The sequence below is a fragment of the Dasypus novemcinctus genome, unplaced genomic scaffold (assembly GCF_030445035.2).
Source record: "Dasypus novemcinctus isolate mDasNov1 unplaced genomic scaffold, mDasNov1.1.hap2 scaffold_215, whole genome shotgun sequence".
NCBI lineage: Eukaryota > Metazoa > Chordata > Mammalia > Cingulata > Dasypodidae > Dasypus > Dasypus novemcinctus.
In genome coordinates, this window is record NW_026688187.1 from 99,558 (window position 1) to 243,736 (window position 144,179).

The 144,179-nt window shown below is 40.8% G+C and overlaps 1 protein-coding gene across 1 annotated transcript; it reads left to right on the forward strand.

Annotated features, from left to right (window-relative positions):
* Positions 1-13,725: 13,725 nt before the first annotated feature.
* Positions 13,726-81,154, forward strand: LOC131277645 (antigen WC1.1-like). The gene is made up of 14 exons (XM_058292684.1): positions 13,726-13,798; positions 25,611-25,922; positions 61,412-61,720; positions 61,812-62,129; positions 70,995-71,087; positions 71,164-71,478; positions 72,039-72,353; positions 73,623-73,664; positions 73,800-74,114; positions 74,328-74,360; positions 74,724-74,864; positions 75,751-75,843; positions 77,175-77,321; positions 81,033-81,154. The coding sequence occupies exons 1-14, from the start codon at positions 13,726-13,728 to the stop codon at positions 81,152-81,154; spliced, it is 2,628 nt and encodes an 875-aa protein (XP_058148667.1).
* Positions 81,155-144,179: the final 63,025 nt, after the last annotated feature.

Here is a 144,179-nt window from a genome sequence, read left to right on the forward strand (position 1 = left end):
TGATATTTGCTTTGAGCAGCCTAGGAAATGAAAACAATTGTCTCAGAACTTTTTTTTCTTACATAAGATAATTTTTGTTAATAGCACAGTGTCATTCATTCATTTATTCATTTATTCAATACACATTAGTTAGCATCTATTAAGTTAGAAATATTGGAGATATCTAGCCGACTAGAGTAGGTGGCATACAAATAAATGAGTTCAACAAAGAATTGCAGGCATTCTAGAAGAAGAACATGGAAGGTAAAATGGGGACATAAAGAACACATGCCTCTTCTGTCACTTTTACTGAACCTGTGGTTGGCGCTGGGGTTGGTGTATGCTCAGGAGACATGAATCTCTGGACTGTCCATGTGCCAGCTGGGCCTGAGCCTCAGCAGAGTTGCAACACCTACTCTCCAGTTCTTTGAACTTACACAGGTCAGCTGACGGGGAGGTGAGAATGGCCAATCACCACACCAGGGAACCGAGAGTATCTACAACTGCAAGCAGGAGAATTACAACTATCAGCCATGTGGGATATAAGCCCTCTCTTGATTTAGAGGTGGAGTAGACATTGCCATCCCAGGGTCCACAGGATGCACGAATATAATATGGATTGAAGTGGACTTGCTGGTATTCTACCATAGAACTGTTGTGACTCTAGCAATGGAAGAAACTGTATCACTGATGTGGAGATGGTGGCCATGGGAGTTGCTGAGGGCAGGGAGAGGGAGGAAGAGCTGTGATATGGGGCATTTTCTGGACTTGGAGTTGTCTTGAATGATATTGCAGGGACAGATGCAGGACATTGTATATCCTGCCATAACCCACTGGATGGGGGAGAGTGTGAACTACAGTGTAACCTATGCTCCATGTGTTGTGGCAGTGCTGCAGGGTGTATTCACCAAACGCAATGAATGTGCCTTACTGATGAAAGGGGATATTGATGTGGGAGGAGCAAGGGTGGGGCGGGCAGTGGGGTATATGGGAACCTCTTAAGTTTTTTAATGTAGTGTTTTGTGTGATCTATTTATCTTAAAAAAAAAAGAGAGATTAAAAAATTTGCTAAAAAAAAAAAGAACATATGCAGATTTAGGCCTTTCCCCATCTTGGGCCCTGCCAGGGCTTTGGCAAGCCCAGATGAGGAAGGATGCAATTACAAGGAAAAGAGGCTCTGTTCACATACCTTTTTTTTTTTTGAGGTCCCCAGGGCCAGAGATTGAACCTGGAACCTCATATGTGGAAAGCTGGTGCTCAATCACTGAGCTACACTGGCTCCCCTGAGTTGGCTTTTTCATTTTTTTGTTTGTTGTTTCTTTTGTTTTTAGGAGTTCCTAGGTATTGAGCCCAGGACCTCGTACACAAAAAAGAGGCGTGCAACCACTGGAGCTACATCCTCTCCCCATGTTCACATACTTTTTAGATGTTAAAGGGAAGAACACATTTTGCTGCATTTTGAGTTTTTGAGCAGGTGTTCAGGCAGGACTTTAAATTGCATCAATGCTTAAGATGTGCCAAGGAGCAGCGATGTGGGAGCATCTTGCTCTGAATTCTTAGTGCCAGTCATGGGGGGGCATCTTGGATCAGCTGCCCAAATTCTGATCCTCTTTTATTTGGTTTGGAACAGTTTCTGGGCTATAAAAGGAACCTTGGTGGCACTAATCTTGTATTCATATGGCTTAAGAATCACCTCCCACAAGAACTCAATTGCGTTGGTGTTAGTTACATATGCTCTGATCAGAGGTGGAATAACCACGAAGCTAATGGAACTTAAACTTCATGACCTCTTCCTTGCACCAGCCACTTCAAAGGCCCTAGGAGGGGCCCTAATGCTGTGTTGACAAGGGCATACATTATTGTAAAATTTGCAAAAGTAAGAAAAATGTAATCAGTTAAGACGGCTGTCTCTTTCCACTTAGAATTTCCTTGTGCCACACTTAGTCTTGCGTTGGAGCAGATTGGAGTAGCCTAGCATTTACCATTAGGACTTTTGTGCCCCTTTACTTAAAGAGGGCCCCTCAAATATCACAAGTTTCAGGCTCCAGTGGGATCTATCCCTGCCTCTGACCATGGCTGTGGTTTCATTCACAATGGATGGTTAGATTTTATCAATAATTACATAAAGGGTAATGGATCCTTATTAAAAAAGAATTTTTATTAAGAAGAATATGCTGTCTTCTTGGGTTGAGGAAAAGAAGCAATTCAATGAAATGATTTCTTACCCAAAGGCCAAGAAGGTCACGAAGGGGCCTGGGCATGGAGCACTAAATCCAGGGATGAGGTTTGCCTAGGAGGTCAAGAATGAAGGGCTGATTACCCTGGAGGATAGGAGAGATGGGTAGGAGTAAGTTCAAGATCTTAAGGGACAAATGCAGGGAAATGGCTGCATGTTCTGTTAGAATCTACCTGTCTTTGATTCAGTGGATTTGTTCTGGTCTAGTCTCTGGGCATCATGGTCTGGACCTGTGGAAGGATGAGTGAAGGTTAGTTAGTGCCAGTCTCTTTGCTAAATGTTGCTAGAGCCAAATTCTGCAAAAGCCTGAACAAGGTGATGGGCTGGACCTGGGCCAGCTCATGAACTTGCTCTTTCATGCCTTAAAGATGTAGTGCATCTTGGTCAAAGAGTTTTTACTAAAGCTGCGTACTATCCACAGAGGGGGTTCAGATTGGTGAGGTGGTATGACAGTTTGAAGCTGGGTGGGTCCCAGAAGATCATGTCCTCAGAGCTAATCCATTTCCTGTGCATGTAAACCTACTGTATTTGGGACCTTTTGATTAGATTCAGTTAAAGATCCTTCCTTTTGACTGGATTACTTCAGTGGGACATGGCTCAGGGTGGGTTGTAATCTGCTCACTGGAGTTCTTTATAAATGGGAGAAGCATGCAGAGACACACAGGAAAAAGCTGCAGAGACACAGAGAAACTCTGAGAAACTGAGAGAGAGGTCCCAGAAATTGGAGGCTGGAATCAGTGGAGCATAGAGGCACAGAAGAGGCTTCTGAGAAGCTGAAGTAGATGAGGCCCAGAGGATAGGGGAGAGATGAGCCATGTGCCTGATCACCCACAGTGGAGCTCGGGGAGAAAGTCAGGCCGGGGGAGGACGTAGAGCCACTGTTGTGCTTTGCCTTGTGGCAGGAGTCCAGGATCACCAGCAGCTGACTTTCAGGGAGGGAACTTCACTTGATGCCTTGTGACATTTTTCACAGCCTCAGAACTCTAAGCTTTTAACCTAATAAATTCCCATGATAAAGGCCAACACATTTCTGGTATATTGCTACCAGCAACCGTTAGCAAACTAAAACAGGTGGGTCTCCAATGTGTTAGTGAAACAACTCAAGTAATAATTTCTTTTTATTGTGGTATAGGCAATTTTTAAAAATTCACAAGGAATATCGCAGTCACTCTGCCTCTGATAGGCCCTGAGGGACTGTACCTCAAGCAAGTGCGTTTAATTATTAACTTTCCCAGAAAAGAGATTACTTAACCTCTGAAAAGTTCTACTTTCTCATGAGTTTATAAGGAATAATGTTATCTTAGAGTATTGTTGTAAGGTTTAATAGAGAGTATGTGATGATGCAATTTGTGCAATGCCTGACACCTCAGGAAAGCAATGTCAATATCAGTTACCGCTATTAGTTATTATTCATAGCCACTGCAGTAGTTTGATATGGTTCATGAATTCCAAAAATAGATATTGGATTATGTTTGTAAACTGGTCTGTACCTGGGCGTGATTAAATTATGATTAGGGCTTTGATTGGGCCACATCAGTAAGGTGTTGAGTCTCTGCCCCTTGGTGGGTGTGGACTCACAGATAAAAGGTGTGGCAAAGGACAGAGTTGGAGTTTTGATGTTGGAGTTTTGATGCTGGAGTCTTGACCTAGAGCCCCGGGAAGTAAGCACACAGAGGAGATTTGTTGTGAGGAAAGAGAGAAGGCCCTGAGAGGAGACACAAGCCATTTGCCTAATAGTCTACAGGTAGCCTTGTGGAGAAATCAGAGGCTCTGAGCCCAGAGAGAAATGAATCCCAGGAAGAGAGGAACCCGGGAAGCCTGAACCCTGGCAGACATTGGCAGCTATCTTGCTCTACCACATAGCAAAAGACTTTGGTGAGGGAAGTAACTTATACTTTATGGCCTGGTAACTGTAAGCTTCTGCCCCAGATAAATACCCTTTATAAAAACCAACCGATTTCTGGCATTTTGCATCAGCACCCCACCCCCTTGACTGACTAATACAACCACCAACTCTCCAAGTTTTGGTTCAAACTCTCAGTTCTGCCATATTTCTCCCAATCAGTTTTGCCTTGAGAACGTGATCACTGGCAGTGAGTGAGCCCTGGTTTCATATCCAGTTTTTTCAGAGAGTTTACTGGCTTCTGGATCTTTCTATGATGATTCACTTTGCACAGCTATTTAGTTGATTTTTGTCCCAACATCATCATCCTTCAAGATTATGGTCAGGGTCTCTCTTTCTTTTTTAAAAATTTTTATACCATATATTAAGGCCAATTAAACCCTATCCTAAGTAAAAGAACAAATTTATTTCTGCACTTCACAGCTGCACTTCTTATTTAACTCAGAAGCTGCTGAACTAAAAACTTTCTATAACAATATTTTCCTCCTGTTACAGTCATGTGTGGTTTTAGTTGAAAATGTGGCAAATGATAAATTCATAAACATCCTGCCCACTTAGCCTTATCTGATTAAGTCCAGAGCAAGGCTACAGGCTGACTCACCACTGCTGGCAGGGTTTGCCCTGCTGAGAACCTCAGGGGCTGGGCGGGGTGGGGAACTGGCTGTCTCTAAGTCCTGGTGGGGACCCCGCAGGGGAGACAATGCTTCCTTCCCATTTCTGTGAGGGCTGTGAAGAGAAATGTCAAGAGCCAGGGTGAGGGGGACACAGGGAGGGTTTGTGTGGGCTGCACGGGTGCATTATGGGAACACCGAGCTTTAGGAAGCTTGAAGAATGGGGCGGTAGCATGTTTTGGTAAAGTCAGCTTCTGAGGCAGGATGCTCTATCTCACATTCCCTCCTTGCCCTTCTCTGTGTACTTATCCCAGGACTCCTTTCTGGGGAAGCATTTGGGAACCTCTCTGGTCCATGGAAATCCGTGTGAGGCAGCTGTGACTACATTGGTCACACACCCCTACTGCTTTTGGCTCCTGCCAACCCATCTGGGTTTTCAGTCTCCATCACTCTTAGCCTGAGCTCTGAGGAGGTATCGGGAAGGAGGTCACTGATGTTTCAGGCAGCATCTGCCCCCTTCTCTTTCTCTTTCTCTTTTATTTTATTTTATTATTATTATTTTTTAAAGATTTATTTTTATTTATTTCTCTTCTCCCCTTCCCCCCACCCCCCACCCCAGTTGTCTGCTCTCTGTGTCCATTCACTGTGTGTTCTTCTGTGTCCACTTCTGTTCTTGTCAGCGGCACTGGGAATCTGTGTCTCCTTTTGTCACATCGACTTGCTGTGTCAGCTCTCCGTGTGTGTGGTGCCACTCCTGGGCAGGCTGAACTTTCTTTCGTGCTGGGCGTCTCTCCTTATGGGGTGCACTCCTTGCGTGTGGGGCTCCCCTACATGGGGGACACCCCTGTGTGCCATGGCACTCCTTGTGCACATCAGCACTGCACATGGACCAGCTCCACATGGGTCAAGGAGGCCCTGGATTTGAACCATAAACCTCCCATGTGGTAGGCTGACGATCTATCCATTGAGCCAAGTCTGCTTCCCTCTTTTCTATTTTACATGCCTCTCTTTTACTTCCTACCCTGAAACCACTCCCTAGCAAAAGTCTTCTATTTCTTCTTCTTTTCTGGAGCTGTTCACTTTAATTATACTTTGCATCTTCTTTAGTTATGGTTTATAATACGATTGTGTTCTGAGTCCTACCAGACCAAACTCTCAATAAATAAAGGGCAAAATTTTAAATTTAGAGAATCCTAGGCTTTCAAACAATTTTCTTCTTGGGACCCAAAAATCTTATTTGGAGAGCCATAGCTGAATGTTGATTCCTTCTTTCTCTATTTCCTGTAGTAATAACCTCTTCGGCGACCAAGGCATCTTTCAGTGATTCTGGTGAAAAAGGGAGTTAACAGAGAATGAAAAGCAATAAAAGAAAAGGATCAAGAAAATTTAAAAAGCCCTTTATATAGTTATTCTATATCTATCTATCCATCTATCTACCTATCATCTATCTAATCATCTATCATCTATTTAATTGTCTATCATCTATCTATCCATGTCCCTCTGTCTGCCTGCTTATCAATCATCACATCCATCTAATCCATTTCTTTAGTTTCTATCTATATTTCTATCCTCATTAATTACTTTCATAGTTCAAACAATGAAAGGATGATATCTTGGGCAATGTACCATTCAGGGATGCTTAAATATGAAATAGATATTGTGACTGTGGCAGTTTGATATTATTTATGAATTTCAAAAGGGAGATATTGTGTTTGTAAGCTGCTCGGTTCCTCTGGGCGTGATGTCCTTTGATTGTATTAAATTCAAAGGTTATGTTTACTTGATTAAATTAAGATTAGAGCTTGATTTGTTCCCATCAGTAGGACATTGAGTCCCCGCCCCTTTGGTGGGTAGACACTCGCACAGAAAATGACACAGCAGAGCAGAGAGCTTAATTCTGAAGCTGGAGCCCAGGGGGGAAATCCAGCCAGCTGTTGCCTGATAGTTTCCAGCTGGCCTTGTGGAGAAAGCAGAGAAGCTAAGCCTGGAAAGAGACGAGCCCTGGGAAAAAAGACCAGCCTTTTGCCAGCCTCCTGCTGAGATCGGAAGAAGCTGGGACCATGGAGTCTTAAGAGGAAGAGGAAAGCTGAACCCAGGAAGAGGAAGTCTGAAACTTTGCAGAGATTGGCAGCCATCTTGCTCCAGCAAGTGGCAACAGATTTTGGTGAGGGAAGTCACTTACTCTTCATGGCCTTGTGCCCGTAAGCTTCTACCCCAAATAAATATACTTTATATAAAAAGCCAACAGACTTCTGGTACTTTACATCATCATCTCTTTTGGCGAACTAATACAGTGGCCTTTTAAAAATAAAATAGGCAATGAAACTTTGGTTCCTTTAGCTTCCAGGAATTTATTATTCCCAGCACTGCTATCTTGTGGCGAACCTTCGAACTGCACACTTGCTACCTGGACTCACCCAAGGAGAAACTGATTTTTCCACACTTTGGACAAATGTGCTGACATAGTGAGCAGATTTGCAGTATGACCTTGAATTATCTTTTAAAAAATTAGCCATTAGAATATTCAGAAAACAGAAGTCTAGAACCAAGCAGGGACTATATAAGATCCCACGTGTACATGAGTGAGGGCTGGCAGTGAGCCTAGAGAAAGAGGAAGGGGTAGGGGTAGGGGAGGTCATCAACCCAACAGTCTCCTTTGCTTAAATGCTCCCCACTCCAGCCATCCCTGGAAGAGGTAGTGGCCTCGACCTGGAGTGGGATGAAGGAGGTAGGCTTATATTCGTGTTTTTCTTTCTCCCCCTTTAAAAGGGTGAGTGATTAAGAGGAGAATCAATGAATTCTTATTTACTACATGGTGATATGATAAACTTAAAATTTTTTTTTTCCATTTGACTACTAAGAAATCCTCTTCCTGGAAATGTAATAATAATAATTCCCTTTGTGAGTATCTTTTACAGGTAAAGAATCTGAACTGTAAAGAAAATTTATGAAAGAAGATTTTTTTTTTTAAAGATTTATTTATTTAATTCCCCCCCCCTCGGTTGTCTGTTCTCTGTGTCTGTTTGCTGTGTCTTGTTTCTTTGTCCGCTTCTTTTGTTGTCAGCGGCAGGGGAAGTGTGGGCGGCGCCATTCTTAGGTAGGTTGAACTTTCTTTCACGCTGGGCGGCTCTCCTTACGGGGCGCACTCCTTGCTCGTGGGGCTCCCCTATGTGGGGGACACCCCTGCGTGGCGCGGCACTCCTTGCGCGCATCAGCACTGCGCATGGCCAGCTCCACACGGGTCGAGGAGGCCCGGGGTTTGAACCACGGACCTCCCATGTGGTAGACGGATGCCCTAACCACTGGGCCAAGTCCGTTTCCCTGGAAGAAGATTTTTATGGTATCATTAATTATATGGAAATGGAGATATTTTCCCTTCCATCCTTCTCCTTCTCCTTCTCCTTATTCTTCTCTTCTTCCTTTTTCTCTCTGATCTTTCTTGATAAATTATTACCATGATGGAGGCTCTTTTTTCCCCCTCCTTCTCTCTCCCCCCCACCCTACGGGTTTTTGCTGTCTTGTGTTCATTCACTGTGTGATCTTCTGTATCTATCTCTTTTTGTCTTCTCTTCTCATTTTTTCTTCTATACGATTCACCAGGATTCAATCCTGGGTACCTCTGATATGGAAAGAGTTTCCATGTCACTTGTGCCACTTCAGTTCCTGGTTTCTGCTGCGCTTCTTCACCTCAGTTCCTGGTTTCTGTTGCTCCCCTTCATCTCTCTTTTGTTGCATCATCATCTTGCTGCGTGACTCACCTGTGTGGGCACTGGCTCACTGCATGGGCACTTGTGTGGGTACTCAGCTTGCTGTGTGGGCAAGCCTTTTTGTTTTTACCAGGAGGCCCCTGGGATTGAACCTGAGTCCTCCCATATGGCAGATGGAAGCCCAATCACTTGAGTCACATCCACTTCCCTAGAAGCTAACTCTTAACACATTCTTATTTTAAACAACATGAGATATTTACTGACTGTGACTTTTTAAAAAATGATTTAAATTTTCAATCAGAAGACTAATTTTTATTAGTTTACAGTAGAAAATGCAACTGTTGGATGGGCTGGATATTTCCTGAATATGATTTAAGCATTTTGTAACTAATCCACAAGGCTGGAGGAGGGGTTGGGATGAAATTATTAAAATCTACTTAGTGATTAGGAGAAGTGGGTAGTTAGTTGGACGGTTGAAGAGCCTCATGCTCTGCAAGCTGACACACCCATCTTTACAACAGAGGCGGACCTTCCATGCAGACCAGAAGTGACCACAAGCCTTTCTGGAGCCCAGACCATCATGCTGGCCTGTAAGGGCCTTGTCAGGCTTACCCGTCCTTGCAGAGGCAATTCCATTGTTGTCTTTGGTGCCTCCGATGGCTCTTGTTATGCTTCTGGTGTAGAATGTTAAAACTGAAATTTCTACCAAGACATCAAAATGAAATTTGAAGCCAGACCTATAATGCAGAATTTCCAAAGGAAACAAATTAGACATGTTCCATGCCACTGGTGCCTCTTAAGCAGGTCACGGACTTTAAAGGGAGGAGTGATTTATGAAGAATTTTTTTTTTTACAGACATTTGTTGCAATGCAGGGAGTTCTTCTCCCCACCCAGAGGGGAGAAGTAGGGGAATTTCGTATCCTTTATCTCAAACCTGGCAAGGCCATTTCCCCTAAGCAACATGGAGAGCTTGCAGGGCTGGGAGACTCCCTGACCTCACTGAGCTGGTGCTGACCATGGCTGTAGAATGGAGGCAGCTGTGCTGGGACCGGCTAGAGAGTGTTGGGACCAGAGGCCAGAGGCAGCCTGTGTGGGAGAGGAGACGAGTGTGGGAGAGGGGACCTTGAGTCCTGTCCAAGGGAGGGTAGTGCTTGGTTCCTAGGAACTGGGAAGAATTGTGGAACAAAGATGCATCTTATTGGAGAAGAGGGCTGGAAACTGGGTGTGGACTCTCTGAAGATTGCCCTCAGAGAACAGGCAGGCTCCCAGCCAGGGGCGAACGTCCCTGATGACATACCTCTCCTCTGTCCCTGCACGGCAGCTCGTCAGTGAGGAGCAAGCGAGCAGGGGAGAAGGAAACAAAGCCCAAGAAAACCCGCTTTCCCACTTGAGGCCTTAGCCTGGGGAAGCATGGAGGAGAAGCCCTGCCTTTAGGTGGACACCGAGGCTTTTGATTAGACCCTCGGTCTGGACTGGCATTTGTGGGCCCAGGCAGGAATTCAAACGGAGGCCCAGCTACCGTGTGCCTCATATTTAAAAGCCCTAATTCTCGGATATGCGAGAGCCTCTTCCCTTGTTCACATTTCTTGGGAATGACCACATAAAAAATTGCTTGCTGGCTTGCTCATGCTGGATCCCGCTGCTTTCTCTTCCAGTAATTCAGGATGTTAGCAGGATAAACACACTCTCTCTTCCCTTTATTTGAAGGTAGGTGGGGGTGGAGTCTTTCAAACCTTTCCTGAGGCCCACCCTTGCCCACCCCCACCTTTTGGGCACCTCTGGGGTCTCAGTGCTGAAGGCTGAGGTGGTTTTCTCACAGTCCAGGACCCCCTCCCCACACGCTACCAGCATCGCCGTTTAGGTTCCTCAGGGGATGTGAGGATGGAAAGTTCAGAATGTCCTGTTGCGGGGAGAGCCAGCCCGGGACCTGCCCTCCTCTTCCAATTCCTACACCTTCCCACACAGCAGGGCCTTGCTTGTGAGCATGTGTTCATTCCAGTCCTTGTTCCAGGAAAACCAGTGCCTCTCAGACTTTGGCATGCTCAAGAATGATGTGGAGGGTTTGTTAAAACACAGATTCGCGTTCAGCAGGTCTGAGATGGCACCCGAGGCTTTTCATCTGACAAGCTCCCGGGTAAGGCTGATGCTGCCTTTGGATGGGCCACCCTTTGAGAAGCCTCTTCCCATGGTCAACGGCAGGCCTCACCCACCGCTCAGCACTAGGGCTGGTCTGCTCTTGGGAGGAAGGTCTTGGGGATGAGGCCATGCAGGTCCTGGAAGCGGGCTAGGGTCCATTGGTCTAGAAGGGGGGTAGCATGGGCTCCATTGGGCAGGGGCTTCTCAGGTTCTGAGAACCCAGAGGTGGTCTAGAGGGGGCTTCCATGGGCTCCATGGGGGGCGGGGTTTGCCCACTTGTCCCATGGACTCCTCACCCTGCACGAAGGGCTGGCTGGGGTCCTCCAGACTGGTGCTCTATAAAGTGTAAGGCCCAGGGCAGGGCGCACTCCAGACTGAGTTGAAGGGGCCTTCTGCCCGGACACATTCTAATTACTGCACCAGAACTGTGTTTTGTGACTTAAAGTGACTGTGGGGCTGTTTAATATGTAATAGTGGGAAGCTGAGGTATTGGCCATGGGGGCAAGGAGATGTTTCCCACTGGAAACATTTTTAAGGGATGGGTAAAATAGCTTTCATTACAGCATGAATTGTGTTTGCTCAATATCCCATTTATTTCCCATGGCTGCCAGGTATCCTTTCTTAGTGACATGGTCTCTAATGGCTATCTGCATAAGGGCTACCGAGCTGATGAAACTTGGTCTGAATGTTAAGGGGACTCATGAATGGAATGAATACAATTAGGGTCCCACTCAAACTCTGTGGGTACAATGAGGGTAAGGAAATCAATGGAGGGTGAGCTGGAACAGGAAGGTTGTGCTGTCAACCTATTGCCTGGGGTACAAAGAGAACTGTATGATGCTGAAACAGCACCAAACTATCCCAAATGGAAGAAGAGCATTGAGTTACAAATCCTCTGGGCTTTGGTGCCTGCCAAGTGCAAGAAGGCACAACCTTTCCTAGTGGTGCACCTTCTACAGTTGATGGCATTGGTGGGTCAGCCTGACTGAGTCATGACGTTACTGGTCTGCAAGTTGTGGGGAGGTGCTGTTCCCAGTTGTGCCTCCATCAGATGGATTTCCATTGGTTATCTATTTTTCTTTCTGGACAGGATGTACATATTCTACAACTGTGTTCTGTCTTCTAGTATCTTCTGTGTTCCATGGGCTTTCTCCCCACTGGCTGGAACTTCCCGAATCTCCACTCTCCTTACTGCACCAAATTGTAGATCTATGGGAAGTAGTGATTCACAATGAAGCATGAAAATGTTAGGGCCAATTGAGTAGCATTGCTTCTCATAGCATTTGGTACATGGACCATGGAGAAGATAGCTTCACTGTCCCTCTTGCTTTTGTTTGCTGTTCCCAACAAGATCCATAAAATCTGTTTAATTCTTTTGAACTCTGGACCTTCTGAACCCTGGCTCTAGATCTTTATACCCCAGTGAGCTAAAGTAAACTCCTTGTAATCTAATATTTCTTTCCCCAAAACTCGCACATTCTAGCTCAGGTAGAATAAGAGATTTGAGGGAGCAGATGTATGGATGAATTTCAAGGACACGTATGGTTGAAGTCAGGGTGAGAGCTAGAAGAATAGAACTCAAATAGGTAAAAATTCAGAGAGGAAGAAGTCACCAGGAATGACAGGATTGTAGGGAGGGGCTGTGGATGGGGGATGTTGGTCTGGAAAAGTAAATTCCAACTTGCTCATAGGGTGTTAACTTAAATATTCCTTCCAAAGAGAAGCTTCCCCTGACTAGGTTCAACTTACCTATGGTTCTTCTCCATGTTATAACCTTGCCTTAGTCACTGTTTTTTTAAAAGAGCTATTTCACCTCTGTCATGAAACAATTTTATATCTAATTGTATAATGTCTGTTACCACAAGCTAGATTGTAAACCCCATGATGTCAGAGACAGCATCTTCGTTCATTGTTTTATTAGCAGCCCCAGCACCAAGCTAATATACAGTGCAGTACTGCAGATGCCTAGTCGGTGCTGGCTGTGGGGAGCGCTGACGGTATCTTATGCCGTGTCCAGTAGCTCACAAAATTTACCTGCATTAGAATTCTTACCCTATGAGCACTTGGTACTTTTGTTTCCTTCTGTTCCTTTCTCTAATATGACAATCAATATTTGTTAAGAGAGAGAGTACATGAGTTGGAGATACAAGGACAAGGATAAGAAGGCTTTCACCCTATGCCAAGCTGTGAATGAAGAGAGATTCCAAAAGGCTGGAATGGGAAAGGCAAGAAGAGATGTGGTGCAGGTGGATCAGCCAACTCATTTCTTGGCAAATGAGAAAGTGGGGGAAGCCCCGTGACAGGCTTGGGATGACGAGGAGGCCTGGGCTGTGAGGCCGCCTGCTCTTGGGCCCCGGAGCACAGCCTGTCCTCACCCTGAGGAAGGAAGGCTCAGCCCCAGGTGACGTGTGTGGGCTGGACAGAGCGGCCTTAGGGGCTAAGCCAGATCCGTGAGGGACCAGGAGGGAGTTGTTAGACTTGGTCGAAGCTCCTTGGTATTACGAGCCCCTCGGCACTCCGGCCATTGTGGAAGACCTTCCTGAGGGACCTATAAGCCGCCACCCCTAACTTGAAGATCCCACCTCGCGCCCTCCATGTCCACCTGTGAATTCCTGTCACTGGGCCCCTCTTTCTGCTGATCTGGCAGTTCTTCTCATATTCCAAGCCTCCTCATGCCTCGGCCCTGAGCCCAGGCACAGTCTGATGACCCCAAAAGCATCTTTCCCGGCCACAGGCATGAGGGTAACTGAGCACAGACCTGAGAGGGCTTGCCGTCTGCTCTCATCAGCCAGGTTGCACCCCTGTGGGGAGAGAAGGTCTTTCTTCTTTCCACAGCTTCTCCGCCCCAGCCCCCATCCCAGGCGCCCGGCTCCCGGGGGCCTAAGGAAGCATGAGGTCAGAGGGCCGTGCTCTACATATAAGGAGATATGTAAGGTTCAGAGCCTGATTGGTGTTAGAGCTTCACACAGCAGCAGATGAAGCCTCCAATAGCATCTGAGGTGGTGCGGGGTGTCCCCATTGGCCCTCGCAGGGAGGCTGTCGGGGACGGTCTATATAGCGCCCCCACTGCAGTGGAACCTGTCAAACCCAGCTGCCTCCTCACCGGGTTTTTTGGTAGCTGGAGCTGTGACTTCGGTGACTTGGGTGTCGGGATGGCTCTGAAGGGGCTCCTCCCTCTCCAGGGACTCTGCTTTCTCCTCCTCTGCACCGTGGTGGGTGCTCAAGGTAAGAGCTGCTTTGCTTTCCTGGGGGTGATCACCTCGGTGAAGGGAAAGGCCCCTGGGTCAGGGAGCCAAAGCCACAGGGCTTTTGGCCGGAAAGGAGCCGCAGCAGTTGGTCGTTCCTCCCCTGTGGGCGTCAACTGGTTATGGGCATTGCAGAGAAACGGTACTCGGCCCCAGCGAGCTGAGTAGGGTTCAGTCTCTCCGAGGTCTCCTTTGTTCTCGGGGAGCGTCTGTTCCATCCTAGCACATCGGAAGGCCAAGCGGCTGACCCCGGCTGGGTCTGGCACCCTCAGCCCGGCTGGCCCTTCTTCCTCTGGGTGTAGCAGATTGTCCCATCGGGATTCTATGTTTTATGCATGTATGTCCCCTTAGGGTGTGCTTGTGAGTGTGTGCACATGTGGGGTGTGTGTGTGTGTGTGGGTATGTGAAGGTAATCTACATGAGAGAGAATGGGATGACTGAGAGGTGGTTGAGTCAGTTGTCTGTGAAATACTCAGGGCCACTGCTGTTGGGGTGTGGAATGGATATGTGTGTGTGTGTACCTGTGTGTGATGATAGGCGGAGGCAGAAGTCCCTGATATCAGCCGTGGCCAGATCATAGGTAATCTTGCACCTGCCTCCTCTCTCTGGCTCCTCTCCTTCAGTCCCATGCACCCCGTTCTGCTGCTTCAGGGCTTGCCCAGCACTGAGTGCTCGGGAGGCTTTGCCTGCTGACCCCACCTTTCCTACCAGGTCTCTACCTTAGAGCAGAGGTGCCTGCAGTTATGAGAGGCCGCTTACCTATAGGTGTTAACTGATAGGCTCAGTTACAGAAAGTCTCTGCCCTGGTTTTCTGATTTGCTGGGGTCCTAGACTGGTCCTTTTCTGCCTTCTAGGATCTGCTATTGGAGAAGTATCCCAGGCTTGTGCACTCTGGGGACATGTTCTCTTTCATGCGTCATTCTATTGCTCCTTGTAGGCTGGTTTCCCCTGAGCCATTCACTAGATGGCGTAGGCATTAGAGATTGGGCTGCAGAGAATTCAACCTCCAGCCCAGAGCCTGAGACTTCTTAAAACGGTCTCTCAGGGAAGCGGACTTTGCCCAGTGGTTAGGGCGTCCGTCTACCACATGAGAGGTCCATGGTTCCAACCCCGGGCCTCCTTGACCCGTGTGGATCTGGCCCATGTGCAGTGCTGATACACGCAAGGAGTGCCGTGCCACGCAGGGGTGTCCCCCGAGTAGGGGAGTCCCACGTACAAGGAGTGCGCCCCGTAAGGAGAGCCGCCCAGCGCGAAAGAAAGGTCAGCCTGCCCAGGAATGGCTGCTGCACACATGGAGAGCTGACACAACAAGATGACGCAACAAAGAGAGACACAGATTCCCATGCCGCTGGCAACAGAAGCGGACAAAGAAAACGACGCAGCAAATAGACACAGAGAACAGACAACTGGTGGGGGGAGGGGGAGCGGGGGAGATGGGGAAGGGGAGAGAAATAAATAAATAAATAAATCTTAAAACAAACAAACAAAGAAACAAAAAATGTCTCTCCTCCATGCTCTTTGTTCTCCTCCTAGAGCTCATCCATCAGACCCATAACACTCCTTGGGACCCCCCTCACCCCCCCCCCCCCCCCCCCCCCCGCTTCTGCTCCTCAAGCGCTGGCCAGGTGCTAGTGAAGGTTCTTTCTTGCTGGCTCTGCAGGCAGACACCTCCATTGGAGCATTTGCTCCAAACGAAAGGATGAGAAAATGAGTGTTCTCATACAAAGGCTCTTTTCTTACCAGAGAAGCTGTAGGAAATCCCCTCACTAGTTACTTAAGGAGCAAGGCCATTTCATCAAAGCATTCCTTTCATTTTCTAGGAAACATTATTGTTCAGTGCTGTTTTGCTAAGGTTTATTCTTCTACTTAACATGACCTTGGTCCTGCCCTTGGTAATCAACAGCTCTGGTGTTTCAGAGCATCGGCTTCTTTCTGAACTGGACTTACATTACAGGATTTACCCTGTGAAGGCCATGGTGGCCTTGCAAAAAAAATATCCTTTCAAACAACAATTTTGCTATTATACACAAAAACATGGACCCTCAGAGATGAGAAAATTCAGTACATGTTATTTTGTAATCTGTTTTTAAAAATTAACAATGTATTTTGCGCATCTTTCTATATCACTATCTTTCTTTTACACATTAAAATATTTAATTCCAATATTACAGAAATATAGAACATTGTCAGGACAATAGGGAAAATTTTAATTGTTTCCAATTATTTCATTTATAACCAAAACTCAATATACTGATCGAACTCTTGTTGTGCTGGGCATTGAGTTATTTTCAGTGTTTTTGCTCTGAATTTCCTTGTATTTTAATGTAAGGAGTATTCATGGTTTTTGTCCTAGTAACACTCTATTAGTAGAATTGCTATTTTACGGGATTATGAATATTTTTCAGGCTTTCAATACCTACAGATTAATTCCTGAAATGTTTGCACTAAATTTAGTCCCACTGACATTTTATGAGAGTTGTTTGTTTTCAGATACCTTCACCAATGTAGGCTTTCTATCAAGTTTTAAAAATCTTAGCCAGCTTGTAGGCAAAATTTGGTACATGTGAACTAATTTAATCCTTCATTTGTGAGTTACTTGCTCCTAGCATTTGTCCTTTTCAATGTAGGATGTTTGTAATTTTTGTCGTGATTTATATTAGAATACTTTATCCTATTTCTACTGCCATTGCTGCTACTTAATTATACTGCATTCACTTACATGAACTCATTTAATTCTCACAACAGTCCTATGAGATAGATGCTATATATATATATATATTTTAAATTTCTCTCTCCTTCCCTCCCCACCCCCCTCAGTTGTCTGTTCTCTGTGTCTATCTGCTGCGTGTTCTTCTTTGTCCTCTTCTGTTGTTGTCAGCGGCTCAGGAATCTGTGTTTCTTTTTGTTGCATCATCTTGTGGTGTCAGCTCTCCGTGTGTGCAGCACCATTCCTGGGCAGACTGCACTTTCTTTTGCGCTGGGCGGCTCTCCTTACAGGGCGCACTCCTTGCTCGTGGAGCTCCCCTACACGCAGGACACCCCTGCATGGCCCGGCACTCCTTGTGCTCATCAGCACTGCGCATGGGCCAGCTCCACATGGGTCAAGGAGGCCTGGGGTTTGAACTGTGGACCTCCCATGTGGTAGGTGGACGCCCTAACCACTGGGCCAAGTCCGCTTCCCGTATATATATTTTTTATCTAAAAAACAAACAAACAACAAAACAGATGAGAAAACTGAGGCTAAGCAAAGTTAACTCTCTTGCCAATGTGAGCCAGGTGTAGTAGTAGAGGTGAGATTTGAATCCCAGCAGACTTGCTTTTACTAAATTTTTCCTTTTATAATGCTGCAAATATTTCTCCCAGTTTCTTGTTTTCATCTTATTTTTCTAGTATTTTAGATGTATGGGCATTTCTAATATTAATGTAGTCAAATTTAATAAAAATGTTCCTTTTTCATTTCTGCTTTCTAGAGACTTGTGAAGATAGGTCTTCTCCACTTCAACTTTATATAAATTATTTCATCTTTATTTTCCTCTAATAATTTTTAGACTTATTTAAATACTAAGAACAGGGGTAAATTATTTTACTGTATGCCATGAAGTGATATGTAATTTCATTTTATTTTTTTCCAATATCTTGTCCTGGATTATGTTTTCTTTCTTTACTGATTTGATTGCCATTTAAAAAACATGCTAAATTACACGATGACATTTTCATATCAACTTTTTTGGAATTTGTTTAGACATTCTTCCAATTGTCCCACAAATGTTTATTTAATACCAAAGATGACCCTGGGGGATGTTGTTGACCGGGGACTGAGGCCACAGTAGTGACAATGAAGTCTTCTCTGGGCCATAAAACTTGCTGCCTATGAGGCTGGGCTCTGAAACGTCTAAGTATTGTCAACTCTAAGTGTCATCAGTGGGCACACACATCAGGACAATTAAATTTAGCTGGGAGAGGAAGAGAAGAACGCTGTGTGGAAGGAAGATTTATGTTGAGGCCGTGCTTTCTGGAAATGAAATTATTACTTACAATCCTTCATATTATTTTTTTTCCTTTTTTTTGTCTTTATTTTTTTAATATTACATTAAAAAACTATGAGGTCCCCATATACCCCCCACCCTCCTCATCCCACTCCTCCCCCCATAACAACAATCTCCTCCATCATGATGAGATATTCATTGCATTTGGTGAATACATCTCTGAGCACCGCTGCGCCTCATGGTCAATGGTCCACATCATAGCCCACACTCCTCCACAATCCACCCAGTGGGCCATGGGAGGACATATAATGTCCGGAAACTGTCCCTGCAGCACCACCCAGGACAACTCCAAGACCTGAAAACACCCCCACATCTCATGTCTTCCTCTCACTCCCTACTCCCAGCAGATACCATGGCCACTTTCTCCACACCAATGCCACATTTTCTTCGATTACTAATCACGATAGTTCATGAATAGAATATCAGTAAGTCTACTCTAATCCTTCGTATTATTAGTGATGTCTATATAATGTGTCACATATACCTGTGAATGATATATACCTGTTTAGTATGTGTCACTAATCTATAGGATCACTTATTTTAAATTCATTTCTTTCCTCTATCAAAGCCTGAGAAATAGTTCAAATTTCCCATTACTCTTATTTTTCTGTGAATATCTCTTTATATTTTCAGGAATTTTTTATTATACATATTTTGATATGATATTATTTGCAGAGCAAAGTCTTGACTTTTTTTTTAACTCGCCCCCCCCCGCAGCTTTTTGCTTGCCTTCTGTTCTCTGTGTCCATTCGCTGTGCGTTCTTCTGTGTCTGTATTTATTTTTAATTTTATTTATCCCCTCCCCCCTTGCAGCTTGCTTGCTGTCTGCTTTCTGTGTCCATTCACTGTGTGCTCTCTTGCGTTTCTGCTTGTCTCCCTTATTGTTGCATCACCTTGCTGAGTTGGCTTTCCGTGGTGCTTGTGGGCCAGTGGCACTCCATGGTGCCCGGGCTGGCGCTCTCTGCAGTGTGTGGACGAGCCTGTCTTCACAAGAGTCCCCGGGACGCGAACCCAGGGCCTCCCATATGGTAGACATGAGCCCAACTGATTGAGCCACAGCCGCTGCCCCAAAGTATTGACTTTTATTTTAGGAAGGAAGCATAGCTTAATGATTGTCTTAGTCTGCCAGAGTTGCTATGATAAATACCACAGACTGGTTGTCTTTAACAACAGAAATTTATTGTCTCACAGATCTGGAGGTTGGAGGTCCAACATCAAGGTAATGGCAGGTCATGTTTTCTCTGAAATTTGCAGCATTCTGGTTGTGGCTCGGTCGCTGCCTTTGCCACATGGCAATCTGTCTCCTCTTAAGGCCCACCCTGATTCTGTGTGGCCTCCTCTTAAAAGATGCTTGAAAATCCTATTTCACAAATGAGTTCACACTCACAGGACCATAGGCTACCTCCCAAGTTCCTCCAGGAGCTGGGAACAAAGACCTGCCAAGTTTTTCATTATGCTACAGGGGACATGATTCAATTCCCAACAGTGGGGGTTCCCATCAACAGTGATAAAGTTCTTCCTTTTAGAAGCCAGATTGCCCTAGTTTAAATCCTAAAGAGCTCTAGCTAAAGGAAATTGAGCACATTAAATCTCTCCTGACTTTAGTTCTTGCATTTTAAAAATGAGGATAATATAGTCAATATTAAAACATGTGAGGCTCCTAGAACTGTGCTTGGTATATAGTAAAAAACAAGCATAAATTTTAATTATTGTGTTGCTAGAAAGAATATATATTCTTCAGGATACCTCCCAAGTCTTGTGATTCACTTTCCCTCTGGCTAAATGCCTACTTTGTGCTTTGCCTATGCAAACTGCTGTTAAACCTCTGCCTGGGCCCAACTGCTGCCTTGCTAACCAGGTCTCCATTAGCAACCTTCCTGCAATAAACAATTGTATGAACCATTCATGTATCCCAGAAGCATTCTTCCATCTTCTCAGTAGGGGTGCCAGCACCCTAGGATCAGACACAGTAGCTTTGTTGTTATAGTGCTATACTCAGGCAATACGATCATTGAAAAGATTATTTTATTTTTCCTTTTTGCTTTCATATGATAAAACAATGCTCAACCTTTTATTACAAAAGTAGAGAGACTATTATAATGAACTTGATGGATATATCATGCAGCTTTAAAAATTATCAATACTTGGACAATCTTCTTTCAATCTATATCCCTATTTTCTGTCTTCCCCACATTAGTTTGAATCAAATTCTAGACATCATGCAATTTCATCACTAAATTTTTCAGTTAGTAGCTCTAAAAGATAAGGACTGTTTTCTAAAAAACTTAATTACAATGCCATTATTCACATGTAAAAAATCAACAGCAACTTCTTAAAGTTGTCAAATTTTTACTCAAAGTCCACAATATTCCAATTGTCCTACACTTTAAAATTTTTTGATTTTGACTTTAATTAAAAATATGGTGCATAATTCCAGTTGGTTGATATTTCTCCCTATCTTTCACACTTTTGTTTTTAGTTCTTTTTTGCCTTTCTTGAACTCTTTAATGGGCATCAAAATTTATGATTTGGAGACAATCCATCCTTTTCTCATTGTTAGGTTGGGAGCAAAGTTCTATCATGGTTTTTTACATGCTAAATGGAAATGATACTTCTCCACTCTCTTCATTATATTTTAGTAATCTAATTTTTTAAAGATTAATTTAATTTATTTATTTCTCCCCACTCCCTCAATGTTTGCATTTGCTGCATCTGTTTGTTGTGTGCTGACCTTTTTAGGAGGCACCAGAAACTGAACCACAGACCTCCCATGTGGGAGAGGGCACCTAATCGCTTAAGCCACGTCCGCTCCCTGTTTTGTTGTGTCTCTCAGTATGTTTTTGTCCTTGTGTCTCTTGTTGTGTCATATTGTTGTGTCAGCTTGCAACTCCAGCCTGTCGCATCAGCTTGCTGTGTTGCTCATCTTCTTTAGGAGGCACTGGAAACAGAACCTGGGTCCTCCCACGGGGTAGGTAGGAACTCAATCGCTTGAGCCACATCTGCTTCCCATGTTAGTAATCTATTTTATGGATGTACCTTATTTATTTCATCAGTCACTTTATGATCATTGGTCTTTTGCTATAACAAATGGTCCTGCATTAGTCATTTCATATTTTACCTGTCCATCTTTGAAGGAGACTCCCAGAAGTGAGGCTCTTATTCTTTAAACAGAGTGTTCTTGGGCATAGAATTTTAGGTTGGCATTGTTTTTTTCCAGCACATTTAAGGCTCCATTCAACTGTATACTGGCTTCTATTGTCATTCTTGAGGATTTATGTTAGAATAGGTGTTGCTCAATTGGAGGGTAACGTGCATTAATTTCCTGTCTTAAAAGTTTTATTCTAGGCTATTTTCTTCAATTGTCACATTATTATTATTATTATTATTTTTTTAAAGATTTATTTATTTATTTAAATCCCCCCCCTTCCCCAGTTGTCTGTTCTTTGTGTCTATTTGCTGCGTCTTGTTTCTTTGTCTGCTTCTGTTGTCGTCAGCGGCACAGGAAGTGTGGGCGGCGCCATTCCTTGGCAGGCTGCACTTTCTTTTGCGCTGGGCGGCTCTCCTTATGGGGCGCACTCCTTGTGCGTGGGGCTCCCCTACGCAGGGGACACCCCTGCGCGGCAGGGTACTCCTTGCGTGCATCAGCACTGCGCATGGGCCAGCTCCACACGGGTCAAGCAGGCCTGGGTTTTGAACCGCGGACCTCCCATGTGGTAGGCGGATGCCCTAACCACTGGGCCAAGTCTGTTTCCCATATCATTAAGAATAAGCTGGGTTATGTTGTAGTATCAAATAGCTCCCAAATATCTGAAACTTAAAAGTTTACTTATTCCTTATATAACATGTTTTACTCAGTTCATCAGAGAACTCTGCTCAGCATAACTATACAACTGAGGCTACTGGATGGCCTACCATCTTTTTTTAAAAGAGAAACCAATTTTATTGGTTCATATTAATAAAGCATACAATTCATCAGAGTGTACAATCAATGGTATTTGATATAATCACACAGTTGTACATTAATCACTTCAATCATTATTAGAGCATTTTCATTTTTTCAATAATAATAATAATAAACAAAAAAAACCCCAGACAAATAAACAAGAAAAATTTTCACTTCTCAATCTCTATGTTTCCCCTGCTGTACATAGCTGCAATTTCTGGCTATTCCTGCATAATTATTATTTCTTAAGGAATTTTATTGAGATATAGTCACATACCATACAATCTATCCAAAGTGTATAATCAATGGCTTTTAGTGTAATCACAATGTTGTGCATTCATCACCACAAAAAATTTTAGAACCATTTCAATACTCCAAAAAGAAAAACTCCACACCCTTTAGCATGCCTTCCCCCGTCCTACATAACCACTAATCTAATTTCTTTTTTATAAATTGACTTATATTTGCATTTTATATAAATGTAATCATACAATATGTTACACAATATATTAATATTTTGTTCATAATGGCACAATCATACAGTGTTTTTCCTTTTGTGTCTGTCTTGCTTCATTCAACATAATGTCCTCTGGGTTCATCCATGTTTTCATATACTTTATGACTTCATTTCTTCTTGCAACTGCAAAATATTCCATCATGTAAATACACTACAACTTGTTTATCCATTCATCAGTTGATTGTCCTACCATCTTATTATGTCACCAATTCAATACAGGGCTTTGCTATTTACTGTGCAGAGCAGATACTGGCTCATAAATGTTTCCACCTGGACATGACATACACCATTACTTCTTACACTTCATTGGCTAAACTAGATCACATAGTTATGCTTAGCTACCAACAGGTAAGGAAGCACTAATATTTCCCGGAATAGGAGAAGCAGAAATATTGGTGAACACTAAAAATGTTTATCATATCTATGATGTATTTACAAGTGAATTCCTTTTCATATGTCCTGCTCAAGTTTGGCTGGACTTATTCACTCTATGGATGGTGTCTTTCATTAGTTTTGGATAATTCTTAGCCCATATTTTTTTTGTGTATTGTCTATGCTTCTCTTTTTCTCTCAATCTCTCCCTCTCACAAATACACTCTTCCTGTATTTCAATTTAACTTATTTTAAATCTCCTTCTGGTGTTCTACATCTCTGATGCTCTATTCTATATTTTCCATCCTTTCGTTTTCTATGCAACATTCTAGATAATTTCTTCTGACTTACTATTCACTTTACTAATTCTATCTTCACCTGAGTTTAATGTGGTGAAAAAATTTCAATTTCAACTAAAATGTTGTTCATTCATAGAAATTCTTTTTAGTTCTTTAAAAAAAATCACTTTTTTAGTTCCCTGAAGATTATCTAAGAATGTTCTTGATTTCTTTAAACATAGTTTATGTATTTGTTTTATAGCCTATATCTGATTTTTCTCATATCAGATATCTATGTATGTCTGTTTCAGTAGTTTCTCCAGGTTCTTTCTAATGGAGTCTTGTTTCTCTGTGTGTCCATTATTCTTGACAATTTACTAGTCATTTTATTTACAATAATTTTCTGTAGAAGTAAGTTGTGGCCTAGGATGAAGGAATTTCCTCTGGAGTGGATTTTAATTTTACTCTTCCATGATTTTATAAGAGTATCATCAATGGACCACATTAATTCAAGTGAAAAAATTGAAATTCCCTAGATAGCCTGGAAAGTGAAAGTTTGACTAATTCTATGTAAGGACATCTTAATTTCAACTAATGTCCCATTTATTGTGGAGAGCATCTTTTGTTAGAGTTCTTATCTTGGGTGTTGTTTTGTGGTTTTATTTCCATCCTCCTCCCTATAGAAGCCTGAAAATATATCAACTTTTATGAAGTAGGCTAATGTCTTCAGTGAAAGAGAACATTCCCTACTCCTTTATCGCAGTGGATTTCCATTTCCTCTGCAGATTTTGACTTTTTTCTTCCTAACTAATCAGGTCTTTAATGTTTTTAAGATCATTTTTAGTATATTTATTCCCTTTTTTAGTTATTTTCAGAAGAAGAGATGGTTTGAATAGCTTAACCCTCTATAACTAGGAATAGTATCTTTGAACTTTTCACAGTAATGAAACCACCTGCTTACTTGTCAAAGTCAATAGCTAGTTATAAGCTCCTGAAGGCAAGAACATTGTCTTGTTATTTTCTGCATTCCCAACACCTAACACAGGGCCTGCCTCTCAGTAATTTTAGTTTTAATAAAGGTAGCTTTGTGTATACTATTAGGATCTCCATTTCAATTCTTTACACCCACCCTAATGTCAGACCTTACAAAAAACTCTGAGTAAGCTTCTTAGGATGGCTTCTACTATCTCCTTAACCTACTGTCCATTTATCTTTGTTTCCTTTCTAGAATGGATCTCTCTCAAATCCTTTTCTAGATCAGCATCTTCCCAGGTGTCCCTTCTTTTGATAAATTTATTGCTCTTAACAAATTACTACCAAACCAGGAGTTTAAAACAACACTTAGTATTTCCCAGCTTAGCTGCTTCCTCTTGATCAGGTTCTCTTACAAGGCTGTTACTCTTGTGATGGATCCACTGCTAAGTTTACTCACATGGTTATTGAAAAGATTTAGTCATTCATGGGTTATTGAAGCTGGCTGTTGCTTCAGCTGAGGCCTCCCTCAGTTTCTTGCCATGTGGGCTCTCCATGAGGCGTCTCACAGAATGGCAATCACTTCATCAGAATAAGCAGGTGATGGGTAGCGGACTTGGCCCAGTGGTTAGGGCATCCGTCCACCACATGGGAGGTCCACGGTTCAAACCCTGGGCCTCCTTGACCCGTGTGGAGCTGGCCCATGTGCAGTGCTGATGTGTGCAAGGAGTGCCGTGCCATGCAGGGGTGTCCCCCGCGTAGGGGAGCCCCATGAGCAAGGAGTGTGCCTTGTAAGGAGAGCTGCCCAGTGCGAAAGAAAGTGCAGCCTGCCCAGGAATGGTGCCGCACACACGGAGAGCTGACGCAACAAGATGATGCAACAAAAAAAAGAAACACAGATTCCCGTGCTGTTGACAACAACAGAGTGGACAATGAAGAAGATGCAGCAAATAGACACAGAGAACAGACAACCGGGGGGAGGGGTGGGGAAGGGTAGAGGTGAGATAAATAAATAAACCTTAAAAAAAAAAAAAAAGAATAAGCAGGTGAGAGAGTAAGAGAGGTCAGAAAGAGAGAGGCTATATTTTTCTTCAACCTTAATTTTTTTAAGTGACATTCTATCACTTTTGCCAAATTCTGTATGTTAGATATATGTTAGATCCAGCCCATGTTCAAGATGATAGGATTATGAGCATGAATACCAAGAGGTGGGAATAATTCGGAAATTTTATAGGTAATCTAGCACGGCCTATTTGTTCCATAGGTGACAGTGCCCCCTATGGGACAGAGAAGGAGAGAGGAGATCCCCATATTGGTTCCATGGGCCCTGACCTGCAACTGACATGGGGAGGCTAGTCCTCTTTCAGCCTTAAGCATGTTTACTGGGAAAGCAATATCCAGAGTCTTCTGAAGGCTTGTCCTTAGTAGTTTGCCTGGAGCTCATGAGAAATGGTTGTGTACATTTCTTTACAACTTTGTGTTCAGTGATGGCAGTTGGTAGCTTGTAATTGGCCATGGTGGGAGTATTTATACTACAGAAGTCAACACATGCTATACTTAAGGGCTTTTCTCCCCAGGAAGCCTGTTGTTTAGCATTTACCAGCATAGCACTGCATGGTGTCCTATAATCGCTCCTGTGTTCTGTGTCTGTTTCTCTCTTGCAGATGTGGAGCTGAGGCTGGAGAATGGAAGCAACCACTGTGAGGGGAGAGTGGAGGTGAAAATCCAAGGAATATGGGGCACAGTGTTTGATAACAATTGGAACTTGAAGGATGCAGCTGTGGTGTGCAGACAGCTAGAATGTGGAGATGCTGTTGATGTTCCCAGAAGGTCTTATTTTGGAACAGGGGTTGGACCAGTTTGGTATGGCGATCTTTCATGTGAAGGGACAGAACCAACTGTCAGTGACTGTGATCATACGGACTTTCAAAAGGATAACCTTCCCCATGTCTATGACACTGGAGTGGTCTGCTCAGGTAAAGCCTGATGTTTTGGTAGGGGATCCCCCACAGGAACAAGTTTAGTCTCATTCCCAGAGTAACCGAGAAAATACAGGGTCACAACCTCTTGAGCATACTTGAGTGAAAACTCCCATCACTCAGTGATTCCTAGAGCATAGGGGACATAGGGCTTGCTTGGTCCTGGACCCAAGGGCTGCAGACATATGGATCACTGGGCCCTTCGCGTCTTTGTGGGGTGTCTTAAAAAGGGAGAAAGGTAGGGTCAAAAGGGATTGTTCTGGAGACCAGGAGATCTGTGCACAGACCTTGTTCTATAGCTAACTACACTAAGACTTGAAATCCTCCTGTGTGTCAGTCAGCCAAAGGGGTGCTGATGCAGAGTGCCAGAAATATGTTGGCTTTTATAAAGGGTATTTATTTGGTGTAAAAGCTATCAGTCACAAAGCACTAAAGAGTCCAACTCAAGGCTGCTTTCTCACCAATGTCAGTTGCCACATAATGAAGCAAGATGGTGAGTGATATCTGCCTGGTCTCTCAGGCCTTCTCAGCTACTCAGCTGCTCTGTTCTCTTCAGCTGCAAACTATCAGGCAAGTAGCTCATTCGTCTTCCAGTGGCTTTAGCTGTTTCAACCTTCTTCTTTCTGTCACACGGCAGGACTGAAATGACCAAGTTCTCTCCTCTTCCATACGTGTTCTTTTTTTTTTAAAGATCTATTTATTTATTTATTTATTTCTCTCCCCTCCCCTCCCCCCACCCCAATTGTCTGTTCTCTGTGCCTGTTTGCTGCATCTTCTTTGTCTGCTTCTGTTTTTGTCAGCGGCATGGGAATCTGTGTTTCTTTTTGTTGCGTCATCTTGTTGTGTCAGCTCTCCGTGTGCACGGCACCATTCCTGGGCAGGCTGCACTTTCTTTTGTGCTGGGCGGCTCTCCTTACGGGGTGCACTCCTTGCGCATGGGGCTCCCCTATGTAGGGGACACCCCTGAGTGACAGGGCACTCCTTGCGCGCATCAGCACTGCACATGGGCTAGCTCCACACGGGTCAAGGAGGCCCGGGGTTTGAACCACGGACCTTCCATGTGGTAGACAGACGACCTAACCACTGGGCTAGGTCCGCCACCCCTATATGTGTTCTTGAGTGAGTGTCAGTTTATATCAATCCACCAAAGGGGCAGGGATTTAACTTGAGTCATGCCTTTCTGATGTGGTCAAATCAAAAGCCCTAAATTGATTTTTTCAAGTAAACTTAAAACTTTTGAATGTAGTACAATCAAAGGGTATGACACTCAGAGGAACAGACCAGTTTAAATACATAATCTTTTTCTTTTTTGGGATTCATAAATATTATCAAACTGCCACAACCTGGGTCTGTTTTTCCAGGTGTCAAATGAAGATGGCTCAGTTTCCCTTAGTGTTTTTTTTTTTTTAAAGATTTATTTTAGGAAACGGACCTTGGCCCAGTGGTTAGGGCGTCGGTCTACCACATGGGAGGTCCAAGGTTCAAACCCCGGGCCTCCTTGACCCGTGTGGAGCTGGCCCATGCGCAGTGCTGATGCGCGCAAGGAGTGCCGCCCCACGCAGGGGTGACCCCCGCGTAGGGGAGCCCCACGCACAAGGAATGCACCCCGTAAGGAGAGCCGCCCAGCGTGAAAGAAAGTGCAGCCTGCCCAGGAATGGCGCCGCCCACACTTCCCGTGCCGCTGACAACACAGAAGAAACAAGACGCAGCAAAAAGACACAGAAAACAGACAACCGGGGGAGGGGAGGGGAATTAAATAAATAAAAAAAATCTTAAAAAAAAAAAAAGATTTATTTTATTTATTTATTTTTCCCCACCCCCTCATTGTTTGTACTTGCTGTGTCTCTTCATCTTTCTTCTTTCTTTAGGAGGCACCGGGACCTCCAATGTGGAAGGGAGGCACTTAATCACCTGAGCCACTTTGACTCCCTGCTTTGTTATGTCTTTCATTATGTTTTCCTCATGTTCTTGTTGCATTATCTAGTTGTGTCATCTTGCTGTGCCTGCCCATCATGCCAGCTCACTGTGTTCTTTAGGAGGCACTGGGAACTGAACCAGGGACCTCCTATGTGATAGGTGGGAGCTCAGTAGCTTGAGCCACATCCACTTCCCATCCCTCATGTTCTTTTTTTTTTTTAAAGATTTATTTTATTTATTTCTCCCCCCCTGTTCCCCTGTTGTCTGCTCTCTGTGTCCATTCTCTGTGTGTTTTTCTGTGTCTGCTTGTATTCTCATTAGGTGGCTCTGGGAACCTATTCTGGGACCTTCCAGAGTGGGAGAGAGGTGCTTACTCTCTTGCGCCACCTCAACTCCCTGTTCTGCTACATCTTATTTTCTCTCCTCTGTGTCTTTTGTTGTGTTATCTTGCTGTGTCAGCTGTCAGTGTCGGCCGGCATTCCTATGCGTAGCGGCTTTCCTGTACTGGGTGGCATTCCCACACAGGGGGGCACTCCTGCATGGGGTGGCATTCCAGAGTGGGCTGGCACTCTGCATGGGCCAGCTTGCCCTCCCCAGGAGGCCCTGGGCATTGAACCCTGGACCTCCTATATGGTAGATGGGAGCCCAATTGGTTGAGCCACATTTGTTTCCCCCCTCGTGTTCTTTACAGGTGTGATTTCTACTATGATTTCTACTCAGTCATGTGTTGGTGGAAGATTGTTAGAACCTATTTGGGCCCTGAAATGGGACTTGGTCAAGAAATATTTGGAAGTTTGGACACATTCACACAGAGTAGAGAGAGAGGGAGGGAGAGAGGGAGAAAAAGAGAGGGAGAGAGGGAAAGAGGGAGAGAGGGAAAGAGGGAGAGAGGGAAAGAGGGAGAGGGAGAGAGGGAGAGAGAGAGAGATCCAATTTCTTAAAACCCAGAAAGGGGTTATTAAAATGGAAATTTGGCTTAGTAACTTCCTATTTAATGACTCTGTCATTATACTCTAGTCTAGCTTCAGTTTCCAGAGCCATAGATAAAGAATTGTTTGTGGAAACTATCTAGAGATATTAGACTTTTTTGATACAGTAGATATGCCCTTCTGGGATCCCCTACCCCCTGCTGGTTAGTATACCAGTATAAATAAATTTTGCCTAATCCAATGTTATATTCCTTAGGATCAATTCCCATTTATATTCACCAGTTCCTGCTGTTATTACGGATATCTGTGTCTCTTCCAGGTTTTTTACGCAAGACAGCCAGCCTAGCTTTGTGAGGCTTGTTGTTTGTGGGTCAGTATATAAGAGACAGTGTCATCAAAGTCAGAATTTTTATTTGTTCCTTTGATTTCTTGTCAGATTGAAACTTTAGGTTTAAGTTAAAGTGGATTAAGATGTTATAGCAGTTTAGCATTATTTATGAATTCCAAAAATAGATATTGGATTATGTTTTTGAACTGGTCTTGTCCTCTGGGCATAGATTTTTCTATTATTATTAGATTATATTGGATTCAGAGGTTTCACTTTTACTTGATTAAATAATGATTAAGGCTTTTTTTTTTTCCAGAAACAAAATATTTTTATTAGACCTAGGACCCAGACATACATTGCACACACTCATGTTAACAGTTACAGATGTCTACGTGAGTGTGTTCTCTCCTGACAGTGCTGGGAACACTCCAGTGTGCCATGGACATGAGGCTAGAGGCACATCCACTGCACCCAACTGATGTAGTTAATGTTAGTGAACTACCCGGGATGTTACCGATTCAGCCAAACTCTAATCTGGGTCAGGGAAATGAAACACCTGGTGACCTTGGGCAAATGTGAATATTAAAAATACTTTTTATAAAAGGTTGCTAGGTTATATCCTGGACTGCGGGTCATTGGCAATTCATGTCAAAATGGCATCCGGGCTTTGGAATGGATTTGGCAAATGGATTTGTGCTGAACGAGCCAGTCCTTGGCTTCACATTCCAGTGAAATGACTGGCCATGGGGCAGATGATTAAGGCTTTGATTGGGCCATGTCAGTAGGACAGATGAACAGCACCATAGAAGAGGGAAGTTGGAGTTTTTGAGCTGGAGTCCCAGGAAGTAAGCACATAGAGGAGCTTGGTTGTGAGGAAGGAGAGAAGACTGTTCGCCTGACAGCTCACAGATGGACTAGGGGAGAAAACAAAGCAGCTGAGCCTGGAGAGACTAGAACCCAGGGGGAGAGACATAGCCTAGAGAGCCTGACCATGGAGCTTTAAGAGGAAGAGGAAGGCTGAACATAGGCAGCCATCTTGATCCAACACATGGCAACAGACTTTGGTGAGGAAAGTAACTTAGCCTGTTAACTGTAAGCTTCTACCCCAAATAAATACCCTTTATAAAAGTCAACAGATTTCTGGTATTTTGCATCAGCATCTGTAGCAGTTTGATATTATCGATGAATTCCAAAAAGAAATACTGGATTATGTTTGTGAAATGATCTTTTCCTTTGGACATATTAGATTATTTGGATTCATAGGTTTATTTGATTAAGTAATTATGTAAACCTCTTTTGCCAGTAGGGCATTGAGTCCCCACCCACCAAAGGGATAAAAGTCATGGCAAAGGACAGAGTTAGAGGGTTTTGGATGTTAGAGTTTTGATGTTGGAGTTTGATGCTGAAGCGTTAAGCTGGAGTCCCAGGAAGTAAGCTCACAGAAGAAACAGAAGCAAGCCCCAGGAAGAGAGAAAACCTAAGCCCAGGAAAAAGAAACCCAAGGAAGTGAGGAACCCAGGAAGCCTGAACTCTGGCAGATGTTGGCAGCCATCTTGCTCCAACACATGGAAATACACTTTGGTGAGGGAAGTAACTTATTCTTTATGGCCTGGTATCTGTAAGCTCCTACCCCAAATAAATAACCTTTATAAAAACCAACTGATTTCTGGTACTTTGCATCAGCACCCCTTTGGCTGACTAATACAGCACCCCTTTGGCTGACTTATACAGATGAAAACTTCAGTACCTTTTAGGAATTATAAAGCATAATGCTGGGATGCCTGCAGCTGCTGCAGAAAAGTCTCCAGACATTTTCTGGTCAGTACTATGACTTCTGTTATATGAAATAATAAAAAAGGGACTGTATCACAGTTGTCAGTGCAAATCCTACCTACTATCTTTACCTTGAAACCTTGGAAAATGCTCCTTAATTGAGTCCATGTGAAGCATGCTGAAGAGTTTTTTTGTAGGTCAGTCTCCTTGAGACTCACATTCTGTCAGATCTCCTCTTATGTGAGGATCACTGTGGCATTTTGAATTCCTAGGAATTACAGTGCCTGTAATCCTCAAGTATTTCCATTCCCCATTCTATCCTGGTGAGTAGCTAAAGGTCTTTTTGTAGAAGTTTAGGAGGAAGGTTGAAATGATAATTTTTTTGGATTTTGGCATATAAGATTATTTGTCTAGGGGACAAAGTCTCCCCTTCATTCAAGAGATTATGGGTCTGTAACTTGGTTCAATTACAGAAGTTGTGTGTGGTACTATGATTCTCTGTTGTGGTGATTTATGCCACACCATTATCCAGATGAAGAATTCTTTTCCCTTATAAAAATCATGTAAGAGTAGTGTTGGAGAAAGTGTGGCACTCACTGGGATGTGGAAGACTAAGGGATTGCATGCAGAAAGTTTATTGGGAATCTCTCCCTATGGAAGGGTCTGAAGAATAGACTTCAGCCCACTCCTGGAAGGGGGAATATGTGTTGTGGGAAACTGGCTTGCCTGTTCCCTATTTATTGCACTTATCCCCTATTATTGTAAACGTTGCCGTGCTGATGAGGAACAGCTGCTTTGGTGTTCCTAATAAATATGATGTAGAAACTAGGGTCGAGGCTCTCAGTTCTAGAAGCTGCAAGCCCTCTGGTTCCATCCTTGGTTCCTCTCTCATATTTCTCTTTGCTTGTTATTTCTGTAAGTTCTGTATCACCTTCCCTTTGAGCAAACCTATTGCTGAGCTCGTTCTCAGCAACTGGCGCCCAACTTGGGGCCCAAAGGGAAGAAGTCTCGCTTGAAGTGAAACTAAAAGGCGGTGTAACGGCGTAAAGCCCCAAGTGGTACAGAAAACCTTCCAAGTCCTAAGTAAGGACACTCTCGGGTGTTTTTGCAGGGTTATGATGGAAAACAGTTCAACCAAATATCGCCCATATGTCTGTCTCTTGAAACAGCTTCTCAAAGCAAGAGAAGCTATGGTCACTGAGCTTTGTATTTTGGAACTCTTACAGGTTATAGAACAATATTGCCCATGGTTCCTAGCAACAGGAAGTCTAGAATTAGGAGACTGAGAAAAAGTGGGAAAAGAGTTAGAAAAATTACTTGTTTGAGGTGTTCCGCTCCCCATTACTATTTGGCCCACTTTGATTATAATTAAAGAACCCTTGCAAACAGAAGAGGATGAAGATAGAGAATGTGAGGAAATTCCTGCTATTGTCTTGCCTTCAGCTTCTTCATTAACTGACTTTAGAAAATCAGTTTTCCCTCCACCGACTCCCTCTGCCCCTCCCATATCTGGAGATACTCAGCCAAAGTTATCCGCTCTACAACAGGGCATCTTACAGGCTAGAAGGGAGGGTGATTTGGAAGCATCAAATGGCCTTTCCGGTTAATTATACAAGAAAGAATAGCTCCTGGAGTAGATCCTCAAAACCCAAATGTAGTTTATGAGTTCACCCATGAACCCTCCCCATTTAAAATATTGAAACAGTTAAAATCAGCAGTACAACAGTATGGTCCAAATTCTCCTTTTACCTATGGTGCAGTGCAGGGGCTGGCTGAAGGCTCTAGGCTGATCCCAGCTGACTGGTCTGCGTTAGCACTGCATTACCCTAGGGCCTGGAGAATTTTTACAATTCAAAAACCTGGTGGATGGATCATGTAGAGACTCAGGCTGCTCACCATAGAGCCCATAATATCCCCATTTTCTTGGACCAATTAGTGGGGGTAGGGAACTGGGTGGGAGTAGATCAGCAATTAGCAATGAATGAGCAAGCCATCACACAGGTTCAGTGCTGTTGCTTAAGAGCCTGGCAAAATATTGAGGTTAAAGGCCAACTTCCGGTGTCATTCCAAAAAATATTATAGGAACCTAAAGAACCCTACCCTGACTTTATTGCTTGGTTACAAGAGACTATCAAAAAACAGGTCAATAACTTAGAGGCTGCGGATACTATTTTGCAGCTAATGGCTTATGAAAATGCTGATCAGAATTGTCAGAAAGCTATAGGGATTATGAAGAGTAAAGTGGATTTGTCTGGATGTATTCAATTGTGCTCAGGCTATGGCCGGGATGAAAATCAATAAGAGGTTTTCTGGTAAATGCTTTAATTGTGGAAAAACCGGTCATATGAAAAAAGATTGTTGGAAAAGGTCTGAGGGAAAAATGCCATTCAGACAGAATATTTCAGCTCAGAAACTACCTGAGCTGTGTCCCCGCTGTGGTAAAGGATATCACTGGTCTAACCTATGTCAGTTTAAATACCATAGAAATGGCATCCCCTTGTCGGGAAACTTCCAATGGGGCCCGCCCCCTGCCCCATTCCAAAAGGGGTTTTTCCCAGTTCAGTAGAGCAACCCGAGCACTCCCCAACACTCCACAGTGTCCTGGATTTATCCCCGCCACAGCAGGAAGTGCAGCCGTAGATATCCCTACGGCTGAACCTGTTATTTTGCTTTCAGGGAATACCCCGGTCTTTGTAAAAATGTAATAAAGGGACCTTTACCAATTGGCAAGGTTGGACTTCTCCCTGGGAGAAGCAGTCTTACCTCACAGGGAGTTTGAGTACACACAGGAGTAACTGATTGTGACTATCAAGGAGAGATTCAAGTTATCATGTCCACCTCAATTCCTTGGAAAGCCGATATTGGAGATCGCATAGCACAATTGTTGTTCCCTTATGTTTCGATGGGAGCTAGTAAGAAAGTTCGAGGGAAAGATGGTTTTGGAAGTACAGGAATGACAGGAGTATTCTTAACTGAAAAAATTTTAGAATCTCATCCTGTTTGTGAAGTAAGCATTCAGAACAAATGGTTTAAAGGACTTACTGATACTGGAGCAGACATTTCTATCATTAGTTCTAACCATTGGCCCCTTGCTTGGCCAATACAAGATGCATCTATTTCTGTTGTGGAACTTGGCACTCCCAGAGGTTTGAAACAAAGTGTGCAGATTTTTCAGTGTCTGGGACCTGATGGGCAACCTGCCACCCTGCAGCCATATGTTGCAGACTTACCTATCAATATTTGGGGACGTGATCTATTAAAACAGTGGCAGGCTGAAATTTATATTCCCCAGGAGGGCCAATATAGTAAACAAAGTCAAGTATTAACAAGGAAACAAGGACATGTTCCAGGATTAGGGTTGGGTAAGCTCCACCAGAGAATTGTTAAACCAATCGATCCCACAGCTCATGGTAATCGTGAAGGATTTAGGGTATCCACCTTTTCCATAATGGCCACTGCTCAGTCTAACCTCCTTGGATCACCCAAACCCATCCCTCTCAAGTGGACTACAACTTCTCCGGGTTGGGTTGAACAGTGGCCATTAACTCAAGACAAATTGGAGGCACTTCATAAATTAGTTAAGGAACAATTAGACAAGGGGCATATTGAAGAATCCTTTAGTCCTTGGAACTCTCTGGTGTTTCTTATTAAGAAATTATCAGGTAAATGGAGGCTTTTAACAGACCTCTGAGCAGTCAATGCAGTCATTCAACCCATGGGTGCACTGCAGCCAAGTTTGCCCACACCAGCTATACTCCCTCGTAGCTGGCCACTTGTTGTTATTGATTTAAAGGATTGTTTCTTTACAATACCTTTGGGTCCCCAAGACTGTGAGAAATTTGAATTCTCAGTGCCTTCTTTCAATAACAAAGAACCCATGAAAGGGTTTCAGTGGAAATATCTTCCTCAAGGAATGCTTAATAGCCCTACTGTATGTCAAAACTCTGCAGCCAAAGCTTTAGATCCAGTCAGAATGGCTTTTCCTTCCTGTTACATTATACATTATACATTATACATATATTATGTGCTGCTTCCTCTTCCCAGACTTTAGTTTTAGCATATCAGGCCTTAGAAAAGAGCTTAACTGCAGCAGGGTTAAAACTTGCCCCTGAGAAAATTCAAAAGGTTACTCCTGTTTCTTATCTCTGGACTATTATTGATAAAATTACAATTAAGCCTCAGAAAGTTCAGATTTGTAGAGACTCTATATATATTAAAACTTTGAATGATTTGCAAAAATTATTGGCAGACATAAACTGGCTAAGGCCCAAAGTTGACATTTCTACATATGAACTGTCTAATCTTTTTTTGCTATTATGAGGAGATCCTCAATTAAACAGCCCCCGAGTTCTGACAAAAGAAGCAGAACAGAATTAAAACTTGTAGAGGAAAAAATTCAAAGTGCCCAAGTTGAACGCATTAATCCAGAACAGCTGCTGCAATTGCTCATTTTGCCTTCTTTACACTCTCCCACAGGAGTCCTTATGCAGCAAGATCATAGCGTAGAATGGTATTTTTGCCTAATAGTGTTGTTGAACTTTATCTTCTTATGTGAATTTTATGGCCCAGATTATACTCAAAGGCTGTGAACATTCTCATGCCCTTCATGGACAGGACCCTTTTCATATCATTCTTCCACTTTTACACAAAGAAGTTGAGGCTTGCTTACAAAATCACTTAAAATGGCAAATAACCCTTGCTGATTATATTGGACAAATAGATAATCACTACCTTAAGAATCATATATTACAATTCATTAAGTACACTCAATGGATTTTACCAAACATAACTAGGTTTCAACCAATATCTGATGCCCCTACAATCTTTACCGATGGGTCTGGAAATGGTACAGCTGGGTATACTGGTTATAAAACCAAGAAAATTCCTACTTCTGGATTCTCAGCTCAGCAGGCTGAATTAGTAGCAGTGCTTACTGCTTTGCAGGACGTACAAGAATCCATAAACATTCTTTTGGATTCTGCTTATGTCGTTCAAGTAACCCAATTAATTGAAACAGCTTTTATCAAACCCAATATAAATCAATTTCTTTACAAACTTTTCCACAAACTTCAACAGATAATTAGGAATAGAAAAAGTCCATTTTTTATTACTCACATTCGATCACATTCAAATTTACCCAGACCATTGGTACAGGGCAATAATGAAGCTGATAAGTTAGTTACTCCTGTTTTACAAGAAGCTAGTCATTTTTATAATTTAACCCATCTGAATGCAGCTGGCCTCAGAGCTCATTTCCCTTTAACATGGACACAAGCTAAGAACATTGTTCGTACTTGTCCATCATGTCAAATTCTCAATAATCCAAAACAATCAGAACCTGGAGTAAACCCCTGTGGTTTAACTGTTAACTCTCTGTGGCAAATGGATGTAACTCATATCTCCTCCTTTGGAAAATTATGTTATGTTAAAGTCTCTATAGATGCTTGTTCAGGATTCATTTGAGCTATAGCTCAGACTGGAGAAAACTGCTCAACATGTAAGATGACATTTGTTAGCTTGCTTTGCTGTAATGGGTCTTCCTCAGTCTCTGAAAATGGACAATGCTCCTGCTTATACCAGTGTCTCCCTTAAAAGGTTTCCTTAGATACTTGGAGTATTCCACACACTAAAGGAGTCCCTTATAACCCCCAAGGACAAACTATTGTCAAGCGAGCAAATCAAACCTTTAAACTCATGTTACAAAAACAAAAAGGGGGAGACAGGGAGACACCATCAGTGCAGTTACACAAAGCATTATTCACTCTCAATTTTCTTAACTGTGGAACAACCCTGGAAGGAACAGTAGCTGAAAGGCATTTCCAAACTAATTCTCAAACTCAAACTCAAACTCTGTCTGAAAAATCTTTAATTTGGTGGAATGATCCACTGACCAATGAATGGACAACAGGGAAGCTCTTAACTTGGGGAAGAGGGTTTGCTTGCATTTCCCCAGGAGACAGAGAACGTCCTGTGTGGGTACCAGCTCGTTGGATAAAGCCATACCATGAATGCCAAAAGAGGAGGAAAGTTCCTGTGGAACCCAGAACCTCCAGTCATACAGATGGAGAAACAGACGCTGAAAACTGCATGGCTGGGTCTCATTCTGAAGACTAGAAGCACTTTACATCAAAGTATCTAAACTACAGAACTTGTTCAAGCATGGTATCATAAATCAAGTATGGTTTGGGGACAGAAAGAGATTAAAAAGGAAATTGAGAGGAGGAAAACTGGAAAAGAAATGTTGGATTACAAAAGAAAGCAAGAAGAAGAATTAACAAAAAGAATGTTAGAGGAAAGAAACAGAAAAGGCAGAAGACAGGGCAGCTCAAGAGCATATAAAAAGTCGATTTAAAATTAATGAAGAAATTCTAAGTTAGTAGATTTGGAACTGCTTTTGCGCTTGTTCAATGTCAGTGTGTATGTTGTAATTGTTTCAGTGTATGTTGTAATTCTTTTTGTGATTGTTCATTGTCAGTGTCTATTCTGATACCTCTGGATGGTGATTTAATTTGATAAAAATGAAAAAAAAAACACAACTGAAAGAGCTCTATACAAATGGCCAAAAAATAAAAAAAAAGTGCTTATATTATTACCTGAGTTTAAAATGTTAATGAGATCTCTATAATAATTAAAAGTGTAAGTCTTGATTAATAGAATTACTATGTCGCTTCATAAAAAATAATTCTTGCTTAAATTGAAAGGAATAATTTCTTTTTCTTCATAAGATAAAATGAAAGATGTGAAAGTGAGTATTGAAAAAAGTAAAAACTTTGTGGGAATGCTAACTGAAATATTATAAGGTGTATTTTGTCCTAATATGGAATGCAAAAGTTAAGTGAATATTGAAAAAGGTAAATGATTTGTGGGAATGCTAACTAAAATTTAAGGTGTATTTTGTCTTAAAATGATTAGTTTTATCAGATCATGAAATGGAGATATATAGGACAGAATTAGTATGCATATAGCAAATTGTAAAGGTACTGTGATAGTATTCAGTGAGTTAATGTGTTTTGTAAAAGTAAAATAAGCCTGAACTGAATACAAAAAGTACAAAAACTGTGTGAAAGGGTTAGCAATGGACTTTTGCAGGTCTTAAAGACTTTCTGCCCTGGCCTGATGGCATTGAATCTGGCTGCATAGAAGAAACCTGTGAAGTGACCCTACTAAGAAACATTAGAGATAATGGTATCTTAAGGGCCTGGAACAGGCAAACAATTGGGGCAAACTATAAGGTCCCTGCTACTCTATCAAATTCTTAAATGTTATTTGGTTGGGTAAGACAAAATTATATAATCTACTGTATTTGATAAAGTACAATGTTTTCTTATGTTTAATAGAATTAGTAATATTGTTGGAATACTAAAAATCTTTTATCCTTCACTAAGATGTGTTAATTAGGAAAGGTCCTTCATGGGAGTAGGAGGACCTCCAGCAGGCTGCTTTAAAAAAAAAAAGGAGTCGGGGGGAAGGTGGATATTGACTTAACCTGTGAATCGGCTGTGGCCAGCACCAGTATTGGCTTTGGGTGGCGTTTGTGGCAAAGGCAATATTCTGAGTACCCCTTGGGTTTTAGTCACTAATGTGGGAAAAGGCCAAAAGTGCAATATAAAAAAGCAATTGTGTGCAGCATAGCTAGTTCTGCTGAAAGTGAAAGATCTAACCCAGTAGTGTCTGGTCACTCTGAAGACTGCCATCCCTATCCAGGGGAGGATTGCAAATACTAAAAGCAAAACAGAAACAATGGACTGTTGTGAATCACCCTCTATGGAGGAGAGATCCGTGGAAGAACATCTGGGACACCTGCCAGCAGTGACAGGTAAATGTCTGTCATGTCCCTGCCCACTTGTCTAACATCCCTCTCAGGACTGTTGAGGCAGATGCCTCATGAAGATCCAGAGCCACACAACTGACACCCGAGAATGAGGCAGAGTGGCTCCACCAGAAAAGTGAACATCATGAATACCAGACCTTGTGGTGCCTAGAGCAGCAGTTCCCGCTGCCTGCTATTCACCAACAGCTTGTGGCCTTAATGCTCACTTCAGTGACTGTGACATCAGCACCCTCCTGCTCTTGGAAGGGGCAAGATATGCTTTCACTACCACAGACACTGTAACGGGACTCATAACAGGTCAGCTATTGTTTCCTGCCTGGAAAAAGAGTCCTCACAAGGATGGACTATGTTTAAATTCAGCACTGAGTTGTGATCCCAGGTCCAGTGAAGATGCTAAGAGCAGGACTGAGGAAGACATTGAAATTATGTGATAAACTTCCAGCTGCCCCACAGCCCCAAATGGGGAAGTAACAATAAGTTGTCATTGCCTATGCCTCAAACTATACAAATTGGGGAAAATGAGGTCGTTTTTGATTGAGTACTGGCCTCTATAGCCTTGCTGGTAGGAAATCTTAAGCTCATGAGAAATAAGTCATCATTATTAGTTGGAGTTTCTATAATCTGCTGTAGTTAGGAATTATGTATAAAATGCTGTTTTAAACTTGGAAGAAAAATTACAAAATGTAAGTGTTGGAGAAAATACGGCGCTTACTGGGACATGGAGACTGATTGATCATAAGCAAAGAATTTATTGAGACGCTCTCCTCCGGAGGGGGTCTGAAGAACAGACTTCAGCCCACTCCTGGAAAAGGGGGAACTTGAATTTATACAGTACATTCTTAGGCAGGGGAATGATAGTTAGTGGGAGGGGGTTGAGGGTCCCGAGTGAGGTGCAGGGACCAATAGGAAGTTTTGGCAGTGAGAAAATTTTCTTGATAATGATTAGGGGGTTTATGTTCTCTTGGAACGCTACAGGAGCAAATGTTTCTTTTGATCTGTAGGGCTTTAAAGGGTTTCTTCATTTCCTCCAATATGTAAACATGAAGCTTTCCTTTTCCCTCTGATATGCAGGTAGAGGTAGTGAAGATCTCCATCTCCCTCTAATGTGCAGATGGTGAAGATCTCTATCTCCCTTTACTCCTGTCTCTACAGGGTTCCTTTGTTTAACCTGTGGGAAAGTGCCTGTGCTGTCAGACATGGGAGGAGGGGGTTTACCTTTTTCCAAATGCATATCAGGGGAAACTGAGATACACCTCATTAATTATTGCAAACCTCTAACAGTAACGATGCCTGGAATTGCGGATGGACTACAGTCACTAAACTCTATGACTTGGCGGGAAAGTTGGGGAGGAGGTATTCTGGGAGAAGTGTTCCTTGTTTGTCTTTGTTTCTTTTGAACTTAGTCCTCAAAAGCATGCAACAAACACTTCGGCATATGAGGCAGCAAGAAATCACCAAATTTTCCTTCTTTGCTTTACAAAAACAAAAAGGGGGAAATGTGGAAAACCGGCTTACCTGTTCCCTATTTATTGCACTTGACCCCTACTATTATAAACGTTGCTGTGCTGATGAGGAACAGCTGCTTTGGAGTTCCTAATAAATATGATGCAGAAACTAGGGTCAAGGCTCTCAGTTCCAGAAGCTGCGAGCCCCCTGGTTCTATCCTTGGTTCCTCTCTCATATTTCTCTTTGTTTGTTATTTCTGTAAGTTCTGCGTCACCTTCCCTTCAAGCAAACCTATTGCTGAGCTCATTCTCAGCAATATGGATTTATATTGTACCTTCCTAGGTGGGAAATGATAGTGGGAGGGGGTGGAGGGTCCGAGTGTGGTGCAGGGGCCAATAGGAAGTCCAAGAGGCAAAAATTTTCCGTTGTATGGCTAGAGGGTAGTGGGATAGGGTGTTATGTTTTCTTGGAATGCTGGAGGAGCAGGTGGTGCTTTGATCTGGAAGGAGTGAAGGTTGCTATCTCACTTTACTCCCAATTTCATGTGATTTCTTTGTTCAGCCTTTGGGGAAGTGCAGTGCTTTTAGGCAGTTAGGCTATAGGGGGGAGGCTTTTCTTTCCTCAATGCATGTCAGGGAGAACTGAATCATAGCTTGTGAATTATTGCAAACCTAGTGAGGGGGAACTGCTAACATTTCTAACTCTTTGGTTTTATATATATATATATATATATATATATATATATTGGGGGACCTAGGTATTGGGGTATGTGGTACTGGGTAGGATGGGAAGGTGAGGGTATTCAGGGCATCGGCTTGATCTGGCTACCTCCTGCTGTCAAGGGGCAGAGAAAAGTTCCCTTTTGTTCTGTCCAGTGGGCTGTGGTTTCAGGTCCTGCAAGGGTTGATATTGATTATCACATATCAGGAAGAAGCCATTCATGTATTCTTGGATCGTTGATTGTACAATTCAGGCTAAAAAGAGGAAGCAGCAAAAATAGCAGTAATGATGTTGTAACAAGTAAGAGGATTGATTTTAAGGGTGAAGAAAAATAAGAGAGGAATGAGGATAGCCATGATTGATTCCTTTAGTTATTATCTTGGGTTCCTTCCTGTTGTTGAGGGTTGGAACAGGGTTTTGTTGAGTTATTGCAATTGTGTTTTAGGGGTTAATGGCAGGTACTGAATTTCACGCATTAGGAGGAGGCTGATTCTGGGTCATGTTTTGGACTATTGTTTGAATGAACTGCATTATAGCTCAGAGAATGTACAGTTCTGTTGATATTAAAAGAAGGAGGGCTATTAGTGGGGTGAGTATGGGAATTAACTATGAAATTCAGGGCTAAGATAATGAGGAAAACAAATCAGACATAGGGTTACTAGCTAGATTATTAATATAAGTTATTTGATGGGCCATATGCTGTGAGGTTTGAGTGACATTACAAATTAGTTTAGGTGTAAGAAGAGTTTACAGGGAAGTGGATGTGGCTCACGTGATTAGGTTATTGGGTTTCCATCTACCATATGGGAGGACCCAGGTTCGATCCCTGGGGCCTCCTGGTAAAGGTGTGCCTATGCGGTGAGCCAGGCCTGCATGGCCAGTGCCCATGTGGCGAGCCGTGCAGCAAGATGATGACACAGTAAAAAGAGAGATGAAGGGGAGCATCAAGGTGAGACATACAGAAACCAGGAACTAAGGTGGCATAAGTGACAGGGAACCTCTTTCCATATCATACGTGCCCAGGATTAAATCCCAGTGTATCCTAGAGGAGAAAACAAGAGAAGACAAAAAGAGAAATAGACACAGAAGATCATACAGCAAATGGACACAGACAGCAAAAACAGCAGGATTGGGGAGGGGGAAGGAAAAGAAACCAATAGTTTACATACACATTGTATTAGTCAGGGTTCTTCTCTAGGGAAACAGAATCAACCAGAGCCTCTTATGTGACTGTGGGGATGCACAAGTCCAGGTTCCACAGGCAGGCTGCAAACAGGGGCTCCAATGAAAGTCCAGTGAGGGTCCTTGATGAGTTCTGGGAGATGTTGGCTGTCCGAAAATGTGCTGAGAAATTCTCACTCAATGGGGAATCACTTTCCCTTTTAAGGCATTCAACTGATTGGATAAAGTGTCACTCATTACCGATGGCAATCTCCCTGATTGATGCAGTTGTAATCAGCTGTCTATGATTTACCACTGCAGTAAAGTCAACAGTGATTAAAGTCCATAAATGCCCTTGTATTACATTTAGCCCAGTGCTTGCTTGACCAAACAGCTGCGCACAATTACCTGGCCAATTTGACACAATAGCCTAACCATCACAGTACACCCCTTGTCAACTCAGCAACCATACACATTACCTTAAACCATACTTAGTCTCTAAGTAAAAATAATAACAGACATGCATATATATATATTTCCGCCTAACAATATTCAACTCTCCTGCATACAACCAGAAATGCATTAATTCCATACAGAATAGGGTACAAGTTCTTGAGGAATATTCACTCTTAAACTTGACATCCTCATGGAATGGATACAATTTGTTATATGATAAGGGAAAAGTTTGGGGAAGAAGACAAATTCATTTTGTGTACATATATAATCATTATCATAATGAAACAAGGAAAAAAGATTCATGGCCATTATGGTCCTTGTTTCTGTACCTGGTCATGTGGTCAAAGTTCATATTTATCACTGTCTTCTTCCACTACCCATTCCATGTTTCCATTACTCTCAGCAAGCACTTCAGCTGGCCGTGGTTCTTTGCCTGGTGGGGTGACCCAAACTTTCATTCCTTAAGATTTTGAGCCATTGTTAGTCCTGCTTGGATTGGGTTGTTGCAATTTTCCATTGACTTTAATCATAGGACATGGCAGTACTAGGAGATGCCTTAGAGGATCTCCTGTATTCCAGGCAAACTCTTCTTTACCCATTATGTAGGTGCAGTCCTATTTCCCCTTAATAGTCAGGATTGATCACCCCAGTCAGTACAGTAATTCCCTTCTTTGACTGTTGATTCAGAGGTAAGAGTAGCCCAAAGCGGCCAGGTGGCAATTTTAACTTCCAGTTCAATGGAATCATTGTGTTCCCTGGTGACAGTACTCTTCCTTTTGGGACTAAAACCTGTAGAGCAGTAGAGTTTGAGGTTGCAGGGACAGGAAGCAAAAATTTTCCTACTGGGTCACTGGGGGTAATTGTGAGTGGTGCTACTCCCATTTGCACCCCTTGATTCCTGGACTTATGCATTCTGATTATGGGTGAAACAGCACCGCAGAGTGGATGCTGATTTAGAGCATACACAGCCTCCTGGAGAACATTGCCCTGGCCCTGCAAGGTATTGCCACCTAGTTGGCACTGTAAGTGAGTCTTCAAAAGGCCATTCCACTCTTCTATCAATCCAGATGCTTCAGGGTGATGGGGAACGTGGTAAGACCAGTGAATTCCATGGGCAAGTGCCTATTCCTGCACATCATTTGCTGTGAAATGGGTTCCTTGATCAGAAGCAATGCTGTGTGGGATGCTATGGTGGCAGATAAGACATTCAGTAAGCCCACGGATGGTAGTTTTGAAAGAAGCATTGTGTGCAGGAAATACCCATATCCAGAGTATATGTCTATTCCAGTTAAAACAAATTGCTGTTCCTTCCATAGTGGAAGTGGCTCAGGGTAGTCAACCTGCAACCAGGTAGCAGGCTGGTCACCTCGAGGAATGGTGCCATATCAGGGGCTGAGTGTGGGTCTTTGCTGCTGGCAGATTGGGCACTCAGCAATGGCTGTTGTCAAGTCAGCCTTGGTAAGGGGAAGTCCATGTTCCTGAGCCCATGCATAACCTCCATCCGTACCTCCATGGTCACTTTGTTCATGAGCCCATTAGGCAATGATAGGAGTCAAATTCATTTTGTGTACATATATAAGCATTAGCCACAGAATGGGTCATCTTATCCACTTGATTATTAAAATCTTCCTTGGCTGAAGTTACCCTCTGGTGAGCATTCATGTGGGACACAAATATTTTCATGTTTTTTGCCCACTCAAAAAGGTCTATCCACATACCTCTTCCCCAGACCTCTTTGTCACCAATTTTCCAATTGTGTTCCTTCAAATTCCCTGACAATACAGCCAAACCTTTGGCAACAGCCCATGAATCAATGTACAAATGCACCTCTGGTCATTTCTTCTTCCAAGCAAAATGAACAACCAGGTGTATTGCTTGAAGTTCTGCCTACTGGGATGATTTGCCCTCACCACTGTCCTTCGAGGAAGTCCCAGAAAAGGGCTGTGGTGCTGTAGCTGTCCACTTTTGGGTTCTACCTGCATATCATGCAGAACCATCTGTAAACCAGGCCTGAGTTTTCTCTTCCCCAGTCAACTGATTGTAAGGGACTCCCCAAGAGGCCAAAGCTGTGGTCTGGGAAAAAGAAGGTAACATGGCAAGAGTGGTGACCATGGGCGTTTGGGCTACTTCCTCATGTAACTTACTTATGCCTTCAGGAACTGCTCGAGCCATATCTCATATATACCACTTCCACTTTATCATGGAGTACTGCTGTACCTACCCAGCTCTATGGTTTGGTGGGTCAGACAATACCCAGCTCATGATAGTGAACTCAGGTCTCATGGTAACTTGATGGCTCATGGTTAAGTGTCAGTCTCTACTAAGGCCCAGTAGCAGGCCAAAAACTGTTTCTCAAAAGGGGAGTAGTTATCTTCAGAGGAAGGCAGGGCTTTGCTCCAAAATCATAAGGGTCTGCATTGTGATTCGCCTATAGGGGTCTGCCAAAGACAGCAGACAACATCTCTATTTGCCACTGAATCTTCCAGCACCATTGGATCTACTGGATCCTATGGCTCAAGTGGTAGTGCAGCTTGCACAGTAGCCTGGACCTGATGCAGAGTCTCTTCTTGTTCTGGTCCCCAATCAAAACTGGTCACCCAGTAAATGGACCAGAGTAGCACACCCAAATGAAGCATATGTTGGCTCCAAAATCCAAAGAGACCAACTAAGCATTGTGCCTCTTTTTTGGTGGTAGGAGGGGCCAGATGCAACAGCTTATCCTTCACTTTAGAAGGGATATCTCAACATGCCCCACACCATTGGACACCTAGAAATTTCATTGAAGTGGAAGGAGCTTGTATTTTAGTTGGATTTATCGCCCATCCTCTCTCACACAAATGCCTTACTGATAAGTCTAGAGTCTTTGCTACTTCTTGCTCACTAGGTCCTATCAACATGATATCATCAATATAATGAACCAGCGTAATGTCTTGTTGGGGGGAAGAGATGATCAAGATCCCTGCAGACAATATTATGATATTGAGCTGGAGAGTCGCTATACCCCTGAGGCAGGACGGTGAAGGTATATTGCTGGCCTTGCCAGCTGAAAGTAAACTGTTTCTGGTGGTCCTTACTAATAGCAATTGAGAAAAAAGCATTTGTCAAATCAACAGCTGCATACCAGGTACAAGGGGATGTGCTGATTTGCTCAAGCAATGATACCACATCTGGGACAGCAGCTGTGATTGGAATCACCACCTGGTTAAGTTTATGATAATCTACTGTCATCCCCCAAGATCCATCTGTTTTCTGCACAGGCCAAATAGGAAAGATGGATGGAGATGTGGTGGGAATCACCATCCCTGCATCCTTCAAATCATTGATGGTGGCACTAATTTCTGCAATTCCTCCAGGAATCTGGTATTGCTTTTTGTTTGCTAGGTAGGGGCAGTTATAGAAGCTTCCACTTGGCCTTTCCAACCATAATAGCCCTCACTCCACAATTCAGGGATCCAATGTGGGGATTCTGTCAGTTATAGAATATGTCTATTCTAATTATGCATTCTGGAACTGGGGAAATAAACACAGAATGGGTCCAGGGACCCACTGGACCAACTGTGAGACAGACCTGAGCTAAAACTTCATTAATCATCTGACCTCCATAAGCCCCTACTGTGACTGGTGGACCACAGTGATATTTTGGGTCTCCTGTAATTAATGTCACTTCTGAGCCAGTGTCTAATAATCCCAGAAATGTCTGATCATTTCCTTTTCTGCAATGCACAGTTACTCTGGTAAAAGGCTGTAGATTTCCTCGGGGAAAGGTGAGAGGAAGATGGACAGTATAAATTTTGGGCAGTTTAACAGGATTCTTCCCAAGTAGGACTGACCTCCTCCTCATTCAAGGGCCTCTGTGTCTATAAATGGTCTCAAGTCTGGGAATTGATTAAGGGGTCATGATTCTCTGCATCTGTAATTTGAGTGAGGGTATTGTTCATTCAACCTAGAACTCTTCTGTTTATACAGATCCAGAAGAAATTTAGTAGACTGCTCATGTATTTCACTTCTAAGTACCCCATGGTGTATTAAGCCAACACCATAACTCTATGTGACTCAGACTATTTTGAGTGCTTTTTTGAATCTGCCTTTCATTGCATAGCCATGCCCATCTTGACTTTGGTGATTAACTGCTAGTACTTGACTTTTGACAGACCGACATCCACATCCGATCATCCCCATAATGTTTAAGGATTCTAATTCCATCATAGCCCTCCCTACAGTAATATCTGAACTACAGAGAAGAGCAAACACAGAGCTCTTCAGGGAAGATGGAGTTAGTCTTACAAATTTATTCCTCACAGTCCTGGTTAAAGGTGTGTCCTCTGGACATTTCTGGGGTGGATGGGCAGCTCTCAAATGGTAAATCCACTGTAGCCTTCCAATGTCCCTAAGCCTTTGAATTCCCTCTTCTACTGTATACCAGGGCAAATTGGACATCTTAGCCTCAGGCATGCTAGGCCATCTACTGGTCCATGTTTAGTGAGCCACCCAAACAAACTGTGAGAGCCCTTTCTAACCCCTTGAGCTACAGCATTGAATTCATTGGCCCCATATCAATAAATTAAGCCTGATCCAACTTTATATTCCTTCCACCATTATCCCATACCCTTAGTATCCATCCCCAAACATATTCCCCTGACTTCTGTCTATATAAGTCAGAATACTCATGCAGATCTTTCTGAGTATACCTTACCTCCTCATGGGTCACACTTTGTATTTCACCTTTGGAGGCTTATTGTGATTTTAGTCTAGTAATAAGTCTCAAAGACAAGAGAGGTGGTGGGGGTGGGTAAGGAGAAGGATTAGAAATGCCTTGCAAGCTACTGACCTCAGGGCATTCCCTTGCATTTTCTTCTGATGAGACAGGATTAACCTCTTCAGGCAGGGGTTGGAAGGCAGTTTCATCAGGGCAGACTGGAGGCTCAGCAGTTCATGCTGGGGTTTGGCTGTTACATGCCTCAGGGCTGGGAGGAGGTCTAGACTCCCTGGGGCAGGCCAGAAGCTAGGCAGGGTAGGCTTCAGTTTGACTGGTACCCACCTCAGGGCTGGAAGTTTTGAGACTCCTTGGGGCAGGCTGGATGCTGGATGATACAAGACTGACAAGGTTTGGTCTGGATAGGGCAGGCCATTGCAAGTTTATCGGGTAAAGTCTCAGCAGAATTCAGGGTTCCAATGTCTCCACCAATATTATCACCATCCCTTATGTTTCCCTCCCAGTTCTCTGGATTCCACTCTTTTCTTGTCAATGCCTTCACTTTAACTGCAGAAACCCTGTGGGGTTGAGATTTTAGTTTCCTTTGTAACTCTGGTACTTGTATAATGAGAGTCTGAGTTTGGTTCTCAGATATTTTGAGCAGGAGACAAGATTTTCTTTCAGTGCGCACATAGAAACTTTCACATCATTCAAGTGGTGTTTAAGTTTCAAATTTGAAGACAAAAACTCATCTCTTTCTTTTGTAACAGTATCCAGAGTATCTAGGAGGAGCCATCCAACATTATTTGTTTGACTCCACAGAACTGTGAAGGTGTTGAAAACACTCTCACCCAGATCCTTGCTTCTTATAAGCATGGAAGTAGGGGAATCCAGTGATGACATTTGGTGTATCTCAATTGCCAGTTTGTGCCATGGACTGTTAGCAGCTTCTTTGTTATTGGAAAGGGAGTTGCCAGTACCTTGAGTCAAATCAGAGTAGAAAGCCAATTGCAAAACTCCCAGAACCACCTCAGACACCTCATGTTTAAGACTCTGTTCCTCAAGAACCACGCTGGTATCAAGCTGCATTAGTCAGGGTTCTCTAGGGAAACAGAATCAACAAGAGATATCTGTCAATAGTATGCAATTTATGAGTCTCCCACATGACTGTGGGGATGCACAAGTCCAGGTTCCACAGGCAGGCTGCAAACAGGCTCCAATGAAAGTCCAGTGAGGGTCCTTGATGAGTTCTGGGAGATGATGGCTGTCCAAAAATGTGCTGGGAAATTCTCACTCAATGGTGGAATCACATCCCCTTTTAAGACATTCAACTGATTGGATAAAGTGTCACTCATTACCGATGGCAATCTCCCTGATTGATGCAGTTGTAATCAGCTGTCTATGATTTACCACTGCAGTAATCAATGGTGACTAAAGTCCATAAGTGCCCTTGTATTGCATTTAGCCCAGTGCTTGCTTGACCAAACAGCTGGGCACAATACCTGACGGATTTGACACAATAGCCTAACCATTATAGACATACATAGAGTTTTAGCAGGAATAGGAGACTTCAGATTATTAACTGTGGCTTCATAGAAATGTTTGGGCAACTTTTGTTTTTCATGGTCTTAAGATTCCCATCCAGTAAGGCTGCATAGTATGATTAAAATGACTTTATTTTTCCCAGTTTGTATAGTTTGAGGCATAGGCAACAACAAATTATTATTACTTTTCATTTTGGGTTGTAGGGTGGCTGGCATTTTATATAGGGTAATTAAATCTTTTTAGGCAGCAAATTGTAGTTGGCTGGTTACAAAAGTTTTGGTGTAGTATTTGTAGTAGTGAAAGCATACCTTGTCCCTTTTGAGAGTGGAAGGGGACTGATGTTTAGCTGTTGGAATGAGCACGATGAATATTCATGGGAGATGTCCATTAACTGTTGGTGAGCAACAAGCAGCTGGTAGTGCTGCTACAGGGTTCAGAAGTTATGATGTCCGTTTCTTGCAGAGCCACTCTGCTGCTTCTTGGGTTTCAATGATATGGTTCTGTACCTTCATGAGGGTACTTGCTTTAACAGTCTTGAGAGGAGTGTTAGAGGAGTTGGCAGGCATTTCAGATGTTTTCCCACAAATTTCTTTTCTGAAGAGGGTGATTCATGACAGCTTATTGTTTTTGTCTTGTTTTTTCTATCTGCAAACCACCTATACATAGAAGTGGTAGTTTTAAGTGTGATTGGACACTAATGGGTTAAGTCTTTTACTTGTAACGGGGCGTGGTATGCTGCACACAGTTTTCCTAAAATATTTACTTTAATTAAGGGGCTATATTGTAAGTTGGTTCATTTTACAATTGTGATTATAATCCAAAGGGTATTTGTTTAGAATGTTGCCTCTGCCACAAGCTTTACTTGAAGCTAATGTTGGTGCTGGTTATATTTACTTTACAAGGTAAATTAGAGCTCAACACCTTCCTGCTTAAGCTTGTGTTAATGCCCTCTCTGATTTTTTTTTTTTAAAGCAGCCTGCTGGACATTCTTTTATTTTCATGAACTTTTCCTGATTAACATACAAGGGTTTTAATATTTGAGCTAAATGAGGGATAAAGAGTTTTTAGTATTCCAGCCATATTACAAACTCTGTTAATGTGAGAAAACATTGTACTTTATAAATTATAGCAGAAGGTAATAGTTTTTGTTTTATCCAACTAAACACCATTTAAGAATTTGACAGAGCAGCTTGGACTTTATAGCTTGTCCCAATTCTTTGCCTGTTTTAGGTTTTTACAATACGATGCTATTGTTTCTGATGCTTCTTTTAAATCTGTAAAAAGAATTATTGGTTAACATAATTTTATCAATATAAAGAAATAGGGTTATAGCTACAGGTTTTTCATGCAGCCACATTTTTTTTTTTTTTTTTTTTTGGTCACCAGGCCAGGATAGATGATTGAGTCAGGCACACAGCCTTGGGAAAGCACTGAAAAATCTACTGTTGGCCTTTTCACATAAAGGTGAATGCAGGCTGGCTTGATTTGCCTAAAGAGATACTAGAGAAGGCTTTAGCAAGTTTTAAAACAAAGTGATAGAGATATAACTGGATATTATTTTTTGTAATAAAGTAAAAATATTTGGGGTTGCTGCATATGGCAATGGTGTTACTTTTTTTTTCTTGGAAAGGTGGTGGTAGCCAAGTGGACAAAACCCAGTTCATTGCAGGAAGGTCATTTATTGGAAAAGTCCATGAGTAGAACTGGTTTTAGGGACTTCAGAGAATCATCAATTATTATCATCTCTCTTTCTCCCCTGCGTCTGGAAAGGAATGATTTTCCATGATTGACAGTCCCATCAGAAACACGCTTTGTAGTGTGAAAGACAGATCAGAGTTGAATTTGCAGATGGCAGCATTTTATTTAGGACCCTAAAGTTTTGCTACAGCAAAAGATGCCACAATGGAAGTAGCATTGATGTTCCAGGGATGGCAAAGGATTTTTTTAGATGTAGAAAGGAAATGAGCTTGACTTCTGTTGATCAGATCAGGGTTTATCCATCTTACAGGGGCAACTTTAGGGCATTATTTTATATTGGGTCAAAGGTAATGAAGTAGGGGCTTGATTGGTTATCTTTGTCAGCTATCTTGGTGGAGATTTCAAATTTCAAAAGATAAAGAGAAAACTCCAGAGGACATGAGTTTTTATTTTATTGTTTTTATTTTTGGACTCTGAGGGTGTTGTAGAGAAGTCGGGTGTACGTGCTATCGAAGGCCAGGACACGAGAACTCTGAGAAGGAAGTTGATTTATTTCGACCGGCCAGACTCGGCGGACTCCTGCCCTAATAAAAATAGAGCCCCAAATAGAATTTTGGGTTCCCTTTTATACAGAAAAGATATGTGTTGGGAGTTAAATGGTGCCCTTTTGAAAGAAAACAACTTTCCTTGTTAGTTAAGTGTTTGTCTCAGTACTAGATAGGTTTTTAATTAAAGTACCCTCCACATTTCAGGTGAGCTTGAATTAGCATATCCCCCTCATTTCAGGTGAGCTTGAATTAGCATATCCCCCACATTTCAGGTGAGCTTGAATTAGCATATCCCCCACATTTCAGGTGAGCTTGAATTAGCATATCCCCCACATTTCAGGTGAGCTTGAATTAGCATATCCTCCACATTCCGTCTGGAGGAAACCTTGAATACACATTCAATCTTAAATTCTTTCTGAACATTCAAAGACTGTAGGGCCTATATTAGTTATTTGGATTTCTAGAGACTAGGTACACTTGGAAACAATTTTGAATTTATGCACAGGCTATGTTAAGGGGGCCTAGAATTTTTCTATATAATTTTATTAGTAGAGAGAGAGTGATTGCCAGAAAATGAGGTAAAGTGATTTTGCTGAGGCCCGTCCTTTCCTAAAATTGTTCATCTTAGACATCTTGATTATGTTTTTTCATAGATTGTTTTTTCCTCTTATTGCCTCAAAATATTTTGGCATAAAAGAAAACAGATATTATAGCATTTAAAATTGGCTGTAAAGAAAACTTAGATGGAGGAACCTCCATGTCCTCCATTGCATAGAGGTTAGCACACATTCTGGAAAACAAATTCCTCCAGCTATGTAACCTTGTGAAATTACTTGATCTCTTTGTGGCTCTGTTGTTGCATTTTTTTATCCCCCCCCCCCTCCTTGCAGCTTCTTGCTTGCTGTCTGCTCTCTGTGTCCATTTCCTGTGCACTTTTCTGTGTCTTTGCTTCTTTCCCCTTTTTTGTTGTGTCACCTTGCTGAGTCGGCTCTCTGTGGAGCTCTCAGGCCAGCGGCAGTGCCCAGGCTGGAAGCTCTCAGCAGCATGCAGGTGAACCTGCCTTCACAAGGAGGCCCTGGGACACAAACCCAGGGTCTCCCATGTGGTAGATGGGAGCCCAAATGATTGAACCACAGCTGCTTCCCTGTTGTTGCATTTTGATAGAGAAATAATGAAATTTTATTTTAGATTGTAGGTTTTGAGCATAGGGAGGTACGAAAACTTTTTCATATGTATATTTGCCAATTAATTTTTTTGCATAGATTATTTCTCATGAGTTCATATTTTTCTTAAGATTTGTGAATTTTCATAATATATAAAACATTTATCTTCTGTCATATAGTTTCAGTTACCAGTTTGCGATTTTCTAGCAGTTTTACAATATTTTTCTGTATTATGAATTCCAAAAATAGATATTGGATTATGTTTGTAATCTGGTCTATACCTGGGTGTGACTAATTTATGATTAGGGCTTTGATTGGGCCATGTCATTAGGGCATTGAGTTCCTACCCCTTGGTGGGTGGGGACTCACAGATAAAAGGCATGGCAAGGGACAGAGTTGAGTGTTTTTGATGTTGGAGTTTTTATGTTGGAGTTTGATGCTGAAGCCTTAAGCTGGAGCCTTGGTAAGTAAGCTCACAGAGGAAACAGAAGCAAGCCCCAGGAAGAGAGGAACCCAGAACCCAAAGAGAAGCAAGACCCTGGAAGAGAGGAACCCAGGAAGCCTAAACCCTCACAGATGTCAGCAGCCATCTTGCTCCAACATGTGAAAATAGACTTTGGTGAAGGAAGTGACTTATGCTTTAAGGCCTGACATCTGTAAGCTCCTACCCCAAACAAATACCCTTTATAAAAACCAACCAATTTCAGTATTTTGCATCAGCACCCCTTTGGCTGACTATTACACTGATAAAGAAGTTTTAAATTTCAACATAATAAAAAATACCCATCTTATATTTTATGGTTCCATTTTTTTCTGAACACTTGAAAAATCTCTCCTCCACTTTAATATTATAGAAACATTTACACAATTTTCTTTGAGAATTCATTATTCATTTTCATTTTATAACTTTAATTTAGTTAGAATTTATTTTGGGATAACACGTGAGAGAGGAATCTAACTTCTATTTTTCTAAATCGATTAGTTGCTATAGTCATTATTGAACAATACATCTTTTTTCCTACCTATTTCTAATGTTATCTTTATGACCTATGAAAAATTTTATCAACATTTGGAATTATGCCAAATATATGTTCTGTTTTATTCCTCTGGATACTTTTTCTCATTTAAGTACTATTGCTTTTAGTTGCAATTTTTCACTGTCCTTTTATTAGCTTATTTTTAGGGAAGACTTTTCCAGGGGTTATCTTTTTTTTTTTTTCTTTGTTTTTTCTTTTTCTTTTTATTGACTTTGTAATAATATTACATTAAAAAAATATATATATGAGGTCCCATTCAACCCCACCACCCCCACCCCACCTCTCCCCCCCCAGCAACACTCATTCCCATCATCATGACACATCCATTGCATTTGGTAAGTACATCTCTGGGCACCTCTGCACCTCATGGTCAATGGTCCACATCATGGCCCATACTCTCCCCCATTCCATCCAGTGGGCCCTGTGAGGATTTACAATGTCCGGTGATTGCCCCTGAAGCACCATCCAGGGCAGCTCCATGTCTCCAGGGGTTATCTTAATGTCACCATGTTGATGATGTTACTTCATAACCTGACTTTTTGACGTTCTCACTTTTACAGCTGCCTCAGTCAGATCTACAATACTTTGATTTTCTGGAATTCTAATGCAGGGTGGAACAAGAATAGACTTAAACAATCTTGTTAGCAATACGCCTCCAGAAGTTGTGCTGAGGCATAACTGTGGTTGCTCTGGTAAAGCACTGGCATTCTTCAGCAGCACAACACACTGGTGGGGCTGTTGAGTTCACATGGAGTCAGAACACTTCTCCTCTGGAGCAGAGATGCTGGCTGTAAGGCATTTTTTCTTTTTACCTGAGCTGGACCCTTGTTTGTTTACTTCACACAGTAGGAAAAAATGCCTATCTATTGATAAATGTCTGTGGACATTCACACCTACTGTCTGCACACTCACTCCCACTCCTCTACAGAGCAAAGGTTTCCACACGTGTGCAAGAAAATAAACTCCTTCTTTTTCATGTAAGCATTTAGTGCCATATATTTCTTTATCAGCACTGCTTTTGTTTTATCCCATAACTTTTGGTATGTAGAGTTTTCATTTTCATTTACCTTAAGATATTTCCTAATTTTCCTTGTGATTTCTTTTTTGACACATTGGTTGTTTAAGAGTACATTGTGGGAAGTGGACATGGCTCAGCTGATAGAGCATCCCCCTACCATATGGAGGGCCCAGGGTTCGATCCCCAGGGCCTCCTGACTCATGTGGTAAGTGAGCCCACACGCAACGCTGCTGCATGCAAGGAGTGCCGTGCCGTGCAAGGGCATCCCTGCATAGGAATGCCCCATGTGCAAGGAGTGTGCCCCACAAGGAGAGCCACCCTGTGTGAAAAAAGTGTAGCCCACCCAGGAGTGGCACTGTACACACAGAGAGCTGACGCAGCAAGATTACACAACAAAAAAGAGACGCAGTTTCCCAGTGCTGCGGGATAATGCAAGTGGATGCAGAAGAACACAGTGAATGGACACAGAGAGCAGACAACAGTGGTGAAGGGGAGAGAAATAAATTAAATAAATGTTAAAAAAAAAAAGAACATTGTTTCATTTCCATATATTTGTGAATTTTCCATTGCTGCCATTGCTGTTGATTCTAGCTTCTTTCCATGTGATCAGAGAAGATGCATTGCATGATTTCAACATTTTTGAATTTATTGAGATTTGTTTTGTGACTTAACATATGATTTATCTTGGAGAATGGTCCATGTGCATGGAGAAGAATGTGTATTCTGCTGCTGCTGGGTGATGTATTCTACAAATGTCTTTTAGGTTGAATTGGTTTAGAGTATTATTCAAGTCTTCTATTTCCTTATTGATCTTCTGTCTTGATGTTCTATCCATATTGAAAATGGCATACTGAAGTTCCCTATTAATGTAGTGCATCTATTTTACCCATCAAATCTGTCAATGTATGCTTTATATATACTGAGGCTCTGCTGTTAGGTACCTATATATTTGTAATTGTTATGTCTTCTTGTTGAATTGATAACTTTGTCCCTTATAATAGCTTTTGACTTAAAGTCTACTTTATTTCATATTAGTATAGCTACCCCAGGTCTTTTTTGGTTACTGTTTGTGTGGTCTACTTTTTCCCATCCTTTCACTTTCAACCTACTTATATCTTTGAATTTAATGTGAGTGTCTTATAAATAGCATGCACTTGGGTCAGGCTTTTTATTATTAATTCTGCCAGTTGCTTCTTTTTGACTGGACAGTTTAATCCATTTACATTTAAAGTAATTACTGATAATGCAGAAGTTTCTTCTGCTACTTTCTACATGGGTTTTGTAAGTCATACATTTTTGACCCTCAATTCTTCTGGTAATGCCTACTTTCATATTTATTTGATTTTTTGGTATTGTACCATTTTGAACCCATTTTTATTTTTTTCTGAATATATTTTTCATATATTTTCTTTGTGATTAGTATGGGTTAAAATTTAACACATAAATCTATAACAATCATATTTGATTTGATATCAACCTAATTTCACTAGCATACACGTGTACTCTTCTTATACCCCTCTCTCCCCACACTTTTTGTTGTACTTATTACAAATTATATCTTTATACACTGTATTTTCCAAATAATAGATTTACCTTTACTATTTATAGGGAAACTGTATGAAGTAAAAAGTGGAGTTACATACTAAAAATTGCAATACAATAGTACTGGCATTTCTAGTTACTCATATGATCATTTTTACCAGAGGCCTTAATTTATTTGTGTCTTTGATCCACTGTCTAGTGTCCTTCCTCTCAGTTAGCATTGCCTGTAGAGCAGGTCTAGTGATGACATACTACCCCTGCTTTTGTTTTTCTGGTAATGTATTAATTTCTTTATTTTTGAAAGACAGTCTCACTGAGAGAAAATTCTTTGTTAGAAATTGTTTTCTTTCAGCACTTTAAGTGTTTCATGTCACTGCCTCTTGTGTCCATGTTTTCTGATGAGAAATTGGCACTTAACCTTATTGGGACTCCTTTGCACATAACACATTGCTATTTTCTTGCAGCTTTCAGAACTCTCTCCTTGTTTTTTGCATTTGTCATTTCGACTACTATGAGTCTGGGCATATTTTTCTTCAAGTTTATCCTGTTTGGGTTTCATTGGACTTTTTGGGTGTGCATACTCATATCTCTTACTATGTTTGGGAATTTTTCTGCCACTACATCTTTGAATATCCCCTCTACCCCCTTTTCTTTTTTCTCCTTTCAGGGCTCCAGTATTGTGTATATTGTTCTGTTTGATGGTGTCCCACAGGTATCTCAGGCTGTTTTTGCTTTTTGCAATTCTTTTTTCTTTCTGCTTCTGAGCCTTATTAAATTCAATTGTCTTGTCTTCATGTTCACTATTTCCTTCTTCTTCCACCTCCAATCTGCTATTGAAACCCTCTAGGGGGCGGCGGACTTGGCCCTGTGGTTAGGGCGTCCGTCTACCACATGGGAGGTCTGCGGTTCAAACCCCGGGCCTCCTGACCCGTGTGGAGTTGGCCCATGCACAGTGCTGATGTGTGCAAGGAGTGCCGTGCCATGCAGGGGTGTCCCCCACATGGCGCAGCCCCACGTGCAAGGAGTGCGCCCCGTAAGGAAAGCTGCCCAGCGCGAAAGAAAGTGCAGCCTGCCCAGGAATGGTGCCGCACAAACGGAGAGCCGACACAACAAGATGACACAGATTCCCGTGCCGCTGACAACAACAGAAGCGGACAAAGAAGACGCAGCTAACAGACACAGAGAACAGACAACTGGGGTGGGGGGGAAGGGGAGAGAAATAAATAAATAAATCTTTAAAAAAAAAAGAAACTCTCTAGGGAATTCTTTCCAGTTCTTGAGGTCTTCAACTCTAGTAGTTGCTTGGTTCCTTTTTAAAATTTCTATCTCTTTATTGAGATTTTCATATTGTTCATCCACTGTTTTCCCGATATCCTTTAGCTATTTTCCTTTGTGTCTTTGAGCAAATCAAGGATCATTTTTCAAAAGTCTTTGTCTGGTATGTCCATAATCTGGTCTTCTTCACTGATGTTTTTTGGATTTTTATTCTTTTCCTTTGTATGGGCTATAATTTCCTTTTTATTTGTCTTATAATCTTTTTTGCACAGTGTACATTTTAATTTTTTAAAGAGTTAACTGTGGGATTTAGTTCCTCAGTGGTCTGTTTCTTGAGTTTGTATCCTATGTATAATGCCAGAGATTTCCTTGAGTGCCTGGAGCTAACAAAACCCAACAAACCCATGCAAAAAAAATCTTTTACAGTCTTGCAAATTGGCTTCATGTTGGCAGGTGTTCTCCTTTAGAGTTCAGCCCTCCTTTCAAGAAGATCAGTCCAAGGTAAATGCAAAGTGCAGGTTTTTTCCTGTTGTTTCTGAGCCTGTGTCTTGGCCTGGCCTTGTGCTTGCTCGTAGCCTCAGGCATTCCCCTCTTTACAGGAATTTGAAAGCCCCTTTTACTCCCTAAAAATAGACCTCCTCCATCTCCTGGTTGCTCTATTGTAGGACTTAAAACAGGGAAGCCTTTGCCCCAGGCTGTTAGACTTGTTTCTTACTGTGTTTTACGGTCCCCCCCTCCCCCCCACTTTTCTCTGGAGGGAAAATTCTGGTGGGGATAGAGCCTGAGGGGAGTTTCCTAGGTCAGTTTTCCCAGTCAGAACAAGGCTAGGACTCACAAAGAGAATGGGGGCTGGCTTCACACCTTGCTGTGAGGAGGTATAGGAGGGGCAGGCAAAGGTGCCAGGGGCTTCTTGTATGGATTTTGAAACTATGTTTTCTTGACTCAGCACTTGCCTAGTTAACACAGCCCTTAACTGTTTTCCAGTTTTGAGGAAGGGTACTGTCTCTAAAACTTTTCTGCTGTTTTTGCCTCAGGGAGGATTGGAACAATGGCTGCCTCAGAGCCAGGACCCCAGTCATCTGAAGTAGCTGATCAAAGCAGTGATGGTGATTTTATCACACTCCCCAGATCTTGGGGAACTAGGTCTTTATATCCCACTCTGGTACCAGTAAGCTGCACTAGGAACTTTAGTTTCCTGTGGCTATTATGACAAATTACAACAAACTTGGTGGATTTAAACAACAGAAAGTTATTCTGTCAGAGTTCTAGAGGCTAGAAGTGAAATGAATATCACTTGGTTGAAATCACGGTGCTGGAAAAGTCATGCTCCCTACAGAAATTCTAGGGGAGAACCTATTCCCATGTTCTTTCTAACATCTGGTAGCTGTTGACATCTTTGGTTTTGTGGCCTCATCACTCTAATCTTCAAGGCCAGCATTTTCAAATCTCGCTCTACTCTTCTGCGTCACCTTTTCTTTGGTGTCTCAAATCTCCCTGTGTCTTTCTTCTAAGGACATTTGGATTACAGTTAGGGCCAGCCTTGATAATTGCTCCATCTCAAGACCCTTGAGTTAAATCACATTTACAAAGACCTCTTTTCCAAATAAGGTAACAGTTACAGGTTCCAAAGATTTGGACCTGGTGTTTTTCAGGTCTACTAAAGCCTGCCCTCTGGTCCTCAAGGATTCAAATCTATACCATGTGTAAAATAAATTAATCTCATCCCCATCTCCCCAAAAGTCTCAGTTCATTACAACATCAGCCTACAGTACAAAATCTCATCTAAATACCATAAACTGAAAAGTCCTAAATTTCATCACCTAAATCATTTAAATCAAGTATAGGAGAGATTCTGGGTATGACTCATCTTGGAGCAAAATTTCTCTCCATCTGTGGAAACTAGAAAACAAGCTATCAGTTTCTAAGATACAATGATGGGACAAACATAGTATAACTGCTATAGATATTCCCATTTCAAGGAGAAGAAAGTGGAATGAAGAAAGGAGTTGTTGATCTCAAGCAACTTCAAAAATCATCAGGGTAACTTCCAATAGCTTTCAAGGCCTTGGAATAATCTTCTGTGGCTTGAGGTTCCATTCTCTGGACCCATGGCTCCGGACTCTGGCAGAATGGTGTTGCTCATTCCTTCTTGAAATCTGCAACATGGAGTTGCTTTGTTGCACTATGAAAACAGGCCATCAGGAGAAATTCTGAGTTGGAGTAGTTGATAGATTTTTCTAGGCTCCAAATATATTCATAGACTTTGCATCCATAGAAAGAATGATAGGATTCTTGTAGAAATACTTCATAGTGCTGCTTCAGAGGGTTCTATCTTGATGTGTACAAGACCTTATTGATTATTCATCATATATTTGAATATCTAATATATATCAGACTAAGGAAAATAGCTCACAAGAAATGTTTCTTGTTTTTTTCTGAGCTTGTAATTTAGTAGGATTAATATATAAACTAGGAACCTCTTATGCTAAAAGTGGTTTGATTAGAATGAGAAGCTTATGACTAACCTTGCAACCAGTCCAAGCTAAGGATCCCAACCTGAGCATCTCTGGGGAGATGGAGATGGATAAATAATGAGGGACAAGCAGATCATCTTCTTTCTCAACCTTTGTTGTATTTTAATTTTCTTCATAATTCTTATATAGGTGTTCAAGGAATTCCTTAATTCCTGGGGTGTTTTTGTTCTTTCCTCTTCTTAATAGCAGATTTTAATTCTTTTAGAACATTCTTTCTGAAATTGTGTTATCATACATCTTCAAAGTTTACATATTGTTGGAGAAAATACAGCGCTTCCTGGGACATGGAGACTGACTGACCATTAAGCAAAGAATTTATTGAGAAGCGCTCCCAATGGAGGGGGTCTGAAGAACAGACTTCAGCCCACTCTTGGAAAGGGGGAACTTGAATTTATACAGTACATTCTTAGGCAGGGGAATGATAGTGGGAGGGGGCTCAGGGTCCGAGTGAGGTGCAGGGACCAATAGGAAGTTTTGGCGGTGAGAAAATTTTCTTGATAATGATTAGGGGGTTTATGTTCTCTTGGAATGCTGCAGGAGCAAATGTTTCTTTTGATCTGTAGGGCTTTAAAGGGTTTCTTCATTTCCTCCAATATGTAAACATGAAGGTTTCCCTTTCCCTCTGATATGCAGGTAGAGGTAGTAAAGATCTCCATCTCCCTCTAATGTGCAGATGGTGAAGATCTCTATCTCCCTTTACTCCTGTCTCTACAGGGTTCCTTTGTTTAACCTGTGGGAAAGTGCTGCGCCCTCAGACACCGGGGTGGGGGTGGGTGGGGATGGTGGGGGGGGGGTTACCTTTTTCCAAATGCATATCAGGGGAACTGAGGTACAGCTTGTTAATTAGTGCAAACCTCTAACATATACCTATGTAATAATCATCCTTTACCAGAAACAACTCTAGTAATGTATAAATTACTAGTAATGTATAAATAACCATGAGTATACAAACAAACCAGACAATTGTGCAAAAATTTGTTGTGATTTTTATTTTTAAAATTTTTACTTAAAAAATTGAGCTACTTTTCATTCTAATCAAATCCTGTTCCTTGGGGGGCCAAATCATGAATATTTTCTCGTGGTGTCTCGCCTTCACTTTCAAAACATTGTCCACTCCCAACTTTACGTACTATACCTCAACTGCGCTTCTTCAGCAGTTACTTTTCCTTTTTGATTCTTTTTTCCCCCATTATCTTTGCCTTTCAAGATTGTTTTTCTGATCTAAAGCATGAGAAATATGGGAGGTAAGGATGGCATGGCTAAGTAGTGGATGGGGGCTACAAAGGAGGATTGAAAAGTGTTAAAAACTTGTTCAACAAATATTTTCTCAATTATTTATGTCTTTCATCTATATTGTGCCTTTTGCAGTTTGGAAGTCTCCAAGTACTCTGTGGGTCCTTCCTAGGGTTTCAAAGTTCCAAGAAAGATGGCCAAAGTATGGCCCTCCCTTCCCTTCCCCACCTGGGCAACATACATGTGACTGATTTTTCTTAATATCCAGACTCATCTGTGGACAAGTTCTTTCACTTAAGAAATTCTTGGAATTTTTCATAATCAGAAATATAAAAAATAAAACAAAAAAATGTGAACTAGTTATCCTGAATTTATTTCTTCTCTTGAAGAAATACTATGCATTCATAGATCCTGTCCTCATGAAATCAGCTATTCTGACCTGACCCAGAACATCACTTTTGGGTCTGTCTTCAGAAATTAGCACTTGGAGGTCCCATTCTGATACCAATTGTTGAATCCTTTCCCGATGTCCCATCCCTGGTGGAAATGGAGACTTTCACACCACTGCTTGTAAGATGTCACTTCCAAATGCCAAGCCAGGATGATGACCATTCCCTGGGTTTGTTTTTTCTCCCTTAGGATATGTGCGCCTGGCTGGAGGGGATGGACCCTGCTCAGGGCGAGTGGAAGTGCATTCTGGAGGAGTCTGGACTCCAGTGTCTGACAGGAACTTCACGTTGTCCACTGCCCAGGTCATCTGTGCAGAGCTGCAGTGTGGCAAGGCTGTGTCTGTAGTGAGGGACGTGCCCTTCAGAGAGGCTGAAGGTCAAGTCTGGGCTGAAGGATACCGATGTAATGGGTGGGAGCAGGAGCTCTGGTTCTGCCCCAAAGTGGCCTGCCCTGGAAGCACTTGTAACCACAGTGGGGCAGTTCACATTGTCTGTTCAGGTGAGGCTCTCAGCAAGACTTTGACCTTCCCCATACCTTCTTGGGTAAGAAAACCACAAGGTTTTGCTGAAACGCTGTATTCTTCTTTCAGAGTACACAGAAGTGCGGCTCATGAAAAATGGCAGCTCTCAGTGTGAGGGACAAGTGGAGATGAATATTTCTGGAGGCTGGAGAGCACTCTGTGCCTCCCACTGGAACATGGCCAATGCCGATGTTGTTTGCCGCCAGCTCGGCTGTGGAGTCGCCAGTTCTACCCCAGAAGGAGCATACTTTGTGGAAGGAGATGTTGGGGTCTGGAAACACCGATTTCATTGCTCAGGGGCTGAGTCCTTTTTGTGGCAATGCCCTATGACTGCCCTGGGGATCCCTGACTGTACCCATGGAAACACGGCTTCTGTGATCTGCTCAGGTAAGAGACAGGTGAGGGCTAAGTGGTATTCAGGAGGTCCCTTGAATGAAATGCACAGATGAGTAGAGGGTGTGCAAAAGCTGCCTTCAAAAGTTGGGCATGCCATGGTGATTGTGGCTCTTCCTTTACAAGTCTTATACTTTTCATTTCTTCTTGCCTTGTTAATGATTTTGATCTTTGTTAAAATGCCAAATGACAATGGTGATAGCAAATATCATTATCATCTTCTTCACCATAGGCCAAAATTTTTCAGTATTCCACCATTAAGTTTTATATTTGTTCCAGGGTTTTTGTATGTGGTCTTTGCTGGAGTTAGGAAGATCCCTCCTATTTCGATTATACTAAGAGATTTTATTATACATAGGTGTTCAATCTTATCAAATGCCTTTTATACATCTAATGAGACGGATATATGATTTTTTCTTAATTTTGTTAATATGGTGCATTTTGCAGATTCAATATTCAAATGTTACAGTAAACTTGCATTTCTGGGACAAGCCACAGTTTTTGGTGGTATATTAATTTATATGTATCTCTGTATTCAATTTGCTAATATTTTCTTCATGAATTCTTCATTAGAGAAGTTGGTCTATAATTTCTCTTCTTTGATATCATGATCCTTTTAAAAGAGGTAGAACATTTCCTCTCTTCATTTCCTTTTCTGGAAGATTCTGGTGTTTATTATTTTTATTTCTCTGTATAATTTAACTTTTTATTTTTAAATGACCACGAATTTATAGAAAAGTTACAAGAACCATATAAACAGCTTCTTTATCCCCTTCATCCAGAATCACAGTTTAACATTTTGCCATATGTACAAATTGCAGGAAGTTTTTCCCTGACCCCTTTGAAATGTACTTAGAGGCATGTCCCTTTTCTTTGGTACTTCCACACGTGTTTCATAAATATAATGACATTCACATGTAGAACTCTATCGTTGTTAAATTCAGGAAACTTTAATTTGATGCAATACTATTTTTTTTCTTCTTGACATGTATTGTTTATTTTTATTTTTTATTAAATTGTCTTTTTTTTTAAAGATTCATAGATCACAAAAAATGTTACATTAACAAATATAAGAGGTTCCCACATATCCCACTCCCTACCCCCCCTTCTCCTCCCACATCAACATCCTCTTTTATCATTGTGGCACATTCATTGCATTTGGTGAATACATTTTGGAGCACTGTTGTACCCCATGGATTATAGCTTACTTTGTCATTTACACTCTATTCCAGTACATTCAGTGGGTTATGGCAGGATATATAATGTCCAGCATCTGTCCCTGCAATATTATTTAGGACAACTCCTCGTCCCCAAAATGCCCCCACATGTCATCTCTTCTTCCCTCTCCCTGCCCTCAGCAACTACCATGGCCACTTTCTCCAGATCAATGCTACGGTTTCTTCCATTACTAGTCACCATAGTTCTATAGTAGAATACTGGTAAGTTCACTCTAATCCTTATTTTATTCCTCCATCCTGTGGACCCTGGGTTGGTGATGTCCACCCCCCCTCTATATGGAGAGGAGTCTTAGATCCCATATGGTTGATAGATGCGATTCTCTTGCTTGCAGTTGTAGGCATTCTCAGTTCCCTGGTGTGGTGGTTGACCATCTTTACCTTCCTGTTAGCTGACCTGTGCAAGTCCAACAAACTGGAGAGTAGGAGTTACAACTCTGCTGAGGCTCAGGGACCAGCTGGCACATGGGCAGTCCAGAGATTGAAGTCTCCTGGGTATATACAAACCACAGGTTCAGTAAAAGTGACACAAGAGGCATGTGTAGAAAGTTCACATCTGAGTCCAACTCCATCACCCTCAGGAGCACAAATTCCAGAGTAGGGCCCATTGACAAGACACTGAACTCCAGAGCCAGTTGCCATGATCGTAGAACCTGTGTCTCTGTAGGCCTTAGGAGCACCAGTACCTGAGGTTGTATCTACTTTGGTGTCTCTGGGATCCTGCTGAGGCGTGCATAAGCGTGACCCCTCTGATGACCTTCTAACTCTTTTTGAGGACTCTTAGCCATATAAACTCATTTGTCTTTACCATTTCTCCCTTTTATTCAAGATCTTTCTCTAATTTGATGCAATACTATTAATTACTCTGAAAGACATCTAGGTCTGAAAATTGTTTATTTTCTGTTTGGTTCATTTTGTTGTTGAAAAGTTTTAATCAAAGCCAATATCTTTAGTAAATTCAGGATTATTTAGGTTTTCTGTAGTCTCATGTCATTTTGTTAGTGGCATTTTTCAAGGATTTTGTCCATTTTAGCTACTTATTCAAAAATATTGGCAAAAATTTGTTCATAATGTTCTTTTTAATGCATGTAGGTTCTGTAGCAATACACCTTTTATTTTCTTTACTGATGATGGTCTCTCTGCTTTATTTTTTTCTTCCATGATGAATCATGCTAAAAGATGACCAATTTCCAAAAAAATCAGCTTAATTAATTGATTTTTGCTATTTATTTGCTTTATAGATAATTGATTTCTGTGATTACCTTTATTTAATTTTTTCTGGTCTCTATCTGTTGAATTTGATGTTCTTTTACCTTTCAGATGTGAATACTTACAGCAATGATTTTCAGACTTTCTTTTTATTTAAATACATCCATCAAGGCTATAAATCTGACTCTAATCACAGATTTGAGTGATTATATTTGAGTCACATAGGCTTTGAATTCTTGTACATTTATTATTATTTAGATAAAAAGTTATTCTAATTTCTGTTATTTTATTCATAACTTTATTTCTTAATTTCCAAATAATTAAAAAATTGTTAATTCTTGTTTTTAAATTAATTTTTAACATAGTTTCACTGTAAGCAGAGAAACTACTATGATTTCAAACCTTTAAAATTCTTTGAGATTAATATATGGCCCAACATATGATATCTCTTGTTAAATGTCCCATATACATGTAAAAATGCATTTTCTATATTTCTTGGCTGCAGGTTTATAATTATATATCATTTAATAAAATTTGATAATCATATTTTTCAAACCATCCATATATAAACCAATTTTTGTCTGTTTTATTTTCCATCAATTATTGACAGTTGTTAAAATTTCTATATATAATTTCTTATGTTTTTTTCAGTTTCATTTCAAGGTTTGTTTTGGTAACATACACATTTAGAGTTGTTTTCTTTCTTGTATTGTTTCCTTCTTGTAAGATTGGCTGTTTATAATTATAAAATATCCTTCTTTATCTCTAGTAACTTTTATTTTCATCAAGTCTACTTCATCTGATATTAGCACAGACACAACAAATTTCTTTGCATGTTATTTCTTTTTCCATCATTTTGTATTTGACCTTTATGTGTGCTAATATTTGTGGCATGCCTTTCAAAAATAGCATAAAGTTGGGTTTTATTTGATTTGGTGTATATAGTCCATTTACTTTTAATAAAATTACTGACAGATTTGGAGTAAATCCATATATCTGTCTTTTTAAAAAAGAATCCTTTCTTCCCTTTTATCTCTTTATTGGCATTTTTTTGTTAAACTAAGTATATTTTATTATTGTATTTTCTTCTTCATTGGGTTGTTTATTGCATTTTTTCTTTTTTCAGAGTATTTGTTCTTCATTTTAACTACATTTATGTAAAAACATAAAAACATAAATGATCAAAACCTCACTAGACAATCACTATCCATGTTTTTAATTGCCTCATATATATCCTATTGTAATCAGATTTTGTCTAGGTTCTTAACCTTGCTGCAGAAATGAATTTCAAGAGTATGAGTGGGGTGTGTTAGGCCAGTGCTTTATTAAGGTAGGGAGGGAAGAGAAATGGGAGAAAGTAACAGATCATGGGTCTGAAAAGTGATAATGAGGGCTGGTTTGCAGACTACAATTTCCCATTATAGATTATAGATGCCCAGGTTTTACTTGTGTGTTGATCCATGTAGGGGGACATGGCAAGAGCAGGGCACAGAAGGCAGGAATAGGGCAGGACTGGCAACGGGACTGGAACTGGGACAGGGCAAAGGCAAGAGGGCATGAGGTCTTGCTGCTTGCTTTTATTTTTTTTTAAAGATTTATTTATTTATTTCTTATCCCCACCCCCCACCCCGGGAGTCTGTTCTCTGTGTCTATTTGCCGCGTCTTCTTCGTTGTCCACTTCTGTTGTCGTCAGCGGCATGGGAATTTGTGTTTCTTTTTGTTGTGTCATCTTGTTGTGTCAGCTCTCCCTGTGTGCGGCACCACTCCTGGGCAGGCTACACTTTCTTTTGCGCTGGGTGGCTCTCCTTACGGGGCGCACTCCTTGCGCGTGGGGCTCCCCTACGCGGGGGACACCCCTGCATGGCAGGGCACTCCTTGCGCACATCAGCACTGCACATGGCCCAGCTCCACATGGGTCAAGGAGGCCCGGGGTTTGAACTGCGGACCTCCCGTATGGTAGACTGATGCCCTAACCACTGGGCCAAGTCCGCTGCCCACTGCTTGCTTTTTAAACCAGTAATTATACCACCCCTTTGCTAATGTCAGGGTAGGAGTTCCAGCTGTTTGCTGTTTTGATGTATTACCCCACCCATCAATCCCCCAGGAGGGCCCAATTATAAAGTCCTTGGGGAATACCTGGGGCTTCTCCTGGTTTCCGGAAGAAATCTTGTTCTGAATAGGAGAATCTTGTGTGTGGGGGTGTGCATGTGTGCCCACGGTCTTCCAGCAGCCATCTTGGAGTTATTGATGTCCACGTGGACCTCTTGCCAGGTTCCAGATCTGTCTATTGATTCCCTGACTTACTAGCCAGCTCCACTATTGATGTTCTTTATTCCTTTTACTACATTCATTTTGGCTTAAAAATACTTTTTAGTATTTCTTTATGTGATGACAACCTAACAATGAATGCTTTGAGACTGGCTTCTTATTTATTTATTTATTATTTATTTGACATACTTTGAGACTTTGAGCAAATTTCAAGAATCGTGTAAATATTTCCATTTAATCTTCTCTCAGATTTTCCAAATGGTGGCATTTGCCACATTCCCTTCTCCCTCTTTCTTTTGCTTCTTTTCCACCTGAATATAAATAAATATTTTTTGGAATTAGTTAATTTCAGTTTTGTATATGGTGTCCTTTTATCCCTAAAATACTTTGTGAATTCCCTTACATAACCACAGTACACATTCCAAATTCCTGAAATTAACATTGATATTCTATTCTTATCCAACCCATAAACCTTATTCAAGCTTTGTCAACAATTCCAAGTATGTCCTTTTCAGTAGGAGATTAAGGTCATGTGCTTTGTATTCAGTTGTCATGTCCTTGTAGTCTTCTTTATTAAAGAATGCTTCCTGAGTCTTTCTTTGTCAATTTTGAAGAATACGAGCTAATTATTATGTAGAATGTCCCTCAGTTTGAGTTGTAACAATAAGCAGAAGAATGAAATATCCTCCTAAGAGCACAATAAATTGATAGTAGAGTCTTTCCAAATAAATGTAAATTGGCTTTGACTGTTTTCTAAAGTAAAAATTAAAAGGAAGTTATCTTCTTCCACAGTTTGAATTGTTACTCACATGCTGGACATAATTGATGCTATAGGGAGTTACTTGTTAGGATTTATGTAATCACAGTTGGTTGGTGGTAATGTAAGAAGATAAAATTACTTTGGAAAATCGATTTTTTTTTTAGTTAAACATATATTTAGCATGTTAACCAACTATTTTACTGTTAGATATTTACCCAAGAGAAATGAAAACATATGTCCACATAAATATTAGGGCATCAGTTTTCATAGCATCTTTATTCACAACAGCAAAAAACTGCAAACAACTTTTATTAACAGAAGAATGGTTAAACAAATTGTGGTATAGTTATACATGGAAGACGTTTTAACAACAGCAATGACAAAGAATAAACTACCAATAAATGCAACTAAATGGATATATCTAAAAAACACTATGACATGAAACATGAAAAATGTGACATATTCCATACAAAAATGAGTTCCTATTACATGACTTCATTAAATTCTAGAAGACATTAGCAGGCACTAATTTGCTATGAGAGAAGACAGATCAATGTTTCCCTACATTTGGGGCATTTATTTGTGAAAAGGTATATGGGTGATGCAGATTCTCTGTGTTTTGATTATGGTAGTGGTTATACAGGTACACAGATTTGCAAAGTTATCAAAAATATACTCAATATAGGTGTATATCATTGCATGAATATTATACCTCAGTATAGTTTATTTTACTAATTGTCTTTTGTTTGTTTCTAGCTAACTCTGTCATAAAAAACATGTGTTTTATTGTTTTAGAATTTGAGAGAAGTTCAATTATTTGAGTATAGAGAGGCCAGGACTCAGGAATGATTTTGAGAAGGAAAAATGGTTTATTGACGGCCCGCCGGACTCGGGAACTTCTGTTTGAATCCCGAGCCCCGAACAAGATTTTCAAACGTCTTTTATACAGAGAGGAAAGGCCAAATGGTCCCTTTGTTTCAGTTCTCAATAGGCTTCAATTAGCATATATCTCTTCCACATCTTAGGTAAGCTTTTAGCATGGACTCCAGATAGTCTAGATAAGCTTTTAGCATATTTACTTTTTGCATTTCCCCTAAATACTTAAAGTTTATAGCCCTTGCATTGTTAAACTGTTTCCTGGGACTGGAGCCGCTGCCACTGTCCCTAAGGGCAGGACTGCAGCCTCTTACCGTTCCAAACCCACAAGTCAAACAACTTAGTTATCTCTGAAGAGACAAAGAGCCTTCCACCCATAGCCCACATCATTATGAATTGTGTCCTTTGAAAAATGTTTGGCATAGCATATGATCAGTCTTAGTAAATAGCCTAAATGGTCTGGAGAATAATGTATATTCTACAGTTTAGGCATGCATATTTGTTACATCACATCGTTGAAATATGCTAAATGTTTAACTGTTTTTGTTGCCATGTTCTATTAGTTACTGACACGGGCATATCTGCTTACTAACACTGTGTAATGAATAACCATAACTACTCATTTTAAACAACCATTTTATTTTACATAACACATATCACGTTTCTACTTTTCCTCCAGATTCCAAACACATTTCCTCACCTCCTATAAGCCTTCATCGATTTCTGCTAATAGTCTCTTAGAGGCCCTTCCACCATCTGTCAGCTGCCTTGTCCCAAAGGCAGTGGTGCATGGTTTAGGTGGCATCCGAGTACAGGGCTGTAATGACTAAAGATGTATGACCATGTACGCATAAGTCTTTGAAGACAAACTTTTTCATTTCTCTTTAGTAAATACTTGGTAGCTGAACTCTTGGGTAACATGGTAAGTCTAAATGTTCTGGTTACTATTACTGCATAACACATTCCCCCCCAAAACTTAGCTTAAAAAAAAGCAATATAATTGTTTTGTGATTTCCTGGGGCAGGAATTTGGGAGGGGCTCAGTTTGGCAGTTCTCAGTAGGGATCTTTCATGAGGCAGCAGGCACATGTCAGCTGGCGTCCCAGTCATCTGAAGGCTCGATGGAGCTGGAAACCGAGAATGGCTCTCTCACCCTGTGGCAGTATGTGCTGGCTGTCAACTGGGGCTGTGATCAGAGCCCCTGCAATAGCCTCTCCAGCATGACAGTGTCAACAGAGCCAGACTTCCCCTAAAGTAAACATTCTACATAATTCAAAGTGAGGCTGCTCCACTTTTCTGACCTAGCCTTGAGGGTCAAGCAGTGTTACATTCACTGCATTCTACTGCTCCCATGCCACTCACCAAGGTCCCAGATTCATAGGTCTCACCTCTCAATGGATACGGTATGGAATAATTTGTGTATATGCTTAAATGCCACCAGATGTGCATTAAATTATCCCACTATGGTAGTAGATTTTCCAATTCTACGCTTAGTCCTGTTAACTGTGACTTTGTATATGTAGGGCTTACTCTGAGTGTTAGATCTTTTCACCATATCTCTCATGCTCTTTTTTTATAATTTCCATTCTTTTGACTTTCTGTGTTTTATTCTATGTATTTTCTTCAGATTGCACTTCCATTTCTACTGTTTCTATCTTTACTGATCAAATATGGTTTTACTTCTTAATTTCATTTACTATTTTAGGTGTAGAAATTCCAACTGATTCTTTGTTTTCATTTCTCTGCCAAAATACTCATGATGTCATATAATCCCTTGAACATTTCAATCAAGCTTATTTAGAGTCTCTGTCAGGTCGTTCCAATAGCAGGATGTCCTGTGACTTCCTTTCTAATGTCTCCTTTTCTGTTTGGTTTTTGGTCAAATCTCTTCTATTTCTGGGGATTTAAACATTTTATTTTATTGATAGACATTGTATATGAAGAGTTGTAGAAACCCTTCAGAAAGGATTTCATTTTGCTTCTTGCAGGCTCCGGAGTTAGGGGCAGATCTTCTTATTTAAAGGGAAGTGATGGGATAGAAGCCAGGCATCCATCTTTATGAGAATGATATCTCTTCCTTCTACAGACAAGTTTTCGGGTTGTTTAATGCAGATCCTCATGCTGGGTGGACCTTGGATTATACTTTGTGCTCTGGCAGCCTTGTAAGTCTGGCAAAACCTCTGTTAAGCTTTTCAGGTTTTTATTATTGCCTTTGAATTGGCAATCCCACCATCACGAAGGTGCCTGCCTCTGTCCTTCAATTTTCTTTGAGAGCAGAACTCTAAAACTTCTTGTTGTCTTGCTAGCTGCTCAGCGCTGCCACTCAGTATTATCATATTCCAGTTTTCTGAAGTCATTCTCTGTGCAATGATTTGCTTAAACTAGGCAGGTTTGCCATTGTCAAAAGCAGAATTCTTCATAATAGTTGCTTCTGAAGTTATAACATCTCACATTAATCAAATTGTCTTCCTGTTCTTTAACCTACTAACCTCTGGTCATCACATTTCTGTAGGAAACCAGACACAGCTAGTGCCCCTGTGCAATGACTCCATGTCTCATCCCCCCGGCTCTGTGACCTCTGAGGAGAGTGCTGCCAACTGCCCAGGTGAGGGGTCCCCTGGGACCAGGACGTCCTTCCCATACTTTAAAAACACCCACACTGACCTGACTCTCTCTCTCAGGGAGCAGACAGCTCCGCCTGGCGGACGGGGGCGGTCGCTGTGCCGGCAGAGTGGAGGTCCTTCACCAGGGCTCCTGGGGCACCATCTGTGACGACGGCTGGGACCTGAGCGATGCTCACGTGGTGTGCAGACAGCTGGGCTGTGGAGTGGCCATCAAGGCCACCGACTTTGCTTCCTTTGGGGCGGGATTAGGGCCCATCTGGCTGGACGACCTCAACTGCACAGGAAAGGAGTCCCACGTGTGGAAGTGCCCTTCCCGGGCCTGGGGGCAGCACGATTGCAGACACAAGGAGGACGCGGGGGTGGTCTGCTCAGGTCTGCCCTCCTTCTTGCCCACATCCGGGCGAGGCAGCCCAGTCTCAAAATGGGTGGGGTCTAGGAAAGCGGGAAGCACGAGCTGAATCACCCACAGCACAAGGGGCTCCTCTCCAGGTTCTTGTTTCTCAAATAGCCATGAAGGGTTTCTTCCTCCAGGGATTTCACCTGACAAGATATGTTTTTCTAGTGTTTCTAAAAAACAACAACAACAACAACAACAAAAATAGGGCTCACCCTTCAGTCAAAGTAAAAAAGAGGGAGAGGGATGACTTGTAAATCCCCTTGCACACCTGGTATACAGCAATGCTCTTGGGGGGGAAGGGGTGTTGAGGCAGTACCTGGAGCGCTGCTGCACTTCCCTTCAACCCCAGCCTCTACAAAGACACAAGCAGAGGGAACAATGCACTGATTAAGAAAAGGAATCAGAAAGGGATAACGCTTTCCCCGTGGGAGTCTCTCCTGCAGTGCCTGAGACAAGCAGACAAGCAGAACTTTAAGAACTTTAAAGGCCTGCCGCACCAGCTGCAGACCCTCATCCTCTCTGTCTTCACTTGCAGAGTTCCTGGCCCTCAGGCTGGTGAGTGAGGACCACGACTGCGCTGGGTGGCTGGAGGTCTTCTACAACGGGACGTGGGGCAGTGTCTGCAGGAGCCCAATGGAGCCCACCACACTGGCTGTGATCTGCAGGCAGCTGGGCTGTGGGGACACCGGGGATCTCAGTGTTTCTGCTGGCATCAGGGCGGCTTCTCAGCCCCACTGGGTGGATGGAATCCAGTGTCGGAAAAGTGACACGATACTCTGGCAGTGTGCTTCTGATGCCTGGGACCTCAGCTCATGCTCTCCGAAAGAAGCAGCTTATATCAGTTGTGCAGGTGACTTTTTTGTCCAAACATGAGTTGTGTGTACCACCTTTCCGTGTGTTTAATTCAAATTTAATTTTTAATTGCATGATTTAAATTTCATATTGAGCCTACAAAATGCATGTATCCCAATCTTTCAGTCTGATGTAACATTTTCTGAAAAACTAGAAAAGTATATTAAGGTCCAATATTAAATATAAACACCTGGGACTTGAAGAGAAGACATCTTGTGGTTGTACTGCAATAGAAACTAAATTATGCTCACTGGAGTTTGTTACTCAAATAAGGATGATAAGAGATGGCCCTAATTTATAACGAGAATTTACTAGGCATATACTAGGCCTTTTACACTCAGAATAATAATGAAATTAGTCATTTGTGTTTCCGCTTTGGAGAAATGTCTATTCAAGTCTTCTGCACATTTAAAAATTGTATTGCCTTTTTATTGTTGTGTTGTAGGATTTTTTATATATTTTGAATACTTACAAGCTTTATGAAAATAAAATTTCTGTGATATGATAGAGACTGTCAGCAGAGGTGGGATAGTGTTGATATTGACTTACAATGAGGGATACTGGGACTTACTGCTCTAGAAAATGGGGGGTGGGGTGGGGTGAGATCATGTGTCATCAGTCCTTCCTGGTGGACAGTGGCCCTGGCCTCTTAGTCCACTCAGAGAAGGTGGCCTCCCAAACAGCTGCTCTGCCTCATTGTCAGGACGCCATAGGGATCTTGCCTCTTCTCTTGATTGATCCCCTAACTCAAGTTCCTTGAACCTCCACATGCATATTTCCATTAACCCTTGCAAACAATCTTAGTGTATGGGAGGGGGCACAGGTATGCTCCACTTGGAAAAGAATGATCAACAGAATCTAAAGTCTGGTCATTTTCCTTTGAAGAATCACAAACCTCATCCCATCTCAGTCAATCAGGGAGAGAACCATTAGGAGAGGAAGGACTCTTCACTTTGTGCAAGTACCTAAATTCTTTAAGCAATAACAAAGCTCTTAAACCTTACCCTGGCAATGAAGTCAAACTTTACAGTCCAAAATTCTGTCCTTGCCTTCCTCAGAAGGAAGGGGAACGTTACGAAATACCAATTTTTTAAGTCTCAGAGACTCACTTTTTAAAGGTGATGTGGTTTCTTATGCACTTCATTTCTTCTTGCCCTTTGTGCTGAATGGAAACTTAGGGAGCTTGTGCTGACACAGTCAGACTTCGTGACCACGAGAACGATCTCAGTGGCGCAATCCAGCTCTTACCCTTTGTCTATTTCTGCAGGACCAAGACCCAAGAACTGTCCCACTGGGGCCACCTGCACAGGTACGTCGGCCCCTCCTACCTGCACTGTTGGCCCTCTGGCCCCCGCCCTCCCTTGCTCTCTCCCTCCGCTCCCCTTCTACCCTACCGGCATCCCTCCCTCCGGGGGCAGTTACCAGAGGTGCTGATGCCTTTTAGACAAAGAGAAGCTCAGGCTCAGGGGAGGAGACTCCGCGTGCTCAGGCCGAGTGGAGGTTTGGCACGACGGCTCCTGGGGCACGGTGTGCGATGACTCCTGGAGCCTGGCGGAGGCCGAGGTGGTGTGCCAGCAGCTGGGCTGTGGCTCCGCCCTGGAGGCCCTGCGGGAGGCCGCGTTTGGCCCGGGCAACGGGAGCATCTGGCTGGACGACGTGAGGTGCGGGGGCAGCGAGGCCTCCCTGTGGGGCTGCGCTGCTGCGCCCTGGGGGCGGGGCGACTGCAAGCACGAAGAGGACGCTGGAGTGAGGTGCGCTGGTGAGTGCGGGCCGGGCCTTGGCGAGGGAGGGAGGGGGGAGTGTGCACCCAGAAGCCCTTCCTGGGACACACTGCTGTAGGGACTTTGGTTCACAGACAGGCGAGGTCTGGTCTGACTTGGGGAGATTAGAACATGCAGTGGTGCTCCCTAGACCCTAGCGCTCTTCCAGGCCCACCCAGTCCAGTGGTCCCACTGCCTTCTCTTCTCTGCAGGGGAGAGGACCACGTTGCCCCCCAGCACTAGAGGTGAGTGACTCTTCTGCCCTGAGGCCTGTGGTAGAGACACCCAGATTTCCAGGGACCTGCCCTGTGGAGCCTACATATTTCTGGCACATTTAATGATATCATTAGAGGAAAGACCTGATGACCAGGTGATCACCACCCATTAAGCTATGACAGCCATGAAGCTCCAAACGTTCACCAGCCTTCCCTTTACTGACACCCCTAGGACCAGACCCTGGAGTCAGTGACTCATCATGCCAGGACCTGGGGCGGGCACTTCTTGGGGCTCCTGCAGATTCACTGTATCTGAACTGGGGACTTTATGGCCCTGAAGATATAGGAGGTTCTCCTGGGCCCTAAAGCCTAGTGGCCCTTTGGTCTCCGCAGGGGCCAATCCTCCAGGCTCAGCTCCCGTCCCTCGCATCTTCTCCCTGCCTGGGATCCTCTGCCTCATCCTGGGGGCCCTGCTCTTCCTGGTCCTCATCATCCTGGCGACTCAGCTGCACAGATGGAGAGCAGAGCGCAGAGGTGGGCCCTGGGGGCGGGGGGAGGTACACAGCACGACACGGGGACAGGTGTGACAAGCTGAAAAGTGCACATGTTTAAGTCTTCACTTCCTATATCTGGCAAGTCTCTCCCTTCTCTTCAATACACTCCAGGATTTTAGAAACTCAAGTCCTTCATCCTGTGGACTTGACTGTGAAAGCTCTTAGAAAGTATGGCTTCCCATGTATTTTAGTTTCCTGGCTGCCAAATAAAATAGGTGATTTAAACAGCTTGAATTTATGGGGACAAGATTTTGAGGCTAGGAGAATTCTAAAATCAGGCATCATCAAGGTGATGCTGTCTCCCAAAAATCTGTGGCCTTCTGGACTGGCTGCCAGAAATCTTTTGTCCTTGGCTTTCTGTCACTTGGCAATGTGCATGGCAGCCTCTCCAGGCTTCTCCTTTCTCTCCATGTTCCACTGACATTGAGCTTCTGGCTGCTCCCTCCAGCTTTCTTTCCATGTGTCTGAACTTCATTCTGCTTATAAAGGACTTCAGTAACAAGTTAAGACCCATTATGATTCAGATGAGCCACACCTTAACTAAAGTTATCTCTTCAAAAGGTCCTGTTTACAATGGGTTCATACCCACAGGAATGGGTTACGTTTAAGAATATGTTTTTCTGGGGTATATAGCTCCAAGTCACCACACCATGCGAACAATGTCTGAGGAGATTGAGTATAGGTTTAAGCTCAAGACAGGGTCAGGAAACCTAGCTCTGGATCAAGAGGGCACAGGCTATGGGAAGGAGCCCTGGCAGCCCATAGGGGTTTCTCCAGAGGTGAACATTGGGGAGCACTGAAGGTTTGGTTTATTGCTAAGAGGATTGTCTCTGGGTTGGACTCTGAACTGGTGCTGCTTTCCCCAGCTTTGAATGATTACAAAGATGCTCTTGATGAGGCCTTGTACCAAGAGATCGATGACCTCATAAAACCAGAGGAGAATCTGCTGAGCAGCCCAGGTGTGTGTCCCATGCCCTACTCTATTTTTGCAGCTCTATGAGTTTGGGTATCTTCTGCAAGCACAGATCACCAATAACACAACCTTGCATGGTCAGCCTACTCCAAGCCCTCTCTCTACATGCCTGGAGCTTCAAGATTTCCTCTAAACCTTGACATTGGGCCTCATGCCACGGGAAAGCTTTTGCTGTTTGTCTCTGATGGTTTTCTCCCTAGTAGGAAATCTGTCTGGTGACTCAGTGACAAGGCTGCCGTATTACACAGGGGACAATGAGGAGGATGGAAACCCAGAATCTACCCCAGGTAGTAGGAGTTGTTCTTCCTGTACATGGTGGTGATGATGAGGAGGAGGCTCATCTACAAGGATGTCCATCTGTGTTTAGGATGGGAAGGATCTCTTCTCTCCAGTTGGCAATCATTCTTTTCTCTACCTGCTTGCTCTGTGACCTCAAAAAGGGAAAGACTAGACTCATTTCTGTTTCCACAGATACTTCTACTCAGTCATGTTTAATGTACTGTTATAGATTAAAAAACCATATTTTAAAATAACATCTGGAACTGAAAACCTCAAAAATTCCATCATGAGAAAGAACACTGGGGAAAGTGGTTTTGAAATAGTGTAATATTTGGAACATTTTGTAGTTTATGTGTATAATGAATGAGAAAAATTGACTCTGGTATAGCTCTAGATTACATGGAGTACATGGTGCCTGTACTTATCAACTACAAGAAGCTCTTATTTGCAAGGGAACTAAGAGGAGAATGCTCACCTTTCATCTTTCTCAGGTAGTAGAGTTGGACAGCCCATAGGTGGGGGCAAATACAGAACGACTCTGTGGATCGTGAGGTCAACAGAGCACTGGAAGGTCTGTGATTACATTGGTGGGATCTCCTGTCTGTGGGCGATACCCAGGCCTCCTTCTCCCCAGCAACTCCATGTCTCTCACAGCCTCAGAAAATAAGGGAATACTTGGGTTCTCTCAGAACAGATTCACAGCCCCTCAGTCACAGATATGTAAACATTATGTGTTTCAGACTCTGTTACCAAAAGTTTGAAAATAGTGGCTTAAACTCATAGCACAATAGCTTTTATTTAAGCTTTATGGTGTGTGAGGCCATTTTAGAAAAATATTATTACCTTAAAATATTGGAATATTTTAAGGATTTGCATGTTTTATGGGAATATTGAAATCAAATATGTGCCTTGGGACAGCCTTGAAATATGGGACCTCTATTTATCAACTATAATAATCTCTACATTATAAAGGGTTTGGGGTGTCATCTAGTCCACCTCATAATTTGCTATTCCACCTAAGTCCTTGTCTGCTTTCAGAGCCTCCAGGGCAACAAGTTGATACAACAGGAAATGGTTATGATGATGTTGAAGAATTACCTGTTCCTGAAATTCCTCCTTTCCCTCAGATGAATGGGAATTATTCTTTCTCAGAGGACGGAGATGATGCCAGGTATTCCCAGACAGGTGAGTGGACAGCTGTCTCTAGTAGTGTTACTACTTTGTCATACAAAAGGTGAATTTGGACCCATCAATAGTTGTTTTTTTCTGCACTACCAGAATCTTGGTAACTTGGTCAATTTAAATAAGATGAGCTCTTTCTTATTCCTGATAGTGCAACTATTTTATCTCCTCTGAGAGGAGGAATATGAGGACTATATTGTATCCTTTGTGTCCGTGCCCACAATCCCTTGGATATGGACATGCAGAGCTTTTGTTCGCATTTTCACACCCCAATCTGAGACATGTGTTCTGACAATCAATTTGGAGTTTCTTTCAGGTTTTGAGAGATAACCTGGAAAGGTTTTTTAATAACAAGGTTAATTGAATTAATGTGTTATTTTGTTGCTTTTTGGGAACCACATAACCAAACATTTAAAGTTCACTTTGCCCACTATTGGTGCATGATGTGGAATGGCCTTGATTAAAGAGTCATACAATCACAGATGTGGAAGGAAACCAAGAGATAATATTCTCTCAGTGTTTCACTTGACAGATGAAGAACTTCATTCTCTGTAACCAGGCTTAGATGTGAGCATGTGTTCCCTGGGGAGCAGGTGACAGTGGCATTTGATTGAACAGCCCCCTTTGGCATCTGACAGAGGACCCACGATTGTTCTCATAAGTTCTTTAGGTCAGCCTTGTTCTGTTATTGATGTTATGAGGGATCTAAGGAGGTGGCCCCATTCCTTAAGAAATCAGACTTCCTTAAGAAATCAAGTCTTTACCCAGGTCAGCTGTCAGGATGCCGTGGTTCTAGCGTTTCAGACAATCACAGAGTCCCACAAATTTGTTTCATGTTTTTTTCTCTTTAGTTTTTTTAATGTTATATTAAAAAAATATGAGAGGTTCCCATATATCCTCCACCCTCCTCACCCCACTCCTCCCACATCAACAACATCATGGCACATTCATTGCATTTGGTGAATACATTTTTTTTTTTTTGCTTTTATCCAACTTTTATTTAGACAAACTCATAGTTCTTAATTTTACACCAGTTGAATTGGTGCTCTATTATTTTATTACATAAGGGCTTTCCCCTTTCATATGTGTAATTATGCAAATTGAGTACATGTTTACTTTTTTAAAATTGATTTTGTAAAAATATTACATTAAAAAAATATGAGGTCCCATTCAACCCCACCACCCCCACTGCACCCCTCCCCCCCCCCCAGCAACACTCACTCCCATCATCATGACACATCCATTGCATTTGGTAAGTACATCTCTGGGTATCTCTGCACCTCATGGTCATTGGTCCACATCATGGCCCACACTCTCCCCCATTCCATCCAGTGAGCCCTGGAAGGTTTTACAATGTCCGGTGATTGGCCCTGAAGAACCATCCAGGGCAACTCCAAGTCCCAAAGGCGCCTCCACATCTCATCTCTTCCTGCCATTCCCCATACCCATCAGCCACCATGTCCACTTTTCCCACTCCAATGCCACCTTTTCTCTGTGGTCCTTGGATTGGTTGTGTCCGTTGCACCTCTATGTCAAGAGGAGGCTCAGATTCCACATGGTTACTGGATGCAATCCTCCTGCTTTCAGTTGTAGGCACTCTAGGCTCCATGGTGTGGTGGTTGTCCTTCTTCAACTCCATCTTAGCTGAGTGAGGTGAGTCCAATAAATCAGATTGTAGGAGCTGGAGTCTGTTGAGGCGCAGGGCCTGGCTATCATATTGTCAGTAAAAAGATTCAATCCCCTAAATATATCTTAAACCCCAATACCAACTACAATTCCAGTAAAGTAGCATGATAGTCTTATGAAAAGAGATCCCCTCTGGGTCCAGTTTCATCACGCAGAAACACCAGCTCCAAAGAAGGGCCATCTGACATGGCAGTGAACCCTATCTGCCATGACCATAGAACCCGTGGGTCCCTTTAGCCCTCAAAGGAACCAATACCTGGGGATTGTATCTACTTTATCTGTCTCTTAGACTCTGCTCAGTTGTGCATAAGGGCAATCCTTCTGACAGCCTCCAGACTCTTTTTTTTTAAGAGACTCATAGCCATATAAACTCATTTCTCCTTTCTATTTCCCCCTTACATTAGGTCAAACAGCATTTTAAAGTCATATTATTCTATGTAGACAGGGATATTCTACTGATTTGCATCGAACCTTCAATTCAAGGTCATTTTCCAGTTGCATTATCAGTTGTTAGTTGATAGTGATCCCTTGGTGCCAGGGAGGCTCATCCCCGAGTGTCATGTCCCACGCTGGGGGGAAGGCATTGCATTTAGATGCTGAGTTAGGCTTCGAGACTGGTCACATTTGAGTAACATGAAGGCTGTCAGGAGGAAATTCCCAGGCACAGTGCTGCTCTAGGCCTTGTTCTTATTTCAGGCATATAGGCTCACAAGCATAGTCATTAGTATCAGGGGCTCACTGTTGGACCCTCATTCCTTCTCGGTCCTTGCCGCTGCACTTGGGGGACTGCCGCTGCTCCCCTAGGGACCACGGCACAGCACCCCCGGCCAGTAACCCAGTACCCCCCCAGCTTTAGTTTTTAATTGTTGCCACTATGAGTATACCCAAACATTACCATGCACCCTGGACATATGCCCTGTATAGCTCCCTGTCAGCCATATATCCCCTGTCAATAGTATCCTATACCAGTATTCCTCCGCTGCCGTTGTTGGACCACTCTGGGATCCAGAACTTCCTGAATATTGAAGCCCCAATATCATGTCAGGATCTCTTACTAGCTAAATGGGATATAGCGATGGGTTTAAAGGTTAGATATAGAATATGTGTTGACTTGGAAAAATTCTACATCTTATCTTTTTCTTTTCCTTTTTTTTTTCCCCCTAATTATTGGACTTCTCTTCACAAGAGCCCTAGACCACAGCAATTCATGTATGCAATATACAGCACTCCCACACATCCACCACAAAACCTTTTCCCTTCCACAGCGATACTCTTATAATCTATTCACAACATATTTACTTAAAGTGATGTACAGAGTCTGAGACAATAGCTTTCAAACCAGGTGACATCTGTGCTTACATTGTGGTACATACTTTAGGGCACGCAGTTTTCTAACATTTTTAGTTATCCTATGTTTTACATTATGGTTTACATTATCATTCTGTCGTCCCCTATATGTTTATGATGTAATATTACATATTTTATATCCATCCTTGTGTACTCTCACGAAACTCCTCTCTTACCCCACATTTACCTTGGTTTCACACATTTAACATCCATTTTCCCATCCCCTTGGTGCCCACAGTGACAGCCAACCTCCGTTTCCCGAGGAGCCACGTCCAGAGATACTTGCAACAGTGTTCAGATCCTAAATTGCTCAGCTGCCCCAATGCCCTGGGAGCTACCCTTTCTCTCGAGAGATACAGTTCCCTCTATTTGATGGCATTAGTCCTCCCCAGGATGTGGGTCCACCCCCACTCTCACTACTTGGGTCTCTACCCAATGGTAGGTGAATACATTTTGGAGCACCACTGCTCCACATGGATAATGGTTTACATTGTAGTTTACGCTCTCCCCCAGTCCACCCAGTGGTCCATGGCAGGACATACAATATCCACCATCTGTCCCTGCAGTACCACCCAGGAAACTCCAAGTTTCTGGCCACTCTGTAGTGGTCTCTTCTTTCCCCAGGGGACCCTATTCTGTCTTTTTACACCACTGTCATCAGGATTCTCCTTGCTGTTTCAGATGCCTCTCTGCAGTCTCATAGAGAAACAGTCAACCCGAGGGTGGAAGGCAGAAGTTCCTCATTGGTCCTGGGGCAAGGAGAAGATTGTGGGTATGATGATGTTGAACTTAGCACCATGTAGTACCATTTTTGGAGCAAACAAGTCTGCAAAAAATATACTGTTATCTTTACAAAATAAGTGAAAATCTTGTCTTTTTCATTTCTGCAAAGTTTTGATGTGTACCTATAATGAAAATACTCCTAATAAATACTCTGAGTTTCCCAGACCAGTGTTCTCCTGTTACAATTCAAAGTATATTCACCCTGTTAACCTCAGAATATTCAGTCTTCAGATTTACGCCTTTCTCCAGGTGAAATCTCATCTGAAAAGTCAGTGTTAACACCTTCCTACACGTTACATTCTTGCCTTCCTTTAGGTACAGAGAAGTACATACTTTTTTTTAGAGCATGACACTCTAAAATCAGGCCCTTAACTAAGCACTTTCTCTTAGGAAGGAAATTTATGAAATGCACAGTTGAATATTCCAAAATATTCCACCCTCCAGTTGATTCTGTCCTTGAGTACCACACATTTCAAATACAAGAGTTAGACAAACAATATACACTCCAGCTAAAGCTCCACAAATTAGAGTGAATCTCTAATTTCACTAAACCATCAAATGACTATTGAAATAAATTCCTTAATTGATAGTCCCAGTCTTTCACACATCACATTTTTGTGTATCCAGACAGAGAAGTTTACCTGGATCTCTTCAAGGGTTAACTCTCTGTACCAAATATGAGTTTTAATACCTTCACAATTGTCCTAACTATACTATGTAGAATAAATCATTTAGACCAGAGAAGACAGCATTCTCAATAGGCTGTAAGACTGAAAGGGACATAAGACCTGTTTATCAAAACAGAATCAGATGCAGAATAGCAGCATAAATATGGCAAAGAGAACCTATTTGATAGAAATCCTAAGAAATAATAGATCCCCCTGCTCTAAAGTGTGTTTTAGAGAATTGTTTTGCATCAACTTCTGTATGAGACTATAACCATCAGTCATCCCCTCCCCCGCATATAGGTTTATACCAATCCATTGATCCCAGCCAGCTCTGTGCACCAGCCAGAATCATGTAGATTAATCTTGGACAAAGGGTAAGTATAGAGCCAATCACACTAATTTTCCCTATTCATATATAAGCCCAAGAAATTACAAATTCAAAATAATATACAACCTAGAGCAAAGAAAATAAAGTGAAGATCTGCTGGATAAAATTCTTACACCATGATACTTTCCACTCCTGGCAAGATGTCAATCAAAAATAGAATCACACAGAAATAAATGCCTAGCAACCTTTACAAAAGGCTATGAAAGGGGAGCAGAAGTGACTCAAGCAGTTGAGTACCTGCTTTCCACATGGGAGGTCCTGGGTTCAGTCCCCAGTGCCTTCAAAAGAAAACAACAGCGAGCAGACAAACGAAAAACCAAGTCTCAGGAGAGCCAATGTGGCTTAGTAGTTAAGCACCAGCTTCCCACATATGAGGTCCCTGTTCAATCCCCCGTGGTACTTCAAAAAAAAAAGGTATGAAGGTATGAAAACTATGTTAGAGAGACAGGGTAGAAAGGGAGACAGACTAAAAGGATCTGAGAGATTGTTAAATGAAGGATAGATTTTGATCCAGGAGTTAAGAAAAAGAGCTCAAATCCATTGAGAATAAGAAAGATTAGTAAATAGATTGCAAAATCTATTCACCACCATGTAATCAGTATATGGTGGAAGAAACAAAGTGAAAAATGGTTATGGGGGGATGGGGCAAGATGGTGGCTGAGTGAATGCACCTGAGATTCTCTGCTGCAAAGAAGCGGCTTGGAAATTCTTCGGGACCAGGCTGTTTTGGGATTTTGCAGGGCAGGAGGTGTCTGGACATCTATTTGGTGGGATGGTAACAGAGAAAATTCATCTATAAGATAAAATTGAGGCTCTATTACATGGAGGTGGGAGCTGCATGCAGGACGCTCCCTCCTGGGGTGGGCGGAGCCGTGGCACCGGCGCTGCAGCGGTGATTTCTGGAGGCTCTGCAGTACTGGGGAATTCATAAGCCCTAGCGGGCTATTGGGGGGCTAACAGGACATGAGGCCTTCGCAGACCGATTTGGGGAGACAAACAGGAGTTTTATTGCAAAACGGGGAATTTTTGATTGTGGACACAAATAATAGCGCTTCCGCCTAGAGCCCCGCCCCCCTAAAGCCAGCTGCCGATCTGAAGCAGCCTTAAATTGTTCACAATAAAGAGACATCACTAGGAGACTGTTTCAGGGTCTGCAGGGTGGGAGACATCTGGAAGCCAATTAGGGGAATATTTTGCGAAGTGTGGGAATTTCGGTTTTGGACTCTTATCGGCTTTTCTGGCTGGAGCCCCACCCCCGGGCCTGGCTACTGATCTGCATCATTAAATTGGCTGCAGTGTAGCAGTGCTCCAGGTGACCTTTCTGGGGGCTTACAGGGTGGGAGGTGTCCTGAAGTCGAATTGGTGATACAGCCACAGAATAGACCCGAGTGAATGAGTGAATTGCGGGGTTTAGACACATAGGTTAGAGTTTGTGGATGTGACCTCTCCCATAGGGCTGGCACCCAGATGCGGGGATCCCTGAAGGCTGTGTTGCACTGCGGTGCTCCCAGGCTCCCTGTTAACCAGATTTGAGGTTGCCAGGTCTGAGTCTCCTAAACCCTGGTGGCCCACACCCCAGAGACTCACACCTCTTGAGTCTTCAATATCTCAGACTTTCCATCCCTGAATCCATCATGCCCTGAGGTGCATCTGAGGTCCTTGAATGTCCTAGCCCTCAACGTTTACATTTTTTCTTTTTTGTTTTATTTTGTTTTTATTTTATTTTATTTTTTTAATGTCCTGATTGCTAACATTGCATTATCTCCTAGTCTTTTCTCCCAGTGTATCCCCCAAAAGTCTTTTTTTTTTCAGTTATTTAGGTTTTTTTTTTTTATTGTTGCTCTTGTGGTTGTTCTGTATCTTTTTTTTCTTTTCCTTACTTGTTTCCCTCCCTTTACCCACCCCCTTTTTTTTTCTTTCTTTCTTCTCTTTTTTTTTCTCTCTCTCTTGTCCCTCATTTTCTTCTTATTTTATTTTATCTTAATTATACAATAGGTGCTGCAGGGAACACCTCACATTTGCTGGGTTTCCTCATCCTCCACTGCCTCATTTCTGTGTGAATTGATTTTGGCTACCTACACTATCCCTTTTCCCCTACATCTTGATATCCTCCATCATCTACTGTCTCTCCTATATTCCACCTCCCTTTCTTTGATCCCCAAAGTGTCTAACTCTTAATTTCTAATACCTTTGTTTTGTTTTCTGTCTTTTATCCACTCTTGAAACTATTACCTTTCTTTTCTCTTTCCCTCTCTCACGAAAAACACTAGCTTTTTAATTCATACCATATTCCTCCCATATTCAGTTGACTACCTCATTATAGGTACTCTACCTACTGCTATAACTCTACACAACATACATGAATCTAATATCCATCCTCCCAGATCTCATATTGTTGCTCTGTTAACATTTATCACCAATACTACTTTACACTTTTTCCTTGCTTACACAATTGCCTTTCCCTGGCCCTAATACTTTCCTTTAAAGTGAACTCAACCAGCAATAAGAAATTAGAATAAGAAGAACAAAGTGACAAAGAGAAGATATAACACTTACGCAAAAGCAACAGCTAATTAATCCCCAAGACTAGACAAAGAAGCTAAGGAACTGATTAAACCCATCAAGATAAAATGATGACCAGACAGCAACAAAAATCTACAAACCAAACCAGTAATCAGGAAAACATGGCTGACTCCAATGAACAAACTAAAAACCAGGAAGGGGAACAGAACTTCGCACAAGTAATTAAAGATCTCAGAACACATATCACTGACAAATTTAATGAAGTAAAGGAAGAGGTTAACAACATCAAGACAACACTCGGAGGGGAAATTGCAGACATACGCAAAAAGATAACAGATATGATGGGAATGAACACCACAGTTCAAGAAATCAAAAATACACTCGCAGCAAATAGCAGAAGATTAGAAGAGGCAGAGGAGAGAATTAGCGATGTGGAAGACAGTACATCGGAAATCAAACAGATAGTAGAATTGATCGATAAAAACATAGAAAAAATCCAGCTAGGACTTAGGCACCTGAATGACAATGCAAAATGCACAAACATACATATTATAGGCATCCCAGAAGGAGAAGAGAAGGGAAAGGGGTCAGAAGGAGTGTTGCAGGAAATAATGGCTGAAAACTTCCCAAATCTACTGAGAGAGACAGATGTACATATCGAAGAAGCACAATGCACCCCAAACATCATAAACCCCAACAGGCCCACTCCAAGACATATACTTGTCAAATTATCCAATGCTCAAGACAAAGAGAAAATTCTAAAAGCAGCAAGAGAAAAGAAAACCATCACATACAAGGGAAGCTCCATAAGATTAAGTGCTGATTTCTCATCTGAAACCATGGAGGCAAGAAGGTAGTGGTATGATATAGTCAAGGTACTAAAAGAAAAAAATTTCCAACCAAGAATACTCTGTCCAGCTAAACTAGCATTCAAAAATGATGGAGAGTTCAAAATATTCACAGATAAACAGAAACTGAAAGAGTATGCCAACAAGAAACCTCCCCTTCAAGAAATTCTAAAGGGAGTTCTGCAGGAAGAAAGGAAAAAACAGGACAGGCAGAGTTGGAGGAGAGTGTAAGAGCAACAAAAAAGACAAAAAGAGAAGGGAAAAAAAAAAAAAACCAACCAAACAAAATATGACAAACACAAGTCCAATCAAAATATGGCTAACATAAATAATTCCTTGAAAGTAATAACACTGAATGTCAACAGATTAAACTCACCTATCAAAAGATTCAGACTGGGACATTGGATAAGGAAATATGACCCATCTATATGTGGTCTACAAGAGACACATCTTAGACCCAGAGACTCATGGAGACTGAAAGTGAATGGTTGGAAAACAATCTTACAAGCAAACAATAACCAAAAAAAGGCAGGAGTAGCTATATTAATATCAGACAAAATAGACTTTAAATGCGAAACAATTGTGAGAGACAAAGAAGGATACTACATATTAGTGAAAAGGACAATCTGTCAAGAAGAACAAACAATCATAAATATTTATGCTCCTAACAAGGGCACCTCTAAATACGTGAGGGAAACGCTGGAAAAATGAAGTGAAAGAATATATGCATCTACAATTATAGTGGGGGATTTTAATACACCACTATCAACTCTGGACAGAACATCTCAAAAGAGAATCACTAAAGAAACAAAATATTTGAACAGTATATTAGAGGAGCTGGATCTAATAGACATATACAGATCATTACACCCAAACACAGCAGGATATACATTTTTCTCAAGTGCACATGGATCATTCTCCAAGATAGATCATATACTAGGCCACAAAGAAAGGCTTAATGAATTCAGAAAGATTGAAATCATACAAAATAATATCTCTGACCACAGTGGAGTGAAGCTGGAAATCTGCAAGGGCCAGAGGTCCAGATTTCACACCAAGATTTGGAAATTAAACAGCACACTCTTAGAAAAACAGTGGGTCAAAGAGGAAACCTCAAAAGAAATCAATGACTACCTTGAAACAAATAATAATGATAACACAACATACCAAAATTTTTGGGATGCAGCAAAAGCAGTACTGAGAGGGAAATTTATAGCCATAAATTCATATATCAAAAAAGAAGAAACAGCAAAAATTGAAGAACTAACTGCACATGTGGAGGAATTAGAAAAAAAACAACAAAGTAATCTAACAGGAAGAAGAAGGAAGGTAATAACAAAGATAAGAACATAACTAAATGAAATAGAAAAAAAGAAAGCAGTTGAAAAGATAAACAAGACCAAGAACTGGTTTTTCGAGAAGATCAATAAAATTGACAAACCTTTAGTGAGACTAACAAAGAAAAAAAGAGAGAAGATGCAAATACACAAAATAAGAAATGAGAAAGGAGATATCACCACTGACCCCACAGAAATAAAGACTATCATAAGAGGATACTTTGAAAAACTATATTCCAACAAAAATGACAATTAAGAGGAAAAAGACAAATTCCTAGGAACACATAAGCAGCCTATATTGACGAAAGAAGAAATTGATTATCTCAACAAACCAATCACAAGTAAAGAGATAGAATCAGTCATTAAAGACTTACCAACTAAGAAGAGCCCAGGGCCAGATGGCTTCATAAGTGAATTCTACAAAACATTCCAGAAAGAACTAACACCAATCCTGCTGAAACTACTCCAAAAAATTAAAACAGAAGGAACATTGCCTAACTCATTCTATGATGCCAACACTACCCTAGTACCAAAGCCAAACAAAGATACCACAAGAAAGGAAAATTATAGACCAATTTCTCTAATGAACCTAGATGCAAAAATACTTAACAAAATACTTGCTAATCGTATTCAACAACACATTAAATGAATTATACACCATGACCAAGTGGGATTCATTCCAGGTATGCAAGGATGGTTCAACATAAGAAAATCAATCAATGTAATACACCATATAAACAGATTGAAGGAAAAAAATCACATGATTGTATCTATAGATGCAGAAAAAGCATTTGACAAAATACAGCACCCTTTCTTGATAAAAACACTCCAAAAGATCAGAATACAAGGAAATTTTTTGAACATGATAAAGAGTATATATGAAAAACCTACAGCCAACATTGTTTACAATGGAGAAATCCTAAAAACCTTCCCTCTAAAGTCAGGAACAAGACAAGGATGCCCACACTCTCCCCTTCTATTTAACATTGTCTTAGATGTACTTGCTCAAGCACTGAGGCAAGAACCAGATATAAAAGGCATTCAAATTGGAAAGGAAGAAGTCAAAATTTCATATTTGCAGATGACATGATCCTATACATAGAAAACCCTGAGAGGTCTACAACAAAGCTTCTAGAACTCATAAATGAGTTTAGTAAAGTCACAGGTTATAAGATCAATGCGCAAAAATTAGTAGCATTTCTGTACACCAATAATGAGCAAGATCAGGAGGAAATCGAGAAACAAATACCATTCACAATAGTAAATAAAAAAATCAAGTATTTAGGAATAAATTTAAAGATGTAAGAAACTTATACACTGAGAACTATACAAAACTCTTCAAGGAAATCAAAGAAGACCTAAATAAATGGAAGAATATTCCCTGTTCATGGATAGGAAGACTGAATATTATTAAGATGTCTATCCTACCAAAACTGATCTACACATTCAATGCAGTCCCAATTAAAACCAACACAGTCTTCTTTAAGGAACTAGGAAAACTAACTATGAAATTTATTTGGAAAGGAAAGGGCCGAATAGCCAAAGACATATTGAAAAAGAAAAATGAAATTGGAGGAATCACACTACCAGACTTCAAGACATACTACAAAGCTACAGTAGTGAAAACAGCATGGTATTGGCATAAGGAAAGACACACAGACCAATGGAATTGAATTGAAAGTTATGATATAGAACCTCATATAGATAGCCATATAATATTTGATAAAGCCACCAAACCCTCTCAACTGGGAGAGAATGGCCTATTCAACAAATGGTGCCTGAAGAACTGGATATCCATATGTAGAAGAACGAAAGAGGATTACCATCTCACACCTTATACAAAGATCAACTCAAGATGGATCAAGACCTAAATATAAGAGCCGAGACCATAAAGACCTTGGAAAGCAGTGTAGGGAAACATCTACAAGGCCTTGTAGTAGGAAATGGCTTCATGAATATCAAACCAAAAGCACGAGCAGCAAAAGAACAAATAGATAAATGGGACTTCCTCAAAATTAAAGCCTTCTGCACCTCAAAGGAGTTTGTCAAGAAAGTAAAAAGGGAACCTACACAATGGGAGAAAATATTTGGCAACCATATATCTGATAAGAGACTTATGACTTGCATATATAAAGAACTCCTATATCTTGAAAATAAAAAGATAAACAGCCCATTTAAAAAATGGGAAAAAGATTTAAACAGACACTTCTCCAAAGAAGAAATACAAATGGCTAAAAAGCACATGAAAAAATGCTCCAAATCTCTAGCTATCAGGGAAATGCAAATCAAAACTACAATGAGATACCATCTTACTCCCATAAGATTGGCAGCTATGAAAAAAAACAGAAGAATACAAATGCTGGAAGAATGTGAAGAAATGGGAACATTCATCCATTGCTGGTGGGAAGGCAGAAGCATCCAACCATTCTGGAGGACAGTTTGGCAGTTTCTCAAAAAACTAACCATAGATTTGCCATATGACCCAGCAATACCACTGCTGGGTATATACCCATCAGAACTGAAAACAAGGACACAAACCGATATATGCACACCAATGTTCATAGCAGCATTGTTCACTATCGCTAAAAGTTGGAATCAGCCCAAATGCCCATCAACAGATGAGTGGATCAATAAAATGTGGTATATACATACAATGGAATACTACTCGGCTTTAAGAACAAATACACTACAAACACACGTGATAACATGGATGAATCTTGAGAACCTTATGTTGAGTGAAGCAACCCAGGCATTGAAGGACAAATACTACATGACCTCAATGATATGAAATAAGTAATCTGCCTCAGAGAGCTAGAGACTGGAAGATAGGCTTACAGGAAATTGGGGGATGGAGGAAGGATGTGAGCTTATGTCTGCAGGGGTGGACTCTATGATAAGCTGACAGTAAGTATGAGCACAAAGAAGAGACAAAATGGGGCAAGGGGTTGCCTTTGGGTGGAGCTTTGCGGGTTTGAGGGGGGCTGAGGATGGGCGGATGGGTAATATTGCCCAAAAAATTGGGCGGAGTGAGGGGCAACATACGAACATAGGAGAGTGTCAGGTGTTGGTTGAGAGTAAAATGCTGAGAAAACCGTATCAAAATATAATTAGGAGGGTTACCTGTTTAGGATGCTTGGAGGGGATGGTCTGATGCAGGACAGACTCCTGGGGAATGTCTGAAGGCTCATTTTGCCAGGGTGGGTTGTACCATGGGGTAGAAACCCAAGTAGTGAGAGTGGGGGTGGACCCACATCCTGGGGAGGACTAATGCCATCAAATAGAGGGAACTGTATATCTCGAGAGAAATGGTGGCTCCCAGGGCATTAGGGCAGTTGAGGAAGTCAGGCCCTGAACACTGTTGCAAGTATCTCTGCACATGGCTCCTCAGGCAATGGAGATTGGCTGTCGCTGTGGGCCCCAAGTGGAGGGGAAAATGGACATTGAATGGGTGGAACGAAGGTAAATGTGGGGGCAAGAGAGGAGTTTCGCGAGAGTACACAAGGATGGATATAAAACATGTAATATTACACCAAAACATACAGGGGACAACAGACTAATAATGTAAACCATAATGTAAAACATAGGATAACTAAAAAATTTAGAAAACTGTATAGCCTAAAGTATTTACCACAATGTAAGCACAGATGTCACCTTGTTTGAAAGCTATTGTCTCGGAGTCTGTACATCAGTTTCAGTAAATATGATATGAATAAGTTAAAAGATTATTGCTGTGGAAGGGAAAAGGTTTTATGGTGGATGTGTGGGAGTACTGTATATTGTATATATGAATTACTGTGATCTAAGGCTCTTGTGAAGAGAAGCTCAATAATTAGGAAAAAAGAAAAGAAAAAGATAGGATGTAGAATTTTTCCAAATCAATATGTATTCTATATCTAACTTTTAAACTCATTGCTATATTCCATTTTACTAGTAAGGGAACCTGACATTATATTGGGCTTCACTTTTCAGGAAGTTTTGGATCACAGAGTGGTTCAACAATGGCAGCGGAGGAATACTGGTATGGGATGTTATTGACAGGCGATATATGGTTGATAGGGAGTTATACAGGGCATATGTCCAGGGTGCATGGAAATGTTTGGATATACTCATAGTGGAAACAATTAAAAACAACAGCTGGGGGGGGTACTGGGTTACTGGCCGGGGCGGGGGGGGGCTCTGTTGTTGTCCCTAGGGGAGCAGCGGCAGTCCCCCAGGTGCAACGGTAAGGAACAGGAAGGAATGAGGGTCCAACAGTGAGCCCCTGATACTAATGACTATGCTTGTGAGCCTATACACCTGAAATAAGAACAAGGCCTAGAGCAGCACTGTGCCTAAGAGTTCCCTCCTGACAGCCTCTGTGTTACTCAAATGTGGCCAGTCTCGAAGCCAAACTCAGCATGTAAATGCACTGCCTTCCCCCCAGCATGGGACATGACACCTGGGGATGATCCTCCCTGGCACCGAGGGATCACTACCAAGTACCAGCTGATGACGTAACTAGAAAATGACCTTAAATTAAAGGTTTAACGTGGACCAACAGAATATTCCTGTCTACATATAATAACAGGAGTTAAAAATGCTGCTTGACCTAAAGTAAGGGGGAAATGGAAAAGACAAATGAGTTCATATGGCTATGAGTTTCTAAAAAAGAGTCTGGAGGTTGTCAGAAGAATTGCCCTTATGCACACCTGAGCAGATTCTCAGAGACAGATTTTTGAGGGCTAAAGAGACCCACAGGTTCTACGGTCATGGCAGATGGGGTTCACTGCCATGCCAGTTGGCCCTTCTTTGGAGCTGGTGTTTCTGTGTGATGGAGCTGGACTCAGATGTGATCTTTTTTCACAAGACTTTCATGGTACTTTACTGGAATTTTAGTTGGTGCTGGGGCTTAGGATATATCTAGGGGATTTGAATCTCTGGACTGACAATATGATAGCCAGGCCCTGAACCTCAAGAGACTTCAGCTCCTACACTGTGATTTATTGGACTTATCCCACTCAGCTAACATGGAGTTGAAGAATGTCAACTACCACACCATGGAGCCTAGAGTGCCTACAACTGAAAGCAGGAGGATTGCATCCAGTATCCATGTGGAATCTAAACCCCCTCTTGACATAGATGTGGAATGGACACAACCAAGCCAAGGTCCACAGGAAGGAGGAATACAGTAAGGATCAGAGTGGACTTAATGATATTCTATTCATGAACTATTGTGGTTAATAATTGAGAAAATGTGGCATTGATGTGGAAAAAGTGGCCATGGTGGCTGCTGGGTGTGGGGAAGGGGAGGAAGAGAAGAGATGTGGAGGCATTCTCGGGACTTGGAGTTGTCCTGGATGGTGCCCCAGGGACAATTGCCGGATGTTGTATGTCCTCCCATGGCCCACTGGATGGAACGTGGGAAAGTGTGGGCCATGGTGTGGAACATGGGACATGGGGTGCAGCGATGCCTGGAGATGTACTCACCAGATGAAATGGATGTGACATGATGATGGGGGAGAGTGTTACTGTGGGGGGAGTAGTGGGGTGGGGGCGGTGGGGGCGAATGGGGACCTCATATTTTTCTAATGTAATATCTTTTTAAAAAATGAATAAATTGAGTAGAATTTGGAAAAAAAAATGGTCATATACATTTCTGGATATAAACAACAGAGAAGCTTAATATTACACTTTATCACCCAGCAGCATCTCATCTGTGAATAAGAGCAGAGCACTGAGCTGATGCTTATCTATAGGCAGCGAAGATAATGCCAGAAAAATTATACAAAATACAAGAAATGCCTACGGTGACTGTGGTCCCTCTGCTGCAACAGCACCAATCTTGCATTCCAGGTATAAATGAGGGAGGGGCGGATTCCAACACGTCCTACTGACTCAGTGTGGAAAGATTTATCAGAGTTAACATACAGACTGTGTGGACATCTATGATAAGCATTAAATTGCTACACAGAGCATTTATGAATCAGGACTGAGATAAAACAAAGATTTGCTGAGAAGTAGAAATAAGTAGGTCGTAGTCACTGCCAATCACTAACTGGAGAAGCAACTAGAAAGAGACCTTGAATAAAAGGGTCAACTCAGACCAGCAGAATATCTCAGCCTACATGTTGGATCAAGTGTTAAAAACTGCTCTTTGACCTTGAATAAAAGGGGGAAATGGCAAAGACAAATGAGTTGATATGGCTAAGAGTCTTCCAAAAAGAGTTGGGAGGTCATCAGAGGGGTCGCTCTTAGGCATACCTCAGCAGGACACCAGAAGAAGCCAAAATAGATACAACCCTAGGTACTGGTTCTCCTGAAGGCTAAGGAGATTTACAGGTATATAATCATGCCAGATGGATTTGGAGCTCTGTGCCATGTCAGAGGGCCCTACTTTGGAATTTGTGCTCCTGAGTGTGACAGAGCTGGACTCAGATGTGACTTTTCAACACATATCTCTTCCGTCACTTTTACTGAACCTTTGGTTGGTGCTAGGGATTGTCCATGCTCAGGAGACTTGAATCTCTGGACTGCCCATGTACCAGCTGGGACCTGAGCCTCAGCAGAGTTGTGACTCCTACTCTCTGGTTCGTTGGTCTTACCCAGGTCAGCTAACAGGGAGGTGAAGATGGTCAACCACCACACCAGGGAATCAAGAGTGCCTACAACTGCAAGCAGAGGAATTGCATCCATCATCCATGTGGAATCTAAGTCCCCTCTTAATCTAGAGGTGGAGGGGACATTGCCATCCCAGAGTCCACAGAATGGAGGAATAAAATATGGACTAGAGCAGACTTACTGATATTCTACTATGAAACTATTGTAACAAGTAATAGAAGAAATTTTAGCATCGAAGTGAAGACAGTGGCCACAGTAGTTGCTGAGGGCAAGGGGAGGGTAGAAGAGATGTGATGTGGGGACATTTTTGGGATTTTGAGTTGCCTTAATGATATTGCTGGGTCAGATACTGGACTTTATATATCCTGCCATAACCCACTGAATGTACTGGGGGAGAGTTCAAACTACAGGATAAACTATTATCTGTGTAGTGAAGGAGTGCCCCAAAATGTGTTCACTGAGTGCAATGAGGGTGCCGCAATGATGAGGGAGGTTGTTGGAGTGGGAAGAGTGGGGTGAGGGGGGATGGGCGATGTACAGGAACCTCTTATATTTTTTAGTGTAACATTTTTTTGTGATGTATATATATTAAAAAAGAACAATTTACAAAAATGATGTGGGGAGTGGGGAGTGGGTTATATGGGAACCTCTTATGTTTTTTGTTTTTTATGTTTTTAAATGTAACATTCCTTTTGATCTATCAATTAAAAAATTAAAAAAAAGAAGGTCATACTCATGATAATTTGGGAAATGCAATTAGATCAGACTCATGAAGGAGAGCTGAAAAAATAATTCAGAAGAGAAGAATTCCAGCAGATCAGTGGGATCATCATCAAACTGGATGTTGTGCCCCCTCTTGATTTAGAGGTGGAGGGGACACTGCCATCCCTGGGACCTCAGGATGGAGGAATAAAATATGGATTAGAGTGGGGAAAAAAAAGACCTTGAATATATATCTGAAAGTTATTGAAGGATTTCACTTTTTATTAATTTCCTAATTTTAGTGGATTTTAAATATCTGAATATAGTTTTGCAATTATCACTAGGAAATCTTGTGAGATGTTTAAACCTATACTGATGGATATATAGATATGTATGACAATAAATTTCTTTTATGTAAAAAAAAAAACTGGATGTTGGATGCCCTGCCCATCATTTTTTGCAGGTCTTTACTTTCAAACACAGTAGTTTCCAATCTCATCTTAGACCAAGGAGTGTGGTTCCTCTCAATGGAGACTGGTATTTAGAAATGAAGGTCTGGGTCCTGGATGAACTCTTTGCTCCTGGGATGAGATTGCTTTAATGCCCTTTCAGCAGACAGAGTATGATATAGATGGTTCCAAATCGTTTGCTCATACAGACTCCTCTAATTCCAATCCAATACCACATAGTTTTTCTCTCTTTTCCCTCTTCCATATTTGAAGTTTCCTTCTCCAATAATGATAATCCCAACTCCCAGAAGTTTTAATATATTTACACATTTGCTCATTCCTACAAGTCATAAGCTACTTTCAGAATTGCTATACCCACAGCATTGTCAACATCAAATATATTAAGGAAAGGTCAAGATTGTGTTGATGTTCTTTTTGTCTTAGATTAAGGGGCCATAGTACAAGTACTGAGTTCAAAATTACTAGGATCATTTTCTTTTTCTCTTTTATATGGTTATGTTTTTCATCTGACATATAGTTCTGTTCATTTGTTTCTATATACCAACCGCGCAATATATGAAGAGTGCTATTTCTTCAGCATTACTGACAGACTGTTAAAAGATTTTGAATTTTTGCCAGTCTGATAGAGGAGAAATAGTATCTTAGTGCAGTTTTAATTTGTATTGCTTTTATTATAAGTGAAACATATTTTCATACTTAATGACAATTTTATCCCAGGGAGGAAGCCCACTGGTCTTAAATTCTTCCTCTGATAGTTCACTCCTATCAGACCCCTCTAATCACATGTGTAATATCCAAGTAGCCAGAAGTTCCTATATTTCTGTCTATATTCCTTCTGGATTTTCTCTATTAAGTTTTCTTCTTTTTGCCTTCTTGTCCTCCTTGGATGATTGCCAGTCTAGCCTCCATTAGCTTGCGGTAAGGAGAGAAAGAAGTTGACATAATTCACTTAGAAAGCTTTTACAATTGGACAGAAAGAAGTGACAATCTCCCAAACAAAGAAGAGAAAGTAATAGAGAAGAATGAATGGATTTAACAGGATTTGATGGCCTACCAGATATGAGAAAATAATGAGGTGGGTTCTGTATGGGCTTAACTAATAGTTAGCAAACATGGGAGTAAGATGAGAAAGGTAGAGGTAGTTATATAGGATTAGATTTTTAGTTGGTCCAAGAAAATTTGGGCAGGGTAAGGAAACTATCGACATCCCCTGCAATGCCAACAATCTCAACTTTGAAACTCACAGTCCTATCTGTTGCCTAGGAATTAAGAGGAGATGAACTGGCATCTCAGTGAAAAACATACATGAATGTTCAGGATTATTTTTCCATGAGATCATCTTGCTAGAAATGAAGGCCCAGTGTGGACCAAGTTTAGAGTCCCCTATCTAAGTAAGAGTGAACTAGAACTTTTATGTGCCTGGGCAAGGTAATGCCTTGAGTATCCTGTGGGGGAGGTGAGAAAACAGATCAGTTCACTCCTCTAGGGGAAACTGTGTTTGGGACAAATACTATAAGAGAAATTGATATGAAACTTGCTAAATTATCAAGAAAGCAAAAAGCATTTTGTTCAGAATATTTACTGGTAACAATTTCCGTGCAGTACAGTTATAGGTCAGCATTATTGTATTGGAATACAGGCAATTCAAATATCTAAGGCTTCAGCTCATTCTTTTTTAACAATTTCATATATATATATATATTTATTTATTTGTTTGTTTGTCTCCCCTCCCTCCCACTCAGTTGTCTGCTCTCTGTGTCCATTCGCTGTGTGTTCTTCTGTGACCTCTTCTATCCTTATCAGCGGCACGGGAATCTGTGTTTCTTTTTGTTGTGTCATCTTGTGTCAGCTCTCCATGTGTGTGGCACCACTCCTGGGCAGGCTGAACTTTCTTTTGGCTCTCCTTACGGGGCGTACTCCTTGCGTGTGGGGCTCCCCTAAGTGGGGACACCCCTGCGTGGCATGGCACTCCTTGTACGCATTGGCACTGATGGGCCAATGAACCACGGACCTCCTATGTGATAGACGGATGCCCTATCCACTGGGCCAAGTCTGCTTCTCTTCAGCTCTTTCTTAATACAACATCATCGGAGAGCCATTGTAGATGTTCCAGGGCACTCAGCTCACCATACCCACTGTCCCAATCCCCCCAACCCCTGGGTAGCCAGGGGCTATCTTCAAACTTCCCAGGATCAACTGCTTCTCTAGGGAGCTGTAGAGAAAAGCCTGAAACAACAAAGAAAAGCCTCATTAAAACTGTGACAAATACAGGTTAGAACCCATGGTGGCAGCATGGTCAAGCACATGTTGCAGACAAAGCATCTGTATTAGGGTTCTCTAGGGAAATGGAATCAACAAGAGGTATCTGTCAATAGTATGCTATTTTATGAGTCTCTCACACAGCTGTGGGAATGCATAAGTCCAGGTTCCACAGGCAGGCTGCAACCAGGGGCTCCAATGGAAGTCCAATGAAGGTTCTTGATGAGTTCTGGGAGATGATGGCTGTCCAAAGACAAACTTGCAAATTCTCTCTCAATGCCATCATCACAGATGGTGCCCCAGGAGCCCTGGTGAAGGACCTCCACTCTCCCCACACAGCGACCGCCCCCATCTGCCAGGCAGAGCTAACTGCTCCCTGAGGGAGAGAGTCAGGTCCACGGGGGCGTTTTTACAGGATGGGAAGGGCTTCCTGGTCCCAGGAGACCCCTCATCTGGGCAGTTGGCAGCACTCTCCTCTGAGGCCACAGAACCCACAAGATCAGACATGGAGTCATTGCACCAAGGCTCTAGCTGGGTCTGGTTTCCTACAGAAAGTTGTGACTAGAGTTTCCTAGTTTAGAGAACAAGAAGACGGGTTAATTAATGTAGGTGAGACGTAACTTCAGAGGCAACTATTATGGAGAATTCTGCTTTTGACAATGGCAAACCTACCTAGTTTAAGCAAATCATTGTACAGAGAATGACTTCAGAAAAGCTGGAATACATAAATCCTGGTTAGCAACATTGTAGTGTTACTATGACAGCAATAAGTTTTGGAGCCAAGCTCTCAGAGAGAACTGAAGGCCAGAGGTGGGCGCCTTCCCACTGAGGCATTTGCCAATTCAAAGGCAAGAGTGAGAACCTGAAAAGCTCAACAGAGTTTTTGATAGACTCACAATGGTGCCAGAGCAGAAATTATAATGCAGGGTCTGCCCAGCACGAGGATCTGCATTAAACAACCAGAAAACATCAACTTCTATAGAAGGAAGTATGACCATTCTCATAAGGATAGATCCCCAGCTCCTAGTCTCTTCAATTCCCTTTAAATAAGATGATCTGACCCTAACTCAGGGGCCTGCAAAAGCAAAATGAAATCCTTTCTGAAGGGTTTCTACAACTCATATACAATATACATATACAACGTCTAAAAATAAAAAAGTACCCAGACAGAAGAGATTTGAAAAAAAACCAAGAGGGAAAGGACACATTAGGAAGAAAGGCACAGGGAATCCTGCTTTTGGAGTTATCTGACAGGGATTTAATAACCATGAATAAAATGTTCAAGGAATTAAATGACAAGAACTGATATTTTGGCAGAAAATGATAGTCACCTGGAAATTCTTGACCTGAAAAAGTCATTAACTAAAACTAACAATTCAAAGGATGAGTGCAGCAGCACAACAGCATAAGATAGAAACACTTAACTAAAAAATCAGATGAAAATGCATAGAACAAAGCACAGAAAGAAAAAAGAATGGAAAATAGAGTAAGGGGCATAAGAGATGTGGTGAAAAGTTCTAACATTCATATATATTAATATTAAGTCTGGCATAAAGAAGGTCACAATTGACAGAACTAAAAGTAAAAATTGGAAAATCCACTATCACAGTGGGATAGTTCAGCATACATATGGTGGTATTTAAACATATGTACAAATTCTTTGAGACCACATCCATGAGACCTCGTGACCTTTGTGAGTGGCATGTAAGCAACAGAATGCAGGGAAGGTAACACTGCTTACTACTTATAAGAAACACACCATAAATAACACAGGAAGGTCATAATACAAAATGATGAAAAAGAAATACCATGCAAAGAAATACAGTGTGGCATAATGAACATCATACGAAGTAAAAATTACGTAAAAAAAAGTTGCTAAAGAGGGATATTTCATATTTTGAACAGGCATAATCTAACATGAAGATAAAACAATTCTTAATTTGTATTTAATATAAAATAAGCTTTGAAACGCATGGAGCAAAAACTAATAAAACGTAAATAAGAAATAGACAATCATTTAGAGATTTTAACACACTTCTGTCAGTAATTGATGGAAAAAAGATATAAATGAGTAGACATATGGAAGAGATGTGTAATATGGTTAACAAATTTAATTAATTGACATGTATATAGAAAGACATGCATCCAAGAAATATAGGAAACACATTTTCAAGTACACATGGAACATTTATAAAAAAAATATTACATGCTGGATTATAAACTAATCTCAATAAATTTCAAATGGTTTATATCACATACAGTATTTTGTCTGCATATGGTGCAATTGAGCTAAAAATTAATAACAAAACACTAACTAAAAATTTTCAGTTGTTTGGAAATTAAAAAATAAAGTTTTAAATAAAACAAAGCTAATTAGAATGACTTTTAACCTAAACGATAATAAGTATACAACAAAACCAAATCTTTCACTAGAGTCAAATTTAAAGCCTAAATGTATACAATAAAAATAAAGTCTGAAAATCAATGCTAAAAACATTCATATCTGGAAGATAAAAGAATATAAAATCAAACCAAAGAAAGTAGAAAAAAGAAGTAGTAAAGGTAATCACAGAAATCAATGATACAGACAAAGCCATTGATAATATACTACTTAATAAAAATGACTTAATAAACAATAGAAGATCTGAATAATCCTGAATTTGTTAAAGATGCTGAATTTGTAATTAAAAACTTTCACTAACAACAAACAAAACCAAATCAACCAACGAAACAAAAAGGAAAGAAATTCCAGGCCCAGATTGCTTTCACAGTTCATAGCTAGTAGTACTGTGTCAATTTAAAATTTTCTGAATTTGATAGCCATATAGTTGTTATATGAATATCTTTGTACTTATGAAATGAATGATGAAGTACCTAAGAGTAAAGGGACATGATGTTTGTAAGACAGTTTATTGTTAAGAGGAAAAGAAACCCAAGCATATATATTTTGTGTATGTGTATGTGTATATGTATATGCACAATAATTAATATATATATGTATATATATTTGTAAAATGTTAATATGTGAATCTGGGTGAAGGTTGTAAGGGTGTTCTTTATGTGATTCTTGCAACTTTTCTGTAAGTTTGTGATTATTTAAAAATAAAAAGTTATACAAATACATAGCAAAATAAAGACAACACCAAACTCTTGCAGAGGATAAAAAAGGAGGAAAAAATTTCCACCTCATTTTATGAGAACAGCTAAGTCTTCATATATAAAACTTTGCCTGGAAAGGAGAATTACAGACCAATGTCTTTAATGCATATAGATGCAGAATTCATGAAGAAAATATTAGGAATTTGAATCCAGAGATGTATAAAAAGAATATACCAATTCTCTTGTATTCTTCAGGTTATCTAGAAATGGTGTTTGTTCCAGAAATGCAAGATTAATGTAACATTTGAAAACAAAATACGTAAAATTCACCACAGTAATAAATTTAAGAAAAGAATCACATAATCATGGCATTAGGTATGGAAAAAGCATTTGACAAGATTCAACACCTATATATGATAAATTCTTTTAGCATTTGGAAATAGGTGGGTTTTTCTGATAAGGGCCATTATAATTTTTGGTACTTTGCAGATGCAAAGTATCAAAAATCTGTTGACTTCATAAAGGGTATTTATTTGGAGCAGAAGCTTACAGTCACAAGGCCCTAATGAATCTAACTCAAGGTACCATAAGAGGTACTTTCTCACCCAAAGCCATTTTCCAAATGTCACATGTTGAAGCAAGATGGTGGGAGATGTCAGCTTTCCTTCTTCCTCTTAAGGCTCTGTCGCCTCATCTCAGCTGTAGGCTGGCATAGGGCTCATGTCTCTTTCTGGGCTCAGCTGCTCTGGTCTCTTCAGATGGTCAGCTGTAAACTACCAGGCAAATGGATCATCTCTTCCTGGGGCTTCTGCCTTGTCTATGGATCTGGCTCTCTTCATCTGCGTTCTTCTGTGTATCTACTTCTGGACTTTCTTGATTATCTGTTTACATAGCCCACCAAGGAGGTAGGGACTCAAACTGAGTCACCCTAATGACATGTTTGAATCAAAGCCCTAATCTTGATTTAATATAGTAAAAGTGAAACCTCTGACTACAATAAAATCAATGGGGTATCATGCCCAGAGGAACAGATCAGTTTACAAAAATAATCAAATATCCCTTTTTGGAATTCATAAATAATATCAAACTTCCACAGCCACATACAAACATCCTGGAAAAAATATCTCAGTGGTGGAATATTAAAAAATGAAAATCAAAGGTCTATGAAAAACACCATCCAAAACATAAATCACCTAAAAGAAAACTTAGTCAAAGATGACCAAGACCTCTGAGAAAAATTAAAGGAGACCTAAACAAATGGAGGGACACACGTTATGAATGAATTGGGAGACTCAATACTGTCAGAATCAGTTATCTCCAAATTCATATGTAGATTAAAAACAATCTCAATCAAAATGCTATCATGCTATTGTTTTGGTGAAAAATGACAAGCTAATTCTATAATTTATAAGGAAATGCAAAATACCAAGAATGGCTAACATAGTCAGGAAGAAAAGTAACAAAGTTTGATAAGTTACTTCACATATCAAGAATTAAAGTTACAAGAACTAAGGAAATATGGTACTGATGGAAGGATAGACAAATGATATGATGGAATAGAATAGAAAGTCCAGAAAATGCTCAGACATACATAGACTGTTTATGACAAAGGTGGTACTACAGTGGGGAAAGGATCAGAGTCCTTTTATATGGATATCCTTATAAAAATATAAAACTTGATCTCTATCTCACAGTATACATAAATATCAATTCTAGAAGTAGTATACAATTCTGTGCAAAAGAAAAATAATTAAACCTGTAAAATACTGTGTGAGAACATCTTCAGAATCTTGAGGTAGGTAAAGGTATCTTAAAAATGAAACAAGGGAAGTGGATTTTGCCCAATGGATAGGGCATCTGCCTACCACGTGGGAGGTCCAACTCTCAAACCCAGGGCCTCCTGACCCATGTGATGAGCTGGCCCACATGCAGTGCTGATGCGTGCAAGGAGTGCCCTGCCAAGCAGGGGTGTCCCCCGCGTAGGGGAGACCTACGCTCAAGGAGTGAGCCCCATAAGGAGAGCTGCCCAGTGTGAAAAAAGTGTAACCTGCCCAGGAATGGCACCGCACACACAGAGAGCTGATGCAGCAAGATGATGCAACAAAAAGAGACACAGATTCCTGGTGCCACTGACAAGAATACAAGCGGACACAGAAGAACACACACAGTGAATGGACACAGAGAGTAGGCAACTGGGGCGGGGGGAGACAGGAAGGGGAGAGAAATAAAAAAAATAAAAATAAAATAAGGGAAATAAGAAGTATTAAGGGGACAGGAAAAAGTTGCTAAATTGTGCTTCATTAAAATTAAGAACCCAGCTAATTAAAAATATGATTAAGAGTGTGAAAACAAAAAGCCATGGTTTAAACACATAGAATAAATACATGCACATCTGATCCAAAAGTTAAATTCACAATTATTTGTGTCATCATTATTTGTAATAGTCAAGAATTGAAAGAACTCAAAATTTCTATCATTAGTTGAATGAATCAATACATTGTCATGTGGTCATTCAATGAAATAATTTATCATGATAATAATGAAACACTGCTATACACAACAATATAGATGAATCATGAACATAATATTGAGGATCAAAGAAGTTAAACATAAAAGAGAACATACTGAAGGATATTCGATAATATTGAAAAAAATCAGCAAAAATATTGAGTCAAAGGAGTTGCACGCAGGACAGTAAGTATATGCCTTTATATAAAGTTCAAAAACAGGCAAAACTATTTTGTGGTAGCAGAGTTTAGGAGAGTGATTTCCTTTGGAGAAGAGGAGGGCACAGTGATTGCTGGGGTGGGCAGGTGGCTTCTGGGTGCAGCTGACACTTTGCTAACCTGGGTTGTGGTTACAGACTGTGTTCGTGTTATTATAATTCATTATGCTATGCACTGATTGTTTATACTTTTCTCGTTAAATTATATTTAAATATAGTTAACCATGTTCATTAAAAAAAAAATAGAATAGTTTTTAACATCCATGACCCTAAACTGAGAGATGAATGAACAAAGGGAGGAGCCACAATCACCACGACATGCCCACTTTTGAAGACGGCTTTTTCACATTCTCTGCTTGTCGGTGCATTTCACTCAAGGGGCCTCTGAGTACCACTGAGTCTGCACCTGTCTCTTACCTGGTCGATCACAGAGGCTGTGTTTCCATGGGTACAGTCAGGGATCCCCAAGGCAGTCATAGGGCATTGCCACAAAAAAGAACTCAGTCCCTGAGCAATGAAATCAGTATTTCCAGATCCTGTTATCTCTTTCCACAAAGTATGGTCCTTTTGGGGTAGAGCTGGCAACTCCACAGCCGAGCTGATGGCAAACCACATTGGCATTGGCCATGTTCCAGTGGGAGGCACAGAGTGCTCTCCAGCGTCCAGAAATATTCATCTCCACTTGTCCCTCACACTGAGAGCTGCCATTTTTCATGAGCCGCACTTCTGTGTACTCTGAAAGGAGAAGACAGGGATTCAGCAAAACCTCGTGTTCTTCTTACCTAAGAAGGTATGGGGGCAGGTCAAAATCCTGCTATGAGTCTCACCTGAACAGACAGTGTGAATTGCCCCACTGTGGTGACAATTGCCTCAAGGGCGGGGCACTTTGGGGCAAAACCAGAGCTCCTGCTCCTGCCCCTTACATTGGAAACCTTCAGCGCAGACTTGACCTTCAGCCTCTCTGAAGGGCACATCCCTCACTACAGACACAGCCTTCCCACACTGCAGCTCTGCACAGATGACTTGGGCAGTGGGCAATGTGACGTTCCTGTCAGACTCTGCAGTCCAGTCTCCTCCAGAATGCACTTCCACTCACCCTGAGCAGGGTCCATCCCCTCCCGCCAGGTGCACAAATCCTAAGGGAGAAAAAACAAACCCAGGGAGTGGTCATCGTCCTGGATTGGCATTTGGAAGTGACATCTTACAAGCAGTGGTGTGAAAGTCTCCACTCCCACCCAGGGATGGAGCATGCGGAGAGGATTCAACAGGTGGTATCTGAATACATCATCCATGAGTGCGTTTCTGAAGACAGATCCAGGAGGGATTTTAGGGTCAATTCAGAACTGCTGAATTCCAGGAACTTTGGAGTCAGCTAAAAAAGAAAATTTCTCATCTGAGGTCTGATACCCAGGCAATTATATGAGAACATTAATTTTATGAATTTTACTCTAATCACTTCCCTCTTAAAAGAGTTAAGATCCCACTGGCCCAGGCCAAGAGCAAAACAATGAAGCCAAAAACTGCCCTGCGCAATTTATCTTTTTCTCAGATTTCCCTCCAATTTTCATCAAGGAAGATGATGCACAAATCCCTTGGGAGGGTTCTATATTTTCCTGAAGGTTAGGGCATTATCTCAGAACTTAGCAAGGAGGTATGCTCTTCAATCAGGTTTGAGCCATTGGACCAGTATTTGTGAAAGGTAGAAATGTGCCATTTACTACTGAAAATGCTTGGGTTATCTAATAAAACAATCAGGGATTATAGGGCTGAAGGAAATAGCAAAGTAGGTGGGCATTCAAACTTGGGGGCCAAAGTATGAAGAGCACAACAAACTGAGAAGTAAGAAAAAAAAATAAAAACCAACAAACAAAACAGGACATGGAGTATAAGAGGGTAAAGACCTATCAGGAAGAGATGCAAATTTAGAATGCCATCTTCCCAGAGGTGGAATTCTGACAGCTTTTTCTCCCATCCTATCCTCCAGTGACTCACTAATGGGAAAATGGTAGAAAGACTGATGGCTTAAGAAAACAAATACATTCATTACAACTAGTCCACTTTATAGTTTCACATTTTATTTTTTGGATACCTTTTCATGGTGACTAATTCGAAGAATTTCTTAGGTACCAATAAGAAATACAAGTTGTATACAGGTGAGCCTAGATGTTCAGAAAGCTCAAAGTGTTAAAGGACTGGGGGAAGGGAGCCAGTAGTCCTCCACATTTTTCTTAAACCTCTGGGATTTGTCCATGAACCTTGGTGAGGTTCTCAGTGGGAGTTTGCAAATGCTTGTTGAGCCAGCCGACTAGATGGTGAAATGAGACCTTTGTCACAGTGAAAATGCATGGCTTGCTTCCTGTTGTACTCTGTTTCCCAAAGACATCAATGCTGCCATTGCCACCATCAAGACAAAGCACAGCATCTAGTTTGTGGGTTGATGTCTCACTGGCTTCAAGGTTGGCATTACCAGACCCCACTGTTGTACCTGGTGGAGAACTGGCCAAGGCCCTGTGAGCCATGTGCATGCTGAGCAACAGCACAGCCATAACGCAGGCCTGGGCTTGCCTGGACCACAAGTATGACCTGATGTTTGCCAAGCATGCCTTTGTTCACTAGTGTGTGGGTCCAGGGATGGAGGAAGGAGAGTTTTCTGAGGCCCGTGAGGACATGACTGTCCTTGAGAGGGATTATGAGGAAGTTGGTGTGGATTCTGTTGAAGGAGAGGGTGGGGGAGAAGGAGAGGAACATTATTATCCATTTCTATCAGTCCTACAGCACATCGCATCCCCAGCAGTTCAGCTTCTATGTTACTGACAGGCATTTAAACTCTCTGGTTAGATTGTCTTCATTCCGAGTTGTGATCATGTCTTATTTTTTCATGTTAGCCTGTTAGGTTTTCCATCATGTCTCAAAGTAAAGGCTTTAAAAAAAATAAAGCAAAGCAAAAACAACAACATAAAAACCTTACAACTTAGCAATAATCAATATAAGGTTTAAATCCACCCATTGAGTGCTAATTGAGGGCAAGAATTAGGTTGATCTTTTTCAGTATTTTATCTCCAGAAATTAGTTTAGTTTTTGGATCATAATATTAAGTAATTTAATATTTGTTAATGAATGAAAAAAACTTCAATATTACCCAAACACCACAAATTATATTTATTTCCCATTTATATATGAGAAAAAGGCCTACTAAATATTGTAAGAGTGAGGTGAAAACCACTCTTTGGGTTCACAATCTTCTTTTTCTTTTCGTTTTTTTCAATGGTACATTTCTAGCTCTCAAAAATACTGGTGGCATGGCTGGATTTAGATTGAATAGCAGTACCTCTTTGAAAAGTTCTGAGATAATGCCCTAATTTTCAGTATAATATAGAACCCTCCAAGGGACTTGTGCATCATCTTCCTTATTGAAAATTGGGGGCATTTCTGAGGAAGAGATAGCTCACCCATTGTAGTTCTACTCTTGTCATGGCCAATGGTTCCTAAACCCTCTGTAGCCTGATATTCATACGGTGAATGTTCTCAGAGCATCTGACTTGGAATCAGGCATCGTACTGGACAAAGTTCCTGAAGTGACCCCAGTAGCAGAATCATTGTCAACTTCACAACCCATTCACTTATCTAAAAATCATTTATTGGGCATTGTGAGATATGAATTATTATGTATATACAAGAACTTGATAACATATTTTTGGGAAAATGTTTGATCAGAAATCTGAACCAATGATGAACTCTACAAAGAGGTGATCACTATCACTTATTCTTAAGGATTGAAGAACAGTGTTACAAATAATGAAATGTAAATAGTACACACTCTGGGTGGGATTCAGGTTTGGGCATACATTGTTTTAACAAACTAAGATCATCTAATCAAAAGATCGGAATTACTGTGGAACTAGGTGTTCCTTGTATTATGAAGGTTTTAAAATCTTATTAGTTTTTAATAGAAAAAAGTGTATCTTTTCTCTTGATAATATGGCAATAGTATATAGGAATCTAGAGAAAAATTATTCTCTTTCCCTTTCCAGATGCTCAAGGTAAAAAATGCCATCACTTTACTGTCTAAACTCTCCTTATATCTGCCTTTCTGTATGCAAGAATATATTATTACACGTATTACTCTTTCTTCATAATTTGCAATAGGAAAAATCCAGAAGTTTGTTTGCTGTGGTCAGTCCATCTAACTCTCTACTATATGGATCTGAGATCATCAATTATTTGTCAGGGTAGCCTTCCTTTTGAATCCTGTAAAACTTGCTGTGCATCCAGGAGAATGGAATCTGTCAGGTCGTGAGCATGATTTGAAAGGCCTGAAGTGGTCAGCACATACTGGAATGAGCATTTACTGTGGTCTCCTGAAACAATGTGACTTCTCCCTCTTAGGTTTAAACAGATCCTGCTCTGAGTTTTGAGACATAATGCAAAGCAACTCACTGTCTGAGGCTTTAGTTGAGACATAAAACATTAACTCTAAATTGCAGAATATTTATTAATCAGGATTCTTTCATTTTCAGATGACAGAAACTCTTCTCAATGAGGTTTGGTAATAAAGCGGGCATGGCTGATGGAAAAGCTGGGCTCCTAAAGGAAAGCTTGAGGAATGGAAACCAAATGCTTCCAGGATTTTCCTCCCTGAATTCTTTTCTAATCCCTGCTTTGCTTCATTCGTCTCTGTTCTTCAGAAGAGCCTTCTCCTCACAGCTGAGACTGCAGACACTGGCCTTCCCTAGTCCTCTACCTGCTCACCCTGATCTACAAGAAGAGAGTAAATTCTGGGCCAGGACTTCTATTGGTCCTGCCTGTGTTATGGGCCCACCCCTGTGACCACACAGCAGGAGGCAGGTAGAGGAGGTAGGAGAAAGGTGTGTGAAGGCAATATTGAGAACTCAATTTAATGGCATTTTATTCAAAATCCAAACATCTTTTCAGAGTGTCCTGGGAACTTTGGTAGGTGTTTTGGGAATGTAAATTGCAATAAAACACATTTCTTGTCCTTTCTTCTAGTGGGAGAGACAAAAAGTACACAGTTTAAAGTTTTGTGAAAAATTTATGAGAGTCCTTGATATGAAAAATAAAGGGGGAAAAAAGAAGAAAAAAAGAAAAAAAGAGGAAAAAAAATGATAAAAAATACCAAAAACAAACAAAATAAATGAAAACTGCTGCATCTGAGAACTGTTTTTTGATATGAATCTATCCTGTAAGGCAAGTTGAATGTTGCAGCTTGATAGAACCTTGTCTTGTCTCTCACTGATATAGTTACCCTATCTTCTTTTTTTTTCCAAATCAGAATTCTTTTTTTTTTTTTTAAGATTTATTTATTTGTTTATTTAACTCCCACCCCCGGTTGTCTGTTCTCTGTGTCCATTCACTGCATCTTGTTTCTTTGTCCGCTTCTGTTGTCGTCAGCAGCACGGGAAGTGTGGGCGGTGCCATTCCTGGGCAGGCTGCACTTTCTTTTGCGCTGGGCGGCTCTCCTTACAGGGCGCGCTCCTTGCGCGTGGGGCTCCCCTACGCGGGGGACACCCCTGCATGGCAGGGCACTCCTTGCGCGCATCAGCACTGCGCAAGGGCCAGCTCCACCCGGGTCAAGGAGGCCCGGGGTTTGAACCGCGGACCTCCCATGTGGTAGACGGACGCCCCAACCAATGGGCCAAGTCCGTTTCCCCTACCCTATCTTCTTAGGCAAGTTACTTAATCAAATTTCTTCATCATTCAGAACTCCTCCATATTTCCACTTCGATTCTTACCACTTAGTCTTCTCTGTCCCTACAATCAGCCTCAGAGAACTCACATTGTGTACACAGGACATTCTGCAGGCCATACCTGGTCCTCTGTACTGCTCAGAGAATACTTTTTGTGCCCTTTGTCAGCTCCCACTGCTATTCTCTTCCCATCTCCAGCTACTCTAAGCCTCTTCCACTCTCTTCAAAAGTTCTATTTGTCCCCTTACCTCCTTCTTATCAACTAAGCTCCCAAATGTACTTCTCTTACTTTATTGAAGCCATTAGGTATAACACAATAATTTCCTACCGTAGAACATACAAATTAATAATTTATTGTATCCACCAATGACTTTCTAGTTCATGCCTGAGTTTCTCTCCAAAGTTTGAGTTTATGTGGATGGTGCTTTCAAAGAAAAAAGGGAGAAAGAATATTTTCTGGTAACAATGGGAAAAAGAGAACCCTACAACATGGAGCATTTTATCCAGAACCCTCTGGTCCTTCCATCCCAGGAGCTATGAATACTCAATGTATGAATCTGCAAAGGAGAGTTGCAATTTGACACAAATCTCAAAATTTTTCTCTCATTGTTTAATGGTATTCCCTGTGCTGCTTCCTCATTAACTCAGTGCAAAGCTGTGTGTCACCATATATATAGGAACACTCAATTCAGAAATATGGGCCTTCAGAAGTGAGAGGAAAGTACACCTTCTTTCTGTCCCTCCCTCTGATAGTCTCATGTCACAAAGGGAGTGTGTTTGGTGGTTTGTGAATGTACACTCTTACACAGTAAAATATAAAAAACAAAATCATGAAGATTGAATTTAATTGAGGTGATACCAGAATAAACTACTTTAGACCAGCAGTTGAGACTTACAAGAGGGAAGTAAAGAGATCCATCTTTCTGCTTTAAGCAGAGTTCAGATACCAGGTTCAGATACAACTGTCCAAGCTAGTGGCCAATGCACTGATCATACCTGAGCAAATGACTCTTGCATCATTCTCGTGATTGCATTCCTATGGCTCCCAGCTTGCATAAGACCCACACGTGAGTCTCTTTCCTGTGCACTCCATGTAGACCAACCAGACGTATCCTGATCCCTCCCGAAGTGAGTGGAGACGGTGGCACTAATGGCCACTCCACAGCGCCGCTGTCTGCACACCACATGGGCATCATTCAGGGTCCAGCCGTTCTCACAGATGGTGCCCCAGGAGCCCTCGTGAAGGACCTCCACTCTCCCAGCACAGCACAGCGATTGCTCGTGTCTGCCTGGTGGAGCTGTCTGCTCCCTGAGGAAGAGAGTCAGGTCAATGGGGCATTTTACTGGGTTGGGAAGAGTTTTACCCACCTGTGGGACAGATTAGCTGAGTGGTTGGTAGCACTCTTTTCATAGACTACACAGCCTGTGGGATCAGACACCGAGTCATTGCACCAGGGCTGTAGCTTGGTCTGCTGTCCGGCAGAAACATCATGACCAGAAATTAGTAAGGTTAGAGATCAGGAAGTAGAATTCAACTAAGTAATAATAACCTGTTGAAGACATATGAGAAGAAAGCCTTCTTTATGGAGAGGTCTGCTTCTGATGATGGCAAACTTGCCTGTTATAAACAAACCATTGCATGGAGAATGACTTCATACAAGCTGGAATATATGAGTACTGGTTGGCAGCATTTAGAGCTCCCAAGCAAGCAAGAATTTTTGCAGCCAATCGCTCAGAAGTAAAGGGTAGAAATGGAGCCTTTCTTCCCCTGAACCATTTGCCATTTCAAAGGTAATAGCTGAGAAACTCAAAAGTTCAAGTGAGGTTTGACTCACTGGGTTGGGAGAACACAACATTATAACTCAAGGTGTGGTGGAAGGAGGGATGCTGTTAAATAAGCAGAAACTTGTACCAAAAAAGGAAGAATGCTGTTCCTCATGAGGATGGAGGCCAACTTCTAATCCCTTCAACTCACTTTAAATAAGGGGATCTGGGGAAGTGGAGTTGGTCCAGTGGGTAGGATGTCTGTCTACCACATGGGAGGTCCGCGGTTCAAACCCCCGGCCTCCTTGACCTGTGCGGAGCTGGCCCACGCACAGTGCTGATGCGCGCAAGGAGTGCCCTGCCACGCAGGGGTGTCCCCCGTGTAGGGGAGCCCCACGCACAAGGAGTGCGCCCCATAAGGAGAGACGCCCAGAGCGAAAGAAAGTGCAGTCTGCCTAGAAATGGTCCTGCCCACACGGAGAGCTGACACAACAAGATGACGCAACAAAAAGAAACACAGATTCACGTGCCGCTGACAACAACAGAAGTGGACAAAGAAGAAGACGCAGCAAATAGACACAGAGAACAGACAACCGGGGTGAGGGGGAAGGGGAGAGAAATAAATAAATAAATAAATCTTTAAAAAAAAAAAATAAGGGGATCTGCCCGTAAATCAGATGCCTGGAAGAAACAAAAGAAAAACCTTTCTTAAATATTTATACATTTTTTCATCTATAATGTCTATCAACCAAAACTACTCAGACATACAAAAGGAAAGAAGAGATTTGAGCAAAAACCACGAGGAAAAGGAAAACATTAGAAAGAAACTTACAGGGTGGGCATCTTGCTATTGTTATTTGACAGGGACTTAAAACCATGAGTAAAATATTGAAGGATTTAAATGTCAAGATTGGTAATTTTGGCTGAGGAATGATAGCACATAACCTAATATGACTTCAAAATGTCAATAACTGAAATTAAGAAATCAAAGGGCAAGTGTAATAACATATTGGATTAGTGCAAGATATATTTAGTAAAACTGAATATTGATCACAAGAAAATACTGGGAATAAAGCACAGAAAGACAAAGTTCGGAAAATATGAAAACAGATTTATGAAACACTAAAAGAGAATAACTGGGGAGGCCATTAACTTTGAAGAATAGGTAACTGAATTAAACTGAAAATGATCTAGTGAGTAGTGTGAGATGGAAGCTCTACCTAGGTCCTATAAGTTAGCCTTCTGATTTGTAAAGTTTTGCATAGGTTCTGAGAAGAATGTACTGGAAATATCAGAATATCCTCTCTGAGCACTCGACATGTCTTTCTATGAATGAGCAGAGCCAGGTAGTTCAAAGAGTCACTCTAGTGGGCCAGTAGCTGGATTGATTTTTTGCAAAGTGCACCTACTTCCTAGCCACTCCTCTGGGGGTTAAATGGACTAGAACAAAGGGAATGGTTAGGAACTGGTGTGAGTTCAATAGAAGCCCCGATAACAGCTGTCAATCCAGGGCCAATCAGAATTGTTCTTGGTATGATCATTCAGAGCTGAAAAATGTACAATGAGACAGGCCATGGTTTACCTCAGAATGCTTCACTTATGATTCTAGGTTTCAGATTCTAAATCTGGCCATTAACTCAAAATAATGTACTCCTCTTTGGGTAGTTTGCGTAACCATAAGAGATGATGTCAGATGATATGGACCATAGCCAAATTCCATTAAGTATCACAGAATATTGATTCTCTCCCTGCCGCCGCTCCCTGCACCCCCCCCTCCCGCCCCCGCAAAGTGTCTAATCTCTGCTTGGTCTTCACATGAAGAGATACTATTATTCAAAAGTTGGAGTCTAGTGTACTCTGGGAAATTACTCAGATAATTTGTATTATTTATTCTCTCCTTTTTATGTGTGAAAAATGATGGAAAGTTGGGCAAGGTCAAATAACTTTCAAATCAATGTTGCTTCACTATTACTTTAAGTAAAGGGTGAAGTACAGAATCAAACCTAGAACTACTGCTTCCATGAAGAATGGAGGAATTCCCAGTAGGCCAATTCTCCAACTTGGTAAAACTAAAACAGCTGGATAATGTAAGAAGAAATTAAAGGCTTTAGGCATTTATGGATATAACATAGACTAAATGGACTAAAATTCCAAAGAATGCAAATCATTTCAGAGTTTAGTCAAGGATCAATATCTTCTTCTTCTCTTAAGGAAATTTTCCAACTCAGTCCATGAGAGAATGACTGAGAATAACTGCTTTTGGGATAGAGATACCAGTATATTTTGAGGCTGATGTGATAAAATTGGGGATTTGAGGCCATTATCGCATGGCAGGTTTTCCTCTCAAATATGTTTGCCCAATATTGAGACTGTGAAAGGCAGGAGACCAAAGAACTAAGCCAACACATTGAAAAGCAACTGGGATATTCCCTCATTCTCTTGGTACTGAGCACCCAAAGCACCCCAGGCTCTCAACTGAAAGCCCTGAGAGTTCAAGATCTAGGGGCGAAGGATTGGTGAAAAGAACAGAGCATTAAAGACATTTGGGATATACTCAAAAAGTGTAACATGCAGCATTGGCGTCCTAGAAAAAAGGAGAGAGAGAGGACAACAGGATGGGAGAGGAGCTGGAGAAGGAGAGACAGTGAAAGTGGATCAGAAATAATATTTGAAGAGATAATGGATGAACATTTTCACAGAGAACCCATAACTAGGCACATCATAGTAAAGCTTCTGAAAATCAAAGGAAAACAAGAGCATATGGAATGGTAGAATTATTTATTCTAAAAGAGAGAAAAAGGAAAGCAGATGGGTCAATTAAAAGCAAATGGTAGACAGAGGTTCTGAAGGGAGGGGGTGGGAAGAATAGGTAGAAGATGGGGCAATTATAGGGTACTGGAATTGTGTTGCATGATTTTGCAGTGATGGATACAGGCCATAATACATTTTTTCAAAACCTATAAAATTATATGGTACAAAATATAAACTATAATGTAAACTATAGATCATGCGTAGTAGCAATGCTTCAGTATTTGTTCATGAATTGTAACATAAGTCCCCCACTTATGTAAGATATTATTAATAGGGGAAAATGTGAGAGGGGAGAGAGTGAGAGATATGTGAATCCCCTATAATCTTGATGTACCTTTTCTGTAATCTAAAATTTCTTTAAAAATAAAGTAAGAAGACCCCAAAAAGAAAAACAAAGCAAATGGTAGAGAGTAATCCAACAATATCAGTAATTGCATTTGATGTAAATGAATTAGAAACTTGAAAAAAAAAGAATCTAGATAAAACAATAAAATTCAACCATACACTGCTTGCAAGGTACTCACCTTATATATGAGGGCAAAGAAAGATTGAAAGTAAAATGATGGAAAAAATATGTATCTACCATGCAAACACTAACCAAAAGAAAACTGGTGTAACAATCATAATATCACACAAGGTAGTCTTTAAAGCAAGTTGTGTTAATTCAAAGTATAAGAAAATATGTAGTAGATATAAAACAACACAAACAACAGATTAACATTTTTAACATATTTAGAGCACTGAATCCAACAATGAAAGAATTCCATGATTCTGAAATCCACATTGAACACTTACAAAAGTTGGCCATATGATGGGCCCCAAATTTTGAGATAATTGAATTCAAGCGGAGTATTTCCTCTAACTATAGTAGAATTAAATTAGTGATTAAAAAGAAAATATAGCTAGAAATTCTTAAAGTGTTGGGAAATTAAGCAACACTTTTCCAAAAAATACCTGGGTCAAGGAAGAAGCTCTTTAAAATTAGAAAATGTGCATAATGTTAATGAAGATTTATTGCAACTAAACTTCTCTAATGCAGCTACAGCAGTGACTAAGGGAAAATTTGTAACCTAGAATGTATGGGTTAGAAAAGGAAAAAGACTGAACATGAAAAAAGTGTAAGCTGTCATGTAAGAAATTAGAAGATCAGTAAATAAAACTGAAAGGAAGGAGAAACCTAGAATTAATAAAGATAAGAAACAGAAGTTAATGAAATAGAAAACAAATAGGATAGAAAAAATAAAGAAAACTTCCTCAAAATTTGGTTTAAAATATTAATAAAATTGATAAATGTCAAGCAAGACTAATCAAGAATAATAAAGAGTAAATCAAATCATCAATACCAGGGTAGTATATCTGGAGTTGTATATCCATCACCACAATCAATTTTAGAACTTTTTCATCACCACAAAAAGAAACTCCATTCTGCTCAAACTTCTCATCCCTACCTAATCTTAAACAATGCTAATCTACTTTATGCCTATATATTTGTTTACTGTGGACTTTTCATAGAAATGGAATCATACAGTACATGGCCTATTGTGACTATCTTCTTTAACCCACTACATTTTCAGGGTGCATGGTATGTATCAGTACTGCATTCCATTCATTGTATCACCACATAATATTCCAATATATATCCCATTCTTCTGTTGATGGGTATTTGTGTTGTTTCTACTTTTTTGGCTATTTGAATAATCTGCTATGAATATCTGTGTACAAGTTTCTATGTGGACATGAGTTTTCATTTCTCTTGGGCATGGAATTGCTGGGTCATATGATAACTCTGTGTTTAACATGATAAGTAGCTGCCAGCTGTTTTCCAAATTGGTTGCACCATTTTACATTCTGACCAGCAATGTATGAGGGTTCCAAATCTCTGCATCCTGACCAACACTTGTCATTATCTGTTTATTTTATTATAGCTATATTGGTGGGTGTGAAGTGTAATCTTATTTCAGTTTTGATTTGCATTTCTCTAATGGTTAATGATTTTGAGCATCTTTTCATAGGGTTATTAAGCATTTGCATATCTTCTTGAGAAATATCTATTAATATCCTTTGGCCATTTTTTACTTGTGTTATTTATCTTTTTTATCTGAATTTGTAAGAGTTCATTATATATTTTGTTTTATTTTTTAAAAAAATATTTATTATTTATTTCTCTCTCCTTCCCCGCCCCCGCCCCCGCCCCTGTTGTCCACTCTCTGCTCCATTCACTGTGTGTTCTTTTGTGTCCACTTGTGTTCTTGTCAGTGGCACCTGGAATCTGTGTCTCTTTTTGTTGCATCATCTTGCTGCATCAGCTCTCCGTGTGTGCGGTGCCATTCCTGGGCAGGCTGCACTTTTTTCACACTGGGCAGCTCTCCTTATGGGCCGCACTCCTTGTGTGTGGGGCTCCCCTATGTGGGGGACACCCCTGCATGGCATGGCACTCCTTAGGTGCATCAGCACTGTGCATGGGCCTACTCATCACTCGGGTCAGGAGGCTCTGGGTTTGAACCTTGGATCTCCCATGTGGTAGGTGGACACCCTATCCCTTGGGCCAAATCGGCTTCCCTTCTATATTTTAAATACCAATCCCTTTTCAGATACATGGTTTGCAAACATCTTCTTTGTCTAATGGCTTTTTTGCATTTATTGAGATGGAGAATTTTTTAATATTTTATCATATCCATATGCTGTATTACATCAATCGATTTTCAGATGTTAAATCATTATTGCAGAAATCCTACTTGTCATGGTGTAAAATCTTTTTATAACTTTCTGGATTTGTTTGTTTTTTTATTGAGGATTTTTGCATTTATATTCACAAGAGATATTGGTCTATAGTTTTCCTTCCTTATGATGCCATTTTCTGGCTTTTGAATGGTATTACTGACCTCAGAGAATGAGTTGGGAAGTGTTCCCTTCTCTTCTATTTTTTGGAAGTGTTATTGAAAAAACTCTTTAATTCTTCTTTAAAAGTTTGTTATCATGTACCAATGAATCTATCATGGCTTGGGTTTTTCTATGTAGAAAGATTTTGATTATTAACTCAATCTTCTTTACTTGTTATTGACTTATTCTGATTTTCTATTTCTTAGTCAGTTTTGGTAATTTGTTTCTTTCTAGGAGTTGGTCCATTTCATCTAAATTTATCAGTTTATTGACATATGACTATTCACAGTATTTCTTTACAGTCCTTATTATTTGTAAGATTGGTATTAATGTACCTGCTTTCATTTCTGATTTTCATACTTCAAGTATCTTTCTTTCTTGGTCAATCTAGCTAAAGATTGTCAATTTTGTTGATCTCATCAAAGAAAAAACTTCTGGCTTTGTTAATTTTTTTGATCATTTTTCTGTTTTTTCATTAATTTCTGTCTAATCTTTATTATTTCCTTCATATTGCTTGCTTTAAGTTCATTTGGTCTTCTTCAAATGCCTTAAAGTGGAATGTTAGGTGACTGATTTGAGATCTTTCTTTTTTTAATGTAAGCAACTACAGTTATAAATTTTTCTCTAATACTGCTTTAGCTCCATTCCATACATTATAGTATGTGGTATATTAATTTTTCTTAATCTCAAAGTATTTTCTAATTTCCCTTGTGATTTCTTCTTTGATCATTGGCTACTAAGTAGTATGTTGTTTTAAGTTCAACATATTTGTGAATTTCCCAAATTTCTTCCTAATTTCTTCTATTGTGCTAGGATAACATACTTTGTATAATTTAAATTCTTTAAACTTATTTAGGCTTGTTTTATTGCCTAGCATATGATTTATCCTGGACAATGTTTTCATGTATTCCTACAAGGAATGTTCATTTTGCTGGTGTTGGTTGGAGTACTATATAGATTTCCGTTAGGCCTATTTAGATTATAGTGCTTTTCAAGTGTTGTATTTTCTTGCTGATCTTCTGTTTAGTTGTTCTATTACTAAAAACTGGTAAAGTACTCCCAACTAGTGTTTATGAATTGACCTTTGACCTTTTCTTCCTTTATTTGTGTTAATTTTTGCTTCAGGTATGGTTTTTTTTTTTTGGTTAGGTGCTTATATATGTAAAATAGTTATATCTCCCTGATGTATTTTCACCTTTATTATTAAGAAAAGTTCCTCTTATCTACAGTAAAATTTTTCATTTTGATGTCCATTTGGTCTGATATTAGAATAACCACTTCAGTTTTTTTATGGTTGCTGTTTGCATGATACATCTTTTTCTATCCTTTTACTTTCAACATGTTTGTATCTTTTTTTAAAAAAGATTTTTCTTATTTTCTTCTTCTTATTTTTTATTTATTTCTCTTCCCTTCTCCCCTTCCCCCCACTGTCTGCTCTCTGTGTCCATTCACTGTGTGTTCTTCTGTGTCTGCTTGGATTCTTGTCAGTGGCACTGGGAATCTGTTTTTTTTTTTTTTTGGTGTGTGTCATCTTGCTGCATCAGCTCTCCATGTGTGCAGCACCACTCCTGGGCAGGCTGTGATTTTTTCACACAGGGTGGCTTTCCTTGTGGGGAGAACTCCTTGTGCATGGGGCTCCCCTATGTGGGGAATACCCCTGCATGTCAGGACACTTCTTGGGCGCATCAGTACTGTGCATGGGCCAGCTCACCACATGGGTCAGGAGGCCCTGGGTTTGAACCGTGGACCTCCTCTATGGTAGGCGGATGCTCTATCAGTTGAGCCAAATCTGCTTCCCCAACCTGTTTCTATCTTGAATTTAAAGTGTATCTTTTTTTTTCTTTTTTTAAAACGTTACATTAAAAAACTATGATGTCCCCATATACCCCCCACTCCCTTCACCCCACTCCTCCCATATCAACAACCTCTTTCATCATCATGGGACATTCATTGCATTTGATGAATACATTTTGGAGCACTGCTGCACCACATGGATAATGGTTTACATTATAGTTACACTTTCCCCTAGTCTACCCAGTAGGCCATGGTAGGACATACAATGTCCAGCAACTGTCCCTGCAGTACCACCCAGGACAACTCCAAGTCCTGAAAATTCCAGACAGCATATATTTAGATCTTGTCTTACAATTTCTGCATTTGTATTAGATTGTTTAGTCCATTCACATTTAATATTGTTATTGATGTAGTTGGATTTATATCTTTTATATTACATTTTATTTTCTATATGTCATGCATCTTTTGTTCTTCTATTCCTACTTTACTGCCTTTTTTTTTTTGCATTAAGTGAATTTTTTTCTTGTGTAACACTTTAAATCCTTTAAAGATTTTTTTCCCTATATTTTTTGAGTTATTTTCTTAGTGTTGACTCTAGGGCTTACAATATATGTCTCAACTTAGAATATAATATAGATTTATACTAATTTAATTCCAGTGAGCTATAGAAATATTATTTTTTATAGCTCTTTTCTCTTTTCCCGTTTTGGTGTTATTATTATACATATTGTATTCATGTTACAAACCCAATAATACATTGTTATATTTAACTTTATATAATTTTATGTCCTTCAAGGCTGCTTAGATTGGAAAGGAGAGTAAATATGTATTTATAACATTTGCTATATTCACTTTCTTATTTACCACTTCAGGTTTTCTTCCTTTGTTCCTGTGGATTCAAGTTATTATCTGTTTTTTTTCCCAAAGATTTATTTTTTATTTATTTCTCTCCCCCTTTCCCAGTTGTCTACTCTCTGTGTCCGTTTGCTATGTGTTCTTCTGTGACCACTTCTATCCTTATCAGCGGTACTGGGAATATGTGTTTCTTCTTTTTGTTGCATCATCTTGCTATGTCAGCTCTCCATCTGTGTGGTGCCATTCTTGGGCAGGCTGCACTTTCTTTTGTGCTGGGCAGCTCTCCTTACGGGGGTGCACCCCTTGCGTGTGGGGCTCCCCTATGCGGGGAACACCCCTGTATGGCATGGCAATCCTTGCACGCATCAGCACTCACATGGGTCAGCTCCACACGGGTCAAGGAGGCCCTGGGTTTGAACCACAGACCTCCCATGTGGTAGGCAGACACCCTATACATTGGGCCAAGTCTGCTTCCATCATCTGGTATTATTTCCTTACTCCAGTACAACTTTGCTCCTACCCCCCCTCTTTTGTGCCTATATATTTGATTTCTATTTGTTATAGTCCCAACAACAACATTTTATGATATTGTTTTATACAATTGCTTTATAAATCAGTTAATGGAATAAAGGAAAATACATACACATTTACACTGTATATAATTCCATAATTTGCTAATTCTTTCTTCTGTCAGTTCAAATCTACTGTTGAGTCCCTCTAGTGAAAATTTTCATGTGGTTCTTTTCAAAATGTCTTTATCTTATTGTTATTCTTGATGTGATGAGGCATTATCATGATACTTTCCTTTACTACTTTAATATGGTTTCTTTTAGTTCTTTAAATATACTTATAATGGCTATGTTGAAGTGTCTGTCTGTTAAATTCAATGTCTGGTCCCTACCAAAGGCAATTTCTGTGCTTTTAATCTTCTAATCTATATATTTATGTTCAACTGATTTTGAGCATGAATGCCAAGACAACTGAATATAGGAAAGAATGATGTTTTCAACAAATGGTGCTGGCACAACTGTATTTCCACATCCAAAAGAATGAAGGTGAACTCCTTCCTTATACTATACCCCCAAACTAACTCAAAATGGATCATACCTAAATGTAGGAGCTAGCAAAATAAAGCTCTTAGAAGAACACATGTGTATATTCCTTGAATTAGGGAGTGAAATTTTAGATATGACATAAAAAACACAAGCAACAAAAGAAATAATAGATAAATTCCACTACAAAAGTAGAAAATTTTGTACATCAGATGATGTCAACAAAAAAAGGAAAAAGACAATCCTCAGAATGGAAGAAATATTTTTAAGTCATATATCTTAAATTGGTATTTATAGGGGATTGGTATTTAGAATATATAATGAACTCTTACAACTCTTACAACTCAATATTAAGAAGAAAAATGATTCATGTAGAAAATGGCCAAATGCTGCGAATAGACATTTCTCCAAAGAAGATACATAAATGGTCATTAAACCTATGAAAAGATGCTCAAACCATTAGGCATTAGAGAAATGCAAATCAATACTGAAATGAGACAGTATTTCACAACCACCAATATAGGTTTAATAAAATAAACAGATGACAAGTGTTGGTTAGAATGCAGAGATTTGGGACCCTCATACATTGCTGGTCAGAATGCAAAGTGGTGCAAAGAATTTGACAATCAGTAACAGTTACTCACAATGTTAAACATAGAGCTATCATTTGACCCAGCAATTCTATGCCTAGGTATACACCCAAGAGAAATGAAAACACATGTCAACACAGAAACGTGTGCACAAATATTCATAGCAGCATTATTCAAATAGCAAATAGTAGAAACAACTCAAATATCCATCAACTGATGAGTGGTAAATAAAGTGTGGTATATCCATACAATGGAATATTTTGTGGCCATGTAATAGAATAATGTATTGATACATGTTACAGTATAGATGAACTTTAAAAACAAAGGATGTGTTTATATATGTGGGAAGATGCTGTTGTTTTTGAGAAAGCAAGGAGATCTCTATCTGGAATGGAGTAAATGAGTGAGAGTAGAAAGAGATGAGTTCAAACAGAAATCAAGGGCAGATCATGTAGGGACTTGTGAGCCATTGCAAGAAATTCAACTTTAATTTTCAGAGAAATGTGGCTCCATTGTAAGGGTTTTGAGCAGAATAGTGACATTATGTGCTTACATTTTAAAAGAATGCTCCTTTCTTCTATGTTGCTAATAGGTTGTAGGGACCACAGGCAGAAACAGGAAAACCAGTATGGCAGTTACCCTGGGAGACCATATTAATTGCTGGGAGAGGAAAAGTAGCAGTGGAGGTGGTGAAAGGTGACCAGATTCTGAATATATTGTTTAGACAAAGTGCACAGTGTTTTCCTGATATTTGGATATGAGATCATAGAGAAAAAGAATAGTCAGGGATAACTCCAAGGTTTTGGCCTGAAGTGTATATAGAACAAGTATTTTTATGGGAGAGGAGATCAGCAGTTCAGTTTGGACATAATAATTTGCAATGTGTATTAGATATATAAGCGGAACAATGAATTAGGCAAAGGGATATACAAATTTGGATCTGTGGAGAAAGATCTGGGCTAGATGTATCAATTTGTGAGTTGATGGCATATAAATGATATCTAAAAACATGAGATTGAATGTGATTACCAACGTGCAACAAAGATATTTTAAAAATTCTACCAATCATTTAAAGAGGATTTAATACCATTCTCTTTCAAACTCTTCCAAAAAGTTGAACTCATAGACTGCTACCAAATTCTATGAAGCCAACATCCCTTTAATACCAATGGCAGATAAAAATATCACAAAAATAGAAAATTATAGACCAATTTCTCTAATGAATATAGATGTAAAAATCCTCAACAAAATACCTGCTAATAGACTCCAACAGCACATTAAATCCACACCACAATCAAGTGGATTTCGTCCCAGATATGCAAGGGTGTTTCAACACAAAACCAGTCAGTGTAACACACCACCTTACTAAATTGAGGAAGGAAATCACATGATTCTCTTGATTGATGCAGAGAAGGCAGCACTTGACAAAATCCAACATCCTTTCTTGATATAAACATTATGAAATATAAGAATAGAAGGAAACTTTCTCAACATGATAAAGAACATATATGAAAAATCCACAGTTAACATTGTACTTTATGGTGAAAGTCTGAAAACTTTCCCATCATGTTTGGGAACAAAAAAAGTGATGCCCACTGTCACTACTGTTTTTCAATATTGTGCTAGAAATCCTAGAAGAGGAATTAGGCAAGAAAGAAAGAAAAAGTGCCCAGATAGAAATGGAAGAAATGAAACTTTCAAATTCTGATGACATGATCCTATACTTAGAAAACCCTGAAAAATCCACAACAAAGCTACTAGAGCTAATAAGTGAGTTCAGCACAGTGGCAGGATACAAGATTAATGTGCAAAAATCAGTAGTGTTTTTCTACATTGCTAAGGAGCAATAGGAGGAAGAAGTCAGTGAAAAATCCCATTTGCAATAGTGACTAAAATAATCAAGTATTTAAGAATAAACTTAACCAAGGACATAGAATACTTGGATTCAGAAAACTATAAGACATTGCTAAAAGAAAACAAGGAAGACCTAAATATCAGTTCTACCCAACTTGATCTACGGATTTAATGAAATCCCCCCAAAAAATCTAACAGTCATTTTTGCATAATTGATAAAAACAAGTATCAAATTTATTTGGAAGGGTAAGGGACCTCGAATAGCCCAAAATATCTCAAAAAAGAAGAACATAGTTGGAAGACTTTCACCTCCCGATTTTAAACCATATTACTTAGTTACAGTGCTTTTTACTGGTATAAAGCATGGTACTGGCATAGAGATAGCTGTATTGATCAATGAAATTGAACTGAGTTCAGAAACAGAGCCTCACATTTATGGTCCTGTGATTTCTGACAAGGCTACCAAGTCCACTCATCTGGGCCAGAACAGTCTATTCAACAAATGGTGCTGGAAGAACTTTCCATATCTGAAAGAAAGAAAGAGGACCTCTACCTCCTACCTTAAACAAAAATTAACTCAAAATGGATCTAAGAACTAACTATAAAAGCTACTACCATCAAAGTCCTAGAAGTAAATACAGGGAAACATCTTCAAGATTTTGTGGTAAGCTGTGGTTGCTTAAACCTTACACCCAAAGCATGAGCAATTAACAACAACAAGAACAACAGAAATAGATAAATGGGACCTCTTTTAACTTAAATATTTTTGTGCTTCAAAAGACTTTGTCAAGGAAGTAAAAATGCAGCCTACCTAATGGGAGAAAATATTTGGGAACCAAACTTCTCATAAGGGTTTCATCTCCATATTATATAAGAGATCAAAAAATTCAATGACAGAAAGACAAGCAACTCAATTAAAAAATGGGCAGAAGACTTGAATAGACACTTTAATAAAGAAGAAATACAAATGGCCAAACAGTGCATGGAAAAATGTTTAGTATCACTAGCAATTAGGGTGTTGTGTAGGGGTCCTGTATTTTATGCATTACTGTTTAGAAAGCTCATAAATTTTACTATATGCTTATTAATATGTATGTTCATGTATGAATGACATATTTCAATACAATTTTTTAAAATGAAAAGAAGATCTGGGATAGAACCTTGAAGCACTCCACAATTAAGAGTTCTGAGAGAGGAGATTTCTCTAGCAGAAAACACTGGGAAGGCGTGATCAGTGAGTAGGATATAACCCAACAGACTGTGATGTTCTAGAACCCAAGTAAATAAATGTACTGAGATGAAGGAGTAATCAACTATGGTAAATACTATTGATATATCAGTTAGCACATACAGTCAAAACAAAACAGCAACTGAGAATTGATCATTGTATTTTGAATTTAGCAATGCAGGAATCATCGATGGCTTTTACGGTGGAATGTTTCATTAGAGTGAAGAGGTCGGAAAGCCTGATCAGATTCCATTCAAGAAACAATAGAAGGGAGTGGGGCATATGGGAATCTCCTATATTTTTTATGTAACACTTATGTAATCTAAAACATTTAAAAAATATATTAAAAAAAAGAAACAATAGGTGGAGGGGAATTGGAGACGATCACAGGCAGCTCTGATGAATTTTGCTGCAAAGGGAAGTAAAGAAAAGAATAAGTAGCTGTTGGCAAAGTGAGGTCAAAAGACATTTATTTGTTCATTTGCTTTAAGATGGAAGAGATAAAAGCATGTTTGTATGGTATTGGTAAATGACAATAGAATGAAAAAAATTTTTTAGGAGGTACTGGGGATTGAACCTGGGATCTTTTACATGCAAAACTCAACCACTGAGCCATACCCACTCTTAGAATGAAATACTGATGGGATATGAGTGAAGCTGGAGAATTGTTTGAACCGTGTCCTTGTATTTGGTGGAATGAGATCTAGTGCTTAAATTTAAGAATTGACTTTAGATGGGAGATAACCTATTGGAAAAGTAGAGAATTGTTGATAGATGAGCAGATTTGGTGGTAATTTTTCTGGGAAGTCCCCTTTAGATTGCTTTGATTGGAATTGGAATACAGACTGGCCTCCTTTAACCAGCTTGTCAAGTGACTGAATATCTCTCTCTTTATAGTATCATAGATTAGTAAATTCCATGATACCATCTCTAGAGTTTCACTTTGTGATGGGACAAAGGTATAGCATGTATAAAATTTAATTCTTATTTGGTACAACTGATATAACACCATCACACACTGTAAAATAAATTCAGATATAATAAGATTTTAAATGCTTTTGAGTGAAATGATTAAATTAATTTAAGAAATAAGTTAAAAATAAGTTTGGTCAACCACCACACCAGGGAGCCAAGAGTGCCTACAACTGAAAGCAGGAGAATTGCATCCATCATCCATGTGGAATCTAAGCCCCCTCTTGATATAGATGTGGAGTGGACATAACCATTCCTCGATTCACAGGTGGAGGAATAAAGTATGGATTAGAGTGGACTTACTGATATTCTATTCATGAACTATTGTGATTAGTAATCAAAGAAAATGTAGCATTGATGTGGAGAAAGTGGCCATGGTAGCTGCTGAGGGAAGGGAGTGGGAAGAAGAGATGTGATGTGGGGGCATTTTCAGGACTTGGAGTTGTCCTGGGTGGTACTGCAGGGACAGTTACTGGACATTGTATGTCCTCCCATGGCCCAATGGGTGGACTGGGGGAGAGTGTAAACTATAATGTGGACCATTGACCATGTGCTGCAGCAGTGCTCAGAGATGTATTCACCAAGTGCAATGAATGTCCCATGATGGTGGAGGAGGATGTTGTTATGGCAGGAGTGGGGTGAGGGGGGTGGGGGGTAAATGGGGACCTCATATTTTCTGAATGTACATTAAATAAAAAGAACATAAAAAAAATAAGTTTGGAATGGAGTGTGACATTTGAAGCATGGATTAATGGCACAGACCATGAAAATAAAGCATTATAGATTTGGCCACATAAAGCACAAACACACACACCAAAGAGAACATTAACCACACCATGAAAGAGAACATTAACTTGCAAATAACAAATTGGGTATAAAATTACAAAATATGGAGGCCAAATGTTAAATGATGTTACTTTATGGAAAGTTTCTATAAATGAATAAGAAAATGATAAACATTCCAAAGAAAAAATAAAATTGATTAAGACAGACATCTTGGGACTCCAACAAAGGAAAGAAGATAATATTTTTGCATATAGTATCCGTATGGGTTAAAAATATTATATAGAACTTGTGGAATGAGTATGAAGAAAATAGCAGTTTCAGTTAATGTTATTGAGAGTTAAAACTAATGAAAACTATTCTGATGGTCAATTAGGCAACACATGGCAAGGACTTCAAAATGGTTATCTAGAAGAAATAATAATAACAGCTGTATTAGTCAGCCAAAGGTGTGCTGATGCAAAATACCAGAAATTGGTTGTTTTTTACAAAGGGTATTTATTTGGGGTAGGAGCTTACAGATACCAGGCCATAAAGCATAAGTTACTTCCCTCACCAAAGTCTGTTTTCATGTGTTGGAGCAAGACGGCTGCCGACATCTGTGAGGGTTTAGGTTTCCTGGGTTCCTCTGGGCTCAGCTCCGTGTTTTTTCCACAAGGACATCTGTAGATTATGAGGCTCTTTATGCTTTACCTCTCTCCACAAGGTCAGCTGTGATTTATCAGGTGAACGGCTCTGTCTCTTTTTCTCCGGGCCTCTAGCTTAAGACTTCAGCTTCAAACTCCAACATCAAAACTCCAACATTAAGAACCCTCAACTCTGTCCTTTGCCATGACTTTTATCTGAGAGTCCCCACCCACCAAGTGGTGGGGACTCAATGCCCTAGTGACACGGCCCAATTAAAGCCCTAATCATAACTCAATTTCAGGACCAGGTACAGATCAGATTACAAACATAATCCAATATTTACTTTTGGAATTCATAACCATATCAAACTGCTACAATAGCTTTTCCATTATGCCAATGCAGATGTTCATAAGAACTTTGTTTTTCACAGCATTATAATTAAAAACATAAATGGTAGGTGGTAGTTTCTTAAACATTATACCCAAAACATGAGCAACAAAAGAAAAAGAGATAAATGGGGCTTCTTCAAAATTAAACTTTTGTACCTCAAAGGACTTTGTCAAAAGGGTGAAAAGGCAGCTGACTTAATGGGAGAAAGTATCTGGAAATCACATATTTGATATGAGTTTAATATCCATGATATATAAAGAGATACTGCAACTCAGTTATAAAAAGACAAAATACCTGATTAAAAAATGGGCAAAAGACTTGAATAGCCAATTGTACAAATAAGAAATACAAATGGCAGAAAAACATATGAACAAATGTTCAACATCACTAGTGATTAAGGAAATGCAAATCAAAAGCATAATGAGATATCATTTTACATTTATTAGAATGACCACTTTTAAAAAGTTGGAAAACTATAAGTGTTAGAGAGGATGTGGAGTGATAGGAACATTTATTCACTGTTGGTGGGAAAGCGGAATGGTGTGGCCACTGTGGAGGATTGCTTGGCAGTTCCTAATGAAATTGAATACAGATTGTCATTTGACCTGGCAATACCAGTACTATGTATATACCCAGAAGAACTGAGAGCAGTGACACGAACACACAATGGAATATTTACATATGTATTTCTTAGTATTTGACTGAGGGACAGAATTTCATGCTCTTATTGGGTGGGGTAGAATTTCCCAAAGAAGAAGCATGGAGACTTCTAAGTGAAGGGCTCAAAATATGGAGGAAACAGGATAGAGAAGAGCTAGAGCAATCAGGAGTATTACAGAAGCATCCAGGATGAAGGCACACACCTAGGATAGCTGACTCTCCAGGAACTTGGCTGGCTTATTCTCATTTTAGCAACTCAAACACTGAAATCCTGTACTCCCCAGAATCAGGGACCATGACAGACTAGATTTCATGTAGAGTCTGAGGCAATCACAAGGAAGAAAGTTAACCCTATGGATGTTCACAAGCACAGAGTTCTTTCTAAATAGGTCTTGGAGGATGTTGTGGAACAAGCTCCATTATCCAACTGGGGTAGGGAAATTTTACCAAGAGAGACACATCCTCAAGTCTCTCAGGCAATAGCGCTGTTCTGCCTTTAAAGCTAATGGATATCCATCCATCAGTACCTACATTTAGCATCAGTTTTCTCTACTGGACAATGGGGTTACCATCAATCCAAGGGGTGGGAAGGGAAGCATCATAGACAAGAAGACAAAGTTCTGCCCAGAAGCCAGTGCTGGGGAAAGATTACAGTAAAGCAGAAAAACACCTGAACTGTGGGTTTGTGGGGAAGAAAAAGAAATTCAAAGTCAGGCTCAGACTGAAGGAGAAAGATTATCTGGAATGTAATTATAGTTCGTTTTGAGAGGCCTTTCTTGCCAGGCTGCAGGGTCTCCATATCTGCTCTCATCAGGTACACATTCATACATGTTATCACCACCATCACCTCTGCCACCAAATCCAGCAGCACAGCTTAGAGAGTGTGAGTTCTATGGACTCCTATCTTAAAAGTTGACTCCATTGGACAGACATCTTCCCGCTCATACATTTAGCCTTCACATACTCTTCAAACTGCCCTTTCCTCATTTCTCTTGCTCTCTCCCTGTCTCTCACACACATATGTACACACACACACACACACACACACACACACACACACACACACACACACACACACACAGTCCATAGCCTAAAAGACCAGAAATACCAAAATGTTAATGGTGGAGAGGGCATAATCTAGAGCACCTGAAGGACAGATCAGTAACCAAGCCTGCGGTAGTCACTCAGCCATAATCCATCAAGGAAAACTGGGAAGTTACCATTCTCTGGGCTTTTAGAAGTTGCTGGGGGTGGTAACTAAACACAGATGCACTACTTTATATCTCTATAACATCTCACTGCTGACCTTGGAAAGGAGAAAAGTCAACATTCACTATCACTAAGGTTCACATTTGGTCAAAATCAAGTGGTCAATATAGAGGTGTTGTCTTTATGATCCCGGGGATCATCTCCCAAAGCCCAGGCATCAAGTTTCTTCTGATCTTAGGAATTGAGGTTATGCTTACCTTGACCATTGACCAGGATAATGGACAGGAGAAAGACAAGTTCCTGGAGATCGCAGTGCCCTTTCATGGCCATTGTGCTCCTCTTTCTCAGTTCACAGCCTCAGCTCCCTAAAACCACATAAGGTCCCCTCCAGGCCCTAAATCAGGCTCTTACAGCAGGAAGGATTATGTAGACCTGACTCCTGACATTGCTATCTTCTGGGAGCCAATAGAAACCCTGTTAAACATCTTCCCTGCCATCAGAGATTTTATGAAAGGAAACTTTCTGAAGTTCAAACACCAATTAGATTCAGAATCTTAAATATCTCCTTATAAGAGATACAAGGTTTTCTGACATGAGGTGTCATTTTTATCCCCGAGGCTGATAAGAAAAGCTACATAAAATACATATGTGGCTTTCTTTCTTCTTCCTCAGGGTCCAGCTCAATGGCCAGTTCACTTAGCCGGTGAGGGTCATCAGCTCCACCATTTCTGGGTTGGTCTCACCACCCTTTGGGCCCAGGAAAAAATGTTTTTTGTTTAATTCAGCCTACATCTCTAATGTCACTGAGGTACATAACCAAAGTGTTGTGGCTGCAGAGACATAGGAAGTGCCTAAGTGTAAGAACAAAAGTCAGGTGAGTAGAATATTGGGATTGGAAAGATGAAAATTCTCAGGTGAATGAAAAGGTGAGGTAGACATCAAAGGGATGTGACTATTGGGCTTGTAGATTGGGTTTCTTCTCCCTTCATTTCTGGCTAAGGGAGGCCTCCTCCAGACCAGGGCTCCAGAGATCTTGATGGGATCTAGTATAAAGCTTGTCTGCCCTCTCCTTTCCTCACATCATAAAGTTTGCCCCTCAGACGATGATGACAAGTACAGACACTTTTATTAGGGCTAAATTATACTCCCCTGGGACATGGTGGGGCTGCAGATTAAAAATTACTTCCAAGATTAATCCCCATTTTACAGGGTGGTAGTATGTGCCTCAATGCTGTATGCAGAGATTAGAGAATGTTTGCCCTCTTGCTCCTGGGTCTTCTTTTTCAACAGTCCATTCCCTGTGCTTTCCCTTTGTAGCAGTTTGAGATAATTGATGAATTCCAAAAAGAAATATTGGATTTTGTTTGTAATCTGATCTGTACCTGGGCATGACTGAGTTATGATTAGGGCGTTGACTCTCCACCCCTTGGTGGGTGGGGACTTAGAGATGAAAGGCATGGCAAAGAACAGAGTTGGGGCTTTTAATGTTGGAGTTTGATGCTGAAGACTTAAACTGGAGCCCTGGGAAGTTAGCATGCAGAGGAAAGTGAAGCCAGCCCAGGAAGGAAGGAAATGTGAAGCCAGAATAAAGCAAGCCTCAGTTACGTAGGAACCCAGGAAGCCTGAACCCTCGCAGACGTCGACAGCCATCTTGCTCCAAATAGTCTTTGGTGAGGGGAGTAACTTACACTTTATGGCCTGGTATCTGTAAGCTCCTACCCCAAATAAACACCCTTTATAAAAACCAACCAATTTCTGGTATTTTGCATCAGCACCCCTTTGGTTAATACACCCTTCTTCCTTCATTTTCACATAAACCAATTTGCCTACTTTCATGTTCTGTCCTGATCTCTATTCAACCTCTAACTAAGCTGGCTCCCACTACAGTGCTTGGGAATGGAATTGTTTTTACAAATTCATTTATCTCATTGTTGACTTCAACAAAACAAGCCCTTTATTTAAAAAAATCACTTTTAAAATTTAATTGCTGGTTGCTGCAGGGTTACAGAAATCAGAAGTCCTAAGCCATGAGGATTAATAGAGAGAAAATATGTAAGAATTGCCTACCAAGCATAACACATAGTAAGCACAGAACTGATGTTAATTATTATTATTCAACAAATATTTATATCATCTATTAACAATGCTATAGCTTATTTAACATTAACTTCTATAACAATGCTGTTTATTATTGACAAGGTACTAGGAGCTGGTGATAAAATGTTAAGACAGACTGTGCTCATCTGCGAGTTTAACAGTGGAGACTAATATTAATATAAGAATAAAGGGTTGGGCGGTGCCCCAGGGACAATTGCCGGATGTTGTGTGTCCTCCCATGGCCCACTGGATGGAACGTGGGAAAGTGTGGGCTATGGTGTGGAACACGGGACATGGGGTGCAGCGATGCCTGGAGATGTACTCACCAGATGCAATGGAGATGGGGGAGAGTGTTGTTGGGGAAGGAGTGGTGGGGTGGGGGCGGTGGGGGCGAATGGGGACCTTGTATATATTTTTTAAATGTGATATCTTTTAAAAAAATGAATAAATTGAGTAGAATTTGAAAAAAAAAAGAATAAAGGGTTAATATGCGTGTAAAAGGAGCTAGAGAGGAAAAGCATAATGAGCAAGGGAAGTTTTTACTAGGAAGAGTGTAACCTGTGAGAGGGTGTTAGGAATGGGGTCAGAAGGGGAGAAAGTTGAGCAAGGAATTTTCCCTTTAGCAGCTATGTTTGACTTGAAATTTGAAGGGTTAATGGATGTTTTCCAGGGAATATGGGAGAGCAGAAAAGCATTCCAAGTAGAATTAGAGTACGTGGAAATACTCAAAAGCAGGAAAGAGCTTTTCTTTTTAGAGTCTTTGAGAAAGCCAGGGAGCTCTTGAAACATGAAGATCAAGGAGGTGAGAAGCAAGGGTAGATGCAGAAAATGCAGCCTAAGGTCAGGCAGGATCTTATAAAACCATGTTTAAAAAACTAGCATTTTATCTTTATTGCAGTAGGAACCATGGAGTGAAAGTTCTACATTTGAAGAGATTATTCTATTGATTCTTGTGTCCTTTCTGCCTAATCTATGAGGCAGGTAAACTCAGAGTATATTTACCTACCATGTGATATTTAATGTCAACCTTTTTTTTGCCTTTATTTATTTTTTTAATGTTCCATTCAAGAAATATGAGGCCCCCATATACTCTCCATCCCCCTCACCCCACTCCGCCTCCCATAACAACAACCTCCTCCATCATCATGAGACATTCATTGCATTTGGTGAATACATCTCTGAGCACTGCTGCACCTCATGGTCAATGGTCCACATCATAGCCCACACTCTCCCACAGTCCACCCAGTGGGCCATGGGAGGACATACAATGTCTGGTAAGTGTCCCTGCAGCACCACCCAGGACAACTCCAAGTCCCCAACCCCCCCCCCCCCACATCACATGTCTCCCTCTCACTCCCTACCCCAGCAGCCACGATGGCCACTTTCTCCACACCAATGCCACATTTTCTTTGATTACTACTAATCACAATAGTTCATGAATAGAATATCAGTAAGTCCGCTCTAATCCATACTCTATATCCTGTGGACCTTAGAATGGTTGTGTCCACTCCACATCTATATATCAAGAGGGGACTTAGATTCCACATGGATGCTGGATGCAATTCTGCTTTCAGTTGTAGGCACTCTTGGCTCCCTGGTGTGGTGGTTGAAGGTCAAACTTAATGCAAAATAAATATGATAGTTTTTCAGTATTTAATTAACTCTGGTTCTGATCCAGTCCACTTGGTTGAGAGAACATCTAATGTCAGTCAAGATGGGAGGGAGGACAGATGGGAACCTGGGGGAAGCTGCTCCTTACTTCATGCACATCCCTGTAACTCTCATGGACTCTGCTTTGAGTACTGGTCCTGCTCCAACTGCTGGCACTGCTGGCCTCAGTTCACAATGGTCTTTTAGAGGGTTCATATTGTAAGTACCTATTAATTGGTGTGTTAATATGATTAATATATAAATCAAAGTATTAATAAAAATTAAAAGATATTTTCTTTTAATTTTTTCTGAATAAACTACTCTAAATATTATATATAAAATTACTCACCAAATGAATTAAGTTGTAGCATCAAATTTCTATCATATAATTTTATTTATTTAATTAGAACAGTTGTATGTTTAATAACATAACAGAATTCCCATACACCAATATATTATTAACATCCTGCGTTAATGTGCCCCATTTGTTGAAATTGATGAAAGAACATTTTCACAGTTGTACAACATGTTAACTAAAATGTCCTATGGATTTTTTTTTCATTTTTTCAATCTTTTTTTTTTTAAAGATACGTAGATCACACAAAATGTTACATTGAAAATAAAAGAGGTTCCCATATACTCCACTCCCTACAACCCCACTCCTCCACATTGTCAACTTCTTTCATTAGTGTGGTACATTCATTGCATTTGATGAGTACATTTTGGAGCATTGCTATGCAGCCTGGATAATAGTTTATGTTGTAGTTTACACTCTCTTGCAGTCCATTCAATGGGTTATGGCAGGATATATAATATCCTGCATCTGTCCCTTCAATATCATTGAGGACAACTCCAAGTTCCAAAAATGCCCCAATTACACCCCTTTTTCCCTTTCCCTGCCTTCAACAACTCCCGCGGCCACTGCCTCCACATCAATGATATAATTTCTTCCATTGCTAGAGTCACAATAATTGTATAGTGGACCAGTAAGTCCACTCTAATCCATATTTTATTCCTCCATCCTGAGGACCCTAGGATGGCAATGTCCACTCCACCTTTAAATTGAGAGGAGGATTAGATCCCACATGGCTGATGGATGCACTTTTCCTGCTTGCAACTGTAGACTCTCTCAGTTCCCTGGTGTGGTGGTTTACCATCCTCATCTCCCTGTTAGTTCAATGAACCAGATAGTGGGTGTTGTAATTCTGCTGATGCTCAGGGCCCAGCTGGCACATAGACAGTCCAGGGAGTCAAGTCTTCTGAGCATACACCAACCCCTGTGCCAACCACACATTCAGTAAAAGTGACAGAAGAGGCAAGTCATCCCTTGGGTCTGTCCATGTCTATGACTGGCCTCCTTTCTTTCTTTTTTTTTTTTTAAAGATTTATTTATTTATTTATTTCTCTCCCTTCCCCTCCCCTCCCCTCCCACCCTGGTTGTCTTCTCTCTGTGTCTATTTGCAGAGTCTTCTTTGTCTGCTTCTGTTGTTGTCAGTGGCATGGGAATCTGTGTTTCTTTTTGTTGCGTCATCTTGTGTTAGTTCACTGTGTGTGCAGCACCATTCCTGGGCAGGCTGTACTTCCTTTCGCACTGGTTGGCTCTCCTTATGGATTGCACTCCTTGTGCATGGGGCTCCCCTATGCCGGGGACACCCCTACATGGCAGGGCACTCCTTGTGCACATCAGCACTGCGCATGGGCCAGCTCCACATGGGTCAAGGAGGCCTGGGGTTTGAACTGTGGACCTCCCTTGTTCTAGACGGATGCCCTAACCACTGGGCCAAGTCCGCCACCCTAACTGGCCTCCTTTCATGGGAGATGGAGAGTCTACCAGGTTGGCGTATCCAACGAATTAAGTTGTAACATCAATTTTTCATCAGATCATTTTAATAATTTCCAAATGATCATCTGATTTTTAGAATTTTTTGATGTGATCTTTTATTCAATAAAGTTGTCACTAGCTATATTATGCCCTGTCTGAGATCTAAGATCTGATTTTTTTTTTAGCTCCAATACACTTTAATGGGCACAGAGGAAAAGACCAGTTTACAAACATAATCCAATATTTCTTTTAGGAATTCATTAATTATATCAAACTGCTACATTATCCATGTTGTGGCATATAATTTTTCAAAGTATCCTCTTATGGTACTCTTTTAAAAAATTTTATTTATTTATTTTAGATTTTTTTCTTCTTTATTTTCTTTTAAATGTTACATTAAAAAAATATGAGATCCCCATATACTCCCCTACCCCACTCCTCCCACATCAACAACCTCTTCCATTGTTGTGGCACATTCACTGCACCTGGTGATTACATTTTGGAGGACTGCGCACCACATGGACAGTGGTCTACGTTGTAGTCTACATGCTTCCCCATTCCACCCAGTGGGCCATGGCAGGACACACAATGTCTAGCATCTGTCCCTGCAGCACCACCCAGGACAACTCCAAATCCTGAAAATGCACCCACATCATATCTCTTCTTCCCTCTCCCTACCATCAGCAGCTACCGTGGTCACTTTCTCCATATCAATATTACAATTTCTTCCCTTACTAATCACAATAGTTCCCTAGCAGAACACCAGTAAATCCACTCTAATCTATACTCTATTCCTCCATCCTGTGGACCCTGGGATGTTAAAGCTAAGATCTGATTTGATGGAGGAAAGAGACTTCTACTTTTTATCAATAGTCCTTGGGTAATGTTAATAATTTCTTAATATTAGTGATACATTTCATGGTGCCAAATCTTGTTTTCTGATTGTAAAAACAATTGCATTAAAAACTTTAATGCAATTAAATTTAATGCAATTAAAATACTGTCCAAGAGTTTTATTTATTTAGTAACTTTATTATCAATGAGGACATGGTGATTGTTTTTTTGAAATGTCATATTTAAATTGGTTATTTCTATCCTTCCCTTCCCCTCCCCTCAGAACTTCTGGTGACCACTGTCTTTATATCAATTTTACAAGTTCTTCCATTACTTGAATAATAATCCATCTACTTTGGTCCACAGCATAGTTGCATTTCCTCTTATGTTTGTTTCTTCCTCCATCTTGAGGATTTTGGGATGGTGATGATTGTTCTGCTTTTGATTGAGAGAGGGCTTAGATCCCATGGGGCAGATGGATGGAACTGTCTTGCTTGAAGTTGTAAATGCTCCCTTTTTTTTGGATGGGCATTGTCCATCATCATCATTTTGTTAGTTGTCCTGGTTGAGTCTGATGAACTAGAGCATAGTTATTGGCTGCAACTCTGCTGAGATTCAGGGCTCAACTGGCATATGAACATCTTGAAGACTTAAGTCTCTGGGACATATATTTAGTGGGTATGTGCTAATTTTAGGTTCAAATAAAAGGGGCAGAAGGACCATGTGTAGGCAAATTATAAATGAGTTTAACTCTGATACATTAAAGAGAAAAGCTATCAAATATTCCAAGGTAAGGCCTACTGACCTGGTGCTGATTTCCTGGGATTGTCTGCCCTGCCTATAGTGTCTAGGTGTCTCTATAGCCCTTGGGAGTACCACTGTCTGAGGCACTGTTTACTGAGTCAGTCAATGAGATCTTTCCGGGATGTGCATAAGTGTAACCTCTGGAAAAACCTCCCTTCTTAATTTGAAATCTCTCAGCCTTAGAAACTAATTTGTATTTAGTATTTCCTCCTTTGGTTAAGGTCTTTTCCCAAATGCATCGCTAGTTGGCACTTGGTAATAATCCCTTGGTGCCAGGGAGGCCTAACCCCTGGAGTCATGTCCCATGCCAGGAGTGAAGGCAGTGAGTTTATATGCTGATTTTGCTCAGAGAGAGGCCACATTTGAATAACAAGGAAGTTTTCCTTAGGTTACACTTAAGCAATCTATATCATTAGGCTGTTTTGATTTTACAAGAATAAGGTTCATAAGTATAAGCATTGAAATCAAGGCCCTGGCATATTGGTCTGTCCTCTTTCACTAGACACTGCTTATGTACTCTAGAGATTTTTGCCACTCTATTAAATAATGTAGCAGGACTCCTCAGGATGGGAATTTAATATTATGTTTGTTATTGTGTGGGTCTCCACCCACTGAGATAACATCCCATCAACATGTGAACACATTCATGTTCCATAGAGACATGCCCTGGGCAGTTTATGCTTCTTATTCAGTCTCTTTAGGGTTGATCATTGATACTTTAGTAATTTCTTATTTTCTAACATAGGCAATTCTGTCTGAGTAGTGCTTTAGCCACATCCCACAATTTTTGTTATATTCTCTTTTCATTATTATTGTTTGAAATATTTCCTAATTTTTCTTCTGATATCTTCCCTGAACTTTGGGTAATTTTAAAGTGTTTTCTCTAATTTCCAGCTATTTGGTAGTTTTCTAGATATCTTAGTTTTATTGATTTCTAATTTTATCGTTTTATGACCAGAGAATATTTTAGAAATTGTTTTTTTTATGGCTCAGAATATGTAACTTGGTGAATATTCCATGTGTACTTGGAAAGATTGTGTATTCTGTCTTTTTAGATGTAGCATTCTATAAATGGCAACTAGGTCATGGTGACTAACAGTATTATTTGCATATTCTATGTAATTGCTGATGTATTTTTTTACATGGCCTATCAATTACAGAGAAAGAAATGTTAAAATGTCTCACTTAGCTAGTGGTTTGTCTATCCCTTTAGTCTACCGATTTAGCTTCATTAGTTTTGATGCTCTGCCATTATTTACCTCTGTATTTATGATTGTTCTGTTTTACTGGAAAATTTCTCCTTTTGTCACTGTGTAGTGTTACTCCATTTATTTTAATAGTCTTTGTTGAAGTCTTCTTTTACTCATGTTTATGTAGCTGCACCAGTTTTCTTATGCTTAGTGTTTGCATCTTATATATTTTGCATGATTTTACTTTCTTTTTTAAAACTTTTAAATTTATTTCTCTCCCCCTCCCCTCCACCTCCCCCCCCCCCAGTTGTCTGCTCTCTGTGTCTATTCGCTGTGTGTTCCCCTGTGACCACTTCTATCCTTATCCGCGGCACCAGGAATCAGTGTTTCTTTTTTTGTTGTGTCATCTTGTTGTGTAGCTCTCCATGTGTGTGGTGCCATTCTTGGGCAGGCTGTACTTTCTTTCGCGCTGGGCGGCTCTCGTTACAGGGCGCATTCCTTGCTCATGGGGCTCCCCTATGCGGGGGACACCCCTGCATGGTAGGGCACTCCTTGCGCACGTCAGCACTGCACATGGACCAGCTCCACACGGGTCAAGGAGGCCTGGGGTTTGAACCGCGGACCTCCCATGTGGTAGGCAGACACCCTATCCATGGACCAAGTCTGCTTCCTATGCATCATTTTACTTTCAACTTACCTGTGTCTACATTAAAATGTTTCCTATAAAAAGCATATAATTGCATTAAAAAAAACTTTTTACTTGGAAATAATTAAAAATAATGTCTTATGTAGCCTTCCCCAGCCTCACTTAATGCATCTTACATACCTATAGTATAATATTAAAAGCAAGAAACTGACATTGGTACAATATCATTGACAAGACTGTAGAACTTATTCAGATTTCACCAGCTTTTACTTGTACTGACTTGCAAGTATATACAGTTCTATGCAATGTTAGAACACATATTGATTTATGCAACCACCACCACAATCAAACAGAAATTATTCCATCATCACCCTGAGAAACTCCCTCATGATAATATTTCATAGTCACACCAATCCACTCTCATTATTAACCTCTGACTATCACTAATTTGCTCCCCATCTCTATAATTTTGTCATTTCATGATTGTCATATAATTGGATCACACGGTATGCAATCTTTTTAAAAAATTAATTAATTAATTTTAATGTTACATTAAAAAAATATGAGGTCTCCATATACCCCCCTACTCCCCTCACCCCACTCCTCCCATAACCACAACCTCCTCCTTCATCATGGGACATTCATTGCACTTGGTGAATACATCTCTGAGCACTGCTGCAACACATGGTCAATGGTCCACATTATAGTTTACACTCTCCCCCAGTCCACCTAGTGGGCCATGGGAGGACATACAGTGTCCAGTAATTTTCCCTGCAGTACCACCCAAGACAACTCCAAATCCTGAAAATGCCCCCACATCACATCTCTTCTTACCACTCCCCACCCTCAGCAGCTACCATGGCCATGTTCTCTATCTCAGTGCTACATTTACTTCCATTGCTAATCACATTAGTTCCAGAATAGAGTATCAGTAAGTCCACTCTAATCCATACTCTATTCCTCCATTCTGGGATGATTATGTCCACTCCACCTCTGTATTGAGAGGGTGCTTAGATTCCACTTGGATGATGGATGCAATTCTTCTGTTTGCAGCTGTAGGCACTCTTGGATCCCTGGTGTGGTGGTTGACCTTCTTTACCTCCCTGTTAGCTGGCTGGGGTAAGTTCAATAAAACAGAGGGTAGGAGTTGCAAGTCTGTTGAGGGTCAGGGCCTGGCTATCACATGGACAGTCCAGAGATTCAGGTCCCCTGAGTATACACTAAACCCCAGCGCCAACCACAGGTCTGGTAAAAGTGACAGGAGATCTTTGTCAACAAAGATCACACCTGAGTCCAACTCCATCACACTCAGGAACACAAACTCCAAAGTAGGGCCAACTGACATGGCACTGAAGTCTATCTGCCATGACTAGAGAACCTGTGGGTCTCTGTAGCCCTCAGAAGAACCAATACCTTGGGTTGTTTCTACTTTACCTGTCTCTGGGACTCTGCTGAGGTGTGCATAACGGCAACCCCTCTGATGGCCTCCTGGCTCTTTTTTGGAGACTCATAGCCATATAAACTCATTTGTCCTTTCCATTTCCCCCTTTTATTTAAGGTCAAAAAGCATTTTTAACTCCTGATATTATGTGTAGGCTGAGATATTCTGCTGGTCTGAGTTGACCCTTTTATTCAAGGTCATTCTCCAGCCACATCATCAGCTGGTACTTGGTAGTAATCCCTCGGTGCCAGGGAGGCTCATCCCTGGGAGTCATGTCCCATGCTGGGGGGAAGGCAATGCATTTACATGATGAGTTTGGCTTCGAGACTGGACACATTTGAGCCACATGGAGGCTCTCAGGAGGTAACTCTTAGGCACCCTGCAGCTCTAGGTCTAGTTCTTATTCAAGCCCCCAGGCCCACAAGCATAGTCAGTAGCATCAAGGACTCATTGTTAGACCATCCTTCTTTATTGGTCTTAGCCATTGCACTTGGGGGATTGTTGCTGTTCCATTAGGGAATGCGACAGAGCTCTCCTGGCCAGGAGCTCAGCACTCCCCCAGCCATCATTCCCAACCATAACCACTATGAAAATATCCAAACATTTTTATGCACCCCACACATATGCCCTGGAGAACTCCCTCCAAACCATGTGCCTCCCCACCAATAACACCCCACATGCAATCTTTTGAGATTGTTTTTCTCACTCATCATAATACCTTTGAGATCCACCCAAGTTGTGGAATGTATGAAAGTTTGTTCATTTTTAATTGCTGAGTGGTGTTCCATTGTCCAATATACTACAGTTTGTTTAACCATTCACCTATTGAAGGCTATTTGGATTGTTTACAGCTTTTGTTTACTATGAATGAAGATGCTACAAACATTCACATGCTGGTTTACGAGGGGCATAAGGTTTAATTTCTTTAGTATAAATGCCAAAGAGTGCAATTGCTGTCTTGTACGGTAATTTTACAGGAAACTACCAGACTATTTTCTAGAATGCCTATACAATTTTACATTCCCATCAACAATATAAGAGATCTGGTTTCTTTGCAACCTCTCTTGCTTTTAATATTGTCGGTATTTGGATGCAGCATGCAGCATAGTGTTTCATTAGTTTCTGGAGTTTCAAAATAGTTGATTCAGACAGTTCCTATCAGTTCTATAGCCATTTTGTTGGGGGTCTGATACCTGGGGCTTTCTACTCTGTCATGTTCCCTAGTCCCCAGGCTTTAAAATGTCATTTGGCATTGTTGCTTTCTTCCTCTGGTATTTCTTGATACTCTCTTGTATTTTCCAGAGGCTGTATAAGATATTATAACGAATTTGGTGGATTGAAACAACAGAGAGTTTCCTATCAGAGTTCTAGAGGCCAGAAGTGAAATGAATATCACTGGGCTGAAATCAAGGTGCTAGAAAAGCCATGCTCCCTCCAGAGGTTTTGGGGAGAGCCTGTTCCTATGTTCTTTCTAGTGTCTGGTGGCTGTCGACATCCTTGGTTTGTGGCCTTATCACTCTAATCTTCAAGGCCAGCATCTCCAAATCTCTCTCTGCTTTTCTTTTGTATCACCTTCTCTTCTGTATCTCAGATCTCACTTCTAAGGACTCTTGGATTACAGTTAGGGCCAGCCTTGATAATTCAGGATAATCGCTCCATTTTAAGACCCTTGATGTAAACCACACTTACAAAGACCTCTTTTCCAAATAAGCTAACATGTACAGGTTCCAAAGATTTGGACCTTATATCTTTCTGGTCTACTAAAGCCTGTTCTCTAGTCCTCAAAAATTCACACCTATTCCACGTGTAAAATAAATTCATCTCACCCCAATCTCCCCAAAAGTCTCAGCTCATTCCAACATAAGCCTATACTACAAAATCTCATCTAAATATCATAAACTGAAAAGTCTCAAATTTCATCACCTAAATAATTTAAATCAGGAATAGGAGAGACTCTGGATATGATTTGTCCTAGGGCAAAATTTCTCTCCATCTGTGTATGTGAGAAACTATGAAAGAAGTTATGTGTCTTTAAAATACAATGATGGGGCAAACATATAACAGCTATAGATACTTCCATTTCAAGGAGAAGAAAGTGGAACGAAGAAAGGAGTTGCTGATCCCAATCAATTTTAAAATTCAGCAGGGCAACTTCTATTAGCTTTCAAGGCCTTCGAATAATCTGTGACTTGAGATTCCATCCTCTGGACCCATGGCTCCAGACTCTGGCAGAATGGTGTTGCTCATTCTTTCTTGAAATTTACAACTAGGAGTTGCTTTGTTGCACCGTGAAAATAGGCCATCAGGAGAAATTCTGAGTTGTAGCAGTTGATTGATTTTTCTAGGCTGGAAATCTATTCATAGACTTTGCATCCATAGAAAGAATGGTAGGATTCTTGTAGAAATACTTCATAGTGCTGCTTCAGAGGGTTCTATCTTGATGTGTATGAGGCCTTATTCATTATTCATCATTATTTGAGTATCTAATATATGTCAGCCTAAGGAAAATAGCACACAAGAAATGTTTTTTTCTGAGCTTGTTATTTAGTGGGATTAAACTAACAACCTCTTATACTGAAAGTGGTTTGATTAGAATGAGAAGCCTATGACTTCTCATTACAACCAGTCCGAGCTAAGGGTCTTAACCTGAGCGGCTCTGGGGGAGATGGAGATGGATAAATAAAGGACAAGCAGATCATCTTCTTTCTCACCTTTTGATGTATTTTAATTTTCTTCATCATTCTTATATAGGTGTTCAAGGAATACCTTAATTCCTGGGGTGTTTTTGTTCTTTCCTCTTCTTAATAGCGGATTTTAATTCTTTTAGAACATTCTTTCTGAAACTCTGCTACCATACATCTTCAAAGTTTACATACCTATGTAATAATAATCCTTTACCAGAAAGAACTCTAGTAATGTATAAATAATCATGAGCACACACACAGACCAGACAATTGTGCCAAATTTTTATTTTAATTTTTTTACTTAAAAGATTTGCGCTCCTTTTTATTCTAATCAAATCCTTTTCCTCGGAGGGCCAAATCATGAATATTTTCTCTTGGTGTGTCACCTTCACTTTCAAAACTTTGTCCACTCCCACCTTTACATGCTATCAGTTCACTGCACTTCTTCAGGAGTTACTTCCCTTTTTGATTCTTCCCCCCTCCCCCCCATTATCTTTGCCTTTTAAGATTGCTTTTCTGATTTAAAGCATGAGAAATATGGGAGGTAAGGATGGCATATTTAAGTAGTGGCTAGGGGATACAGAGGGGGATGAAATGTGTCAAAAACTTGTTCAACAAATATTTTCTCAATTATTTATGTCTTTCATCCAATTGTGCCTTTTGTAGTTTGGAAGTCTCCAAATATTCTGTGGTTCCTTCCTAGGGTTTCAAGGTCCCAAGAGAGATGGCCAAGGTATGGCCCTCCCTTCCCTTTCCCCACCTGGCAAAACACATATGACTGATTTTTCTTAACATCTAGACCCATCTGTGGAGAAGTTCTTTCACCTAAGAAATTCTTGGAATTTTTCATGATCAGAAATGTAAAACATGAAACAAAAATTCTGGAGTAGTTATAATGAATATATTTCTTCCTTTGAGCCATCAGCCTCTGCATACACTTTGGTATGTGTTCATAGACCCTGTCCTCATGAATTCAGTCCTTCTGACCTGATCCATCCTTTTACTTCTGGAACCAATTTCTTCAGAAATTAGCTCTTGGAGGTCCCATTCTGACACCAACTGTTGAATTCTCTCCCCACACCCCATCCATGGGCGGGAGTGGAGACTTTCACACCGCTGCTTTTAAGATGTCACTTCCAAATGCCAAGCCAGGATGATGGCCACTCCCTGTTTCTGTTTTTTCTCCCTTAGGATTTGTGTGCCTGGCTGGACCCTGATCAGGGCGAGTGGAAGTACATTCTGGAGGAGAGCGGACTTCAGTGTCTGACAGGAACTTCACGTTGCCCACTGCCCAGGTCATCTGTGCAGAGCTGCACTGTGGCAAAGCTGGGTCTGTAGTGAGGGACGTGCCCTTCAGAGAGGCTGAAGGTAGAGTCTGGGCTGAAGGATTCCGATGTAAGGGGCAGGAGCAGGAGCAGGAGCTCTGGTTCTGCCCTGAAGTGCCCTGTCCTGGAGGCGCTTGTCACCAAAGTGGGGCAGTTCCCATTGTCTGTTCAGGTGAGACTCACAGCAAGACTTTGACCTGTCCCCATACCTTATTGAGGTAAGAAAAACATGAGGTTTTACTGAAACCCTGTCTTCTCCTGCCAGAGTTCACTGAAGTGAGGCTCATGAAAAATGGCAGCTCTCAGTGTGAGGGACAAGTGGAGATGAATATTTCTGGAGGCTGGAGAGCACTCTGTGCCTCCCACTGGAACATGGCCAATGCCAATGTTGTTTACTGTCAGCTCGGCTATGGAATCGCTAACTCTATCCCAGAAGGAGCATACTTTGTGGAAGGATATGAAAGAATCTGGAAACACTGATTTCACTGCTCAGGGGCTGAGTTCTTTTTGTGGCATTACCCTGTGACTGCCCTGGAGATCCCTGACTGTATGCATGGTAACATGGCCTCTGTGATCTGCTCAGGTAAGAGACAGGTGAGGGCTAAGTGGTACTCAGGAGTCCCCTGGAATGAAATGTCCAGATGAGCAGAGTGAGTGCAAAAACTGCCTTCAAAAGTGGGGCATGCCATGGTGATTGTGGCTCTTCCTTTAGAATTTTTATACTTTTAATTTCTTCTTCTTGCCTTATTGAACTGATTTTGATCTTTGTTACAATGTCAAATGAAAATGGTGATATCATATCATTATCATCTTCTTCATCATAGGTCAAAACCTTTCAGTATTCCACCATTAAGTTTTATATTTGCTCCAGGGTTTTGGTATATGGTCTTCATTGGATTTATGAAGATCTCTCTTATTTTGATTATACTAAGAGATTTTATTATGTATAGGTGTTCAATCTTATCAAATGCTTTTACACATCTAATGAGAAGGTATAAGATTTTTTCTTAATTTTGTTAATATGGTGCTTTTTGCAGTTTCGATATTCAAATGTAATGGCAAACTTGCATTACTGGGATAAGCCACAGTTTTTGGTGGTATATTAATTTATATGTATCTCTGTATTCAATTTGCTAATATTTTCTTCATGAATTCTTCATCTGTGTGCATTAGAGAAGTTGGTCTGAATTTCTCTTCTTTGATATCATGATTTTGATATTTTTTTAAAATGAGGTAGAAAATTTTCCCTCTTCATTTATTTCTCTGGAAGGGTTTGGTGTTAATTATTTTTATTTCTCTGTATTGTTTAGCTTTTTATTTTTAAATAATCAGGAACTCACAGAAAAGTTGCAAGAATCATATAAACACCTTCTTTATCACCTTCATCCAGAATCACAGTTTAATATTTGCCATATGTACAAATTGCAAGTAGTTTTTCCCTTGACCCATTTGAGTGAGACTTACAGGTATGTCCCTTTTCTTTGGTACTTCCACACGTGTTTCATAAATATAATGACATTCATATATAGAACTATAAAGTTACTAAATTCAGGAAACTGATTTTGATGTTAATAGATATTAAAATTGACTAGTAACTATTGTGAAAGCCATGTAGGCCTGGAAATTGTTTGCTTTCTGTTTGTTTGGTTCATTTTGTTGTTGAAAAGTTTTTTTTTTTAAAGATTTATTTTTATTTATTTAATTCCCCTCCCCCGGTTGTCTGTTTTCTGTGTCTTTTTGTTGCGTCTTGTTTCTTTGTCCG

Excerpts from the sequence above, each read along its gene's own strand:
- LOC131277645 (XM_058292684.1), top strand. The coding sequence starts at position 13,726 with ATGGCTCTGAAGGGGCTCCTCCCTCTCCAGGGACTCTGCTTTCTCCTC. Across the intron at positions 74,115-74,327 it reads CGCTGGAGTGAGGTGCGCTG|GGGAGAGGACCACGTTGCCC; the intron begins GTGAGTGCGGGC and ends TCTTCTCTGCAG. Across the intron at positions 75,844-77,174 it reads GAATCTGCTGAGCAGCCCAG|AGCCTCCAGGGCAACAAGTT; the intron begins GTGTGTGTCCCA and ends GTCTGCTTTCAG.